This window comes from Astatotilapia calliptera, chromosome 6 (genome assembly GCF_964374335.1).
Source record: "Astatotilapia calliptera chromosome 6, fAstCal68.1, whole genome shotgun sequence".
NCBI classification, from domain to species: Eukaryota; Metazoa; Chordata; class Actinopteri; order Cichliformes; family Cichlidae; genus Astatotilapia; species Astatotilapia calliptera.
In genome coordinates, this window is record NC_137427.1 from 26090879 (window position 1) to 26203839 (window position 112961).

Sequence of the window (112961 nt, forward strand, 5' to 3'; positions counted from 1 at the left end):
GACTCCTGAGTACACTGTGCTTCCCATAGCAGAGTAACATAGAATTTCCATCATTTGGTGCACACATTGACTCCATTAGTAAATAGAGCCTGCTCATCCCCAGCCTCTGTGTTGGTCTTTCATTTCAGCCTGTTGTCCATGTTGACACCCAGGTACAGTGCATGTATGTCTGTGTAGCCATCTTCTTCCAAGGGACACCTCCCTGGTCTTTTTCACATACAGAAGCAAATGATTGCTCCCAGACCACTCCACAAAGGCATCCACTATAGTGCTCACTAGTCTTCCTACTGCCCATTACTAATACATCTACTCACTGCAGAACTGTCAGGGGATTTCTAAAGGTTCCATGACCTAGAATTGTACTGAAAGTCTGAGGTGTACAAAGTGAACAGGTGTGGAGACAGCACAGTCTCCTGTGGAGCTCCTGTACTGCACATCAACAAATCAGACTGAGCACTGCCCAGTCTTACATACCGCAGCCTCTCTGTCTCTCTGCCAAGCAGTCGGTAATCAATGAGATGGTTGATGTGTTTGCTGACATTTCCTGTAACTTTTCCCTCAGCAGCAGCAGCTGAGTTGTATGAAATGCACTTGATAAATCAAAGAAGCTTATCCTCACAGTGCAGCTCTTACTCTATAAATGGGGAGTAAGCTCTCTACAGCACATAGATGACTGCATCATCCACTCCCAGAAAACGTGTTACTTTAGGAAACACAAGTGGGACTGAAATATTACTTTACTATAATATTTCACCCTATCAATCACAAATATTGACTTGGCTATGTCTTTTCTCTAATCAGTGAAACCCATCAAACTTCCTAGAGGGGTGATGCTAGTGTCATTGGCTTCAGAAATGAGTTATAATATTAAAGCATGTAACTTTGGAAGTGTAAGGAACATATCAATGTATCCATATATATGTCAGGTCTGGTTAAAAAATTTTTGAAAATGCATTATTTATTTTTGTTTTTAATAGTTTTTGTGTTAGTCTTTTTAATTATTCATTGCATGGAGGGCATATGTCAGATGCTAGATTCAGAACAATAAGTAAAGGTATTTCAATAAAAAAGAAAACTTTTAAAAGAAGGTGAGTCCCGGTCTTGCTGACATCCAGAGATTCAATAAGCAGCAAAACCATCAAGTTATAATAAAAGTGTTTTACTAAACCAGCAAATACTAAAACTAATCATATTAACCTATACATTGTTGCAGTTTAAAAATCGTTTTAGTTAAGTTTAATTTTTTAAAGGCTTTAGTTTAGATTTAGTTAACTATAGTAACCTTGGAGATGACTGGAAGCTGTCATATGAGCCATAACAAAAACAAATACTTTCGACAGTCTGCGAAGGCAGCATAATAAAATCTCGCGATAGCGCGCTCAGACCCGGTAACTATGTGAACGCGGGTGCGCGAGAAAAATCTTGCTAGCGCGAATGTGCTGCCTGCGACCAACCGGTGTGTCTTTCATTAAAAACAACAGGATTGTCCTTATTTACCTAGAGGAAGTTCCGAAAATTCTCAACGGCTCTTAAACGGGATCACACAAGTCACCTAATAACAAACGATATACCTGAACGGAAAAGGAAAATCGACAAAAATGTCCGAAAGCGCAAACTGCGTGGAACAGCGGGAAGAGCAGGCTGAAGTTGAAGACGCCGGAGGAGCGGAGGTAAGATGTTTCAAAATGGGAATTATATCCTTTCGACGCTGACTTCGTTTCTCACAAAGCCGACACACGAATGTATAACTCTGAAAAGGTCCATCTCTTGTTCAGGCATTTTTCGAAATCAACTGTGTGAAACTTTCAGTTTGTCAGTTAGCTAGCAGCGGCGCTACCATTAGCTCCCGAAGACAACAGCCAGATCCACCAGCGCAGCAGCGAGGCCAGCCGTTTTCATGAGCGCCCACTCTACTAGCTTAGCCCCGCTAGCTGCCTGTCTCGTATCGCTCCAGAAGTCCTTACTTGTTCTATGCTTGCTCTCAGACCTGGTTCACTCAGTGGGACGCTTATAACAGTGAGTCGGCTTTTAGAAAACCCCGTGAAAACAAATTGGGGGGGCAGAAGCAGTCCTCTCAGCTGTACCGTCTGCCCCTTTGTTTTCGGAGCAGACCGCGTAGCAATGGCTGTTGTGACCGGGGAAGGATGCTGCTTCGCTGGCTGCGTACAACTCGGCCAAAAAATGATTTGAAACTTCTATCAATATAAAAATCCCACATAAAGAAAGCTGAAATTCCAAAACACCGTCCTTGCTTTGTATTGGAAGCATTTTCTCCACAAAAAGTCTTATCATTATCACCTCATCTTCTTTTAATAGAGATTTAAATTCACAAAATTACTGGTACTTCTCAGCACGTCTGATAGCAGAGGGGTAAAAGAGACTGATTTATTCTGTGACGCAAATGTGCTATCAAAAGTACCTTCCCGTGACAGTATATGATTAGAAGAAGAACTGACGGTATTTCAGTCAATACATGCCCTGTTTTCTGCAAATGTGAATACCGATGCACCTTGAAATTTTGGTTTGCCCTTTGGCTTGTTTTTGAGCCAGTGAGCTCATCTCTTCCTATCAGTTGTTGTTGTTGTTGTAAACATAAGGACGACATCCACTAAGACTGGTTTGTTTTCACCATACACTCCCTTAGGAGAAGTCTGACTCTTCAGATGCTGGAAAAGAGTCCTCTTCAGATGCAGGTGCTGATGGACAAGATGCCTCCTCCTCCTCATCTTCCTCCAAAACTAAAGACTCTACTCCAGGTTATGAGGAGAAAGTGGTAAGTCCTCTCTTCCATCATTACATGGCTCACCACTGTACTCCTGGGTCGGAAGATGAATGGGACTTTCTTTCTGTGTAATGCAGCAAACAGACCGGACCAACAGATTTGAGTATCTGCTGAAGCAAACAGAGCTGTTTGCTCATTTCATCCAACCAGCTGCACAGAAGACCCCCACCTCACCGCTCAAGATGAAACCGGGACGTCCTCGTATCAAGAAGGACGAGAAACAGAATTTGCTTTCAGCTGGAGAGTGAGTATCTATCCCTACAGAACAGTTTCTTTTCCTCCATTTAGAAAGTTTTCTCCCATTGTGATTTATAACGCTGTGTCTTTTATTATTTTTTTAAAAGCAACCGCCACCGTCGCACGGAACAAGAAGAGGATGAAGAGCTTCTTAATGAGAGCACAAAGACCACAAATGTGTGCACTCGCTTTGACGAGTCTCCCTCCTGTAAGTAAAGACCTGTTTTTATGGGGACTCAAAGCATGAGCAAATAACAAATATGTTATATACAGTGGGGCAAAAAAGTATTTAGTCAGCCACCGATTGTGCAAGTTCCCCCACTTAAAATGATGACAGAGGTCAGCAATTTGCACCAGAGGTACACTTCAACTGTGAGAGACAGAATGTGAAAAAAAAATCCATGAATCCACATGGTAGGATTTGTAAAGAATTTATTCGTAAATCAGGGTGGAAAATAAGTATTTGGTCACCTCAAACAAGGAAAATCTCTGGCTCTCACAGACCTGTAACGTCTTCTGTAAGAAGCTTTTCTGTCCCCCACTCGTTACCTGTATGAATGGCACCTGTTTGAACTCATCATCTGTATAAAAGACACCTGTCCACAGCCTCAAACAGTCAGACTCCAAACTCCGCCATGGCCAAGACCAAAGAGCTTTCGAAGGACACCAGGAAAAGTATTGTAGACCTGCACCAGACTGGGAAGAGTGAATCTACAATAGACAAGCAGCTTGGTGTGAAAAAATCAACTGTGGGAGCAATCAGCAGAAAATGGAAGACATACAAGACCACTGATAATCTTCCTCGATCTGGGGCTCCACGCAAGGTCTCATCCCGTGGGGTCAAAATGATCATGAGAACGGTGAGCAAAGATCCCAGAACCACACGGGGGGACCTGGTGAATGACCTGCAGAGAGCTGGGACCAAAGTAACAAAGGTCACCATCAGTAACACACTACAACGGCAGGGAATCAAATCCCGCAGTGCCAGACGTGTTCCGCTGCTGAAGCCAGTGCATGTCCAGGCCCGTCTGAAGTTTGCCAGAGAGCACATGGATGATACAGCAGAGGATTGGGAGAATGTCATGTGGTCAGATGAAACCAAAGTAGAACTTTTTGGTATAAACTCAACTCGTCGTGTTTGGAGGAAGAAGAATACTGAGTTGCATCCCAAGAACACCATACCTACTGTGAAGCATGGGGGTGGAAACATCATGCTATGGGGCTGTTTTTCTGCCAAGGGGACAGGACGACTGATCCGTGTTAAGGACAGAATGAATGGGGCCATGTATCGTGAGATTTTGAGCCAAAACCTCCTTCCATCAGTGAGAACTTTGAAGATGAAACGAGGCTGGGTCTTCCAACATGACAATGATCCAAAACACACCGCCCGGGCAACAAAGGAGTGGCTCCGTAAGAAGCATTTGAAAGTCCTGGAGTGGCCTAGCCAGTCTCCAGACCTCAACCCCATAGAAAATCTGTGGCGGGAGTTGAAAGTCCGTGTTGCTCGGTGACAGCCCCAAAACATCACTGCTCTCGAGAAGATCTGCATGGAGGAATGGGCCAAAATACCAGCTACTGTGTGTGCAAACCTGGTAAAGACCTATAGTAAATGTTTGACCTCTGTTATTGCCAACAAAGGTTATGTTACAAAGTATTGAGTTGTATTTTTGTTATTGACCAAATACTTATTTTCCACCCTGATTTACGAATAAATTCTTTACAAATCCTACCATGTGGATTCATGGATTTTTTTTTTCACATTCTGTCTCTCACAGTTGAAGTGTACCTCTGGTGCAAATTACTGACCTGTGTCATCATTTTAGGTGGGGGAACTTGCACAATCGGTGGCTGACTAAATACTTTTTTGCCCCACTGTATGTGGCTGATCCTGATACAGCCAATAAAGGAAGCACTGAAGCACATTGTCTTTGTACTTAGCAGAATTCAGCCAGCTCATCTGTGTCACTTCACTCAGTTAGGAGCCTTCCTAAGCAAATTTCACTTGACTTGCACTTGTTGATCTATTACTGCCCCAATAAGAGGCAGCAGAAGCACTCCCCCTAGTGGTGGGAGTTTTTATTAGGCAAAACAAAATTAAAACAATTCTTACAGAATTTTGTTTTCTTGTCTGTAATGTAGATGTGAAAACAGGGAAGATGAGGGACTATCAGGTCCGTGGTCTGAACTGGCTCATTTCTTTGTACGAGAATGGAATCAATGGTATCCTCGCCGATGAAATGGTCAGCACTTTTTCACGTTTCTACTTATTCATGGAGTTAAATTACAGATATTTTTATCGTGTCATAATGTTTTGTTGTTTTTTTTTGTTTTTCTTCATTCATGTTTTCTTTTCTTATTGTCAGGGATTGGGTAAGACTCTCCAAACTATTGCACTGCTGGGTTATATGAAGCACTACAGAAACATCCCTGGTCCTCACATGGTGCTGGTTCCCAAGTCCACCCTCTACAACTGGATGAATGAGTTCAAGAGATGGGTGCCTTCCCTTCGTGCTGTCTGCCTGATCGGAGACAGAGATGAGCGGGTAAGCTGTGTCAAAAATGTATCAATGGTGTGAAAATCAAAGCATTTTTCAGATGCTTTGGTTGTCCTTCACCAGTTCTATTTGGTGGACTCCATATTGTTTTGTTTTTTTTTGTTTTTGTTTTTTGACTCCCACAGGCATTTAAAAAAGTTTTAAAATGTGTTAAATACTGCAATCTAAACAATAAGGCCTTAATTGTTGTTTAATGTCTTAATTCAGTCTTTAAAAAGTCCTTATGCCATACGTTGTGGGAGGTAGGCTCTTAGTAGTTGGTTTTTATGACTGCAATTTAGATTGCTAAAATAACAGGTAATAACATCTATTTTTGAATAATAATTTATTGTTTGTTGTTTGTGACACAGGAAACGATTGTGTAACCGACAACACTCATGTATTGTTCTGGTTTAAAATTATTATTTTTTTATGTATTGTAGACACATATTTATGAGATTAATCTGTAGAACTCTGGTGGTAAAAACAGTTTTCTGCTTCAATGACAGACTGCCCTGATCCGAGATGTGCTGCTGCCTGGAGAGTGGGATGTGTGCGTGACATCCTACGAGATGCTCATCATTGAAAAGGCGGTGTTCAAAAAATTCAACTGGAGATACCTGGTCATTGATGAGGCTCACAGGATCAAGAACGAGAAGTCAAAGGTCAGACAGCTGCTGAAACAAAATAGTTACACATGTCAGCCACCTAACCTTTAGTACTGTGAGATGGTCAGATCGCTAAGGTTTTCTTTGCTTCTCCATAGTTATCAGAAATTGTGCGTGAATTTAAGACCACCAATCGTTTGCTGTTGACTGGAACACCCCTGCAAAACAACCTCCATGAGCTGTGGGCTCTCCTGAACTTCCTGCTGCCTGATGTCTTCAACTCATCAGAAGTAGGATTTCTATAGAAAACCACAAAATCAGTAGTTTATAGAAGAAGTCTTGAAAACGCTTTAGAGAAGAGGTGTTTCTGTATTAAGGTGCCAATTTAATTTCTCTTCTTTTTTCTCAGGACTTTGATTCCTGGTTTGACACAAATAACTGCCTGGGTGATCAAAAGTTGGTTGAACGTCTTCACACTGTATGTATTTAATGCGACTATCCAGCACGCTGCTGTACGTTGTAAGGTGTGTTATATTTCAGTTGGGTTAATGCGCTCCCTGCGTGTAGGTGCTGCGTCCTTTCTTGCTTCGTCGTATCAAAGCAGACGTGGAGAAAACTCTGCTCCCCAAGAAGGAGATCAAGATTTATGTTGGCCTGAGTAAGATGCAGCGGGAGTGGTAAGCATCCCCAGTTAAAATGGACTTGCTATAAAACAAGACCTGAGCTGTTTTTGTGTTTTTCCCCTGCTGTATTTGTGGATGCTGAACTTAAGTTGTTGTGTGCTACTACCCGTCAGGTACACAAAGATTCTGATGAAGGACATCGACATTCTGAACTCGGCGGGTAAAATGGACAAGATGCGTCTGCTGAACGTTCTCATGCAGCTGAGAAAATGCTGCAACCATCCTTACCTGTTTGATGGGGCTGAGCCCGGCCCACCGTACACAACAGACATCCACCTGGCGGTGAACAGCGGCAAGATGGTGGTGCTAGACAAGCTGCTGCCCAAGCTAAAAGAGCAGGGTGTGTGGATTCTTTTTGTTCAGTATTTTAGTTATCTCTTTATTACTGGCGGGAGGGCTCATGCTCCCGTTTGCATATACATTTTTAAATGCTGGTAGAATTGCAAAATTGTTTTAATTACGTCTCTTAACGTCTCCACATCCCTGTTTTGTAGGTTCACGTGTGCTCATCTTCAGTCAGATGACCAGGATGCTGGACATCTTGGAGGACTACTGCATGTGGAGGAACTACGGTTACTGTCGCCTGGATGGGCAAACTCCACACGAGGAGAGACAGGTGAGATGTGGATTTGTCATCTTCCATAACCAAAAGCAATTCCTGAGTGTTTGGTATTGAGAGTGTGACTATAAAAGCACTTAATTTTCACGTGTTTGTGTATTTACAGATCTCCATCAATGTTTTCAATGAGCCCAACAGCTCAAAGTTCATCTTTATGTTGAGCACCAGGGCTGGAGGTCTGGGTATTAACCTGGCAACAGCAGATGTAGTCATCCTCTACGACTCAGACTGGAACCCTCAAGTCGATCTTCAGGCCATGGTTAGTAGTCTAATATGATGATCTACCTGAGCATGAGTGTAACCAATGAACTTGATTGTTTCGGTCAGATTACCTGACTTTTTTGTTTGCTTGTTTTTTTTCATCTGCTTAGGACCGAGCTCACAGGATTGGTCAGCAGAAGCAGGTCCGAGTTTTCCGTTTCATCACTGAAAACACAGTGGAGGAGAGGATTGTGGAGAGGGCCGAGATGAAACTGCGCCTGGACTCGATCGTCATCCAGCAAGGTAACTCATCTCACTTAAAGTCAGCCTGTTTAAACTTGTTTTAGTGTCCTGCATGCTGCTAAGAAATAAAATATGAAGTTCACATAGTGGTACTTGTTGGAAATTGCGAAATAAACTAAACTTTATTTTATTTATTTTTTGAAAATAGGGAGACTTGTGGATCCGAGTGCAAACAAACTGGGTAAGGATGAGATGCTCTCCATCATCCGCCACGGTGCCACACATGTGTTTGCTTCCAAAGAGAGCGAGATCACAGATGATGACATCGATGCCATCCTGGAGAGAGGTGAAAGGAAGGTGAGTCTGGTTGCATTAGCTGAAAAGCATCAATCGAAAGTTATTGTGTGAATTTAAAAAATCAAACACTTTGAAATGATTGTGTACCAGACTATGGAGATGAAGGAGAGAATGTCATCGCTGGGCGAGAGCTCTTTGAGAAACTTCACCATGGACACGGAGAACACCAGCGTGTACACCTTCGAAGGAGAGGACTACAGAGAGAAGAAGAAGGTAAATAGGTTGGCCAGCATCGGTATTTATAATCTGGGACTGCCTTTCTTTTGGGAAAAGACTTAAATCCTTAGCTTGTGATTTTCATTTTTCCGTTCAGGTCATTACAAACTGGATCGAGCCGCCCAAGAGAGAAAGGAAAGCCAATTACGCGGTGGATGCCTACTTCAGAGAAGCTCTGCGAGTCAGTGAGCCCAAAGCACCAAAGGTAGGAAACCATCACTGTACAAACATCATACAGACAGAATCTATTAAAGCATCAGGATGTTTAATGTTTATTTATTGGGGGTTTGACTAAGTTCTTTGATGACTAAACAAGGAAAAACTCAAATTAGTCCAGTGAACTAGTGTAAAACTAAGAAACATTCAGTTATTAAGTTAAATTTGTTAACCGTTTAATATACAATGTCAAAAGCCTTGTAAAGAAAACCATGTGATACCATTAATCACATTCTTCAATAATGAATCATGTCGCTTAACTGTGTGCCACCTTACATTGTGCATTATGGACATTGCATTGTATTCTCCAAACAGGCAACTAAGAAAAACACGTATAATAAACTGATGTTAAATATGATATGAAAACATGTTATTACAAAACATTGTTTTATCTGTGATCTCAGTCTTTCACCTTTTTAAAGAACTAACACGAAAAACTAACAATTATACTATTACTAAAACAATCAGGCCTAGATTAATGGCGTTTCTCAGCAGTGATGCGCCAACTGGTGGCAGGTGGCGGCATAACATTTAGGAAACAACCATTTACTGCAGCGGTCCCCAACCTTTGCGCCAGGGACCGGTTTATGCCCGACAATATTTTCATGGACCGGCCTTTAAGGTGTCGCGGATAAATACAACAAAATAAAACTAGTACCTGTACCGAAAAAAGAAAATTTATTCATAACACACGTGAAAAGACCAAGGAAAACAGAGTAAACGATAATAACAAAATAACGCTGAAAACCGATAAAACCCTGAAAACTATACATTTCACACCTGAGCCTCAACTCTCGCGGCCCGGTACCAAACGACTCACGGACCGGTCCGAGGCCCGGGGGTTGGGGACCGCTGATTTACTGCATTGAGTATCAATTGTAAATCAGTTAGACTGAATGAATACGTTTGGTACAGACTAGTGACAATAGCGATGATTAGGTGACTAGTTGTGCATGTCCCTATTACTTATTTTGGATTGCCTTTTTTTTTTTTTTTGCCAGGCTCCTCGTCCGCCTAAGCAGCCAAATGTGCAGGACTTCCAGTTCTTCCCTCCACGTCTTTTTGAGCTTCTAGAAAAGGAAATTCTCTTCTACAGAAAGACCATTGGATATAAGGTTCAAAGAGATCAGACACATTCCTATTTGTCCAAATTTTGTTGTCTTTTGAGAAGACTCTAACTGGATCTGTGGCTTTGTCTCTTAAGGTTCCTCGCAATCCAGACATACCAAACTCTGCTCAGGTCCAGAAGGAGGAGCAGGCTAAGATCGATGAGGCCGAGGCCCTCACAGAGGAGGAACTGGAAGAGAAGGAAACCCTTCTGCAACAGGTGGATTATTTTTCTTGTTGACTTGCAGCCAGTGGCTGATATACAGGAAATGAAATGTTTGCATATTTCTCTAAATTGTGCATTAACGGATCAACTGTACGCTTGTCGCAGGGATTTACTATTTGGAACAAACGTGACTTCAACCAATTCATCAAAGCAAACGAGAAGTGGGGGAGAGATGATATTGAGAACATTGCCAGAGAGGTTGAGGGGAAAACTCCGGAGGAAGTCATGGAATATTCTGGTAATGGATTTTTTTTTTCTTCTGTCGAAAGCAAACCCAGATATTTAAATTGATTTATTGTGTGACTTCATGTTCGTGTCCTTTCCTGCAGCTGTATTCTGGGAGCGCTGCAATGAGTTGCAGGATATTGAAAAGATCATGGCTCAGATAGAAAGAGGAGAGGCCAGGATTCAGAGGAGGATCAGCATCAAGAAAGCACTGGACTCAAAGGTAGCAGTCAGTCAACTTTGAAATAATAATAATAATAATGATAATAATGATGGATTGCATTTATATAGCGCTTTTCTAGACACTCAAAGCGCTTTACCATTCCACTATTCATTCACTGTCACATTCACACACACTGTGGTGGAGGCAGCTACAGTTGTAGCCACAGCTGCCCTGGGGCAGACTGACAGAAGCCAGGCTGCCATATCGCGCCATCGGCCCCGTATCATATAGTATGTTTTCTAAAAAACCCCAAAAAAGATTCTTTTTGTAGTGCAAGTTGCTGAGTAGATTTCTCATTCAGCATTGTGTTTATCCTTCAATGTGTTTCTCAAATCCTCTTCTAGATTGGCCGCTACAAGGCTCCTTTCCATCAGCTCCGCATCTCCTACGGGACTAACAAAGGCAAGAACTACACAGAGGAGGAAGACCGCTTCCTCATCTGTATGCTTCACAAGCTTGGCTTTGATAAGGAGAGCGTGTACGACGAGCTCCGCCAGTGCATCCGCAACTCACCACAGTTCCGCTTCGACTGGTTCCTCAAATCTAGGACTGCAATGGTGAGTTTGGATTACTTCACTCTTATTTCTCAGTTTTTTTTTCTTCTGTTATTTAAACATTTTTTAAAAATTGTTTTAATAATTAAAAATGCAATTTTTATTTTCTCCCCCCATTTATCGTGTAGGAGCTCCAGAGGCGATGCAACACCCTGATCACCCTGATAGAGAGAGAGAACATGGAGCTGGAGGAGAGGGAGAAGGCGGAAAAGAAGAAACGGGGCCCAAAGACCGGCTCGGTAAGCTACAAATTCATCCCATAATAAACAATTCAAACTATTTTAAGCTGTCTATTAAGGACAACATCCTTTTATTATTATTTTTTTAATCCATTTTTTCCCTCCCAGGCGCAGAAACGAAAGTCAGAGGGAACTCCAGACGGTCGAGGACGAAGGAAAAAGCTCAAGTTGTGAAGCTGCTGGAAAAACCCGCATTAACAGAATTAAAGACGGCAGCCAGCTATCATTAGTCCTAGTGTCTGTGTTTGTTTGCAGGCTGTGATAATGTACTGTGTAAAATCCCTGACGGACTGATATGGTTGTTTTAGGTTCTAGGAAGTGTTTCTTTACAAGCCTGCCTTGTTGTCACTTACCTAAACACTGCAGCTGTGCTGGGTTAGATTTTGTTTGCTAGTCCTTATTTTTTACTAGTACTTAATTGAAATATGTGTATTTATGCCTGTTGGTTGTACCACATTCCATTGCTTGAAACAAACAATATGTACCCTTTTTTATTTTTAAGAAAACATCTGTTCTTGTATCTTATATTGTAGAAAATGTCTTTTTGAGCATCGCAAATAAATCTCCCCCCTTTTTTAAAAAAAACAAACAAAAAAGCTGATAAATGACACGTTCATAAAATATTTCTTTTCAGTTTGGCAGTTTAAGTTTACATACATCCAGTATTTGGAAAATTTTCACAAAGTTAATAAGCCATAAAAGTCTACTAATAGTTGGCACATTAAAATATGCTGTCACTTGTAGAAGGAAAAAGTATAGTTTTTATACTGCACTTGTTTTCAGGCCTTGATCAACAAACCAGACAGATTTTTCTTTTTTCAAGTTTCACCAGGGTGTAGTAATACTTTTTTTCCTTTTACCCATAGTCCTACATTGATATGTACACGGATAGGTGTGCATCTGATTTTAGCCACATTTATCTAGAAAATGTAAAAAAAAAAAGTGGATTTCTGCATTTTCAAAAGACTAAAATAACATTTACAATCCCTTTCAGTGACACCACAGTAGTACTCTTCTCAGTAGTAGTATTGCAGGCTTCTTATAGAAGGAAAAAGAATCACATCATTCATTAAGCTCAGTTTTGACTAACATTCAGTCCTTTTTGTTCTCCACTAAAAAAACATAATGAACATGGTGAAATACAGCAATTAACAAAAAAAAAAGACTGAATAGAAAATAATTTGCTTTTATGAGATTTAAACAAGGATGCCATTTACTCACGAGTTACATTACATGCATTTGCAAACACTGGATAAAGAGCGATATTTTACAACTTGGAACCTAAATGAAACAGATATATTTTGAGGGGCTTCTACTTATATCCATGATCCTGCATAGGTTGTAATAAAGGCACGAACGTACAGTAAATTAAAGACAAACAATTATCAGAGATCAGCAAGCCTCATTATTCTGGTGCATTCACGCCTGTGGGCCCCGAGTACTGACATCCTTTGCTGTCCACAGACTGTTCTGGGCTCTTTTCAGTGCTACACAAGTTTGGCATCGAAGGCACATTGGTGGAGGAGACTTATCAAAGTCCCTTTAATAGGGGACAGATGTTTGAACTGGAGCCGGGCCCACATTTACACCTCTGAGCTGTCTGAGCCACCCCACATGCCTGCTGGGCTGTGACTGTAGCCGTTGTAGGCTGAAGAAGAGGAGGTGGCGTAAGGAGGGTACTGGCTCTTCTTTTCACGCTTCTTGCGCCGGAGCAGGAGAATGACGACGGTGGCAATGAGGCAGGTGAGGAGGATCAGGCCTGCGACGCCCACCAGCAAAGGTATAGTGGAAGTATCACTCGGCTCTCTGCCTGAACTCTCCAGCAGGGGGCGCTCTAAGAAACTGTCACGATTAGGGAGCCAAGGCTGGCGCTGGCTGACCACAATGCGGTCTCTTCGGTCCAGGGCGATGTGCTGGATGTTGGTGCCCCGATTATTTTCGATACCGATGTCTTGGGCTACAGCAGGAGCGGAGAAAGAGGGGGCGGCACGGCGGTGGCGGGTGGAGGAGCGGGGTTGCTCAACAGAGAAGATGCTGTGATGGAGGTACTCTACGCTGCGCTTGCCAATGTTGCGGTTGGCATTTTCTCTGGAGCGGACAGTGTAGATGGTGTGGATGAACCATTCTCGACCAGCAGCCACCTGAAAGCACAAGATGTGTAATTCTCTTTAAGTCTGGGCCTGTGCAAAACAACTACGGAGGACCAGAAGTGCCAAATTTAAAAAACAAACAAAAAATATTTAATAATAATAATAATAAATAAAGTATTTTATCATTAAATGTACAACCATTAATCCTACTATAATATTTGTAGCATATGTACGCACATATGTCTGTAAGTATCCTACCTCGTTCTTACCGGGTGGGCCAGTCGCAACAATACTTTGCACAAACATTGTCACACATACAGCGATCATTAATATCAAAATATTTTTAAAAACATTTATATTTCCATTTAAATTCGTTTCACCCTTCGCATTTAACATATGTTGCTTGTAGCTTTATGGTAACCAAAGCTTGTGTCTTTGATTGAATTTTGTTTGATAAATGCGAAACAAAGACTTTGAAAAGAAGAATTTGAAAAAATATTGCAGGCCGTGCTAGTTTATTCCATCGCTTTTGCATTAATTCCCATATTTATTATCATTACCACTTAAAATTCAGTTTTGTATTATTACGTTATGTGTATTTATTGATTTTTATCAATTTTGATCAATTTCTACTTTAACATGAGGGTGCTGTCATTCAAAGGATCAACATGGAAAAGCATGTCTATGTTTTTCACCATATTTACTTAAATTATTCATTTATTTATGGTTTTTTTGTTTCTTCAGTTTTGGGCCTCCATATATGAACATATTGTATCTGAGAATAATGCAGACCTGAAAAAGTGGAGAGGAAGACAGTGTGAAGCCGTCAGTGCCTGGCTGTCTGATCAAAGACAGAGCTCCTGGTGTGTCCTGCGCCAGTGTGGCCTTAAAAGAAACGTCACCAAATGATGTAGCTTGAGTCTCTGGCTGGGCTTTGTCCTGCAGAACGGCACACACACACAGAAAAATCAGAAACCCCATCTACTTTTTTCACTTCCACAGTATCCAATCATACTTTGTGATCTATTGCATCATACCAGGATCTTGAATCTGTGCAGTAGAGAGGGTGCGTCTGCCAGGCAGCCATACTCTTTGTTAGTGGGGTTGTATTTGGGAACGTAACCATCCATTCCGGTGCAGAGGAAGACTTTCTCAATGCTGCAGAAGAAGGAGTCACCCAGGTTCTGGACTGGATCCACCATCACACGGCCATAAATCATGGAGCCTGAATTGAAGTACAGATGACGTGACATTCCCTGTGGGTCATGGTTTCCCACTGTGATGTTACTTAACACCACTAGATGGCAGCAGTGTAGTACCTTCTGAAAAAGCAGCATCGGTTCCTTCTCCAAATCCCATGGAGCCATCGGACAACCACAGCTCTTTCTTGGACAGCAGGAACATTTGTGTGTTGAGGCTGAACTCGGCTGCCACCGGGTCACTCACCTGCCGAGCAAGGATCATTAAAAAGGCAATAAATAATGCATCAAAGTGTAAATACAACACACTGAAAAAGCCTTTAAGAGCGATCAGCTCTAACCTGCTGGAAGCGAATGTCCATATCAAAAGTAAGCGGCTCCCTTGGGTGGCAGACAGGAGGGATGCTGAACTCCCCATTGGGTGATGCAATGCAGGGGACCAGCTTCACTGTATAAGTCCCGGAGTAGTCTCGTACCTAGAGGTTGGACAGACATTGAGGAATGGGGCTGTTTGGTTTGCTATTTCTTTACCAGTTGAAGGATGCTTTCACAGTTAAATGACTCACAGCAAAATCAGAGACAAAGCTCCACTGCTGCATGGGCTGGTTGTATGTAGGCTCAGTCCTGACCAGGGCTAGAGTGAATGTCAGCCCAGAGTGGTCAGCACATATCACCATAGATGACACGCTGGTTCCTGAAAACAAACATGTATACAGTCATAAATCTTCACAAATGCAATTTGCCCAACCTAAGCTAGTAACAGTGTCTACTTATTTATAGAGTGACCTTTCACACTGCCTGTGCTACTTGCGGCCTAAAAGTAAACGCTGTTGGGTCATTTTGACATTTGCTGAATGACCTCTGGGTCTTTCAAACAGGAAGACCCCTGAGGTGGAACTCCATAAATAGATAACGACAGGATGTGGACCACAGGGTAATCAGAGGCGGCTTGTACAGAATGACCCCACAAGATGGGTTTAGGGTGTGTACACTGTACATGCATACCTGGATGAGACATGACAAACTGCCCCCTGAAGCGTGCCTCGGTCTTGAAGTTGACAACGAGACGGCCCTCCTCATTTATACGCATACTGGTGGGGTACATGGCTCCTACGAGTACAGAGGGGAACGTTTTCCAATGAGCGTCACCAATTTACATTTTTCCTCAGTAAAGACTAACAGCGTTGGCTATGAAGATACCTTGTAGTTCAGCTTCAGGTGGGCTGCCAATGCCATCCTGCCACAGAATAGCTGTGTCATACACAAAGGTGAGCTTGAGCTCTGATTGCAGGTCAAAGTGCTGCCAGCCTCCGACAGCCACCGGAGAGTGGAAGACGTAAGACACAAAGAGAGGAACACGCAGGGTGACATAAGACTGGACCAGGTTCAGCACCTAAATGGGCAGGGAAAAGGCACCGTCGTGAATAATACCTATTTCTTTGGGAACTAATGCTAGTGAGTGTCTTTAATCATCCAGGTAAGAAAATCCCAGGAAGTTGATTCTGCTCATCTGGACTTTTTCAGTGAAACACACTTTTTGTCCCTCATCCAAGTGACTTCTTCAATCTCAGCTGGCTGCAGGTTTCTCCAACCTTACAAATGCTACAGTTGCAATAATGACCAAAACTAACACCACTGGCTAACAAAACTGAGCTAACAGCCCGAGCTTCAGTCATGCAGCTGTATCATTTATAAGGTTGGAGAAACCTCTAGTCAGCCGGTCACTTGGATGAATAACGCGACCTCCAGATGAACACAATCAACTTTATGGGGTACTGCTAGCAAGCTAGCTAGAGACAGGCTCACCAGGCAATTCAGCTAATACCAGTTGAATCACAATATCTCATTCATAATGTTACTATATAGCTTTCTGCTGGAAAACCTTGGATCCTGGCCCTCCTGTAAATGTTACAAACTTAAAAAAAATATTCAGACTGAGTAAAATGTGGTGATTTTAAAACACATTTTACCGTCTTCACTTATTTAACTTTTTTTCCTACCTGTCCATCGGTTCCGATGGATCCTCCACAGTCGTTCAGCAGCTCTGACATGTCATAGTAGCTGGTGAACTCCCAGAGGCAGGCCTCTAAGTTGAGATTCCTGTAAAAGCGCAGAGAGTTGGCTGAACGCATGACAACGCTGTATTGATAGGGCGATGTCTCCCCAATTATTTCAGGGTTCTTTGTTGCGTCTGTGATGAAGCCGTAGCCGGTTTGGATCTCATTGAAGTCCAGCAAATTGGAGCAGCGATGGTTGCCCACACGTGTGCCATCCGGGCTCAGGGTAAGCTCAAAGTTGGACAGAGGTCTTGTGGAGATCACTGGCAGCATTCCTGATGAACGGGCAAAAGATTGTTTTTTTTTTTTTTTTGTCACACACATTGGCTATATAAGGGCATATATTGAGATTTGCAACAAAATTTGCCACTTACCGTCCATGTGAGGCATGTGGACTGTCAGTTTGATGAGGTTGGGAAAGTCTGGATCATCTGGACCCGTGTAGCGAATCTTTGCAGAGAAAGGTTCAGCTCCAACAGTACCCGGGATACGAGGCTGACACATACCTGCAAAAGGTAGGGTCAGCTAAACCAGATAATTCTACATCCAGTATTTTGTCTGTAAATCTCTGCTGGCTTCTTCTTACCCTCCTCTTTGCTGATCACAACTATAGAACTGACGAGCTCCAGGCCAGCATCTCCGTTGGCATTGAAAGCCCTTGCTGCACACTGAACCCTAGAGCCGGCTTGGAAGTAGATTGAATCCAAGGTGATGGACTTGGTGTTGGTGAAGAAAGTGTTAGTGTCCACTTCCCTCATGGGGCTGGTTACTCCATCTGATCCGGTGGGAGCGCTGATGAGCCAGCGGTACTGAGTGAGCGTGTCGTTGATGTTCTCCGCGGCACAGATGGAACCCGTTTTATCAAAGTCATGATGTTTAGGGTTGCAGGCCTGGAAACAATATGATAAACCTTACATTTTTAAAAACAGCATTACCAATATGTTTTATATAATAATTACTACTGAAAAAGTGCTTTGTTTGATTTTATATTAGAGTAAATAAAGCAGCGTCTCACTCACCGTCACACAAACAACAGGGTATCCATTGGGTGGGTAGGGTCTGTCTTTCATTTTAGATGTGTCGTCATACATGAGAAGGGAAACCACTTGGGGGATGGCAGGGAAAGTAACATCTGCCACACTGTCCATCTCCTCAATGTAAACAATGGCCTTGTTCATCTGGGAAACAGAGAGAAAACGCAGAGTCAACTGGCTGTCATCCTAAACAACTACCCAACACTTTAAATAAGCCTATAGCGCTGCCATTTAGACTATTAGATTATGGGTATCATTAATGTGTATGCATGTGTAAAAAGCACATACTCTAACTCATAATCTAGTGTGGCAAAGGTTTAGAAGTAACATATTTATCTCATTGAATGCTTTGGTTCAAAACAATGCAGTGTGATTAGTCATTACCACAATTTGGTGTACAGTCACTGGACACCTTATTAGGTACACCTAGCAAATCGAATGATGCAGTTATACTGCGATTCTTCTTCACCTAGTCCTTTGCAACTTTCCCTATGTGTGTTTAATCATTTGTATTTCTAGTTATTAGTTACATGTTTAGTCAGTTCCCTTTCTAGGTTGTCTTGGTCTCATCTGTAAGTCCTCTCCATGTCATTCTCTCTCGTTCTCCCTCTCTCTCAGCTCTGTCATGTCTCTCTCTCGTGTACAAGTTTGTGTGTCTCTGTGTGTGTTTTCTGTTTTATTGTGAGTCTTTCCCTGTGTGTATTAAGTTCTGTTTCACTTCCCCTTGTCATTAGATGTATTTAGTCCAGCTGTGTTCCCATGTGTCTCCACCACTAATCACCCTCCTGTGTGTATACAGTGTCAGTCTCCCTTGTCAGAACATCTGTTATGTTCCAATCATGTATCTTTTAAATTCCTGTCCCTGGATGTCCTCCATTGTGTATCCCTGTTCTGTGCTCCAGTTTCCCTATTGCTATTCCCAGTGTAGATTCCCGTTTATGTTTTGGGTTTTCATCTTCGTTTGTATCTGTTCCAACGCCTCGAAGGGCTCGCTTTCTGTTTAACCCTTCGTCTGCCTTTGTGTCTGCATTTGGGTCCTCATTACACTCATTCAAGAGAGTCTATATGAATTGTAGTCTTACTTTTCTGTTTTTAGCCAACGGGAGTGGCACCTGGTGTGGTCTTCTGCATACCTAAGATGCTCTTCAGTTTCCGAAATACTCAGACCAGCTCATCTGGCACCAACAACCATTTAAATCAAATTTCATCCTTTTTCTGATGGTCGGTGTAAACTTCAGCAGTTTGTCTTGACCATGTCTAAATGCCTAAATGCATTGAGTTGCTGCCACGTGATTGGCTGATTAGATATTTGTGTTAGAAAGCAGTTGAACGGGTGTATTTGTTAAAATATCTGAGGAGTGTATCTGAATGAAGCCAGCCCGAAGAAATTTTCATCTGTTTTCACAAAATTGTCTTTTCAATGCACTGTTCACAAAGAAATACACTCTGAGTAATACTGCAAACACACTGGGTGCTGGAGATTAATAGTTATGCCACAATGGATTTTGATTTGCTCCTAAACATGTTTATCAATCAACTCTTGATAAACAAATTAGTTGTGAATTCAAAACATTGCTATTATAATATCTGCCGTGCAGCCCTCGAGATTAGTTTAATTTCACCGAAATAAAACATTGTCATTTTAAATGATACAGTGTAATTTCAACACACAAATTGTACTGTAATCACCTATTTCTGTCACGTGAGCTGTACATGCCTGCTGTAGAGTATATGGGCAGAATGTCGCCATTCTGTTTATAGGTTTGTCTTCTGTTTGGCCCTGCTGGGACATTCCCCTCAGCATCTCATTCCTGCTTTTTATATATCTGTGGTTCAGGCGTGCTGACAGCATTGCCAGCTGCTGCCTGCTTATTTTAACACAGGCTGACATGACAGGGCTCCTGTGTAGATCTGCAGTACTGTACCCCGCACATACACAACCTTCTTCTGGGTTTATATTTGTTTATGCGCATCTGCTCGTGCATCCCACGTGGCCGTCGTCTCACCTGTATTTCAGCCACCATATTGTCATCAGGCTTCATGTGCACAGTGAAGGCCTCTCTCATCTCTCTCTGACCGTCATACAGGACCTCAATCTCCACAAAGTGTTCCTTCTCGCCCTCCTTGAACGCCACATCTTAAAACACAAACAGTGACGTGTGCAGTCATATCAGGAGGCAGCATGCAAGTTACTTAGTCACTGTGTAGCTGCTAAAACCAGGTTCTCACCCTCTGACATCGGGTTATAATCTTCTCCAGAGGTTGCAGACCCATCCTTTGTGTGCACCCTCACTACTGAAACCTTTGAAGTGTCACCAAAACGAAGAATAGGAATCTTCACTGTGGCCACTTCGCCTTTCACCTGGGGCTCACGCACACTATACTTGATCTCAGAGAAACGGATGATCGGCTCTGGAAGAAAAATTGTATTCACGTACTATAAACATTTAAATGAACATATTTTTTTTCTTTTGAACATCTTTGATTTGAACTCAGATTTTACCAAATAACAATGTGGTTTATGGGAATAAGTGTTAAAAAAGGCAAAGGTACTGAGATTCTCGTGTTCTGTTGTTAGCAGATGTTATGAGACGCAGCAAAATAATTGAGCTATTCTATTGTAGTTATTTACATCAGTTTTAGCTAACTTAGTACAAATACACACTCTTTGGCTTGGGCCAGGGGTATCTTTTTTTTCCTCAGCCAAGATATTTGATACATTTTTTCCCACTTGTGCAAATGTTGTTTTATTATTTGCAATATATTTAGTTCCAGAAAACACGTACTGTCTTTCTCATCTGTGATAGTGACCAGTGCTTCCTTCTGCTCCCCGATAGAGGCTCCGTAAGGAGACTTGCTCTTAGGAGTTCCCAGCACCAAGCGGAATTCCTCATCCTCCTCATGGATGGAGTCGTCTACCAGGGTAACCACACATGGCTTTTCACTCTCACCTGGGGAGAAAATTAGGGTACAGAGAATAAATATTATATATATGTATAAATACACCTCAAATGATACATGAAAGATTAGTTTGGGTGGGAGGGTGTCAGAGGGAGGGTGTCACCTGGCAGAAAGGTGATGACTGATGCATCAGTATTGGGCCTTTCGTTATAGTCCATCATGACCTGAGCAGAGCCTTGGCGAGTGTAACAGCGTGCAGTGGATCTGAGGCTGATGTCTCCACTGCGGTACACTGTGGCTGTTACCTCCCCGTCAGACTCATCCACCTTGTAGCTTCCTTCCTTAAACTGAACCTTAGGCACTGAGAAGCCAACAAGCAATCAATTACAAGAAAGTCTTCACAAATTTAAAAGAAGATAGTGTTTCATGCTATGAAGAATCCATATTTTTTTAAAGCGATCTGATATTTTTTGTCCTACAATTTATGTGTAAAACCATTTAATAAATGCTTCATAATGTACATATGTATAATAGTTAAGAGCCAGCATATGACATCTTACATGAAAAGTATTCAGAAAGTCTTTATTTGTCCTTAAAGCTACATAACAGTGCGCCAGAGTAGCCATTAAGTCATTGTTTATTTACTGATAATGAACTTTTTTATAAGTAATATGAATATAGAATATCTTCTGAAAAGATTATGAGTGCAGATTTATAAATCCGTACTTTGGTTTGATTTCTAAACCTGATACTCACAGTCAGTGACAGTATCATTGATGGTGATGGTCGTCTTGCTTGGTTCTCCTAGCACCGCATTCATGGGCATCCGCAACACAAGGTCAAAGGTCTCGGGTCCCTCTAGTTCCGGCTGGCCCAAGTCATCCAGGATGGTTACTCTAAAAGTCTGCATTGTCACCCCTGGAGCAAAGTCCAGGTTGCGGCTAATGCCAACGTAGTCCTGTCCAGCTGGCAGACAGAGAAGAAGCCATTAAATGATGGTGTTATTTAATGCGATTGAGTGCTGTGGATTCTGTCAAACGTCTGATTTTTACCTTCAGCAGAAACGGGGTCGCTTTTCCTGGAGCGGATGGTGACGGTAGCGGTTTTGGACAGGTCAGTGCCTGTCCTCCAAACCTTTACCTCGACATAGCCTGAGCTCTCATCCACGATATACTCAGGCTCACCGAAGTACAGTGAAGGCTCTGTGAGAGTTGGGAATATTAGGAAGGGAAATTAGTAAATAATTGAGCCATGATCAGCGGTCAGTATTTTCTTAATGGAAATATTCTGACAAAGTAGTTTCCAAAACCGCATAAAGTGAAGGAAGTAATCTGTGTTTTCTCTACAGGCTCTTAAAACAAAGATCTTTTTGTGGCACAGCATAAGCCCAGACATTTGGATGTTGGCAGTTAATTTGTGAGGATATTTAGACTACATGTTTTGTAGTTCAGGTTCAGGGACAGATTGAAGTGAATAGCTGAGCAAAATGCCCCCATTTTTTACTCAGCACAGGAAGAGAGCTGTCATCCATCTTATCCTGCCTCAACCTTCCTCCCCCACTTATCTAAATCCCGACAGCTCTCTCTGAACTCAACGCCAAAGGGTTGAGGGTACACCTGATGAATAAGCTGTGTGCTTGTATGTGCACAGGCAATGATGGGTAAGCGAAGGGACGTTCCTGGAGTCTGATGACAGAGAAGCTGATAAGAAGCATGGTAAAGGAGGGGAGGGGGGTGGTGGCAGAGACAGAGAGGCAACCGTCTCCTTTGTAAAGACAGAGGGCAAGAATTCAGACCGCTGGAACACATTCATCTCTCTTCACTTGTGTATAAAGCAGGTTTTCAACACACTGCGTCCGGCCAGCGCTCTTAGAGATCTGACCTATAGATAGACGTGGAGATATAGAGGTTCATCTTTTCAGAGCTGATATGTAACAAAAGTCAATAAAAATCTATCACTGTATCTGTTAACCATTTCGGGACACTATGAGTGAATGTCAGATGTCTCAATAATTTCCCTCTCAGTAATTACTACTTGAGGAGAAACGGCAGATCTGCTCTTAAAGTTTACTTAGAAGTCGATGTATGCTGCGAGAGACAACTGAAGCTGAGGGAATGGTTGCTGGGATGCATTCAGCGCCTTCCGGCTTCTATTTAGCACCAAAATAAGGGTGAGAGGGTGAAGTGAGTGCCAACATGGCAACCTTAAGATCAGTGGGAGGAAGATCCAGACAAACAGTAACAATAGAGGCTCGTCGTTGGCAAGGTCCCAAACCACAAGTTTACTCAGGCAGGGCTGATTGTTTAACAGAGACGCACACATTACAGGCACTGAAGCAGATTTGTGGCGCGGTGGTACTTCAGGACCCACCAAGAAGAAGAAGAAGGATCACAATAGAGGTTTACAATAAAGACTCTTCTCTTGTCTCTTCACGTGTCTGGGAATGCACAATGGTTATATTTATATAAAGATCAATTAAACTCCAAGCAAGTGCGAGAAACGGGCGAAAGGCGCGAGAGACGGGGTAAATGTGAGAAAGGAAAATAAATCTGTCATCAATGATTCAGAAAAGAAAGTACAAGAGGCTCTAATGAATGTTGTGATTCTTTCTCAAGCTAATATGTTGAGACTCCTTAGAGATACAGACCACATAGTGCTGGAAAACATGCCAGTCATTTGGATTCCCTGCATAATAGCCTCCCCCCACCCCCCCTCCACCACCTGCCTTTTGGTCCCTTCATACAAAGGGGTGCCCTCTGTTTCCCCCTGGGCCTTCCTAAATGCCGGTGAGGGTCGCCCGCGGAGCACGGTGAGATTTAAAGTCCTTTGATCTGTCGGGCTACAGTGTAGCATAACATTCACAGAGGTCGCCTTTTCCCCACGCAGCACCTGTCTGCTGTTATCTTGTATCTGACGCCCAGACAGGCTGAGTATAGTGGATAACTGTAGCATAAACACAGCCATACTGTCGAGCCGCTAATGCAGGCGCAGCATCCAGGTCTTTAGGCTTTGGTGATTGTGGTGATCAGACTGTCTGCGCACCTTTGGTGGATTAATAGCGAGCAGACATGCAAATGCAAACACAGAGCAAAGAGACTCTGTAAGCAACAGGATCAAGCACACCTGCCGCCCTCTGTGGCTCTCTAACTGCAGCAAAGGATGTCAGCGTACACCAACAAACCTGGTGACCAACTACAAGAAGCATCTTACTGCTGTGTTTTGCTCAGGGTCAAATACTTATTCCACTCAATGACATGCAAATCAGGTCATAACTTTTATGTAATGTGTTTTTCTTCTGGATTTTTGATTTTGATATTCTGTCTCTCTGAGTTAAAATGAAACTAGCGTAAAATTTGTGAGTGTTTGAGTAAAACTACAAATTCAGCAGGGGATCAAATAATCATTTTCCACACTGTACGTGCAATAGTTTCACGAGGTCCCTCCTTCTGTCTGTAAACAGATGATTGATGGAGATCCCTCTCTTCATCTTCAACTCCGGGTCTGATGCGGGTCCAAAAAGAACGAGCTCAGCTCAGCATACGTTCATCATTATTTTTCTCAAATGATCAAACGCTCCCACTCACCGTCATCGCTGTCTGCCAAAATGGTGACTTTGGCAGACGGGAAGTTGGCGCCCACCTGGCCCCCCATGGGCATGCTGAGGCTGACGTTAAAGCTCTCCTCTTCCTCGTAAAGGGAGTCATCGATGATAATGACGCGACAGGCTTTTTCGCGCTCATCCTTATCGAAGCGCAGCACGCTGGTGTGGTCCTCGGGCCGGGTGATGTAGTCAGAGTAGGAAAGGACTGTGCTGGGTATGGTGCCGGTGGCTGTTCCTGAGGAATTATGGGAACAGAAAGATCAGTTTGCAGGGAAACTAACAGCAGGAAGTCATTGGACTAAAAAGGGGGAAGTAAAAAATAACACAAAATAAATACTAATTAAATAATCAGCCCTACACATGAACATAGAAATGTTTGCTCTAATATATCACCAGTAGTCAAAAGTAATGAAAGAAAAGGTTCCACTCCTGAAATTTCATTTATTTGTGTTTTGATAAAAACAGATTGATCTCACCTTGCTGAGTGTAACAAACTACCAGGAGCTCCTGGCTGGCATCTCCCGAACGTCGCACTGGCACCAACAGCTCTCCAACATCCTCCTCTATCTTGAACTCTGACTGAGGGATGTAGACGGTCGATTCTGTTTTGAAGGAAAACAAATGAAGGCCAAGAACAACAATTTTGTTCAAATAACTCAAAATAACCAGATTCTTACCATCACCAGGGTCCACAATCTCCACCGTCGCGACGTCAGGAAACTCCAGTACAGCCATGACAGGGTCTGACAGCTGTATCTCAAATGTTTCCGAGGTCTCAAAGTCCTGGTCTGTGAAGATTTTCACTTTCCAGGTCGCTGTGGTCTGGCCTGGGTTGAACTGAACCTGCTTCTGGGCTTTACCACGGAAATCCTTGTCCTTCTCTGCTGTGCCGTCCTTAGTGGCAATACCTGAGGAAAAGCATTCCAGTGGCAGCAATATTTTACCCCAGTGCTTCCTCCTGGGGCTTATGTCAAAGTACAGGCTTTCATATTTGAACAGTACACATGATAATTTCAATCTGATGCAACAATAACAGGTAGAATATTCTGTCTGCTGACGCCGCAGAATAAGAAAAAGATAGTTCGAGTTTTACGTTCCTTTGCACAGCGAGTGAGTGGCCAGCATGCAAGCCTTACTAGGAAATGTCATACATGAATTCAACTGAACCTCTGTCACAGACAGGACAGGAAATGGAGCAGCAGTCAAAGAAGAAAACAAAAGCTTTGCTCCTTTGGGGACATGTCTGCAGCGTGAGTGTGGAGTTTTTCTTCGTTTGGCTGCAGGGATAAGCTGAGGATAAGCCCTGCAGCCTTAAAAGGAATGTTTAGAGATTTTAACTAAAGGCAGCTATGGTCATGCTTTATTGCAGGTCTGACCTTTAAAAACACATAAATAACATGAAAGTCTAAAGAGACTTTAAAAGTGGGTAATAATTCATTGTTAAAATGTCAGTTTAATAAAGGGTCGTGTGGTATCATCATCCATCATATCTTTTTATGAGTGACAAGCAAGTGGCCCCTTAGGAGCTAAAAAATAAGGCCATTATGGGAGTACCAAAAACTGCACTTTCTTGAAGGGCCACTTGAAGCTGGCTCTAAAAACGAGTGAGTCCCACAATGCTCAGGATCATTTCCAGGAAAGAGTTTAAATTTAGTCATGTGGAAAAAATGTATCTGGACTTTTTAATGAAGTGAAAGTTATAATCCAGCTTACGTAGCTGATGATGTATTTATTGTATATTTAAAGAAGCTAAAGTAACTATGAGGATGGCACTTCATATAACTGGGGAGGACGTGGGTCAGGAGGTGGAGCATGTCATCTACTACTCAGACGGTTGGTGGTTTGATCTCTGGCTGCTCCAGTCTGCATGCCAAAGTATCCATGGGCAAGATACTGAGCCATGCTCCTGATGCGTTCGTTGGAGCGTGAATGTTGGATAGAAAGCACTGAGACAAAAACGCTCTTATGTTTGTGAATGGGTGAATGAGACATGCTGTGTTTTGAATGCTCAAGCAGACTAGAAAAGCATTAACCCGTCCATTTACCATTATATTGTTACCATTATATTATTGGATCATTGCAGCTGTTGATATTAATTACTTATATATTGGTAGCTTGAGTCAACGTATCTCCAAAATAAGCTACTGAAGCTTTAAAATAAATGTTATGGAGTAGAAAATACAATATTTGCATCCAAAATATGAAGCAGACAGTAGCATAACACATAAAAACCTGTTTATGTCTGCAGATTATAGTAAAAGCAATCATTATGTTTGTAAAAACAAACAAAAAACTCACTCATTTCTAAAGCATACAAATTTAATTAGGTTTCCTGCAGTTAATTAGAAGCTAAATAAATGACTTGTCAGCACTTACTGACAAAAGAAGTTTCTCCCAGGTAGCCTCTGCGTTTCAGCGTCACCTCCAGGAATTTGGCATCTTCATCCACCAAATAGTATTCCCTCTCCAGAGAGATCCAGGCCCAGTTGAGTCGGAATGGCTGGGGATTTAGTTTATTTCCACCTAAAGAGAGGCAGGGGGAAAAAGAACCTAACGCATTAGCATTTCATTTGAAACTTCTTTCCGATGGAGACTACAATAATCTGGTTTGTTCCTATCGGGACTCACTGAGGCATATAAACTGCAATCTGCTCTGGGCTCAAGGATAAAAGGAATCAAAGGGATATTTTAATTTAGGAAGGGAAACATGATAACTTAATACCAGGGCTTCTCTAAAGCTCACTTCACCAGGAGGAGTTGCATTACTTGTTATTTCAATGGATTCTTATCCACGTCTACCTACAGCTCTCTCTTATTCTCAGGCCTCAGTAGGATGCCTGCGAACTCAGATAAAATGGAAATTGTCTGCTTTTGAAAAACTCATAGAGTTTTATCTTTATTGAACTTGCCATGCACTGTTCATGCTCTGTAGCGTTCCCTTGTGAAAATAATGAAGTGGAGTGGGGCATTTCCAGGACATAGAGATGAGTCGGATATTATTAGTGACCTCAAAGAGCATATACAAATGATTACATGTTTCTGGCTTTAAAAAAAGTGAGCACAATTACCCCTTTCTACTAATTTCTGACTTTTTATCATACATTAAGCCAGGGGCAGCCAATTAATATTCCCCAAGGGGCCAGATGAGAAACTGAGACTGTTGTGGAGAACTACTTATGGGTGCGGCCATCCACAACAGTTTCTCATGTGGCCCCTTGGGGAATATTAATTTCTTGCCCCTGTTTTAAGGATGATTTAATGTGTGGATGCGCACAATATGAGCCTGAGTAAATACTGAGTGAAAGAGGCTATCCTCCAAAAGTGAAACACATTTGACATGAAATATCAAAAGGTCAGAGTCATAGATCCCGTCTTTAATCCACACTATCTCATGACTCATGTAATCCCTCTAACTGCCAGTTTGGTTTCTATCACTGACTTAATGCAGACAGCTTCAGAAATATGTCAGCGAATAAGTTCTGCTGCATACTTGGAATCTTTTTTTTTTAGCAATGGCGGTAAAATAGCTTAATGCTTTATCCTTGAGTGAGGCGAGCCTGGTGACCTGTGACTTTTGAAATGGGTCAGGCTCAGCGGATTCTCTGGATCAGAGAGGTTAGAGACAACTGGCTCGCTTTAGTTTTGCTCGGCTGGTCACACTGAGAGCAGCCCCGCTGACCTAACTCTGTAAAAAAGTTGCTTAGAGGAGTGAGAGGACTTGACTGAATGAGAAGAAGCAGAAGTTTTTGGGAAGATTTTTTAAAGGTTTGATACAGGTGTCAGAAAAAATAAAACAAATGTGAACTAGACATTACACCAGTCAAAGGAGCATGAACAAAAACAAACAACGGGACAATAGAAAGGAGCCTCTCCTTGTCCTCACACTGAACCACCATTGAGCTCATTTTTGCTTCAGTGAAGAAGAAAGGGGCTGCAGTCTTTATGCTATGTGACCGGGGAGAATGAAAACACTGGGGAGCTGAGTGTGGGTATTCAGGATGGGAAGGGGGCCGCTTCCTCGAACCCACATGTCAGCGCTGAAGCCAAGCCAGGTCGTATAACAATAGAAACGATCCACATGGACCAAAAGGCAGAAGCATGATCAGATTCAGCTGATGTTTGATTGAGTAATGATGAATGTCTGGAAAATGTGGGATAGTAAACATAAATAATCACTTTTCATTTCTTTCTCGAAAACAGAGTGTGGACAACTGAGTTCAAGTTAAAGAAAGAGTCTTATTCTGTTTAGCGTACACGGATGGATACATGAATGCAGGCTATCCTCTTGCGAAAATGGAGCGGCAATGCCTGGTGAGCACTCTGCACCAGGCTCGTGCTCAGGTTTCCCGCAGCCATGGCTAAAAATACAGGAAACAAGTATCATGTCTGTTTTTGCTTGACCCAAATTCTTCAAGTGTTAATAGAATAACGGGCTTTTGAAAACATTCGACTTTGTTGTGTTCTGAGCAGAATCGACTCAGTACCTGCTAAACAAGCAAAACTCTTAAAGACACAGATTTGCTCTCAGCACCCAAGAAGGAAAATGCACCAATTCCAGCCTGATGTACAGTCACACACAGAAAAAAAGACTTGAATCATCAGATTGTTTCTGTGCTGGAAAAAAAAGTGCTTGCTGGCAGTTGGCCCTATTTGGAGCTGATATGAGGAGAAGCTCATTCAGAGTCTCTCATCAGGGCTTATTGAATGAACACAGCAAAGACAAAAAAACTGCTATTGTTTTGGCACCAAGCAATCAGGCAGCTTTAGGTTTCTGCATTACTACAAGGAGTAAAACAAAGGGCTTTTTATGAATCAGACCAAGTGTGCTGGGCTGATATTTCACAGGCTGTTGAATAACAAGCATCGAAATTGCAACGACATATTTCTACAGTATTCAAATGACACTGAAAAGTTACATTTTACGACACCTCTGTGACTGTTTCTAGATATAAATATAATTGTACATATATGGGGAAAGCTGGGGACAAATGTAACATGTTTTATATCTTATTACATTACTATCTGAAACACACTACACATGTTGCTGCTGACATGATGTGTTTGCCATCATAAGCAACAAACATTCTAGCTTCATTTTTACATTTTACGTTTTCATTTTTCCAACAGTAAATAACCTGCAGAAGTGAATAAATGCAAATCCTGTACTTTTAAAACAACAGGCCCCATTACACAGCCGAATAACGGTCGTGCTGTGTGTTTCACAGCTCTGCTCTGGGGACGTATAGTGGTGTCTCTTTATGATTGCATTTACAATCATAAAGAGACACCACCACAGAGTTACATCTGGCATTGCCTGCTTGTTATCCACAGCGTGATCCACGGTTGTTTTTAATAATCTTTTTATCCAAAATAACAGCTGTCACTGCTGTTTGAAATGGCTGTTTCACATCTTCCTTTTTCCGTTGCACCTCACTCCTACAGTACGAAGAATGTGATTTGCTGTTATAATATATGCTCAGGAGGAGCAGAAAGCAGCACTACTGTTTTCTGGCTAAGAACATCAAAGCGAAGATCTCCCTTAGTCTGTCAGTCTGTCCCTCCCTGTCTCACAAAACCTTCCTTCCCGCCAGACTCCCAGATTATGTGTAGCAGAGTGACAGATGTACTCCACAAACCTCCTCCCCCTCTGTGTTCCCCTTCCTCCCTGTGTCGGCTTTGTTCGCAAAAAGGGGATGAACAACTGAGAAGGACAGCAGGCCGCAGTCTGGGTGGGCCAGATCTGCCGCCATGGCGTGCCTCCCTGCCTGCCTGCCTCCACATTTCTCTGAATTCTTTTGTGCGTGCTGTCAGACGCTGAGGCCGGCGCTGGCATGAGGCTGAGCAAGCCAAGAGTCGGGATGCCAGGCGTGCACATAGCACTTCAGAAATAAATGAAAATGGTTTAGCTTTGCCCAAAATAGAAAGACCCGCACAAAAAGTAGCTGCAAACATAGGAGCCAGATTGCTGTGCTTTATGATTAATTCTTTTGATTTATTGCAATTGTTATGACGCTCATGTTATATTAGTCTGGCTATCAAATCCAATACACTCGGCGACTGACTCACTAAGCTCACATTTCCATTAGCTTTTTAAACTGACAATCATTATAATTTCTGCTGGGATGAAATGTTTTATAGGCTCCATGTATTTCCAAACCTTCCTGTTAGCAGCCATCTAATAAATTAGCTTCACTTTGATTGATGCCAGTTGGACGGCAAAGAATGCTAAAGAAATGTGTTCTGTTATACGAGCCGAGTGACACAAACTCCTAACAAGCACTAAGAATGTGCATCAGAAAACACAGAGCAGTTACAGAATAACAGGATGACTCAGCACAACATCATGGCTTATTTACAGGACATTGCAGCCTCACAATTTCTCTGCAAAGGCGTCCTTTAACGGCGCATTCTCCCTCAGCTCATATTTACACAGCGGCACTGCCGGAACCATACATAGATGCAGTGGTACAGTGGGTCAGGCTGGAGGTATCACTTGAGAGGAAGGTCAATATGAAGCTCACCAGCATGATGCAAGGAAGAGCAACCTTCTAAGAATATCCTCATTGAGTGACAAGCGTCACGTTATTGCATTTCGTCATCAATCATCCAGTTCATATGAATACTGGTGAGATTCCTGCCAGCTATGCTCAGCATTTAATATCACTGGCTTTAAGTGTGGTCTGTTAAATCTAGAGGATGTCAAACATCTGGGTAAACAGACAAAAAAGGAGATCAGGTAAGATTCATCTAAAATTTAGGTTTCTTAGATGCAATGACGACTTTAATCGTTCAGTTTCAGTGTGTGCTATGAATCAACGAATCGAAGTGTCTGCATCACAGCATCTGTTCAGGACATTAAGGACATCTCTGCAGGAAGTTGAAAATAGCTTTGACCCATGTGTGCCAGTAGGCGGGGACAACAAAACGAAAACAAGCAAACTTAGACAGCACTGACATGTAGATGTCAAATCATGCAAAAAGTTCAAAAGCAAAAATAATGAACAAAACAACACTATTGATCAATCTAAATCTAGATTAAGGCTGTACTGAAGGATATTTCAGGCTAAAATGTTGGAACGCTGCCTCAGGGGACAAAAAATAAAACCAGTGTGAAAGCACGGAAAAATACCCGTAGACTGGCTTATTCAGTGCCCATAATTGGACACTGGTTAACATTTTGGTTTGCTAGTGATTGTTTTTAATAGCATTCACCAAATTCTTTGCTAATGCTAACCGAATGCTCACACAACATGACTTAGTCAGTTGCAATGTTAATCGTGGACCAACATTATTATGATGACATGGACATATCTACTTAAATTGTATTAATACATAATCAGTCTCTTTAACTAAATGCCTGTTCGGTCTGATCACAATGACTGAATGACATTGAACGGCGTACCTTGATTGCATATGGGGTTTTAGTGATTTAGCTGATTTACGCAATTATGTGATAAATAATGTGGCTTGCTTTGTGACCTACACTTTTAGCGCTTTATTGGTCTGCTGCTTAGCACTAATCAGCAGCTTCCCGTATTGGTGCAACGTGCACATACAGTCAGTGCTTCCCTGCATTGAACATCATTTCCCTCCACCCTGTTGTTCATACATGGTCCCTTGTGGCACCAGAAAAATTAGCATCAGGTGTAGCATCAGGTGTAGCATCAGGTGTAGCATCAGCTACCGGTGTAATGCTGAAATATAAGGAGGCTCTGGTTAAGACAACTGAGTCAAAAAATTATGAAAAACTGCACCTGATTAATCTTTTGAGGCACCTCGACTGAAACCAGGAAGTTCAAACTCTTCCTGGTGTGTCATGAATGTACCAAAACTAATCCATTCAAAAGCTGTTGAGACATTTCACTTCAGACCACAGTGAACCAACAATCCAACAAACCAGTGTTTCCTTCTCTGCAGCAAAGTCACTAGTGCGGCTGAAAAAAAAAAACATGGCACAGAGTAACTCAGTGACAGCTTTGCCACGTGGGAGCAGATAAGAATAACCGCTCTAGTTATACATCATAACTCTGCACCCCAGAAGTCCACCAGTCGCCATAAATCAAGGCTCAAGATAAAGAACAAAAAGAGAAATAGAGACAAAGAGTGAGGGAATAGCAGAGCTCAGTGAAAGGGCCGGAGGGAAACGTGAGATAGAAACAAGAAAAAAGAATAGTAATACCCTGAAGGGCTCTTAGAGAAGAGGAAAGGGGAAGGAGGGTAAGTGAGAACAGGACGGGGTGCGGTGGAGGAGGACTGAGAGGCCTTAGCTTCTTTAAGTCGCGGGGGCCCCGACAGTGGCACCATTAGCCAGTAAATCTCCCGGTGACTGTTGACACGAGTGACATGTAAGATCCCAAAACACTGTTAGGGAGCAGAGGTTTAGCATGTCCATGTCAGCCAGCCTGCAGTCCACATGCAGCAGGGTACCCTTACAGTACTGAAGAAATGTGACCAAAATGCTGCCCTTTTAAAAATATTTCAAGTTCCTTTTCCTCAGTTTCCCCTTTTCTCTTCTGGCTTGATATCATTGCACCCCTCTGGGGAGCTGCCCCCTCCAGAGCGGGCAACTCTTACGCTGGAAATCTGTGGGTTATCGGGCTATCTGAGATTGGGTTAGATTTCTGCAGAGCTGGGAGTGGGGTGACCACAGGCTTTGAAAGGGGATCCCTCTGGAGCCTCCACTCTCACGTACACACCTGTCTGCCTGGGATACCACCTCACTTCTAGGCCCTGCTCTGTCTGTGGCCCTGGAGTCTGGAGTCCCATAGGAAGTGCATTCCTCTCCCCGGCTCTGAATGATCACATAACACTCAACTCACCAGGGCCCATGATCCCCCTGCAGAACTGGGAGACTATATTGTTGCAACTAGAAAAAAAACCTTATCTTAATGCAAAGCTATTTGTTCTGTCTTTGGTTTTTGTCTTCTGTTTGGGGTGCACTTTGACTTGCACCAAAGATTAAGAAGAATGAAATGTTTGTTTTTTTGTTGTTGTTGTTGTTGTTGTTGTTGTTGTTTTTAAATTATTGTTCCAAAACACTCCAAAATCTTTACATTTACGAGGTTTAACAGGCCTGACACAAAAGGGTTTCTTTTCTTAGCCCGTGGCTCACTGGACCCATTCCTGATGGATGGGGATATATGTGAGCTGTGTCACAGCAGGTATTTACTGCTTCAGTATCCCACTCTTTGAACGGCTGTAAGAAATTCCAGAGTTGGTCACTTGAGTGCAAGTTACTGCTTGCAAACGGTGTGAGGATGGCCCAAGTTGAATCCTAGTTTGTTTCTAAGATCATCATCACAGATCTGTTAAGTCTGGTATTCTGAGTACTTAGTAAGAAGCCATTAGTTTTTTAAAATGACCGCAGTAGCAGATGATAATTATACTGGTTTCTTTCTACTTTAGACGGGATTTGCTGGCAAATAATTATAAGATATTCAAAATTTTGTGATTAAAGATTTTTCTTTATGCCTCCAGTCTCCACCTGACTTTAAAGCAACTTTCTGCACCTATTTAACTTTCCACAACACAGAAGATGCATAGAAGGAGAGTGACAGTGAGGCTGGACAGTGGTGTGGACAATCAGTACTGATGACGTTGTCGTGTTTTTAAAAGATTTTTATTGCTCAAATCAGCATTTGAGAAAATCTTTCTTATTGTTAAACTTGTAGCAAGGTGAGGTGCTGTAAAAGTAAACCAATGACTTGAAAAACCGTTACACCTTTAAGTATTTAATGTTACATAATAGCTTTCTTGTGAATATACAGATATGAACATGTATAGAATACCTCAAATGAACCAGAGGCTGCAGAAACTGTAATGGAATCACAAGACATTAAAAAAAGAAACAAACTATGCACCATATAGTACGGATAATGCAGATCAAATGTAGAATTTAGATGTTTTTCACTGTAGATTTAAACTTTAAGCAACAGAGGAGGGTTTTTTTTCTAACAACTGACTGCTATGCTAACTCTATGCTAATGACTGATCCTCACAGAGACCCCTGAAATCAAACCGAGTGTCTGCTCCTGACTTCTTACTAAGACCAGTGTTGGGTTTAATGCGTTACTAAGTAACGCGTTACTGTAATTAAATTACTTTTCCACTGAAAAAGTAGAATAACAAATTACTGTTCATTTTTAGGTATTTTAATTACAGTTACTTACAATGTATTTGCGTTACATTGTAAAATAATTAAATTCGCTGAATATCATTATTTAATTTCAATAATTTGTCTCCTAAACGTAGAAGTAAACTCTGCCGCTTTAACATCGCTGTAGTGCAGCTGTACGTCATTTCGCACCAGTTTGCTTTATAGTCGTATTCTAAAGCGGAAGATGTCGGACTCGGCTGAAGCGAGTGGCTGTTTTTTGAAATGGACATATTCCCGTCTCTTCACTTACATGGTAACTGGTCGGATCACTTATTATTACAGTAATATGTAAGCTATGTCCTGGGGAGAAAAAACTATCGGCTGCTGTTAATAGCAGGAGTAATCTACTGAAGCGCCTGACACAAGAGCATAGACGAACACTTCTGAGTGATCCTTGTTCATCATCCATGGGTAACACCGCGGCAGCTCCTGCTAAGCAGGCAAAACTCGATTTTACTTCAGCAGCACAGAAAGCGTCTGAAGGTGAGCTTAAAAAAGTGATTGCAGGCTGCATTGTGGAAGAGATGCTACCGCTGCATACTGTAGAGTCTCCGTCTTTAAAAAAATTTATTTATTATTTAGAAAGTTTAATTTCTGTTGTTTGCCCACTCAAGGTTTATAGGGATTTTAAGAAGTATTTAGTTAAATTACTTATTTAGTAATTAAGTTACTTTTCTGACACAGTAATTAGATAAGTAGTTTAAATACAATATTGACTAAGTAATTAGTAATTAATTACTTTTTTAAAGTAACTTACCCAACTTACTGACACACGTGCTCTTACAAGAGCCATACTTCCGCTTTGCCTGGCCACACATACACACACATACCCACACACACAATGTCACTGGTCTGCACATCATTGGTTTATGTTTGATTAAGATCTTAATTTTCTGTATCAGCAGATACACGGACTCGCAGTTACATATGTACATGTATGCTTGCAACATTTGAGCCTGCAGGGCTTATAGAGGAATGCCAAACTGCTTCAGTTCCACATGAGGATATGTTAATTATCCGAGTGTGTATTCTTGACCTGCTCGTGAAGAAGCATCACTGGAGCGCATGTAGTGGCAGGTATCTTTTAAAGGCTGCTAAGACCCTTAGGGAGCTTCCCATATCAGTGCATCTGAGGGGTATTTCCGGAGCGTGAGGCCACATTCAGATTGTGTGTATTTGTGTAAAACTTACTAGGTTTAGAAGTGGTATGTTTACACTCGATTCAGGATTAAGAATTACTGGAGTTTACAAAGGAGGTTTAAAACCCACTGATTTTGAAAGGATGTGTCTGGATCTAGAACTACTTTGATTAGATAAGAATTCATTATAAAGAAGTTTAATAGTGTTTTTGTGGTGTTTAAGCACAGATTTCTATTTAACCTTAGGTTAGGTTAATGAAGTCGCATTTGGATTTTCTTTTTAAGTACAAAAGTTTGTTCCCTGAGGCCAGTGAAAAATGGATTATCTTGGGTGCTAATCTCTACTGACCCACCATCGGTTCTCACACAAGCAGCTCACCCACTGAGATTTGTTATCAGAGAGCCTGACCATCACTGTGCTCTCCACTCACATGCCCCTACATGTCCAGGATAAAGCCACATCCCTCAGGGGTCACCTCTTCAACACTTCACATCAGCGGGCCACCAGCTGGCTCGACTCGCTCTCATGTATTATCTCTTTGATCTTTTCCTGGACGTGTCTTTGTATTTGTGTGTGTAGTTATGTATATGTATGGTGATGATTTTACTGATAAGTGTATCCATTAAGTGCAGTGATACAGATGCAGTTCATCACACAGATGATGTGGCGCTGCCACACGTGTCAGCCGTGGTCATGTAGAAACAAGGTCTGGTTTTACGTCCCAGTATAAGCTCCACTGCACCTGGTTCAGCTGAGTTGGCTGGAAGCTTAAATAAAGTGTGTAAGCAAACAGAAAAGGGAGCGCTGAGCTAATTGAAGCCCTTGTGTTCCCTTCCTGTGGTAAAACCCACACTTAAAGACAGAAATTCTTAGCTTTAGGCATCTTATTAAACCACATGTGGAAAAATGTTGGCCTAAATGAAGATTATAGGATTAAGGCACTTTTATCTAATCTATGTTGATTAATGTCAGTGCTACTGATTCTCATTAAAAATAAATATATCACTCACAGTCTGAGGGTAAGAGTTAATATGGAGGCATTAAGGCGAAGCTAAACTAAAAACAGACAAACTCACGTCCTCCTTTTTCTCAATGGGTGTGATGGTGGTGTTAGGAGGTGGAGCATGTCCCTCCAAACAGCATAATTATAGACTAAACTTTCCCTTCAGCATTGATTGCCTTTCTAAATCTTGTTTCATATTTTACAGCCAATGCTAAAATAGTAAAACCCACCTGCTGCATTTTATCGCTTTGCATTTGCTATAAATATGTAATGCTGTTAGAGGTGAATGTGACAAGGCAACGAGTGATTTTATTATACCCTGACCCATCATATACCATGCATATCCGATTCATTTAAGAGAATTCTTTAGGGTAACCGATGTCGGCTGTCAGATTGTTGCATTATGCTTGGGGTGGATATAAATAATGTTTTAATAGTAAGGCAGTGTTACAGAAAGCCTCAGTGCTTCAATGTTATGTCAGAGTAAGCGAGTAAAAACAGAGAGAGAAAGAAATTGAGCTAACAAAAAATATGAAGTTCTTATATTTTGGATAAAGTTGGTTATTTATTAAAAAGAAATTTAAGAATCTTTTAATTTGAAAATCTTCATAATGTCAAAATATTCTGCAGATTTTATTTCACAAGTCATGTCATTGAATAGTGGATACTTAGAAAGATAAAAGAAGATGTTTGTGAGACTTGCTGTAAGAGGAACCAGATATATCAGCATACCTATGCACACTTCACTGTGTCACTTCAGGCAGATGATGAAAGGTGGCGTTTGAAAGCCCAGAGAAGCGCCCCAAAGTATAGGACCCTATTGTTCAATAACAATACAGTTGAGAGCATGTGGTAGTCTTTTACTTTTACTAACCCACATTCAGTGTTTGACTTAAGTCCCCTTTGACCCCTGTCCTTTAAACCTGCTGCCCTTTCCAGTGGGGCGAACAGAGGCGGCGCCTCGGTACTGGGTGTCAGTCATGGCCAACTGCTTTAAGCCTTTGTGATGCAAACACTTAGGTGACCGACAGAGAGCAAGAAGTTTAAATTTTAAGCAGCCATTAAAAGTCAAACTCAAAGTGGCTTGAAGCCACTGCACGTTAAATATTAGAGGGGTCCTACCGTTGTCTTCAACTATGAAGTAGAAGATATCACTGGTGGCGTTGCTCCCATCCAACAGCACATAACAGATCTTCATGTCATTGATATCAGCTGTTTGCATAAAAAATATGGAGAAACAATTAGCTAAAATGATAACTGTGACGACTAAACCACTTTTATAAGGTTGTATAAATACAAAGTCAGAAAATATAGTTTACAGAGATATATTTAATCTCCTAAGACCTGAACCCTTTCAGGGCATGCAATTTTAATTTGTCTTTACCATTTGGGCTGATTGGGACCTGATGAATGTAAAAACAAAGAGTTACGTGACTTTTTTCCCTGATTTTTGTTTCTGAGAAAAATGAGATCCACATATGAGGACATTAGCTTGAAAATTTTGACAGAACAGTGGCAGCATAACGTCCTCATAAGTGGAAATCAGGCCCTTGTAGAGCAAAATTTTGTATTTTGGTCTAGACAACCCAAAATTTGATGTCCACATATGTGGACGCCAGGTCCTAGGAGGTTAAAATTGTTTTATGGGGTCTGTAGTAACCAGTTAAGCATCATTATATTAGTATAAGAATGCAGCCAACTGGTTTTAACTGAATATTATTTATTTGAATATTTTTTATTCTTTGCTTTTTCACCGGTTATAAAAAGCTGTCTTTCTGTTTTACACATTCAGGATTTGGATTTGTGCTTCTATGCATCTTATTAAATTCTATAAAAACAAGTCTTTGTAATAAATCCTGGGAGAATATCTGGTGTTCTGTCAACTTTATACTAACTCAAAGCTGTTGGCATCATGAATTCAGAACAATTCTTTCCTTTGTGCCACACAAAACATCCACTCTAATCCAATATTAACTCTAAAACACTGATGAGTAAATCTTACCTTTGAAAAACGTTGTTACAAGGTTTAAAAATGTGACATCATCTTACCTTGTGTGAATGTCTTGATGCTGTCATTGCCCACGGCGGTATTCATGATGAAGCCGTGCAGTGGAGCCTCGGACACCGTGTACTTCAACACCTTCTGGGGACTGTCCCGGTCCTCTGATCGAAGGACCTTGCTGGTGATCACAAAGCCCAGGTGTCCAGTTGGGAGGACTTTCAGTGAAGCGGCAGCCTTATTTACCAAAATCTGGGGGACACCGTTATCCACCGTATTGATGTGAATAGTCATCATTTGGGGTTTGCGTGTCTCATAGTCAGTGTTAGGGAAAACGTAAAAGTCGGTGTGAGTGCCATCGGTGACAGTGAAAGAGAAACTGTCTTCACTGGTCTCAGTGCCATCGTGCTTATAGCTGATAAGGTTCTCGTTCAGGTCCTGCTTGGTAAAAGTCGTAATTGGCTGGGTGTTGTTGAAAAGCAGCAAACCGTGTACTGGCACTTGCGTGATTATAAAGCGCAGCAGGTGGTCTGGAGTATCCCGGTCTTCAGCAGTAAGTTCAAAAGGTGTGATGAGTTTGGATTCGCCCTCCTCCACAAGTAGCCTTGTTATGGTTAAGACAGGTTTCTTATTATCCACATCGGTGATGGACACTCTGAAGGTTCGGAAGACGGGATTGTAGCCGTCTGTCACCTCAAACTCGAAGCTGTCCATTTTAATTTCATCATCAGAGGTGTGGATGTAGTAGATCTTGTTGCCAGCAAGCTGCAACTGGGTGAAGGTGGAAATAGGAACACCTGGGAGGTCAGTGCACTCTAAGTGCCCTCTACTAGGCGCTCTCGTGATGCTAAAACTGAGGTATTCATCAGGGCTGTTGATGTCAGAGGTGCTGAGGAGGTCAGTGGTGAGAGTTACTTTTCCACCTTCTTTGAGAGTCACACCTTTGTTAACAACATCTGGAAAAACCATATCAATGCTTCCAATGCTGATGTAAAAGTAACGGTCAATAAGTGGATTTATACCATCTGTGACGTCAAATTTCAGCAGGTCACGGATTCCTTCCTGGCCTGTGTGCACATACTGAATGAGTTGTCTGTCAATTTCATCTTGTGTGAAATTCATTCCCAGGGTGATATTTCCTAAAACGTCTCCAAATTTGCTGATACGCTGCAGGTAGCCTTGGCCAGGGCCGTATCGCACAACATAAGTTAATTCCTTGTCTTCGGAGTCAAGATCTGTTGCCTTTAAAACGCTGTTGCTAATCACTTTTGTTTCTCCGATCTCCACATCGAGGCCATCGTTAATGGCCATTCTTGGTGTCTCATCATCAACAGGAATGACCACGATAGGAACTGTTTTTTCCACTTTGTGTTTTCCATCAGATAGCCTGATTTCAAAGCTGTCTTCCTTGGTTTCAGAGTCATCATGTTCATAGACAATGTTGGATGCCTCTATGAGCTGCTCCAAGTTGAACTTCTCCACAGGGATGGTGCCAGTGCTGAGCTGCTGAACAATTGTCCCATGCTTGGGTGGTTTGATGATCTCAAAGTCCAGCTCATTCTTGGGGATGTCAGCATCAGCTGCGTTCAGAATTGGGGTGTCAATGACCAGACTCATTCCCTCCATTACCACAAACTCACGGACAAAAATCTCAGGCTTCTCATCATTGGCTGGAATGATGACTATGGGGAAGAAGTGGCGCTCAGAGAAGTTAATACCATCTGAGCAGCGGAACGTGAAACGATCTTCCACAGGTTCAACCCCTTTGTGGATGCTTTGGACATAGTAGATGTGGCCAAGGGAAATTTCTTTAATGGCGAATGCGGTGATGGCCGTCCCAGCTCTTGATTTCTCTGAGCCTGCTGCAGGTGAGATGTTCTCCACATAACCAGAAGTTGGTTGGACAATGATGGTACACAAGATATCCTCGCTGTTGGTGTCAACATCCTCGGCATGAATTTGCTCCAGAGTAATGACGTTCTTCTCCCCTTCCACTACTATAAACTGCTCGCCGACGCTGACAACAGGTGGGATGCTGTCAACAGGAAGGATTGTCACATGGACTGTCACACCTTGGATCTTGTTGCCACCAATGACCCACTGCTCTGACATGTCAGACAAAGTAAGATTGAAGGAGTCGTGCTCTTTGGTCGGCCCTATTTCACCAGATGTGTGAGCATACACAACCACCCCGTTAATTATGTCCTCCTGAGTGAATCTCTCAGCAGGAGCACCATTAACCAGGATTTCACCCAGTCTCGGAGGTTCTTCAACAATAAAAGTGAGCATGAGGTCATCTGTATCTTCATCGTGGCCCTGAATGACGTTACTTGTAATCTCCGTGGCTCCATTCTCCAGTACATCTATGGAGGCTCCGAGCAGGCCGGGTGGGAGCATAATCGTGGGCCTTTTGTCATCAACTGGCTCGATTGTGATCCTGATGGCAATTGGTACCTCATGGAAACCATCACTTACAGAGAGCTTGATGACATCAGTGAGAGATTCTTTTCCTCCGTGCATGTAAGTTAGACGACCGGTTGTGATGTCTTCGAGCACAAATGTTTCGCCATTTGACATATCAATCCCCAAATACTGCAGCTGCCCATACTGGGGAATCTGGGTCACCGTGAAGATGATATTGTCGTCATCTGTATCCGTGTCAGTGGCGTGCAGCTCCTTCCTGGTAATGACATGTGTACCTCTTTCCAAAACAGTGAATCCTGTGTTGGTGATAAGTGGAGGTTTGTTGTCAACCGGCTGTAGGAAAATGGTGAACAGTCCATCTGCTGTGTTTCCAGCTGTGTCTTCCACAGTGAATGTGAACTGAGCCTCTTTTGGAGTGATGCCCAATTCCTGGTCTGGGGGCTTATAAGCTACTTTGTGGTGATTAACCTGGGCTTGTGTAAACTCTGTAATTACAGTGTCAGGGCTGTCAGTCAGTACAATTTCACCCAAGAGGGCTGGATTGTTCTCATCTGTGTCAGTCGGGGGCTTAGTGATGGTGTACTTCAAATCTCTGTCATCTGAATCAAGATCAGTATAACACAAGAATTTCTTCCTAAAGTATGTGAGCTCATATTCCTGCACTGTCATGTGAAGGGTGGTGCCTGGGAAAAGCTCTGGGGCAAGGTCATCAACGGGATGGATTTTGATAGTGAACGTGTGCTCGCCTGATTGATTGGGAGGATCGTTATCGTCCTGGACCCGGAATACAAAGTGATCGGTTACAGTGGTGGTGCTGTGGGGCCCGATGTGACGATAGAACAGCTTTCCATCCAGAATGTCCTGCTGAAGCCACTCAGTCACCACCTGCTCAAACATCTCATCTGTCTCGCTGAACTTCCACAGAGATGGGTCAGACGGTAGCTCTGCTTGCCTAAGCAGGAGTTGCCCTATGGTGGAGTATGGTGCCTCCATGACAAACTTAATAGTGGAGTCTTCTGAATCGATGTCTGTTGCACTTAGGATGAATGGAGAGATCTGCATGATTTCATTCTTGAACAACACCAAGCCAGTGTTTGCATTAATAATAGGGGGCTCGTCATCAGTGGGGACAATGGTGATGGGGAACAAAAATTCCACTTCATTACTGCCGTCAGTCATTCTAAAAATAATGTTGTCGCTATAGGTGTCGCTGCCGTCATGCTGGTACGCAACAATGCCAGCGTCTAGATCGGCAGGTGTAAAGAACTTCCTGCGTGTGCCGAGCATAGTAAGGTCTCCGTGCTTTAAACCATCGATGACTGTGATTCTCACGTCTTCCAGGTTATCCTCATCGCTAATCTCTAAATTCTGAGAGCTGGAGAGAGCTCGAGATTGCCCTTCAAACAATAGCTGCCCTGTATTTTTGGTTGCAACAGGAGCCAGTGTATTCATAGGCTTTACCACAATCATAAAAGCAAATGGATCTGACACTGCACCATCGGTGTCTACAATTTCAAACTCTAGCTGAAAAATCCTCTCTTGTTCTGAGTCATCTGAGGGTGGCTTATAGGCTATTTTAAGCTCTTTGATGTCCCTGTGATAGAAGGAGGTGATAGGCAGGTTCTGATCATCTGTGCTGATGATATAACCCTGCTGAGGGTTCAGCGGAGACGTGATGTTGAAGATTAAGTCATCTGGGTGAGATTCGACATCTTCAGCCGACAGCATGTCACTTGTAATAGCTGTCATCACAAACTGATCAACCTCCATCATCATCATAGCTACAAAGCTGGGTTTGGGAGCAGTGTTCTCTGCACCTTCTCTGATTCTAACCATCATTTGGAAATGCTCTTGCATTATCATGTTTCCTTCGTTATCCTGCAGCTCTACCATCATTGGAATATAGTCTCTGTTTGGTGAGTTGGTTTTAGCCGTGTGCTTGTAGCGAATACCCTGCTTCACAAACTCATCACAGTCAACCATTTGGCCATTGGAAGGGTTGTTCAAAAGAGTGCCATACCTGGGAAGACCTCCAGCGCCGACCAGAGTGCTGATCTTACACTGTGTGACACCATCCTCATAGGAAAACTCCAGGCCCTTTTTGTCAATAGGATTGCTCTCTCCATTGAGCTTTTCAACATTAAGGGGCATATTCCTGGTGAGGATCTCAAGCTGCTGGAAAACAACCTCTACTTCCAACATGAAGGGGACAATGACTGTGTCTGTGTGAGAGTCATAACGAAGCTGCAGCTTCACACGATCCTTACTGGGGCTCCTTGATCCAAAATGCGTGTATTTCACTTCTTCAGATCCAAATGAACAGGGAAACTTTTTAGGGGTTAGCATCCCAGGCTTCTGGGCCAGTGGATCATTGTCCAGGACTGTGATTTGGCAGCGGTCACCGGGCTGCACTTCTGTTACCAGGTCATTCACAGGGTCCAGAAACACGGACCGCCCAAAAGGCACTCTGATCCCATTGTTAGCAACAATGATATCATCTTCATTAGGTCCGGCCCTGCGGTGATAGAGGTGAGCTGAATCAAAAGGCCCTGCACATACTGAGGCAAAACAGAAGCTGAGAGAAAAAGCCAAAAGAAGGCAACTCTTTTTACAAAGTTTGCAACTTTGCAGACAAGCAGCCATGTCTGCTGCTAGTTGCCTTGTAATTTAGTTAAAACAAGTGAGCAGCAGCAGGAGGCTGATGCTTCTTAAGTGAGAAAAAAAGCATAAAAAAAGAAACTTTGGGCCGGCTGGAATCTCCTCTGTGTGTTTCTTGTGTGGCTGCACAGACCCAAGTGTGGTGAATGCTGCAGGGCTGTGCAGGTGAATGAAACAGTAGTCTGTGACTTGCACAGGCTCCTCCTTCTGTCAGTGCAGGGAGGGGAGCCTCCAGCCCCCAAAGCTAATTTAAGAAAGACCATTGGACAAGATTGCCCCAAACAACACCTACCCTTCTCCTCTTCTCTCACTAAAAAAAGGGTGTTGGGGTGGGGGTTGGAGGATAAAATCCTATTCAAAAAAACAAGTCTTATTTGATTATATGGAATCTGTACAGTTAAAACCCCTGACACTATACTGTATAGGTTAGGAAATGTGATGTACTATAGATAGATATCCATGTTTTTTCATATGATGCATCATTTTATAAATACATTTAATTAAAAAATCAACTGAATATAATTTGATATCTTGTTCCTCCAAGTTTTTTCTTTTAGACACAAGTGTGAACATGCAAATGTGTCAGAATGCAACCCAGTTAATGTTCCCTTTAAAAGGGTTAAAGCTAAGAAATAGTAGAAAAACAGTAATAAAGCCTTTACCCAGCGATAAAATGATTCTTTAGCTATTTAATCGATTTGTTTTTAGTTACTTTAAAATGAACAGTGTCTTCTGATGTTTGATCACTGACCTGTGTGATATCACACGCAACTTCATTATTAAGGGTGTAACCTATCCTATCAACCAATCCCTTATATTACCATGGAGGGCGAACTAAGAGAAGGCAATGTAATATGCCCAAACAAACTATCATTATATCAAAGATGAGCCAGTCAGCAGGGATTCAGACACTGAACAGGATTCTTAGAGTATCAGAAGAATAAAGTTTAGTATCTCAACCAAAGGCGTGTCTGTGCAGAATGATGACGTGTGGAGATATTTCTGTTCTCTTCTAGAGTTAAGGGCCTCTAAGTTCAGGCAACTTTCGGCTCCGGAGGGGCCATTTGTTCCAAACATGGGGACAATAACCTGGCATCAGCTGGCACAACAGGTGTTGGAAACTGTTTGGTCTCACACACACACACACACACACACACACACACACAGAAAAAACATTATACAGCTGAAAATATGCCACCTAAGCCACCTGTGATGGAAATAAATATATAATACGCCGCATAAATATAGCACGGGACATCTCTGGCTTCATTTCTCATAAAGTTTAGTTGCTGAGCAAGCGCTTGTAATAACCGAATCTCTGCAAGCAATGGCTGCGTGTTTTGAGGTTAAATAAGATTCAAATGAGGGAAAGTCCCCTCGTCTGTGATTACAGCATCTGCATATTTCATGCAACCGAACACTGTTGTTCGGCAAACTGAGTGCGCAAAAGAAAGTTTCAGCAGAATAAGCAGGTGAAGAAAATTTGACGTTCTTTTTCTGCAGTGACAAAGCAGCGCGTGGACACATCGAGCACTCACACTGGATGCAGCGAGAATGTGAGAATGTGTATTCAGTATGCTACACAAGGTCATGTTAAGATAAAAATACCTAGTAGCCTTTTATGGGTCATCTTTTAAGTTGAGCCTGACACTTGACGAAGTGATCCATGTGCAGCGCTCGAGCATTTTCACACTTTCCTTCCAGCTGCAACGCTGGAAATGTTTGAGTTTCGTTTTATTGTAACCGCTGACTGTGACATTTCTACGTACTAGGAAAAATCTTCTTTTTAAATAGTTTAACACACCAGTAAATTTATCCAGTTATGGACTGATAATGAGTTGCTTGTATGGAAGAATTTGTTGCTAGGTAGGGCACTTCAGTGCAATTTATGCTTCAATATAGTGAAAAATGAACCTTCAGAGCTGCTAGAATTATTATTCAGTGAAAGTGCTGCTTCTTTATCGGTGGCGGTAAAGCTTTTAGGACAACGCTGTGAACCACTCAGCAACCTTCCTCTAAGTGTGGGTCAAATAGCAGAGATGCCATAAGCATCCCAGCATTCTGTATCACACTTTTCATTGCATCCTCTAAATAAATCTTGCCCTCCTCGCTTGACCGGACAAGAATAAAAATGGGACATGCACCAAATGGTGTAACTATAGAAACAAACACAGTAAGCTTTTTATATTCTGTTACTCTCCACGTTCCTCCCATAGTGAGGAAAAAAGTGAAGACTTAAAAACAAGAACTTCCCATTCAGATAGTTAGAAAAGCCTGATATTGATTGCTGGGCTGGAAGCATGACTGATGAAACAGGCGTGTATAAATCACCCGATGACAGCTGCTTAAGGTGTCTGTCGAGCTGGTTAACTGGTTAACTTGCATTTCTCCAAATTAGACATTAAAGACACGACATGCTTTTAATAAGTGTCTAAGATAAACAGAGAATGAAGCTGGCGTGATGCCAGCCTCTGGTGCCCAGGATCATCTCTTCATCCAGGGGGAAGCCTGTGATGACAGCAGCACTAATGACATCGTGATAAATGGAAAACAAAGCACTCGTCCTTTTATCCCTAACAGCAACGGTGGCAAAATCCAGGATTTGCTGATTATTTTCCTCAGTTTCCCACAATTCCTGGTCTGCGTCATCATGTTCAGAGAACAGGGAATGCAAAGCTCTTTAGTAAACACGTTTCACAGTTTGACATGCTCTCAGCACAAACTGTTGACTTTACCCCCTCGTTTTAGTCACGCTCCAGGGCTCACATTGTTAGCTCGCTGGTTCAAAATGAAACACCTCTTCAGCAACTATTGGAAGGATTGCCTTGGAAGTTTGTGCAGACGCTCAAGGTCCCCGGGAAAAGGATAGATCTTCTTCTGCGGACTAACCCTCTAGCACCACCGTGAGGAGGGCGTTTTTGGTTTTAAGTCAAAGGAGTAATGGATGGATTCACATGAAATATATGAATAAATGATTTTGTCTTTCATGTCTTGACTTTAAATTTGTGTCACGTACCATGATTTACACTTAAAAGTGTCTCCTTTTTGCGTTCTTCCCTCTAAACATAATTATAAGCATTAAGCATGGCTGACTTAAACATGAGGAAAGTGTCAAAGGAGCCACTTTCACGAGTAAATCATAGCATGCTGTTTTCTTGGCTCCAATGGTAATCCAGTTAAGAGGTGACTGTGTGTGATTTTATAGCTGACAAAATCACCGTACACAGAAGCTGGAGGTGATAGCAGTGCTGGGATTTTGTTTTTTGTTTTGTATGATGATCCCAAGTTATTTATTTATTTATTTGTTCATTTGTGTGAGAACCACCAGACACTGCAACAGGTCTGACAACTGTAGGGAATTTCTTTTTTAAATTTATGTAACTTTTTATTTGGCATCAACCTCGCCTGCGTTTGTCTTTGATTTAAAAAAAGAAAGAAAGATGGGAAGTGTTTTAAAAAATGGGTTAGTAAACTGGAACTAGTTTAACATTCCACAGCTTAACACGCTGACATAAGCCTTAATGGGTGTTTTGCTTTTTTGAAAGCTGAAAGTTTTAGTGCTCATTCTTCAGATTCTCAGCGTGCCCGCAACTCTTTTCAGGCATGAACATCTCAACTATTTTTAAAGTAGATGAAACAGCTCTCTCCAGCTTTTGATGTGTAAGGGTCTGTAGAGTTACCAGAATACCTGATGTATGAAGATATTCAGAAACACTGGATATCTCAGTACATTATTATAAACATCACATCACATTTTGCTGCATCATTTGTTTCACATTTTGGATTTTCTGGCATAATTCAAGGCTCCTGTTTGAGGACAGCTATGTGGGTGACGATCGTGTGCTGCATCCTGTCCAACCGTATATTTAGTTCTGAATCAGATTGCGGTTGTGCCTCGTGGTTCTCTCCTCATCTCTTGGCATACAAGCATACACTCACCAGGCTTTATTAAGCTACTACCTGCATGAACCACCTTTTCCCGTCAAAGCTGCCTCAATTCTTCGTGGCACAGACTCTGACTTGATCACATCACACTGTTGCTGCAGATCTAACTGCTCCACACGAACACAGACGTTGGAAAACCTTCCACCTTCTCATCTCACATAGATGAAAGAAAGATCAAGGATGTTGAGTCCTGAACATCTCAACGTGGGTGGTTTTAAAAACTATGGTTACACATAGATTTGTGAATGACGCTCTTGCTGTTTGTGCACTGATTCAGTGTAACCGACTCTCTTCTTTTCTCTCTCCCTGGTGTCTTTTGCAGTCTAGATCTCAGCCTCACATAAATTATCTGATTATGTAGAAGTTATAAAAGAAAAAGCTGTTAGGGATCAGCTGCAGGAGGTGATAAGCACCTTGGTAAAGGAGCTCTGACAGATTCTTTGAAAACAAGCTTTGACATCAGAGAGGTGGCTCACCCCTGATAAACCCCTTGTCTCCTCAGAATAGCCGAGGAAGATTTCCCCCACATTCTCTTTGCTCTTGCGCTACTCGCTAGCATCCTAATCATCCAGCCCGTTGTAAATATACACTGCGTATAAATAGGGGATAACTGAGACCTTTGGATCCAGTTCCGAGGAGGAAGAGGTTTGTGTTTTGCTGCACTGGGTGGTTTGACGCAGGGTGTCCATGACTGCGGTCAGGCCGGAGGGGCGTGCATACGAATTTTAGAACCGCTCCTGCCGTCACTGCTGCTCTGCGGGCTCAGTGCAACATTTCATCTGCTTAATGGCGGATTAAAGCATCCTGTGGGGCAGATTGATATAGGCTGATGCTGTCATTTGTCATTAAAGGGGAGCGGAAGCCCATGGAAACAGGCTGGATATAGCAGCTGGATCGGCCCCAAACACTGGGCAGCTCATTGCTGTAGATGGAAATTATAAGAATATTATGTGCCTCATGAATTTAGACAGGAAACATAAATATAGGCCAGTCTATTAGCGATGAGCTGAAAATGGACATGGCAGTTAATTAGGCTTTATTGTGTGTTAAATTGCACGGCCGCGTCTGTAATCGTATTCATGTAGATGTAAATTTGCTGTACAGCACCATTAAATATGATTCTCATTTCAGCCAATATGTTCAGATTTAATTAGTACTAATCATGGCCTCACTACACTAAAAGGAGAAGCAGGTATCAACCTATGTGCAGCACAGTGTTACACCTCACCAAATGTTAATTACTATTTGCTAACGGTGGGGGAAGAAAAATAGGCTTCTGGACAAAGAAAAAAAGTTTTTATTTAATACAAATCAAATGAAATTCAAACAAAAGTCACGTCATAACAAGTGGTGCAACACGAAGCTTCACACTGTTATAGGAAGAACGTAAAACAGCAAAATGGAGCTTCTGTAAAGCACTTCCTCTTAAACTGAGGAAAGCACAATTTGATCAGATCTGACAAGCCTCTGTCATTTTCATATTATTCATATTTTACAAATACATGCCAAAAATGAGTAAAGAGTTTTGGAGCCAGGATTCAAATAACTTTGTTTGGTGAAGTAGCAGTGACCATATCAAGCCAATCATTGTATATACACACACTTATGCATGGATTTATTTACATTATTTATATCAAGGCCAGTAATACCAATGTAGAAAACCTTAATATGCATGTTTTAGTTTAAAATTGTGCTTAAATGATTAGTTAATAGATCCATTAGTTAGGAGTGCTTTTACATTATTTCTGAATGCCTGAAACGGGTGATTCTTAAACAACCATTTTGGAAATGATTACCACTTACAGCCAGTGTATTTATTAAGTGAGCAAATCTGAATGCATATTCTCTGCTTCACACTCACCTTGTAAATTTATAACACTTTTTTTTTTTTTTTTACAATATGGCAAAAACGTGTAGTAAGTGCTTTTGTGTGCCTCTCAAATGGATTATGTATAATGTTTTAAATTAAATTAACATTTTTGTTTGTTTGTTTTTGATTGGTTAACAATAAGTGTAAACCAAACAAAATGGTTTGATTGGTGTTTGTCAGCCATTGGGTAAGAGGTGCAGTACACACTTGGACAGAGCGCCAGTCTATTGAAGGGGTTATGACCTGAACAGTGATGAATAAAAGCCACAATACATATTCAGAAGACAAGTTCAGTAATTACTAAAACAACGAAAAGCGAACAATTAACTTTGAAAAAGCTTACAGCACTGTCCAAAAGTCTTGAGATACACCTCAATTTAAAAAGTATTTTGCTTTCAAGAAGCCAGACGTTCTGGTAGCAGGGTCTTGATCAATAGTTCTCCAGGCTTTCTGAAGGTCTTTCAAAGTTTTTCTTTGGACATTGGCTGTTGTTTCACTCCAGTCGTAGTACCTGACATTTTCAGAGAAACATCCATCAGATTTTTATCCACTATGTCAGCGGTCCCCAAACGCAGTCGTTTGGTACCGAGCCAACATCCAAAGAAGAGCTTTGAATGTCCTTCAAGAGGCCTGGAGAACTATTCCTGAAGGCTACTTTAAGAAATGACAAGAAAGCTTTCCGTTGTCATACCAAATATTAACTTCACACCTCACTAGAATTATGCAAACTCAGTATTTGATTACATATTGTACGTCCACGTATACTTGGACATGTTTAAAAATAAAAAATGTTTCCGATTTGTCTCGCAAAATACAAAGAAATATTGGCTGGCTCAAGACTTTTCCACATTACTGTATATGCTACAAAAAAAACAACAAAAAAACAAGCTTGTATCACAGTTATCAGTGAATACACTTTGAATAGAAATATCCTTTTCCCCGACGGCCTCTTTTTTCCTTTGGTCTGCAAAAAAAATAAAGAGAGAGAGTGAGAAAAAAGAAACAGAGCAATGAAAACAGTGCATCCTTTCCCACAGTCACGTGTTCTGCAATCACCTGCTTTTTCCACTTGTAACTTCTGCTTTGGCCAAGTTTATGTGGCCTTTGACATGACCTTTAAACCCTATGGAGAACCATCTGTTTGAGGGAAAGGATGACTGACATAATGCTAACTCTACATCTATTGCTGTGTTTTATGGTTAACTAGTAAGTGTTTAAACAGAAACAAACCAAGTCCCGGAGGTACAAGTGACAACAGCACTGCAGGGCTCATTTTTAGAGTTTTTACAAATCTTTGTCCAAATAATGAGCTGACTTTTAATTTTTATAAAAGGTATTTTCAGAATCTTTACTTGAATACATCAATTTTCAAATTATGTACGGAAGCTTCAAAAGAACAATTAAAAAATTGGTTTAAACAAGAACCGTGACTACTCGAACAAAACAAATTTAAATACATCAACTTTACTTTTCTCTTCTGATAATAACCATCCATTCAAAATCCCATTTGTATAATTGCTGCTCATTGACTCTCATGATACCTCACCCACACAATTAACAGCTGAAAAGGTTACACCATGTGTCATGACCTTAAGTTGTGTGTTTTTTGTGAAGTTTTTATTAGGACTACTGACTTATACAGACTTGCACAAAAATACCTGGATGATAAAATGCTTCAGACCTGACAGATTGATTAGTCTAAGGTTAACTTTCCTGAACCAAGAGAAACGGTGCTCACAGAGGAACATGATGGCGATTTATAGTTTACCTGTAAATAATCACAACATCACCTTATATAATGACAAAAAATATTACAATCTGTGGCTTTGAGGTTCATAATCACAGAGATCTATGGACACTTACACTACGCTTTCATAAAAATAGCCTCAGACAAAGTTTCAGTTCACATCTTGCAGACTAACTGCAGCACCTTCATCTTTTGTGTATTCTGTGGCTTTTATAACACACTGTTACTTTTAATGCAGTGCCTCCACCCAGACAACATAATCAGCGAGTCAAAGTAATAGTAATCTTAATATCATTACTCATGGAAGAATACACACACATTCAATGACTACAGTACAGGAATACGATGCGGTAAGATAAGAAACACTAATTTATCTCATATGGTAGAACTATTGAAGTTGGTGAGCTGCTCTCATAAGGTAGCTTAAAACAGCAGAAATTTTTAGTAATGTAGATTTTTAGCATCTACGAAACTATTTAAATATATGTTTATAAAAGACAGACATCAAACATGGTTTTTGAATCAATGGTTTGAAGCCTCCAGTTTGGAATTTATGCCAGATATGATCATATTTTGGATGACAGAGTAGAGCTGGACAGTTTGCTAAGTGGCTAGCAGTTTTAGCTAATTTGATTAGCAGGGTGCAGCTGTAATTCAGTGATATTTGATGGGGTGCTAGCACAATACATGCTTAAAACACATGTACATGCAGAAAAACAAGCAAGTGCAACCTTAATGACTCTACCTCAACCTTTAAAGCTTCCCGTGACCTAAACCAAACTTAAACGTGACCTAAGTTCAGCTATAAAAACAGTAAAAATTAGACAAAGATACCATTTTTATTTATTTACCAGACTGCAAGCATGTTCATTTTTGAGTTTCAAGTTGTCATTTAAGGATCTATACGACTGCATTTGCTTCATTTTTTCACCTCTAGAAGTTAATGTTTTGCTTTTTTAGTGTTGTGGTACCAACAGTTTTACTTAGATTAGCTTAATGATTTTTTTCCCTCTTGAACACGTCTTTAGTGACTTAAACAACACCTGGGGACACGAGGAGCTGCTGCTGACTAGCGCTATAAAGGCGCGGGGTTCCTGGCTAGCTAGCATATTTGCCAGTTGGTCAATAATTAGTGCCGCTAGTAGTCGCTACACATCAAGTTTGTGGTGTGTATCCATTATAGTGAAATTATAGTTCAGTGGTAGTCGAGTGTTGGCAGCGTGTTGAAAGAAAGTGTCTGTCTTAGATGGGGCAGGTGTCAGAAGTCTGTACTATAGCCGGTCTCTACTCTTGCTTGTGGCCTGTCATGAAGAAGATTGAATTATAACCAGTGTTGGGACTGTAACGCGTTACTTAATAACGCGTTACAGTAACTACGTTATTATTGTGGTAACGAGCACGGTAACTAGTTATTATGCCAAAATCAGGAACGCGTTAGTCTGGGATTTAGATAGGGTCGTTACTCGTTACTTCGTGTGGTGGCTATCGCGGAGCTTCCACAGATTCAGTAACATTAGCAAGTGGTGGAGGCCAGCAGGTGGATGAGAGAAAGGGGACGCACAAGGAAGAGAGACCCGAGGCAGCCGCTGGTCCGAGTGTGAACTGAACTTCAGGTAAGAAGTTATGACCTGCAGTCTATCTGTGTCAGATATAACCCAAGTTTAGGTGGAGTTTATTTTCGTTATTCTGACTTTTTCGTACTGCGTACTAGCTAGCATGATGGAGTTTCTATACAGCTGGGTGGGTGCTATGATGTTAATGATGTTGAACTTTATTTTGTTCATAAGGTTAATTATTAGAGTTGCCAAAAAACGGAATCGTCTCGTATTCAGAGAAAATATCACGCGTTTCGTATTGAGGTGAAAAGAAACACAGCGGATGTCGCGCTAAACAACAGCAGCACGTTTAAGCTTGATCAGCTGTTGTTAGAATTTATTTAATATTAATTTCTAGTATCAGCTGATGTTTGCAGGAGCCACAGCTGTAAAAGCTGCTGGTCATGATATCTGTTTGGTTATCTGGTGAGAGGGAAACATGAAGATGAAACCAGGAGATGTCCTTACTGAATCATCAGAGCTGAACAGGTGATGGAGAAACAGGTTTACCTTTTAGGTGACATGAATGAGTTGAAGGGAAGTTATGAACTGTTTCTGAGAGACAAATAACACCAGGATCCTTTTTTACATAGCTGACAGCTGGTAACTGTGCAGGGGCGGGTCTAGCAAAGTGTTGCCAGGGGGCCAGGTAGGGCATTAACAGGGAGAGGGGGGCACAAGGAAATACGTTTCTCTCTTATTCTCATTTAAAATGTCCAGCTTTTAAAAAATAATTATCTGAGTCTTACAACAAACGATTGTATACCATCAAAACAGTGTACATCACTGTCACAACAGCGTTTGTTTTCATTCAAAGGCTTTATGATTTTTCCCTATAATGGCGGGCTGGTCTCTAGTCAAAAGACTGGCAAAGTTATGGAGGCAACACATTAACAAGAAAATTATGAATAAAACCAAAGTTACTTTCCCTAGTAACTAGTTACTTTGAAAGTAACGAGTAACTTGAAGTAACTGAGTTACTTATGATACTAGATCACTAGTTACTAGTAATGTAACTAAGTTACTAATTTAAAGTAACTTACCCAACACTGATTATAACATACTTTTCATGCTGTCTTTTTAATTTTTTTAATCTGTGTGAGTTTTGTTTTCTTTTCAGCTTTTCTTCCTTTTCTGTTCTGGCCCACTCAAAATGTCAGCATTTGACAGATGCACAAGCGACACGCAGTGAGTTTTTTTACAGACTGAGCATGTTTGTGGCAGTTGAAAGCCCCTTTTTTAGGCTCCCTGTAGGCAAATACCTCCACAAATGCGCACAACCACAACAACATAAATTAAACATTAGTGTCTGTCAATGTAATATGCGGATTATAGTCTGCAGGTCTGCATAGATTTTAAAAGAGTCTAGTTTTTCCATTTGAATGCTTCGATATAGAAGAACTAAAAGCTTGACTCACTTCACAACATAAAAGCAAAACAAAGTTTCGACTTTTTAGGATCTGTCATGTGACCCAAGTTCACTTTAAACCGTGTGTTACTGATGAGAAACAGAGATGTAATAAAGTCACAGTGTGTTTCTGACAGTTTGACACCGCCTGAGGAATGTGAAGCTGATGCCGGAGGCGATACCAGCAGGTGGATGAATGTCCATCTGTCAGCAGGCCCTACTGATCACAGCAGCCCTGCCAACTGCTCTAAGCCCGAAGAGGAATGTTTAAAAACCAGCCCGGAGAGGACAACCAGAGAGGAAGCATTATGTTGTAGGCTTTTTGGGGGAATCGTAGGTCAGCTACATTAAGTTTTGGACATGAAAATGGTTGCATCTCTTGCCTTCATTGTTTTGGAGTAAATTTTGTTGGTCCACAGATCGGAAGATATCAGATTTGGTCCAGATAACACTCTATTTTTCCTCCATTCAGTCAGACAGGCTCACAGTGTTGGTTTCTACTTCTACTTCTTTGCACCTGTAGAAATTTAATGCAGGGTTTGGAATCCCTGAAAGTCCAGCTAGTCTAAATTAGCCATAATAACTTTGATCAGTCATGTTTAACATTTGTAGAACGCTTTGGTTTGTAAATGCCAGGAAAACTTAATACATGCCCTCACCTTTGTTTTCTGCATCAGTTAATATATGTTACCATGGCAACAAGCTAAACTAAGATAATGAATATCGCAAACGTGACCTTTGGAGCATTGGTATGTCAACATCGGCAATGTGAACATGCTAACAGTCACCATATAGGTCTTAACCTAATTATAGCCTTAGACAGAGGCTAGCATGGCCACTTTCAGATTAGCTGAATTTGAACTGTATCATGTCTGAGTGTGACTGTCCCCGCCTCCCAGCAGTTACACTATTGATTGTGTCTAAAGATGCTTACATCATTCAAGATTCATGACAGCTATGCTTGAAGAAGTGACTGCTGAACAATGTGATATAGTATCCTCATCATTCCTTAATATTGAAAAGGACATGGGCAGGGATGGTCATACCAGGGGACTAGTGTACAGGGTTTATCTATGCAGGCTGAGCTGTAATGTACAGCAGCTGAATACAGCACAGAAAGTAGTGTGAAATGAATCAAAACTCTTTAATATATATCCAAGTTAACAATCTCATATGTTTTACATATATACAAAATCTCCCATGAATAATTCTGTGAATCAATTATCATGCCAAGTTCATGAACTACGTTCAGCTGCCATTGATCAAATTGCTAAAAAACTAGTAACCAGGCAGAGTAAAGGCAATACAGATACAGACTGCAAAAACTGACCCACTGTGACACCACATTTTTAGTGACGGGCTAGTAACTCGTGTCATTCACCCAATCACACACATTCATACAGCGCTTTTACCTTATACACACTCTCACTTCCACTCTGATGAATGCATTGGAGGCAGCTCAGGGTTCAGCATCTTGCCCAAGGATACGTCAATTCACAGTAGTTCTAAGCTATTATTTCTGCTTTCTCCACAAAGTGTTTTCACTGTGCTTTCCCCACTGTCCTGTCCTTTGAGTGAAATGCAGCATGGTACACACATAAACTCCTAAATTAGTTCCTTTAAATGTTTTGTGGTTCCACTTTCAAAGCACAAAAGAAGAATCTAGAAAATGTGACACTGTGTAAAATGCTTCAAGTGTAAATAGCGAAGGTCAAGGTCAGGCATTCTTTGACAACTCTTAAAATAAAAAGATTGAGGCCAAAGGTAAAGTACAAATGAGATGTTTCCAGTATTTTTTAATTTCTATGTCTGGGAGTATGCACAAGTTCTCTTGGGTCAGTGCAATGTTAATATCATCGTCAAAGGGCCAATGCAAGGCTCTGTATTGGCGTCTGTGAGCCTGTTTGTCTGTGGACTGCACTCCCACCAGTTATGCATGCCTCCTCCAAGGAAAAGTATACAGTGGGGCAAAAAAGTATTTAGTCAGCCACCGATTGTGCAAGTTCCCCCACCTAAAATGATGACAGAGGTCAGTAATTTGCACCAGAGGTACACTTCAACTGTGAGAGACAGAATGTGAAAAAAAAAATCCATGAATCCACATGGTAGGATTTGTAAAGAATTTATTCGTAAATCAGGGTGGAAAATAAGTATTTGGTCACCTCAAACAAGGAAAATCTCTGGCTCTCACAGACCTGTAACGTCTTCTGTAAGAAGCTTTTCTGTCCCCCACTCGTTACCTGTATGAATGGCACCTGTTTGAACTCATCATCTGTATAAAAGACACCTGTCCACAGCCTCAAACAGTCAGACTCCAAACTCCGCCATGGCCAAGACCAAAGAGCTTTCGAAGGACACCAGGAAAAGTATTGTAGACCTGCACCAGACTGGGAAGAGTGAATCTACAATAGGCAAGCAGCTTGGTGTGAAAAAATCAACTGTGGGAGCAATCAGCAGAAAATGGAAGACATACAAGACCACTGATAATCTCCCTCGATCTGGGGCTCCACGCAAGATCTCATCCCGTGGGGTCAAAATGATCATGAGAACGGTGAGCAAAGATCCCAGAACCACACGGGGGGACCTGGTGAATGACCTGCAGAGAGCTGGGACCAAAGTAACAAAGGTCACCATCAGTAACACACTACAACGGCAGGGAATCAAATCCCGCAGTGCCAGACGTGTTCCGCTGCTGAAGCCAGTGCATGTCCAGGCCCGTCTGAAGTTTGCCAGAGAGCACATGGATGATACAGCAGAGGATTGGGAGAATGTCATGTGGTCAGATGAAACCAAAGTAGAACGTTTTGGTATAAACTCAACTCGTCGTGTTTGGAGGACGAAGAATACTGAGTTGCATCCCAAGAACACCATACCTACTGTGAAGCATGGGGGTGGAAACATCATGCTATGGAGCTGTTTTTCTGCCAAGGGGACAGGACGACTGATCCGTGTTAAGGACAGAATGAATGGGGCCATGTATCGTGAGATTTTGAGCCAAAACCTCCTTCCATCAGTGAGAACTTTGAAGATGAAACGAGGCTGGGTCTTCCAACATGACAATGATCCAAAACACACCGCCCGGGCAACAAAGGAGTGGCTCCGTAAGAAGCATTTGAAAGTCCTGGAGTGGCCTAGCCAGTCTCCAGACCTCAACCCCATAGAAAATCTGTGGCGGGAGTTGAAAGTCCGTGTTGCTCGGCGACAGCCCCAAAACATCACTGCTCTCGAGAAGATCTGCATGGAGGAATGGGCCAAAATACCAGCTACTGTGTGTGCAAACCTGGTAAAGACCTATAGTAAACGTTTGACCTCTGTTATTGCCAACAAAGGTTATGTTACAAAGTATTGAGTTGTATTTTTGTTGTTGACCAAATACTTATTTTCCACCCTGATTTACGAATAAATTCTTTACAAATCCTACCATGTGAATTCATGGATTTTTTTTTTTCACATTCTGTCTCTCACAGTTGAAGTGTACCTCTGGTGCAAATTACTGACCTGTGTCATCATTTTAGGTGGGGGAACTTGCACAATCGGTGGCTGACTAAATACTTTTTTGCCCCACTGTAACAGGAGCAGCTACTTGGCTGTAGTGTCTGCAGCTGCCCTGACCTTAACAGAGCACTCACTCTCATTGTTGCTTTTGTATATTCTTCAGCAGGATTCCAGTTTAATATCATGCAGTAAAAAATAGGTGTATGATGGAGAAATACAGCTCCACTTAGAGTAGAGTGACTAGACGAATTGTTAAATGTGTGTTGGACGACTCATCGCAACGGCTGCTGCGAACACAGTTCTGCAGAGACTTGTTCAGTGACAGGCAAAGAATGTGAGCCAGTTCATTCTGACACTGAGGCCACATTATCCTTCTGCAGTCACTGTGTACCCTGTAATAAGGACTATGTGACCTATGACCTTTGTGAAGGATTTAAACCCAGAACCTCTAAAGTCAAGCAGCCAAAGAAAGAGGGTAAACTCTGTGGTTTTGTTAAAGATCGATGATGAAGTTCTACATATAAAAACACAGCACATAGTGTTAATCTGCTGTAAGTGTTGCAACGTCATGCTTTAAAGTTTTGCCCTGATTTCAGGTTGAAAAAGTCTGGATGACCTCGTCTGCGAGTGTTTGAGCCTTCTTACCAAATCAAATTATGACCTCAAAAGAGGCTCACTCCAAACAAGCACACTAAACAAAAACATGTCCCATCACTCAGTTTTGTTTAGAGCACATTTTTCTAAGAGATTTGAAAGGTGTTACAGAAAATGTCATCTCCAAAGGTCAAAGGCCAAACGCTACTGACAGATTTATCCTCTTTACATTTCATCAGGAAGAGTCAGTCACTTGTATGCCTGGAATGGTTAGTCAATGATTTGTTGACCTTGACCTCTGCTACAGGTCAGTTCCTTCCAAGCATTTTAAAGAATTCAACTAAAGCACAGTCTCATTTCCTTTAATGTCCCTAAAAACACGAGTTCAATTCCTAACTTTAGAAGCACATTTTATAGATTGTTTCTATATTGGATGCGCTAACTTGCAAACTATCATTTTCTGAAGACGATCTGAAAATAAAACTGTGAGTTGGTGATCATTGTTTGGAAGTTTGATTCAATTCTGAGCAATACTCCAGGAGAAATGGCGATTCTAGTAAATCATGGACCAAAACGAACAAACTTATGAGATAAGAAAAAAATCCAGCAAAGACCTGACACAGGACCTGAGAGACACAGCTATCATTCAGTCGATCCATTTATTGTTAATTAAAGCCTCATCACAAATGGTCCCAGTGGATGGGTAGCTGTCAGGAAGCAATGCTTAAGGAAGGGGAACTGAGAGAAAAAGCTGAGTTGTGCCAAAAAACCTCCCCACAAGACTGAAAATTAGTGGCAACTGATCTGATGGAGTGATGAATCCAAATGTGAAGTTTTTGGTTCAGTAAGTAAGGATGAGCTCAGGAGAGAGGTACAATAGTGAGTATCTACAGTCATCTGTAAAACACGATGCTGGCTCCTTCCATTGTTTGGGACTATATTTGAACCAGTGGTGTTGGGGATCTTTCAAAATTTATGGAAATATGAACAAAGAAATGTGCCATCAGATTTTAATCCACCATGTAATACCATGTTGAAAGCATCTGACTGGCAGTGGCTTTTTCAGCAAGACAATGATCCCAAACACTGCCAATGCAGTAAAAGCATACCTGGATAGAAAAACACACAATGGAACATTTATCAGTCACGGATTGGCCTCCCCAGACCCGGCATCTCAACATGAATAAAGAGTGTGGGATCATCTCGACAGAGAACAGAACAAAAATCAGCCAACATCCAAAGAAGAGCTTTGAATGTCCTTCAAGAAGCCTGGAGAACTATTCCTGAAGACAACTTAAAGAAATTAGAAGAAAGATCACCCGAGAGAGTTCAGGCTGTGTTGAAGAATAAAAATTGCTACAATTGTACAAACTCTGTTTTTGCCTTAACATACTGTATTTCCATCCATTTTTGCACACGTTCCAATAACTCACTCTGACTATTTCCCATTTTCCGAGCAAAATATAAAGAAATGAGTGATTCAAAACTTTTGCACAGTAATGTAAATCTGATATAGTAATTGATTTAAGAATATTTTGGCGATCGTGAGAGACTTTGATATAGATGACCATTTACTTATGATTTAGCAAGACTATAATTAAACAAAAAGAAAATCCCCTGCTCTGTGATCAGTCCATCCATCCACTAATGCTCATTTACTGCTATTTTAATCCATTATGTTATGCAGATACGATCAACCCTTACAGACATTTAGACGATGAATGTATTTTACCACAAGATACTTTAAACATGCCTTCTTAAATCGCATAAACTCAATGCTCCTGAAACTTCTCTCATCTCATAATAAATCATTGCAGTAAAACCGTTCACTCCACCATTCTCTCAAAGCTGCATGCACAGGATCATTCTGCAAACGCAGTGCAAATAACACAGGTGTAATTGCTGTCTTGTGACTTTGCAGTTGAAAAGTTTTAGCAAAAACTTGGTGCTTAGCAGCACAACGTGTAGGGAAAAAGGGGCTGATCCAGCCTCCGCCAGCTGTTTCTTTCTTTCTTCACTGTTTCTGCAGTGTGAAGGGCTTGTCGGTGTTTTCCAGCAGTCCCTCCCTTCTGCAAAGCTTCCCAGGTGTAACGGCTGACCTGCCAGATTGAACCACATCAAACCTCACGAGCAGGAAGCTTTCCTTCACTGTTATTACTGAGATAAAGACCCTGTGTTCAGCACTGCGCTATTGTCATCCAGCCCGCCACAAATTTATGTTTATATGTCTCCCAAGAAAATTGTAAGAAAATAGAGACAGCTTCTAAAAAAAACAGAAAAAAGTTTGTATTAATATTTTTATTTTCTTTTGTACTGTTTATGTTACTTTGTGTTCCACACACAAAAGCTCAGGAAAGGCAAACCACCATCTTCAGCCACAGATCTTCATCTCTCTTCATCTCTTTGACCTGTTTCTACACCACCTTTCCAGTAAGTGCCTCTGCTGCTTCCCGCTAACTACTAGCTTTGCTTGTCTCAAAGAGTAAAATCTGAGTCTATCCTTCTTTCACTTCTGCCTCTTCCTCACCGTGAAATATTCTTCCCAGGCGGTACCGGCAGTTTCCACCAACATTAACCATCAGACATGAAAGCTTTGCTCTGACTGGAAAATAACACAGCAAAGTCTCAGGTCTAATTATGCTGGTTTAGTTTATGACCTGGCAGCTCATGTCCATTATCTTCCCCTCCAGCCTTTAAACTTCACCTTGCTCATCACTTCCCAAACCAGGTGGGGATCAGTGCAGTCTTCACTTTTCTTTTTTCTGATGGTTCTCCAGACTGCCTGTTCTCATTCCCAGGCCAGCTAAGAGAATCACATTCGCATCATGTCTCACTCTTAACTTGTTAGGTATAAAAATGTAGTTGCTTTCTTAGAAGCCTTTCATCTCTCTTCAAGTACACCTTTAAAACGTGCTGGGTTAGAGCTGAGTACTTTTTGGATTTATGAAAAAACAAAATAAAACAGAGCATTCTGGATGAGAAACTTTTGATGTCTGCCACCTTTGTGCCTAACTATATAGACTGCTAGTGATACTAAAAACACAGCAAGTGATATTATTTGGCACATAACTGCATAAAAATCCTCCAAACTTCAAAACTTAGAGGATTAAAGATCAAGCCTTGCAAGCAGCTGGTAACATCGACCTGTCACTCGTGTGCAGATTAGGCAGTTTTAACAGGTGAGTAAGAAGAGGGAAAATTAGTAACCAAAGGTTTTTTTTAAAAATTATTTTCATGTACACTTCTACTGTACAGGTGGGTATTTTAACGTGTCTCTAAGACTGACCATTCCATGAACTGCAGTCTTTGGCACCTCTGCACAAACACATGCTAGCTGTTTGATCTATGCCATCCATTTGGACCATGAATTAAAAAGAATAATAATTACTTCTTGACATGACTAAGATAGAAACAATGTTTTTATGTTGTATGTCATGCTTATTGTAAATGAATCCTGCAGGGTAACTTATAAAAGCAAACTTTGTCTATAAAACATAGTCATATTTGGCTTTCCTGTTATGCAGAATTTACATATTTCTAGAGACAGTTACATTGTTCCATTGCACTTTGAATAAAGTAAGGTGCTATGGATGGCACACGCTAAAGTGGTTCTGTGAGTTTTAGACTCCGTAAGCGCTTTAGTAAGTGCTTTGTTAAGCATGCTCATTACTCACTCTGAAGCCTAAAATAATGCTGATTTCAGAACACTAGACCACATCCAGCTAAGCTTCTCAGACTAATGAACACACACGGCATCAAACTGATTGCATTTATATGCTTGGTGTATTATGCAGAGTTAGAGAGCTTGCATGTATATTTTCTGGGACTGTTGTGGAGGGCTGCACTGCTGAACTGAATTCAGTATTGAACTGAATTAAGTATTAGTATGTGTCTAGTTATATGCTTTATGTAATTTTTCTATTAATATTGTTATTGACATTATTATTGTTATTACGCAGCTTTCCACAACAGTCCCAGTTTCTCATGTGACTCCTTAGGAAAATTAATTGCCCACTCCTGCCTTCAGCAATATAATTAGAGAGGCATTTCATTGGTCCAACATAGCCAGGCATATAAAAAATGAACTTCAGTTACAGGAAAAGAAAAACTAATTGCCACCACAGAGTCTAAATCCACAAACAAAGCTGCCTGCCAACTACTGAAGAAAAGATTTGTCACAGAATGTACTTTGACGTGACACTGTAGAAAAATCACAGCTGCTGTTAGCAAAATGAAAGCAGTCTCAGTCCCATTCATCATTGATAATGGGAAAACCTGCACTTTTCCTACGGACAGCACAATAAGAACGTTTTGAAATAGAGGTTTGGATGCCAATGATCAAATAGTTAACTGTAATATTGTGTAAATGCATAGCTGATTTCACAGTCATGCTGATTGCCTTCATTTTTCTTATCTTAAAGACCCACTAAACATGTGAGCAAGTATCAGAGACAGAACTAGAAGCGATTGCCTTTGCAGAAATGGACATTCCCGGCATTTCTGAAGCTGCTGTTTCTGTGAGAGCGGAAATGATCCGTGACTGAAAACGCCGAGCTCCCGAGCAGTTAGCCTCTCAGATGTGAGCTTATCATCAGCTGTTAAGAGCAGTGTGAATTCCTCAGGCCTCTGGCTGCAGCCCGGAGCATTGTTGAGCTGATAGGAAGAGAGGGTGGACTGCAGGTGCAGATGTGGGCCTTACATCCAAAGCATGTGATGATTAGACCGAGAGGATCCGTGTTACTACTCGTGTGAGAGAAGGATGTCATCCATCAGCGAAAAACAGAGCGGGAGACGTCAGATGAATAAAGGAGTGATGTCAAGCATGACTCAGAGTTTGCAGAAACACATTTTGATAGAAGTGTTTGGCTTGGGTGTGTCTCTCTGTTATTGCCTAATTGTGGAAATGATGGCGATCCAGTCAGCAGCTTGCAAAATTTACTTTGATTCAACAATCAACTTAACTAACTCGTGTATGTAATACTACTTCATGTTTCACTTATGCTCGGTTTTGGTTGCAGTTTCCCATGATGAGTATTTATAAGCCGCTGGATGTCAGGCTGTCAAGATGATTTACAATTTCAGGACTTGGACATTAGACAAATTTAGATTTTATGGTTATGGTATTTCTATTTTTAATAAGTTACTTCAGGACAGGAAGCTGTAACACTGCACGCCCGCTGGTCGTATGTGGTTGACTTTCAGCTGGTGGCGGGAGTTGTCCTTTTATTAACAGCTAAGCTGGCTGAGCGGTGGAGCAGCTGCAGCACAGCATTTGTCTTGTAGTGTTATGTAGTCTTACCAAGTTTCTGAGGAACAGCACGGTTACCAGGCTGCCACAATATCTCCCACCGGACAGTCGAGAGGAACTTCCCAGAAGATCAAATCTATTCAAAAGAAACAGAAATAGGGTGTAGCTGTGGGTGCGTTGTGGATGCACACTATCATGTCAAAAACCACTTGCTTGACGGTCAAAACTAGAGGAGAAGTCAAATCAAGGAAAGAAAAACAAGAAGCGCACACCTCTGCAGAGGCAACTCACTCTCTGGGGAGCATTTACTTTTAAGGGAATAACGCTGTATTTAGTACATATTCATTTTGTTTTCGCCTTTCTGTTTAAATGCGCTTTAAGAAGTTTGCAGTGCAGCAAAAATCAGATAAGAGCGACGTGACAGATGTTTACTTTGATTACACAAACATTATGTAGGAGTAGATATTGATTAAGTAAATAAGTGGACACGAATAACGTGAACTTAATATGTAGCATTATAATACGGTATATGTCTAACTGGCTGGCAACACTCTCTTTAAAGGTGTAACAAATTTGGGGATCAGCTTAAAAGTAAGGCAGATGTGAAATGTAAAAGTGAGGTAAAATGTGATATTTAGAATCCCCATATCCTCGTAAAACCCCGCTATTAATTTTTGTCCTCTGTTGGGGGATATGAGACTGAGACCGCTACACCAAGCACCTTTTATGCAACCTATATGACATCCTGGGCTTCCATATTTTATGGCCACAAGGAAGGTTAAGTGATACTTCTATTGCTTAGACTCAAATTTCTTCAATTTGAGGATCTTAACTTTAGTAAGAGTTCAGAAATGCACCCCATTCAAAGTGAAACTTGTATTCAGTGTCCTTTGTAGTGGATAGCGGGACTTATAGCTCACATTTTTAACCATGAGGAAGCAGAGGGCAGGATGAGGCAGAAAGGATTTTACTCAGGACGGGGAGTCAGTCTGTCAGAGAAGAAGGTGGAGGAGGGCCAGACATCAGAGCAGGAAGGTGAGTGCTCAGTTGACATATTAGCTTTTGAGGAGTCTAAGCTGGCACCGACTGTCTGTAATAATAAGAACTGTTTAATGTAGGGCTCTGAAGGTTTGGGGGGAAATACACACCAGCTCAGAGTTTGATTTCTTCTTTTATCCTGTGGATTTATGAATTTATTAATATCTATGCTAAAATGCATTAAACTGTAGGTCTTCTGTCTTTATCAATTCAGTTTCAATCATACTGGAATTGGGTTGCAAATATTTTGAAAACAGGACATTACTACCCAAAATCACCACAAAGGACGTCCTCTCATTACATTGAACAGAAAACAGGCAACCAGGTTTTAGAAAAATAAAGTCAGAGCTCACAAACAAGGGGGTGGTGCTCATCACTGAACTGAAAGTAGCATTAATACCATACTGAAACTGGGTTGATTTGTTTTTAATGACACATGAAAACAGGACAATGCTGCAGTATTTAAACTGAAAAATACTTAAACTGACAACCCATCACCTGACAGTGATGGGTTGGAGGTTAGAGTCCACTTCCACAGTTATGTACAAAATATTTCTCTGCCCCACTAAGCCATTATGTGATCAAACAAGACCTGATGTCCAGAAGATATTAAAGACATTTTGTGAAAGTTTGACCTTATTTGACCTTGAAGAACAGGTTAGAGGTCCGAAGTAACGTGATATTAAAAATCCACATATCCATATCATTGCCCGTATGCCCATATGGTGCCAATACAAACAATGGCAGTAAAAACATAGTTTTAAATAGCTCTATACAGCATTATTATCTCTTTACCGATCAATCATACTTGATATTTTTAATCTTTTTCCAGTAATTTAAGTTGACTATACACACGGCTTTTTGTCATTTTCCAACCAATAAATTAATAATTAAGTTGACACTGAAGACCTTGATGGACTTAAGCCAAATTTGAATGGTGTCATGGTTGTTGACAGAGTGTTTTGTGTTATTTATAGTCATTGATTTCATTATTTATGATTTTCTCTTGGTGTCTGCTTCTGTGCGCCTCCAATGCTCCATGTTCCACGTTCCCTGTCTTCTCAGTCAGTGTCATGTCTGTGTCTTTGGGATTCCTGGTTCTTAGGTTTTGTCCCTTTGCCTTCCATGTTTAGTGTGTCACATCTCTAGTGTAGGGTTTGTTCTTTCTATGTTTAGTCATCTGTCTTCCCTCTCAGCCGTGTCTTGTGGTTAGTTCTCGGTCGCCGTGCTTGTCCTGTGTTTCCTGGTTTACTTTGACAGTGGGGGAGCCTATCCCAGATGCCACAGAGTAAGAAGTGGGGTACACCCTGGATACACCTCTAGTCTGTCACAGTACTCTTTAAGTGATTTTGCTTACATAAATTTATCACAAAAAGACAATTTTTAGAAGATCAGTTTGATTCGAGTTCAGCTGATCGCAAAGATCACACCTACACATGCTGTTATTCCCTATTACTTACACTATCCAACCACTAGAAGGGGCATTCTTTCACACTCATTTTAGAGAAGATCCTTTACACAATTACACTGACTAAGAACTGTGTACACATGTCAGGCTGAAAGAAAAAGTCTTAATCTACCTTCCAATGTTTCACAGTAATCTAGATTTTCAGGGTAAATAGAGGAAGGAATTCACAATATGCACGAAAGTTCTGCTTTTGTTGTTTCTCTGTTAGACGGCAGTGTGTTGAAATGTTGCATTTTGTTGTAACTCGGATATGAACACGGAAGAGCTGAACGTTTACCCCATATAGCAGAACAGTAAGTTCGCGAGCGAGTTTGGGATTTGTTAAGACAAATCCATGAGACCTGAGTGTTTGAAGGCCTGTATCATACTCAGTGTACTATACGGGCGTTTCTGTAAACTGTATTTTAGGATTTCCGAAGGTGAAGGACCTGTGATGAATGTTTAGAGGGAACAAATGATCTAAATACCAACTTCTCGTCTGAATGAAGCCAGCGTTGTTGCTGTTGTTCTCATTTGTCTCCTTCAGGGACTCCACTGAAGTCTTGTTGGAGACAGCGGCCTCATCATCAGTTTTGACTTCCACAGTGGACTCCACAGGTGCAGGAGGCTCAGCTACATCCGCTTTGGGCTTGTCCTCAGAGCTGTCTGGAGCGGGAGCAGGAGCTGGAGTTGCAGACTCAGTGCTGGGATCAGCAACAGATTTATCAGTCTCAGCTGTAAAGGACAACAAAAGCAGAAAGCACAGCTGTTTTTTGTGGTTCTCAAGATAAAAAACAGTGATTAAAATAAATGGAAACTGAAACAATGTGGATAAGTAGAATAAACACACGGACTGAGTTTGAAAATACTGGAATGCCCCTGTATTTGTGTCATACCTTTTCGACAGAATGTTAAACTTTTGCAATAAGTTAATTGTGTGAAATTCTTGAAACATTTCTTCATTTTTTCCTTTAAATCTAGATGACATTGCAGAACCGCTGTTTGAATTATTTAGGTGCCCCATAATCACAGCATTTCCACTTAAACAGCCTGAAGTAGTTTGTCCTCAGGCATGATATTTCTTGGGCAAAAGCATTTGAGGGGGCCACCATGTTGGTAATGATGCAGCTGATTAGTGATCACTTCCTAATGAGCCACAGCCATGCAGCTGTTGGAGGCTGTGGGAAAGTAGGGCGGCCCCATTATTATCTGACCCAGTCTTAGGGAGAGGGAAAGGAGAAATTAGGAAAAGAGGAAGATGGCTGTTCTTCAAGACGTAATTGTGGAATGACTAAGCTGGCTGGTCAGTCGTTATTCGAGCCTTTGCTAAGCTATTCTTCACAGGTGGATTCCTGGCATGAATCAGCCTCTAACTACTATTTCGTTTGGGTTTTAAACATGAAGCCAATGCGCAACTCTTTGCTTTTTTTTCAACTGCCACCAGGGGGCAACACATCTATTTGCAAACAACAGGTCTAACGTTCTCAGTACTTCTTCATCACCACTCTCAAAGCAAACATCACGTCTGTAGAGCTCGTTCTTGACATGAAACCATGCTGCTGCTCACTGATAATCACCTCTCTTCTTAACCTTGGCTTCAACAACTAGCTTCATGGTATGATTCTTCAGTTTTATCTTCTGTAGTGACGCAGCTCTGCACATCCATTCTCCATTCCTCAGGCATGATCTCTCCCTCCAGAACTGTGTTAAACATCCTGGTTAAACGTATCTTCATACCGTCCATCTGGACCAGCTGCCTCTTCCACTCCTCTGCAAGTCCTCTGCACTTCCTGATTCACTGTCCTCCATCCGTCGTCCTTTTTCTCTCATTTCCCTTAATTATTAGCTCCTCAAAGTACTCTTTCTCAACATACTCTCTTCACTTTTTATAAGAGTTCAATGTCTATCCTTAACCACCCTAATCTGCTGCACATCCTTTCCAGTTTGAGCTCTGCCTAGCCGATCTTTACAAGCCTTTTTCTCATTTCTGTTCAGCCCCACATACAGCTCACCATAAGCCTTTACCTTAAGAGTAAAATATAGTATAAAGTGAGGAATACCTTGTAATTGAAAAAGCTGCACATGTACAGTTCTCCGATAAAAACAAACAAAAAAAAAAATTATAACTTGGTTTTTTCCTACTTGTGGAAGGCTGTCGGTCTACTGTTTACCTCAGCTGTCAATGTTGGGTGAGAAACTTTATTCACTCTGGAAAAGGACTCTAAAACTATGTGAAAGGAGTGCAATGTGAATCAGCTCACTTTTGACCATGGCAGCCATACCGAGTTGAATTGTTGCTGGGGATATTCTGAGCTGTTGGTAAGTGCTACTGTTTTAGCTACTGTTAGCCTCTGTTAGCTGTTGTTAGCTTGTGTTACCTGCTGTTTGCCAGCATTAGTGAAACCTTTGAAGTGGGTCTAAAATTGCTGGACTCCACCACTAATTAAATAAAATTTCATATGACGTGAGTATGTAACTGTTTATCAGAGGAAAGGTGAGATTTTTAGGATACTCAAGCCTAATATTAACTGACATAATGTTAGCCTATAGCCAGCTGGTGTTTTTATATAGCAAACTTGTCAGCTGTCTGGAGACAGTAAGATTACATGTCTAATCTACTGAGAATAAGAACGTGCAATAATATCTGTAATTAATTAGCATTTGTGTTAGAGCCCTGACTTCAATTCAGTAGATGAGATTTTAGGTGAGGAGGAAAAGGATCAAAAGACCTCGCCTCTAATGATAAACCATAGTTATTATGCTTAATATCTTGAGTTTAAAGTTTGAGGCACAACTTACTACATATGTGGCCGGTTTTTAGCCGCAAATATAAAATGCCATTAGTAAGAAGCGAGGAGTCATTCCTGGCCACTGAATTCAAATATGGTGGGGCAGCTTCCACAAACCACAAACCCACTGCTATGTATTTTTAATAGATTTATTATAAGTTTATGAGAATGCATCGGTTTGTTGGAAGATGTAATAACACAGTGAAATGTGAAACCTAGCTGACATGTATACCAGTCAACTAGGTTTCATTTGACCAGATTCCATTTGGCATTGTAGTTATGTTACAAAGTTACACGGGACATTTACGTAGGATTTTGGGCATAAATATTTTTTTGAGTGCAGCAAAAGCAGCTGGTTAACAGCAGCTTGGATTTGTGTTTCCATTCAAGCACAGTATTGACTTACTCACAGTACAGTACAATCACTATTTAAATATTTACATAAAAAAAGGGGGAAAAAAGTGCTTCTCGTCAAGTTAACACATATAGTCTGATTCTAAATGCTGAAAAATAGAAGCACGTGTGTTCGATTTTTCAGTGGGATGGCTGAAAAAAGCACCTCAAACACTTCCTGTAGATATACCAAGCTATTATACCCACATTTGAGCAAATTATTGTGCGTTTCTAGACTGATGGCAGTTTTTATACATGCTGCCTTTCAGGTCAAGGGCTGTGCAGAGTAACTTGCTATCAAACTGACCTTTGATTGGTTCATTTCAGAGAGAGCCAGGACAGTTGCTTTCCTTGCTTTTGCTGTCAATTGTGAGTAAATCCTGCCTGCTTTGATTTGATGCTTAAACACACCGACAACACGTGAGTAACTATTGCTTATTTCTGGCTTTCTGTGTGAGCGTTATTTGATCTGTATATTTGAGATGTATCCACGGTTAAAACACAGTTTTCTGTTTAAAAATGGCCACTGTACAGAGAAAAAAAGAGAAGTATTTGTGATCGGTCCAAATACAAATGATAAATAATGTTGCCAACTCACTGGCCAGAGGAGTACTCGGTCCTGATAAAAGATCATAATGGGTGATAAGAGTCAGCTTTTGTGTCATTAGTTAAATCTTTCTATATAAAATAGCTGTACAGCAATTTTGATCCTGAAGAAAAATATTAAACCCAACCAAAATAAACTGTAACAAATGCACCGTTTGAATCAGTATGCAATATTTCTGGAAGTGCAAAGCTCTCTCAGTGGTCAGCAAGACAAGACAAGTGAAAAGTCTCCTAAAAACGTCAGCCCATACCCCTTTTGCACGACACGCAGTTTGCAAAAGTCACAACAATGTGCTTATCTCAATGTGTGGCTTTAAGATGCCTGTCAATGTGAGCCGCAGTCATTATTTTCTGCTACTCAGGGTCTGTGTTAGATCTGTGTCTGTGCACCGCTCTGCACAAGATTATACACCACTCTATCTGACATGCAAGAAAATAGGCTGATCTTGAGCTACACCTCAATAGTGTGAATGCCTGTGAGGCATTCACACTATTGAGACCCTGTTTCTCTTTATTCTTTATCCTTTATTATTCTAGTTGCTCCATTTCTTAACTACTCCCTCAGTTTTCAGTCGATTTTCACCGTTCAAACTTTAAACTGTTCTGCTATTTCTGCTATATCTTTTGGTGATGATAACTTTTATACTTTTTCAGATATTCAGCCTTTTATGCCATTTTTTGGCCCATTTGCTAACAGGGACCACATTATCAGTGTGATCACTAGTTTTGCTTGCTGGGCTGAGCCACGTTTTAGCTCAGTGAGAGGGGCAGTCGTTCTCTGACCAGGAGGCCCGGGATCGAATCCCGCTTATGGCAACATTTTTTTCAGTTAACACTTCCACTGTTTAAACTCTTTTCCACACAAATTTCAGCTTTTCACCTCTTTTTGCAACATTTTCAGTTTTTCACTACTTTTCAGCACAAATTCCAGCTTCTTAAGCTGTTTTTAGCACAAACTTCAGCTTCTTTTCCTCTTTTCAGCAGAAAGTCTGCTGATTCCCCTCTTATCAGCAGTCGGATGCGCAGCTGCCGTGAGCTCTGGTGGCAAGGGTTCGAGTACATGTGACAGATGCTGCACATCTTCCCTGCTTACATGTAATCTGCTTTCAGCAGAGTTCAGCTTCTACACAGTGTTTTCAACAGATAGCTCTCCTTCTTCTGCTGTCTTCAGATTCCACTACACGGCATTCACACTGCATTTTTGCAGGAAATGCAACTTTTTCTAGTTTGCTTTCAAGAGGTCTTTTTTTTGCCTCATATGCTGTATTTCCATTTATGATTGTGGATTTTTCATTAAATTGCTGCACCTGTTTCCAGTAAAATACAGAAGAAGCAACGACGGGCACAAGATTTTTTACACAGTACTATGTCATAAACTACCTATATGGAAATGACATGTGTTTAGCAGGCTTCAATTTCCAAAGCCTGAAAAGGGCGTATATGCTTGTTTCCTCTCACACCGAATTCAACTATTGCCCCCCCAAAATCAACTTTGCCTTCTTCAAATTTAAAATGATTTTTTCAAGCCCTAAAATAGTAGATATAAAAAAAAAATTTAAACAAACAATGAAACTAACTTGCTGTCTTGACACCTCTTTTGCCCACAAAACCAACAGTAGCAGTTCCCCAAATGTCTGCAAGTGAGTGTACATTTCTAGTAGGTGCTACAGATTCTTGTCACAGAGATTAGACAACATTAGTATCAAACGCAGATGGCAAAATTTCATTTTTACTGTCACACGAGAGGGGGAAACAAACAAAAAGCAGACCCTTTTCACAACAACTGGGACAAGACATTGTTGGGGAAGGCAGAGAGACACGCCACAATGTCACACAAGGAGAATACTAGGATCGGACAAACTTTATTCATTTACAAGGAAACGAAAATATTAAAGCAACAACATTTTAATGAGCAAGTGCATGACAAAAAGGGAACAATGTTGTATATAAAAGTCACAGAAGAGCAAAAGCTCATCTCCATGATTCCCTGCACAAAGGCTTAGGGATACAGCTTTCCACAACCTCAGGATTTATTTATTTATTAGATCTTGCATCTACTTGGGTAAAGGGAAACTAACCATACTCCTTGTTTCTTAACTTAGCTCCCATTTCCATCAAGTGGTGGGCTAAAGTACTGCAGGGCATCTGTTGTGGGAGCTTTTTTTAAACTAGAAAACTTTGTTAGCTGTGCACACACACATTTCAGAATACTGGAGAACTGTGTGAGTCAGACTGGTGTGTATTGCATCAGATTTTCCCTCTAAACAAACTGACTTCATTTCATATTTTAAGTTTCGTGTTAACCGTTAAGTCAACGTCTGAGTCATGTACACATAAAGATTTCACTATTTCAATATTTACAGCATCCGTGGATGTTGCTACGGTAACGTGTGAGGAGCGGTGTCACGAACAGGACTTCCTTTTTGTTCTCTTAACACATCTTAAGAAAGAGGAAGTGGCAAACACCGTTATACACTCACACCATTTTTAATCCACCAAACACATGCTGTTTATCTGAGTTTCACACACGCGGAAACCATTTTCTTTAACACATCATAACAGGAAAGGCGCTGGTGTGAAAAATTCAAAGTGAATTATTGGTACAATATCAAAAAACCGTTGTTGAAGTTGTGAGTAAAATCTGGGTTTCCTATTGTGACAAGTCAAATATTGTGAAAAAGATCCAGACAGGTTTGTTCTTACCTTTCTGCTCCTCCTGTGCTTCGGGTTTAACTTCATCTGCGCCTCCTGGCTTTGCCTCCAGTTCTTCTGGCTCTTTCGCAGTAGTTTCTGTACTTTCGAAGGTTTTCAGACCTGAAAAATATTCAGACAGGAAAAATGTTTATTTATTCAGATGGAGGAACCTGGTTCAAAAAACAGAACGATGTTATATTTAAGGCGACACATTGTCTCCAGCCAATAACTGACCATTTTGAGGTGCGGTATCAACAGGCGCCACGGTGCTGAGAGGGATGTTGACTTCATCTTGTCTGGAGGAAAAATCAACTGAGTAGCGCTGAGGAGATCCAGAACACAGGGGAACGCATTAGTGCCTTTATTTAAATGTTTTTCTTTACATGCAACACAGATCCCTGGCTTAAACTGAGCAACAAAAGCTGCAGTTATATGACCATGATACCACACATTTTGAAAAAATCTTTGGACCAAACAAGGATATCAGTTCCCCGCACACTCCCAGTCTTTATGAATAAATCGCTGTCTGTACCTACATGTTTAGCAAACAGTATGAAACCCAGTCAAACCATTCTTTGTTGGGTATTGAATGTAGAGCTTCTTTACTTACTCTTCTTCTTTTCTTTGTCACGTAACAGACAAGTAAAAATGCCACAACCACGAGGATGATAATGACTACAATGATGATACCTGAAGGAGGAAATACAATTCATGTTTAGAGTGAAGCACATCTGCCAACACTGTGGCTATGCACTGTGACCCACAGACCTCCAAGTAAAGACCTACACTCACAGGACACTTCATTAGTTACACTATGCAATCAGTGATGCCTTGATTCTCCGAGGCGTAGATTCAACAGGGTGCTGAGAACATTCCTCAGAAGTTTCTGGTCCATTCTGACATTTATACAAAGCAGGATGGATCCATGCTTTTATAGCATATTGCTGACCCTACCACCAGAACGCCACAGATCAGGTAGCATTTTTCAAATTCAGTTTTCGAGTTTTGTTGAGTTGTGCAAACTGTAACTTCACTTTCCTGTTCTTATACAACAGGAGTGGCACCTGATGGGGCCTCCTGCTGCCGTTGCCCTTCTGCTTCAAGATTTAATGTGTTGTGCATTCAGAGACGCTCTTCTGCACACCTTGTGTCGAGCACAAACTGATAGTTTGAGTTGCTTTTCCCTGCAGTCAATCTATTATCCTCTCCTTCTCCCAGAGTACTGCCGCTCACTAGATATTTTCTGTTTTTCAGATCATTCTATGTAAACCCTAGAGATGGTTGTGTGGGGAAAATCCCACCAGATCAGCAGTTGTCCCAAATACTCAATCCTGCCCCAACAATCACGTGACATTTAAAGTCACTTAAATAAAACTTTCTTCCCATTCTGACGCTCTCTTGTTCATGCACATGCCTAAATGCATTGAGTTGCTGTCATGTGATTGGCTGAGCAGATATTTGATCGATGAGCAGAAGAACAGGTGGACTTAATGAAGTGGCATGTGACTGTAGATTTACACACTAGATTTGACAGAAAGGTTCTAGCCTCTGTGAGGCACAGACATGCTGACGTATGTTTAACTCACCAGTTTTGTCAGAGCCAGCTGTCTTTGGACTGGACGTGGAACCTGTGAGATATACAAGACGCTTGTATGAAATAAAAAACCTGCCAATGAGTTGTCATAAAACGTTAGTCTATCCATAATCCAATCGAAAAACACCCACAGCTGACATTAAGGATATTCATATTCATTTGCACTTTTGTTTCAAGCAATTTCAAGCAACTCTTTCCTCTAGCTCAGGGAAACTCATTTAAGATCAAGGGCCACAAAGATGTCCAGTGGACCAAATTCGTATCTTTGCTAGGCCAATTCTGGCCTCTGGAACTTATGTTTGCCTCCATCATTCTTGTTTTATTCCTGCAGAAAATATCTGGATGTTTAGCTGCAAAACGTGCCTCGATGCAAGCACGCCAGGGTTTATCTGAGGTTTTCCACTAAAAACGGTTGCATGACGAGGCTGTGAGCTAAATGAGGAGAACTGCAAAATCGTGCGAACCTTTTCAATTGGATTGTTGCAACAACTGTTTCATCTGTTTGATCTGCAGATGAAGGGTTTATTACAATCAACACAGTTATTGGCATGCAGAGAGCTATGAATAATCATGCTGATTTTGGTAATGTAAGAAATCAGTCCCAGCTTACTCTTCGGGAATGTGCCTTTTGTGGTTTGAGATGCCACAGGACCACCCGGTGCAGGTGTGGTTTGAGGTTTTGTGGTCCTTTTAGTTTCAGTGACAGTCTGACTGCTGGGATTTGCTCTACCTGTAGTAGCAACACTTGTTGCGCTGTTTCCTACAACAAAACAATCAAAACATTTTTTTTATGTTAAGAAAAATAAGAAACTGTGAAGTTTGGACCATTTACAAGGGTTAAAATATCTGAAAGAACTGCTTTACAGTATAGGCTTTATTGTAAAAGGAGTTCAGATAATAGCTCTCACCAGAAGATTCAGTGCTGACGTTCATTTCAGTACTTGAGTTGCTTGTCTTGATGGTAGTTTGATCATAATTGATGGTCGTGTTCATTGTGCTGGTGTTGGTAATGAAGGTGGTGGTGTTGGTGATGAAGGTGCTGGTGGTGTTGGTGATGGAGGTGATAAGATCTGTCTCAAGTATTGTTTTGTTTGCTATGGCGGTCCCCACAACCAAACCTACACAAAAAATAAATATAATGTTCTAATAGGTCAAAACAATATATCAAACCTGATTACCTTATCATTAAATTCAGTTTCAGCATACCTTTTTTGGCCTTTCTATGCATTTCCTCTTGTCTTTCCCCAGTTCCTTTTACCCAACACGCATTAGACCCACTGTTTCAGAGTGCCTTATCATTTAACACAGTATGAAACTCACAGGTAGTACAATACACACCTATAAAACGTCCACTTTCAGCTCATAATCTTAAAAAAATACGACATATATATAGCAAGAAAATAACTTTAATACAATGCATTAACAACTTGGGAAATTACTCCCCAGATGTTACAAAAACTTTCATTTCTACACATTTCTACAGCCATATGTGAAATCGTGCACAAAAGCACTACAGCAGGATATAAGACCTAGTTCCCATTATATAAAACACACGCAGCCTTATTGAACTGAATCTTCCTGTGTGTTAAGGCAGCGTGCCCGAGAACCTTTTTATGCACACAGTGGTTTAAGTGCAACGTACAACACTCTCACATTTAATCTGCGAAAACAATGTTCTGTCAGATTATGTGATTTTATTAAATTCACATTGTAAAAATTACGATCTGAACCCAGATGGAAGAATTTCTATTGAGGGACACACCCCATTCTCATTCACACACACACACACACACACACACACACACACACACACACACACACACACACACACATTATATATATATATATATATATATATATATATATATATATATATATATATATATATATATATATATATATATATATATATATATATATATAATATCTGTATGTATAATATAATATAATATAAACAGTCTTACCCAGCATAAAGAAGAAACTTGATGGCATTGTAAGTCTGTTGGATGGCAGCAGCAGCTGGAAAAGCCAAACAGAAATAAATATAAAGTATCCGTATTTATATGCCTCCTGTCTAAAGGTTGTGCTTTCATATGCAGCGGTTCTTCCTTAATGCTTCAGAGCATTGCATGCCTGTACAGAAAAAAGAGGATCAACCAAAACTCTGACCACATTACTTGAAATAGCGGCGTTGCTCAAACGCCGTAGACGAGAAGAAACGTTGTTGCTCTGTTGCTTCAGAGGCGACTCTCTTCGCAGACCTGCTGCCACAAAACTCTGTTTGTTCCCCATAAACCTAAAGCTGTGAACAACAAAGCAGAGTGACACCTGTTGCCGACTGTGAGCGAACATCTCACTTCAGATTCACCTCTTTAGACCTGGGAACTTATGTTTCGGTGTATTTTCTCCAAGCAGTTAACACCTGCATGTGTTATTCTGGGGAAACTGTGTGTTTCTAAATATAAGCCTTTTCACCAATTGTTCATTATTGTCACTTCTGGCTTATGCTCACTAGATGTCACTGTGACTAAGGGGATAATGCAGGAAAAAGGTGCATCTTTTCTGATGGAAGCTTAATTATGTAGTAAAAGGGCATACAAAATGCATGAATAAAAAAAAAAAAGTTAGGTTTTTCCTGCAGTTTGTCAAGGGGGTAAAGGCATGTTTGTGGTAATAGCAGAGTCCAGTGGTCTGACAGTGATGTTTTTGATTATAGTGAGAGTGGAAGATTGGGTTATTTGCTGATTAAGAGAGATGAAAGATTGATTTTGCACTTTAACATTGTCCTATGTTAATGTCTTTGAGGTTTTCGGACTGTTGGTGACTTAAAACTTAACGTTTGAATCTCCACGAGCCTCGATCTCCACGAGCTCCAGGAAGCTCGTGACTGTATTTGTTGCCATTCGTCATACAACCAGATGACAACCCATACCATCACCGAAAGCAATCTTTTCTTTCTGTAATGCCACCATGTTTTTGGTTGCTTCTGAATGTGTGCGCTATTGTGCAAGTGCGTGAGCCTGACTTGCCTTGTGTTGCGAAGGCGCATGTGTGCTCAGCCTTGTGGGTTCATTTATTACTGTTTATTTCCCCCCATGCCAGCGGTAATCAGCAGCAGGATTAGCGTTAACTGCCACCCAGTCACTGGCAGGCTCCACGTGGGCCGCTGCGCCCCCCTCCCCCTCCCGTCGACCGGGTCTCTTCTGGACCCACTAATCCTGCAGAAAAACCCATGTCTGGCTTCCTCTCTGGGCCACCTATCGCCACATCACAGAGCCCAGGCAACAGCATCAGTCCCGGCCTAGTGGATGAGCTAATCGCGGAGAGGAGAGGAGGAGAGGAGAGGGCATGTGTGTGTGAGAGACACGGAGAGGGGAGAGAGCTGGACCACCCACCCAGAGGATTCAGAGGCACAGGATTCACAGCCCATTCTGTTGACCTGCCACACCGCCCCAGCTCTGGGCAAGGCCCTCCCCAATTGTTCCGCCTGCTAACATGAGGACGGGGGTTAGAGGAGGGGGGGGTGGATGAGCAGTAAACAGTGGGCTGAGCTTCTCTCCTTCAGCGCACAAAGGGGCTGAATTGTGTCGGACTGGAGCACTTTTTAGAGTGGCCCTGCCATGGGGCCTGAATGAAACATCTGTGGAGGCTGAGCCCGAGGGAGAAAATGCTATTTTGCTGTTCAACCACACTGACAACCTGTTTTCTCTTTCTTGCCCCCCCCCCCCCCCCCCCCCCCACACACACACACACACACACACCACCACCACCTCCCCTCACTGTTATTTCTCCCTTGGCCTTGTAAAACTATTCATACTGTATACTCGCATTTGCCAAGCAAGTTACAGAGAAGTAACAGTACACGAGAAAGAGAGCGTGAGCGGTGGCCCGAAGGTTTGGTTGGACATGAAGTCAATTCTTTTTTTCTTTTTCTTTTTTTTGCAGTTTTCTTATATGTTTTTGATGCAGGACGTGATGTCCTTTTTTGTATGGAATTATATTTTACTTAAAAAAAAAACCCAACAACATAAAAAAAAGGACAGCAGCTTCTGTCTATGAGTTGTAGCATACCTTTGTGTGTGACTGGAGGTTCTCCATCTAATATTACCTTGTAATACACTTGAGGTGACTGTTGTTGTGCAATATAGATATTAAAAAAGACAACTTAAAGAATTTCCTCTCATAAATATGGTGACTAAAGTAACGCATGGAGGATATTTGCTCTCCTCAAAAAATGCTGCAAGTACATGCATCCATCAGCATCACCTCTGCAAGGCCTCCTCCCCTGATGGAGATCCCCCCACAGTCCACCCCGCCTCCCCTGACACACACACACACTCTGCTTGGGTTCCCCTCAGTCCAGCTCCACCATGTGAAGCTCAAAGAGAGAGACCACTGAGACATTTCAGTTTAATTGAAGGGGAAAAAAAGATCCCTGCTTATTTCCTGGTCACCCATTTTCTTTAATCAATTTCCTCTCTTTGGTCCTATATCATCTGTAATTACTTTCCCTTTCCCGCCCCTTGTGGGTTCCTCTTGCAGCAAAAGGTCTACACACACACACACACACACACACACACACACACACACACACACACACACACACACACACACACACACACACACACACACTTATTGCTAACCCCCTACCGTAAGCAGGCAATACCTTCAGCATCAATACTCGTTGCCCCCCTTTGGCTGCTCCAGCCTGAACAATGAAGAAGGCCCACTGGCTCCAGAACCCCACTAAGCAACCCCTGACCCTGCCCACCTACTCTACTAAACGACAACACACACACACACACACACACACACACACACATACACACACACACACTGAGGTTCATGTGGCATGTACTCTCATACTGAAGTCGCAGACATTGTCTCACACACACACAAGTCACACGAGCCTGAAGTGAATGGAGCGAGGGAGAGGGCGAGGGGGGTGGGGGTAGGTTTGGGAGGGGTTAGGCCCACTTTAAATACCAGCTCAGCTTGTAATCGCTGGAGTTTGAACTTAGAAGACTTCTTATGCTAAGAGGTCAAGAAGCCAGAACACTCATTCGCTCCTTTCTTTCTTCCCTGCTGCCCTCTGTCAGTCATCTCACTCAAAGGGTCTCGCTGAGCCGTTTAACCGGTTACATACAGTTACACCAGCGCCGAAACCCTCAGGAAACCGTCGGCATGGCGATTTCAACAAGAGCACACGAGACGTGAGACAAATTCATCGTGGCAAAAGCTCGGCTACCTCCTGAGCTCGAGCACCACAAAGTGAATCTTCTGCCAAATGGAAATTTTCAGGGAGCACTGAGCTCTGTTTGTGAAGAGTTACCAGAGGAATTCGTTAAATGTAAGACTTCCACGCCAACCGGGAATATGAAGACAATGCCTGTAAATGTATCCATCTAGTGTTGCAACAGCTGCTTACCTCGGGACATTTTGTTTACATCTGGTAGAGGGTGGATAAAAATGCCCTCCAAATTATACACCTTTATTGGACTTCACGTTTCCCAAATATGACCACCCAGAGAACATAGCCCATACCACCCACACACTATTGGGTGGATTTATCACTCAGCTGATGAATGAAAGCAGCTTACAGTATTGGCATTGTTGCCTTGTTTGATGGGGAAGTGAAACATCAGAAACACCTATATAAATAGGCATTAGGCATTTGAAAGGAAAAGGTGTTGTCTGCCAGCAACAATTGCAGTGTAACTGCCAAAAAAGGTTCTAGTGCAATATTGTAATAAAGAAAAAAGAGCTGAGGTGGAAATGTTAGTGTGTGGTACAGGCAGGTCTAATACAGGCTTCCAGTTAGTAAGCAGCATCATAGGATTATACAGATAAGGGGTAAACGGTGCCAGCCAGAGGATATGAATGCCACCATGGCTGATTAATATTTTCACACTGTGTGTGTGTGTTTTAAATAAGTATAAGAGCTTGTGAGGTGCTAACGGAAAAAAAGACTTTAAATTAAATCTTTCCCTCACTCTGCCATTCTCTTTCCTCTCCAAAAGTTAACCCTTTATTAGTGAATGGAGGCAGAAACAAACCATACCTAATGTCAGATACGCGAGCGGGCATGGTTAGTTCAGGTAACTACTGGACCTGACCAATGATGTGTTTAAGTGTCTGTTGTCCTGTCTACCTCCTTTATCCCCACTTGATTGTAGCAGATGGCTGCCCCTCCCTGAGCCATTTTCTGCTGGATGTTTCTTCCTGTTAAACGTACGTTTTTCCTTTCCACTGTTGCCAAGTGCTTACTCATAGGGAGTCCCCTCATTGTTGGGTTTTTCTCTCTATTATTGGAGGTAGCTTACAATATAAAGCACCTTGAGGAGACTGATATTGTGTTTTGCGCTATATAAATAAACCTGAATTCAACTGAATTCAATTGAAAGATTCTCTTATATTTAGATCTGACATGGTGCTGTGATTTATGAATGTATTAGCTTCTTTTCATTCATTTCATCTGGTTTAAAAGTTTGAATGCCTCCAGTGCATCTGAGAATGTGAAAAGAACTTGTGGTGTAGATTCAGGGACAACTGTAATATAAGGCTAATGCCTACTCACATAGTAATTCCCATTCACTTTTAAAACTACATTCCAGCACTATGTCTAACTTCTGATGGATTTCAATATTTGAAAACACACAGTGAACAGACATTTTATTACTTGCACCTTGCTAGAACCGGATTGGACCAGTTTTGCATTTAAAACTGCCTTAAATCTTGGCGGCACAGCTTCAACAAGGTGCTGGAAGCATTCCTCACAGATTTTGAAGGTTTGACGTGTTGTGCCTTCAGAGACACTCCTCTGCATGCTTTGGTGGTGATGAGTGGTTATTTGAGTTACTGTTGCCTTCCTATCAGCTCGAAGCAGTCTGGCCATTCTCCCCTGACCTCTGACATCAGTAAGGCATTTCCGCCCCAGAGAATTGCCATTCGCTGGATGGTTTCTCTTTTTTGGACCATTGTGTGTAAAACCTTGAGATGGTTTTGTGGGGAAAATCTCAGCCGATCAGCTTTTTCTAGACCAGTCCATCAAGTGCCAACAACCATGTCATGTTCAGCGCCGCTTAAATCAACTTTCTTCCTCATTTTGATGCTCAGTTTGAACTTCAGCAGGTCAGCTTGACCATGTCTGCGTATCTAAAGGCAATGAGGTGCTGCCATGTGATTGGATATTGGATTAGATATTTGTGTTAAAGCGCAGTGGAACTGGTGTGCCTAATTCAGTGATTGTAAATGAAAAACCCAGAGCACTAAAATAAATTTTGAGTTATTCATTAGACATCAGGACTTGTAATAATAAACTTATACACACTGAACACGTCATGGGTAGGTGTGATGAGTTCTTCTTCATATAGACTCTTTGATTTGGCATTTTTAATTAATGCAACTGAAGAATTTTTTGTCAACCTTGGCAACAGCTGGTGATATTTGTCTTTTTAACCATGTGGCAGGCATGTGGCCTTTACTGATGACTGTTTATCTTGAGGAAGGACATGGTTCTTCGAACAGCACCCTTACAGAGAATAGGAGCAGTTGTGCTGCTGTTGTGTCAGAAACATATTCAGATATGATCGTCCCCCTCCATTAGCTACACAGTTATCCCTCCTTACTGTGAATCCATTCAAGCTACAGACGTTGTACTACCCTTAACCTCTGACATCTGAAATATGTCAGAATAATTCTCAGCTTACGTGTGGCCTGAAAGGTCAATAAAATGTTAATATTCTCGAAAAATATGTTTTCCTGCAGAGCCTAAGCCTTAATTGCGTAGATCTGTTCCCCACTTGTGCCCCATCATTTACTCCTCTGTCATCTTTCTCTCAGACTTTCCTAGAGAGGCCCCTTCTACTCATGTTGAAAAAGTGGTGTTTATGAATATTAATTGCTTCATGCATCATTTTTTTCTTACTCACCCACTGACTCACGTAAGGATATCTTATGTACTGCATATGTAGATAAATGGTCTTCTGATTTATGCATTTTGACTGCATTTCTTTCATTTTTTTGGTCTTGTTTGTGCATGCGTGCATTTACACACGTGCACAACTGCAGGACGCGTGATCTGTTGATGGGTCTCTGTGAGTTTGTTGAGCCCATGTGAAAAGGAGGTTTAATTCCCTCTTGTTGGTGTGATGATCGAAAGATTGAGGCCGTGTTGTGTGTCTTAGACACTAGGGAGAGAGTTTGAACAAGCGCAAATCACCACTGATACACACGTACAAACACACGTACAAACACATACAAACACACGTACAAACACACGTACAAACACACGTACAAACACATACAAACACACGTACAAACACACGTGACGCGCTTCTGATTTTGGCCTTCATGTGCGAGATTAAAGAAAGACGCCAGCTGAAGGACCAGGACCAATTCCTGGAGTGTTTTCCAAGAGTTTAATGTGCAAATGATAATGGTTCATCCAAACCGTGTGTGTGGTCAGGAGGCGACACACACACACATACAATGACGGGCCTGCCCACACACATACTCTACTCATACAGACACGCAGCACACATTGACTCTGTGATTGGAAGCCTTTGGTCTTCATCAGGTCAATCAGTGGAACCGTGAGACCTGGAGGCTGGATGTCCTTCTGTTTCCAGACTTCAGTGTGGCCTGTTCCAGTAACTCCTGAGCAAATACAGATCATAAGGATGTGTGTGTTCCTGTGTGTTAGTGTTAGCATGTGTGAGAAAGATAAAGAATCGCATTAGTAGTAGTAGTACAAGGAGGAGCTGGGAACTTGCTCTGTGTGGGGTACGAAATCAAAATGAGGGGGTATGACCTCATTTTCATTTACCGTAACACACATTATCCATCCAGGTCATTAGTGCAACCATCAGCTCTGAGGCGCTTGTAATGCTTATACTTTTAGGTACAAGATGTGTGGTACAGGAGATCAGTAGCTGGGAATATACTTCGGATAGAGTTTGTTCATGGAAGATGTAAAGATATGTTCACTGTCGCACTCACACTGAGGCTCCACCTGTGACTGTGTCATGTGCACGCGTGTGTTTGTGTGTATATTATGTGCTTCACACAAACACACACACACTTTAGTGAAGCCCACAACAGAAGGTGAGCAGATGTGCTGCTGGCCACAAGCAAAGGCTGGTCTCGCATTCTGAAGTGATAGCTCGCATATGGCACACGGCAGCAATAGTAAAATCTGACATCATTCACATTCTGATATATACAAAAGGAGAAGGGAGACAGACTGCAAACCTATTTAGCACGAAAGGAATATTCATGAACGTTAAGAAAGCGTACTCTCTGATAAGGAAAACGTATAATCACGGCGTTCCACTTCGCTGCCGGTTTGTGTGACAGCTGGTGACTGATTTTGTTTGTGTTGAGGTTTTTCTGAAAAATACATGTTTAGCCTGAATTCAGGAGCCCATCAATTGGAAGACCATCGTCTCCTTCCTCAACATGAAGATTAACACAATTGTGTCCCACACACACACACACACACACACACACACACACACACACACACACACACACACACACACACACACACACACACACACGCACAATTCAAAAACTCTCATTCTTGGCGTGCCCATGTTTTAATAATGTGCAAATAACGTTTTCATGTTTGCTCATGTTCGCATAAACAAAATAGCTCGAGTACTTCCTTTATGTTTAAGTCACACTGGAGAAAAAAACAGGAAAACAGAAAGAGAAGAAATTTTCCACATTTGCAAGTAGCTGCGGTGACCAACTGATCGCCCAGAGGAGCGTGCAACATCCTGAAACTCTGAGCTACCGCTCTCGATTGCAAGCCAACTGCTGGTCTCCAAACTATAGAAGTAGAGCCTGTTATCACTCTCAGACAGATCGGGGAAGATCTAATAATAATTGTCTTGTGTTTCAGGTTGACAAGATGTTGCAATCACCAATTAGTGAAACAAGTCTCTTTAGAATAGTGGACTCGACTCAACTTGCTGTGTTCTGGTTATATACCGGTTGATGAGCACCTATGTCAAGTTGTAGTTGAATTGCCCTCCTGCAGAAACAACATCATTGTTTATGATTCTTTTACCAGATCAGTGATGTTCTTGCTAGACTTGCTGGACACCAATCACATGTCGCTGTATGAATATTACAAACTGATTGTACGTAATTGTCAACCTAATCCCATTCATTTACAAACTCCTAGCAGACTCACTATATGTTATTGCCATTTTATAGCCATCTTGATGCAAAGTTACTTTTAAGACAGCAGCTGATTGCGAGTGCGGACAGGCCTAATAACGAAATCGTGAGTTCACCGCACAAGGTCCAAATAATTTTACTCATGCTGGGGTCTCCAGCCACTGTTTTTCCAAATGTGACTGTAGCATTAAAGAGAATCTGAAGCTTCATTTGAATGAAGTCATGCTTTGAGTCAGGTGTTATCAAAATGCCATATCGGTAAAAGTTTTTTTATATTAGCCATCTTTGTTGTGTTATTCTGATATGTGCAGAGTACACTGGAAGCAGTTTTTGTAAACAGATATCTGAATGTGAACATGCAGAATCAAAAATTCTTGCACTATATCATTATTATATTACCTGTTCTCTGCACATCTTGGATAGTCAGTGGGTTTCCTATGCTATCACTAAAGTAACCCTTTCTGTTAATGTCTGCACTAAAAATAATTTCAATTTCTAAACCACAAAACACAAAGCAGTGTTGTTAGACATTATAACCAATCAAATAACAAAATCAAATAAGATTAAGTCAAACTTATTCTAACCTGTGTGCCCGCTTTTTCCTTCGTGCCACGTTCCCATTTATCTTTAAAAGGACTACATTTACCTCAAAGTGAATTGTTGAGACGATAATGTTGTTGTTGTAAGAGAGAAACCTGGCTGCTAAAGCAAAAAAAAAAAAAAAAGCTGAGGTTTGACGTTAATTTGAATAAAAAGAGGGAAGCGAGCGAAAGACAAGGACCACCTGATCTGTCAGCTCGTGGTTGCCAGAGTTGTTGGACAACTATCCACAAGTGGGACGCTGCCAAGAGTGCAGAAAGTAAGTAGAAGCGAGCAAGTGACGGCATCCACCAACGTCCTGCTAGTGATGCGAGAGCTCAAAAGCTTAACGTTCTGTTTAAATAAGGGTTGTTTTTTTGTTTTTTAAAGAATTCTGATTAACTAGTAAAAAAAACCTTTTCGTGTTGTTGTTAGGGTCAGTTGGAAAATTGTTTGCAGATTAAAACCACATTTGGTTAACAAAACAGAAATTTTAGATTCATGCAGAAACTATTCATTCACACAGTTTAAACACAGATACATGTTCTTCAGCGCGTTGTTGCATAATAAGCTGAGATCCTTTTACACAAAGCAACAACTCAAAAATATGTTGGGTGGGACTTTTCTTCTTTGTGATAGAAAGTGCATAAAAATATAAAGTGCTGCGTTTATGTATTTTTTTAATCTTGCGAGGAGCAAGATTGATGCCATCAAAGTGATGCCATCTTTCCGAGTAGATACCTAACACCACGGAGCGTGAGTCTCCCCCCACCCCCCTTATATTCCACCAACAAACAGCTCTGAGTGAATTCAGGCCAAATGGTCTCAAAGATGATGAATGCAGGAAAAATACCCCTGGCTTCAGCTAAACTTGGGATTGCCCTGTTTCCTAAGAAAACCACAAATGTGGCAGATTAAAGCTATACCACACCAAGCCTGCCAATACCAACTAGCTTCATCTGCCATTTAAAGCCTTCTAATCCATCATTAGCAGGAAGCCAGGCCTAACCTTGCCACAAGCTTTTCTGTGCGCTGGAGTGCAACCACGAAATCTGCTCTGACTCGCTGCTGCCAGGTTCAGTAAACTGTAATCTCCCGCATACGAGCGAACTGGAAATCGTCTCGCTTCCTTACAAAAGCGCGGCCCTGTCACCGCCTTGTGAAACTTGTTTATCTGATTTTGAGTTCTTTCAGTAAAAATGATTTTTTATTGAAAGTGTCCCCGCTTGTTTATCGCACCCTCGAAACTTCCTTTTGATCCGTTCCCAAAACAAGAGCCTGCAACGAGGGCGCGGTGTCAGCCTTACAGTAAATGACCGACCCAGTTTCCCTCATTCCATGACACACGGCGCAGCCAGTAATGACCTCGGGGAGGGTCGGGTTGGAAATGGGGGTGAAGTGGAAGCAGAGCAGAGTGTCCAGCAATGCATCACCGATGTTCTGTGTGCTTTCATCTCCTGCTGATAAGTGCCATACCTAATCAGGTTAAAGCAGCACATGCCGCAGAAAGAAAGGAAATTCCGGCCAAAACGGTAACGTATTTGTTCCGCTCTCATGCGTCGCATTCCTCTGGCTAATTAAGAGTATATATCTGACCCTGGAGAGAAAACGTCCACATTAGTCCGACCAGTCAGTCGGTGTGGTCCATCTGCACTCTCTCTTTCGCTCTCCTTGCCCCCCCACTCTTCCCTCTCCCTCTAATTTGGCACACAGATGACAAAAAACGTAGGGGAGTTCTCAGTAGGTTTCTTTCTTTCTTCTGCGGCTCCCCTCCCTTTTTGTTCTCCAGTATTAGGCCCCATCATTACTGACAGGCTATCAGTTGTTCTCATACCAGATTATCTACTGCCAATGACCTCCGGGTCATGGCTCCGTGCTCTCTGCCACTTTCTCTCTTTGCTTTGGCTTTGTCTGGCCACAGATACACTTCAGCGAGTTTTAAGGCTTTGCTGACTCCAAATCAGAGATGCTGCTGATCATCACACCTCTCTGAGCTTCGCTGTTTGAATTGAATACAGTAATTTCAGTTAAACTGCAATGAGTTTATTAAATACAGAGAATATTAGACAGTCTCTTCTGGAAGGGGGAATTCCTGTTGTTGCACAAGGTTGCTCACATGGAAAGTGACAGCTGAGAGTGAAATAAAAACAATGTAGACTAAATGCAGACACAGTTTCAGGTTGTCTTGATATTACATTCACAGATGGAGGAGATTTTAGGAGATCTTTAAAAACAACATCAAAAATGACATTAGTCAGCTGGGTTAATTTTAGCTTAATTTTGTCCCTAATCCTGCACCGTAGATGAGAGAGACTGATGACACTATGATGACTGTGACTTAGCAGCAAAAAATGTGGATTCAATGCAGATGGAAGAAGATCGCCTTCGGCTTTGTAAGGCTGTGGCTACACTGAGCATGAAACATACGCAGAGCGTTCATGGAGCAGACGTCTCGGCACTGCGCATAAACTATAATCAGTGATGCTGGCTGCTCAAATTGTGAGCGCAGCAGGTAACTGGATGAGTAGGTTTCCATATTTTTCCCCCGTATCTCTTAAAATTACAGGGATGCAGGAAATGACTGAAGCATCTGCATTTATTTTGCCGCTCTCAGTCCAGCAGCTAGACTACTTACATAGGCCACTAGTCTGAAAATGTTTACTTACCTGGATTGCATCAAACCTGTAAATAACCTCAGATTTCAGAGCACGTTGCTGCAAGTGTGACACAACACTTATGTGTACTGCACATGCTCAGTGAAGATTGAGGTAAAATGTATATTGGGTTTTTTTATGTTTGTCTTTTGTGACCCACAGTTTGGCTTTTTCCAGCGTTCTTACCCAAGTAAGAAATTAAACTGTCTTTGGGGAAAAAAAGTAAGTACACCCTGCTTCCGTAGGAATTAAGAGGGTAAGTTTTAGCAGGTTGCTGGTCTGAAGCATCCAGGTGTGCATTAACACAACGCTGCGATCTTGCCAAGATCTTTCCAAATTCACCCCAAGGTGAATTTGGTCTCACCAAGTTACAAGTTACAGTTCATGACAACATAGGTTTGCAAAGCTGCATCTGAACAAACCAAAAGACCTCTGGGACAATGTGCTTTGGACAGATGATACCAAAGTTGGGATGTTTGGCCACATTTGGTGAAAACCAAATGCAAGTACCTCATACCATTTATCAAGAAGTGATGGTGGAGTGTTGATTTGGGTTTGTTTTGCAGTCACAAGGACCTCTGTATCCTAAAATAATCGAATGGAATGTGCAAACATCTTGAGAAAGTTGAGGGTAAACAGGAATGTTTCCTCTGGATGAGTCCGACTCCACCAAAGGAAAAGGGGAAAGATGCAGAGAAGACAGCGCGTGTCCAACAGCTAAAGTTTGGCAAAGTGATCAAAAGCACAGCAGCAAATCTAGAGCAGAATCACTGAAAAAAAAAAGAATCAAGGTGTTGTAATGAGTCCAGACTGTGCAAAAACAAATGATCACAAACCTCAATGAAATGAAGGAATGTTGTGAAACCAACCATTTCCTTCCACTTCAGCGTTGTGGGGGGGCTCCAGCTTATCCCAGCTGTTGTATGGTATCGATACAGAAGAGTGGGCACAAATTCTTCTGCAATGATATGAGAGACTGATAAAGTCATACATGATGATGATTACTTCAAGTTATTGTTGTTAAAAGTGGCTCTACAAGCTGTTGAATCATAGGGTGTACTTAGTTTTTCTCTGCATTCTGGCTTAATGCAGGTTCCATTCACCAAAGACCTGGTAAAGGACGTATAAAACATTAGAACTGACAGAGGGGGGTGCTTTCTTTTTACCATGACTGTGCATTGGCTGCTTGGTTCAAACCCTCATAAACACTGCAGCTTGGTATTCAGCCTGTGAAGCATTATAGGGTTGTGTGTTTGATGGTTTGATGTCTGAAACATAAGGCGTAACAATGAGAGGCAGGTAAACGTTCTCACTGAGGTTTGTTTGTTTTGGGATTTTTTAAAATGGTCTTTTGCATGTTTTGTGTGCAATAAAATATAGAAAACAAGCAAGCATGACATACTATGAATGCCTAAAGTCCGTCTGTATCTGAAAACACGAGCTTTTTTTCCTCTCATAACTCTTGTGCTTTGTTGATTTCATCAATCTGCAGGCAAAACATGTTGCAACACACATTGAGTCCTGGCTTCCATTTTCAAAGAAAAATTCACTTATCCAAAAATAGATTTTCATGTCATTGTCAGCTTCGTGTCATAATCAATTTCTGCAAAAGTTTCCACGCCACACTTCGACAGCTAAATCAAAACAGGCCAAATTACTTGGTAATTTGGCTGCTTCCATCCACAGTCCATGTATTTATAACTGCGCAAACAGACTCACTTTATGTCCCATCAGCTGACGTACGCAGCATGCCACACACATAGCAGCAGGAAGCAGCCCAGTGTACTACACTTGAAGTTGTTTACATTACATTGCAGAGAGAGGAAGGTGCATGAAAGGCACATCATGATCCTGACCCATGATCCTGTGCGCAAGTGGATGTCAAGCCACAGTCCACATGTTCCAAACTGGACTGTGGTCAAGGGAAACATTAACAGAGGTTTGGCAGGAAACTTCAAGATTGTGACTGTCTACAGCAGGCAGACAGGCACAGCAGTGTGTGTGTGTGTGTGTGTGTGTGTATGTGTGTGTGTGTGTGTGTGTGTGTGTGTGTGTGTGTGTGTGTGTGTGTGTGTGTGTGTGTGTGTGTGTGTGTGTGTGTGTGTGTGCGTAGCACCACCACAAAACCTGTCATAATGTCACCACCTCCTTTCTGTAGCACAGCATTTGCAGGTCATATAGCATGAAATGAAGCTCTTTAACAGCAGATGGGACTAAAGTGTGTGGGAGGGACAAAGGTTTGTAAGGTCAGTGCAGATCAGCACATGCACAGAGGCTGTGATGATCCTCACCAAAAAAAGCTGCATCGATGTAAGTGTGTCCAGCGAGACATTAGTCAACAAGGAGAGGAGGCCAGAGCTGTGATGATATTGCATTATGAACGCTAGAGTGTAGTCATCCACAAACAGTGCTCACGCACTTCAGACTATAAAGCATCTGAAGACCACATTCATCTGTAACAGCTACCATTTACACCAGGGTGGCTTGCAAAGTCTTTTTTTTTCTTTTTTCTAACTCATATTTACTCTGCAGAAGGTAATTAGTGAGTTGATCACAAACCATATTTATTCCCCTGTGGTCAACCACAGCACTCTTTCCACTTTGAAGTGTTTGCTGAGCTAAAACAATATTTAAATGCTTCCAGATATTAAGACAGGACCTATTCTCAGCTTACTTGTTCTTTTTAATGGCTGGAAATTATGGCCGACTGAAATAAAGTAATTCGTATGTACACGTGTGCTATAAATGCACTACAGGATAGATAGATAGATAGATAGATAGATAGATAGATAGATAGATAGATAGATAGATAGATAGATAGATAGATAGATAGATAGATAGATAGATAGATAGATAGATAGATAGATAGATAGATAGATAGATAGATAGATACCATCTTTGTGGCACTCCAACCCATTTATATTTCTATACTTTTCCTGGTTACCACCAATATGCAGGCTCATAATAAACAATTGCATAGTATGCACATTTTAAAAAAAGAGTTTAAGGTTTTACACATCGGGATATAATGGAGTAATAAAGAATCGTTTAGTTCTTACCAGGTTCTTAAACACATGTTACACTCTGTTATTGTTTAGCAACAATGATCCAATAGCCTGTACAACCACTTTTAGCAACAGTAACTTGGAGTAATTGTTTCCTGTGTGACTTTATCAGTCTCTCACATTGTTGTGGAGGAATTTTGTTCCATTTTACTTCAAAGCAGTGCTTCAGTTTATTGAGGTTTGGAGGGATGCAGTTATACGCAAATACCCCCCAGCAGGTCAGTGACCAATGACCTGCTGCATGACCCAGTTTCAGACGGATGACCTCACATTTGACTCTGGTGTACAGTGAAGTTTACGGTCAGCTCACTTACTGCAAGGTGCCCAGACCCTGTGAGTGCAAAAACAAATCCAAATCATCACCCCTCCATCACCCCACCGTGCTTCACAGTTGGTGTGAGCTGTTTGTGCTAGCGCAGTGTTTGGTTTTCTCCAATTGAGGAGCTTTGCCAAGGCCAAACATTGCGACTTGGTCTTGTTGGAAGTCTTGTGGTTTGTTCAACTTTGCAAACCTAAGCTGTGCTGCCATGTCCTTTTAAGAAAAACAGAGGCTTTCTACCGGAAACCCTTCCTAGCGAGGCATACTTGTTTAATAATGCAATGTTTTGTATTTTACTGTCATGAATTTTAACATGCTAAATAAGCCCTGTAGAGTGGATTTCTTGGCAAATTTCTCATTTAATATTTAATTATTGTTGCTGTTGTTTAACTGGTTTTGGTCTGCACCAAGTGCTCGGGTCTTGGTCTTTAGAGGCTCAGTGCTCATCAGCTGTTTGCTTCTCTCCCCATTCTGTTGCATGGTTCTGAGAGGGTACTGTACAGTTATCTTTGAAGGGTTTTTCCACAAAACGCAGCTGCAAAAGCAACATAATAAAATATAATAACGAGGAGCTGAAATCACTGTAATGTCAAATTCAGCTGAAAAATCCCAGCATCCAACCCATAACTTCTTCCACATTATTATATTGTCTTCATATTGTCCTTTGATTAACCTTTAATATAGTTTTACCTACTTTAAATAACAGATGCTAAAAGACGAGTGGAGACTTTAATGGAAAATGAATGGATTAGTTTGGCATGAAATAAAATGTGTGCTTCCTTATGGGCTCTTCCCTTCTATGATTGTCTGGACTGTTTGGCTTTTTTTGTGTTTATTATTTGTAAGTTTTATGTATAAGTGGTTTTTTTACCCACTGTTTCACTTACTGTAAGCATAAAACCTAAAACACGCTGCTGTCAGATGAGCAGAAATATACTTATTTCTGGTGCAAATTAAAGTTTACATTTCACCCAAGTGCTGGTTTGCCCACGAGAATGTGCACACACACACACACACACACACACACACACACACACACACACACACACACTGGTCAGAGGTCTGTGGTTAGAGGCTTGTTGTAGTCAAACAGCATGATGAAGTGTGTGGAGGCTGAAGAGAAAGAAAAGCACTTCCTGGGCAGCGACGTGTGACGGGAGATATCAGAGAATCGGTGCAGGGTCAACCACTTCTGACAACCACCACACCTCTTGACATCCACCCGAGACCCTGGGAGTTGTGATGAGCGCATATGGGTCAGTGGAGACTTGAGATACATGGACTCATCACTCAAAGAGTGTATGACCGGCATTTATCTTTTGTGTGTGCGAGCCCTTTTATCTCTCTCTTTGCTTGTGTGCATGCTATCTGATTTCTCCAGAAGCAGCACGGGCTACCCAGGTGGTCCCGAGTCATGAGGAGAAGAGTCAGTGCATTCAGACAGTAAGCAGGTAACCCAAACCTTCACACCCCCTGCCTGCAGCTGCTTGGTCTCCTCCCTCAGGAACCCGGGCTTCTTTTACACGCTCAGCCCTTTGTTCCCCTCCCTGCAAAACATTAACACTACAATGACCTCTACAGAGAAACTCGAGTCCATAAAAACCTAATGGAGTAGGATGAAGGAGACAGGAGGAAATGGCTGCTGAACAGAAAAAAGATGCAAAACTTAATCTATATTCGACAAAATGAACCTTCATCATCTGTATCCCTCTATCAGTGGTGAGGCGAGGGGGTAGAGAGGAGGGGACAGTCTTGGTGTGGTAATAATGGTCTGTCATTTTTCATCAACATTCCTGATAATGCATGACCCAGACTGGAGCCAGAACACACACTTGGGGAGGTGACACAGTGCACAGAAATACAGCACTTGGGTCAGAGGGTCGAAGTGAGCCTGCATTTGTATGTGGTGATGTGTGTGTGTGGCTGGGTGGGTGTTTTGGGTGGAGGGTATTGCCCTCAATATCATATCTGGGAGGTTTCAAAAAAAGAGCAGACTGAGGATGGAGATCTTTTATGCCATCAGGGTGTATTTCTTGAGAGAAAGTCAAGCACACGAGCCCTCGAGCTGAGGTCCTCCTGGAGATGATGGCCACGCCACACAAACCCCCACGCCCGAACCTTACTCTTAGCCCCCTTCTCAAATTAGATCCCAGGTCTAATCAGAGACAGCTTGGCGTTGTGGGTGGAAACTAGCCACAAACCTCATCTTCGAATGACTGTTGGTTACTGTTAGAGGCCCCCCTGTTCTGTTGACAGGGCAGGATGTAGCACTATACGAGGCGCTCTCAATTCTCTTGACCACACAATGGAAAATGAGAGAGAGACCACACAACAATGAGTGATTTTCAACACAGCGGCTATCCAAAACCCAGATTCAAAGTGAAAAACATACCAGAATAACGCCAACCAAATTCAGTGCTGCTCAGTGTAATAGCTTTCTTTCTCTTGAATGGCAGGTGAGGACATTAAACAACAAAGAGAAGAAAAAAAGAAAAGGTAGTCTAGCTTTTTCCAAGAATAAAAAAAAAGTTTAAAATGGCCTTGCACTTTTGAATGCGCAATGTTTTCTAGCTCAAGCTGAGGGAATCATGAGGAGTATGTAACTGGTGACAATACAAAAAAAAAAAAATAGCAATATTAAGCACACATGACATTAAATGTATTTGCTTGTATAGTTTTAAGAAGGTGAAGAGTGGCTGATCTCTCCCTTAGTGATAAGATACAGAGTTCATCATCTGGGGGTGACTCAGAGCAGAGCTGGTACTCATCTACACCTAAAGCAGGGGTCGGCAACCTGCGGCTCCGGAGCGGCTCTTATAGTGCGGCTCCGCGTGGTTTGGGAAAATAAATTAGAAGTATTTAGCTGAAGTGTAATTTATTTATGTTAGTTCTTTTTTAACTTGTATGTCTAAATTGGAAGATTATTGTCATATTGAAATACAAAAATACAATTATATTCTATTATTTTTTTCATCGCTCAAAATAAGCGTCAGATTCGCGGAAGCCGATATACCCGCCGAAACGCCATGCATGTATCGAGACTTTCGACCCCAGGTAGGCCAATTATGGACCTTTGGATCCACATTATGTCAGCAGCTATTCTCCACTGTGAACTATGTTAAAAACAAACACCGCTCACGCCTCACAGCTGACAGCTTACAGTCCTGCGTAAAGATGAAAGTGACTTGTACAGCCCCAATTTGCAGATGATGTGCGCAGAGGTTCAGGAGCAGAAGTCCCATTGTAAACATACCACGGCAGACCCGACGATGTTTCCATGAACACGCTTTTCAGCATCTCTTTATAGACCACTTTTCACACACAGTTGCTGTACGCATACAGCCGACACATACCAACACAACAGCATAGAGAGCACAGACGTAAAGGCGGCGAGGCCTGATTGCGGGTGCTGCTCAGGTGCATCGCCTCCCCTGCAGCGGTGCTGCAGACCACACCCCGCCACACACATTAAACAGGTAAAATACATATTTAGGCAGAATTTTGCAAATATCTATTTTTCATCTTTTAGCAGCATAGTGCTTTTTTTCCAATTATTTTTTAAAGTCAGGTCAAGGCTCCAAAAGCCCAAAGGCGATATAAGGGTGGCGGCTCACAACAGTTGTTGTTTGCTGGATCATTTTAGTTCAGCTGGGTGTCTTTCCTTTGGTTATATTTCTTTAAGAGTTCAAAATGTGTTAATTACATAAATAAAATGTAATTTTCTCATTAGCACTTCAAGGATTTCATAAGCAACACACCTTAGTTGTTCACACAAAGCATAAAGGTAAAAAACAATATATACAGTGTTATCTTCATTTTAAATGTCAAAAAGTATTTGCGGCTCCCAGTGTTTTCGTTTGCGTGGAAACCGGGTCCAATTGGCTCTTTGGATGTGAAAGGTTGCAGACCCCTGATACCGTTTTGGTGAATCTGACAAGGACGTGTCCGAGATGACTCCAGGCATGTCCTTCAGGAGCGAGGCCCCGGGGCAAATCAAGGACACAGTGGAGAGATATTATCTCTCTCGGCTGACTTGGGAACACCTCTGGTGGTGATCAGTTAAGCCTCTTTTCCACTAGTACCTACTTGGCTCAGCTCGACTCGACTTGATTCAATTTGGAAGGTTTTCCATTTGGTGGTAGTACTTGGTACCAGGTACTATTTTAGTACCTGCTCGGTCGGGGAACCAAGCCAACTGAGTCGACCCAAAAATGTGGTGTCAACACACTGCATGCCACCGATTAGGCAGTTAATTACGTCACTTGATGAGTCACGCGAGCAACTTCTTCACAACAACCAAGACCACAATTTTTATAACCTGGCAATGAGGGAAATGGCTGCACAAAACACAACACACAAAAAAACCCTGTCTCACAAAAAGCTGTGGACCGAGCACCAGGTATACCATCGTCTCCATGTCCTCCATTGTTTTGGTGTGTTTGTGTTGGATACAAAGGACATCCAAGACTTTTGGACGCGTAGCTATAACAACCACCACACACATCAAGGTTGGTACTCAATTGTAATGGAAAAACAACATAAAACTGAGGAGAGTGGACTCAAGTTGAGTTGAGTTCAGCCAGATAGGTAGCTTGTCTGCTTTTCTGCTTAGACTGCTGCCCCTGTAACCTGGACCTGGACAAAGGGCAGATGGGTGGGGATGAACATTAAATGTGCTCCATGTCATTGTGCTATTGTAGGCCACAACACAACTCACTGAAATATAATGTTTTTCAACCACCCAAACACAATCTTCATTCAGTGCAGACTGTCTCCATCAGATTAGGTTCCCTTTGATCTTCCTCAAAATAAAATTCAGTTTGTAAGGTCTTCATTGAGATAGAGTAGAAGACATCCATTGCGCTTGTGTAGACCTGTGTAGATGCACAACTGCACGTCATCTGAACTAAATTTGTAAAAAATAGCACCAGCATTTTCAGAGGTCCAGATGTGCCCAAGGAGTCCACTTCCAAGAGGAGGTTGGCCAAACTTAAACCAAAGTAGGGACTCTGATTTTTATGGGTGGAGTTGCAGAGCTTTTTCACTGCACCTCATATATGTCCTTTCCCTTCCATTTTGGGTCCATTCACAGGTCAACAGGCAGACCAACATGTGTGGAAGAACTGAACTCTGAACCTCCTAACAATGAGGCAAGCTTCTTACCTTATCTCGCAGGGTGAGCTCATCCATCCATCCGTCCACCCAATCCCCTGGAGAACAGTCGTGTTGACCAATTTTTAATTACAATCTTATTCTTCTCATCAAAATCTATAGTAGCAAATATGTGACCTCGGAAGACTTTGCAGATGTTGACGTTTGCACTAAATTAGACAGCAATCAGCCAACAATGAGGCCTCCTAAGCCGCTGGGATGAAACACAGAAAAAGAAAGCAGTGGTGAATTTCTGGCAGCCTCCCCTTTGGCAAGCCTTCATGATTATCACTTTGTGTGGAAGCATTCATTTTGCTCTCAATTGCAAGACAAGAAAAAAGTCAGTTCCCCTTATTACACTGGTAATGATAGATTGCTCTGGCAGAAAGCACATGTCTGGCCAGCCGACCTGTTGCTTTACTACCTACACCACTGATGCCAGAGCAAATGGGTCCTTATTTAAGTCTTGTCAAGGGTAAAATTGGGGCCTTAGCTAGTCATTACAACAGTGGCACATAGTCTAATTTGGGTCATGCTGCGGTGGCTTAAAAGCAGTGTGAGCACAGTTTTTACTGCTCCCCATGTGTCATAGTGAAAATGAAACAAATGTGCTTATTTTACATCAGTGACAAATGGAAATCTGTAATAGCAAGCACTCCATCCCTAAGGATGTTTTTCTACTCCCGACCAATAAACATTAAGAAACGAAGCACTCCCACCAGTCAGACTGTTCGCGGTGGATGTGGATATTTTCACAAGAATAAATGAATGAACAATAGCTTAATGTAGACATGACAAACATTCAGCGGAGTTTCCTCATCCCCCCCCCTCAAAGTCACATCTGCTAGAGATTAAATTGTGGTGTTAAAATCACCTCAACCACATGATGTAGTATCAACTAAGCAAATGTTACCATCTCAATTCTTTTTCCATTAATAAAGACTTCATCTAAAGCCGGCCTCTTTCTCCGGAGTTAAATTATTAATGTTGAGTGCTCATTACAGCTGTTCAAACACTAAATAGCCAAATGACCCGCGCTCTAAGAAAACACAGTGATCTCTTCTGGCAGCGTGTACAGAATAATGTGAAGTAGACCATAATAACGTTTATCATATGTCATAGGACGTGGAGGGCCTGCCAAGAGAGGCCTTCAAACTCAAACACTGCGCATGAATGTTTGTGTGTATGACACAAACCAAAACAGGCAGCTGTTAACACCAGGCCGATGAAGAGGAGCGGGCCCAGTGACTGAGGCCCTCCTCAATGTGCTTGTTTCATCTGTTGAGGAGGTCCAGAGATCAGAGGGGCAGAGAGAGGGGGGAAGTCTCTTATGGAGCCGATGTCAAGGGCCAAAAATAGCGGAATAGCTCTTTTCTCTGTTTCTCTCCCTCTGTGACTCATCTGGAGTGTGGTAATTAGCAAGAGACGGTTCGCCACCATCGTGGCTGGAATCACACAGACCATGGCGGTGACAAGGCCCAAAACAAACGCTCCTTAAAGAGGGGCAGGGTTGCAGGGCAGCCGAGGTGGGGGTTTAGAAGGGAGAGAAGGAGCGAGGAACGAGAGGATGTGTCACACTTGGAACCAACTGGTATTACCAAATCCTTCCACGGAGCAGGAGGAAGCAAGAAGGAGGGAGGAGGAAACCAGGATGACAAGAGGTGAGCCAGAGAGAAGAAAAAAAAGACGAGACGAACAAGAGCTGTCTCATTGCTGGATGGCCATCTGCACCGCATTTTCCCCCTGGATTTTCCAATTATAACTGAAGTGAATTAAAAGTTCAACTCCCTCCTCTTCTCTCTATCTTCCATAAATGTTCTCTCCACAGCATGTAGTAATGGAGGTCTATTCAGCAGCTAACCCAGGAGCTATACCACAAAAAATCCACACTCAACTATAATTGGCTCACTAGACCCCTGGACATTAAATTACACCCCTCGCACATCAATTGATTCACCTCCATTTTCTCTGCAAACAAAATGGTTCGTTCACATATCAGCACAGACCCCGCTGAGCAAATAAATGTCTTCATCATTGCTGTGCTGTATGTTTTGGGTCAATGTTTTCTTTGCATTTTGAGTCATATTGATTTATGTCTGGGCCTCATAGTCTGAATGTGTGTGCGATAGAAAAACAGAGAGATAGGGAAGACAAGCATACAAAGCAAGCATTTGTCTATGTGCACAAATGTGCACAAAGGCAAAAGATGCAATAAGCCTCTTACCTTATGTAGGGCGGCATATAAAAACCACACAATATGTTTTGTGGGAGGGATTATTGGGATCAAAGACAGAGGCAGATATGAGTTTCTGTTCCTGGCTAGTCGAGGAGGGGGGTTGTCATACCAGACATGGTGAGCACATACATTTCCTTGGGCCCTGGGCGTGTGCTTAGGTTCTCCTGGGTGGACTCATTACTCACTGTGAGCACTGGGGTTGACGGAGAAGCCTGTGTCACACCCACTACGCACTGACCGTTGTGTAATCCCTCCTGGGGTTTTGGAATGGGCTTGTAATGATGACTAGTTTGATATGGTTTCACTCTTTGTTTCACGCAGAGACAACTGGGAGACAGTCCTGCAGACACAGACAAGAACCTGCTGTGGTGTAAGCGATACTACCCTGCGAGAGCTTCTGTCCATAGCAGGGAGCACTTAGTAGAGGTTTGAATGTATAAACAAAAAAGTCAAGCGGTTTAAAATGAAGCTTTAACGTTGGTGCACCACCAACATGGAAAGCTTAAAACAAAGAAAAAACCACTGTAGCTGTGTGTCAGCACCTGCCTTTATTGAGCCACCTGTGTAAGTATAAACCACTCCATGAAACACAGCAGGTGGCAGAATGCGCTATGAGCTTATAGTACAATTACAAATATAAATTCAAGCACTCTCTATTTTTTTTTTTATTAACCAACCAAATGAGCCTACTAAGGCTCCAGTCAGATAGGTGCGGAGACCAGTTGGTGACGCCCTGGCAACTGTACTCTGCTTGCTAGGGAAAAATGTGCATTTCCCAACCAGCTGGCAAGTGCTTGCAGGCATTCACTGTGAAACTTATTACCAAAGGCTGAGTCACAAAGGCCTAGAGACCAGTCAGTCACCCCTGGCAGTCACAGATTAGCTGGGAAAAATATGCATTCCCCAACCAGTTGGCAAGTGGTTGCTTGATGTCGCTATGTGAAACTGCTAAAGAGGTATACAGCAGTCTCCAGCAAACACTCCTCAACTGGTTGGGGGTTACATATTTTTTTAAGCAATCAGAGGTTGCCAGAAGATCATCAGAAGGTTGCTGAGTTGCTGAGGGCTAACTGAACAAGTTTCTGTGAATTTTTTTACGGTACGCTGTCTGAACCCCCTTAAAGTTTTAGACTTCAGGCTGCTGTTATTTGATGCTCTATAAATTCAGTGAATTGAACTGAAAAACTGCACTAATAGGTGTTTTCAGAAACACGGGTATTTTCACCAGATGTTTTGTGTCATTCACCTTTTTAGCCTCTTTTAGCTAATTGGTTTTGATTGTATTGCTCACCTTTCCAAAAAGCGAGCAAGCTACCTTTGCGTTCCTTACTACGAGACAGGAAAAATTAGTGTCTAGGTAGAAAAACTAAAAGGGAATTGAATACTGGAACTACATTTGACAAGAGGTTTGACACAACTGCTTTTGGCTTGTTTTTGCCTCACATGTCAAAAAGCAGTTGATCTCACTTTTCCACAGTATCTTCATGCTGATCTGTGCCAGATCAGAAACATCTTTTTCACAGCAAAAACCTTGATTTTTGGCTTTGAATTTTGACTGATTTCAGTCAAGTTTGATCCTTGCAATTGCTTTTGTGATGGAGCTCCTCCTATTGGTGATTGAAAACATCAGAGTCAGCTTAGCTGTGGTGCATGGTTTGTTCCCCTTGGTGAAATCCAGTTGAAACACTGTGAAGATAAAAAAAAATGATCACAAAGTGTTTTTGCGGATAATAATATGATGGAGAAGCAAAAGTGTTAATGAACATAAAAATGGTTGAGGGCACTGAGGACTTCAGGTGTTCATTACAGACATGAAACTCAAGGAGCCAAATAGTATTAAGACATCACTGTAGTTTATTCAGCTCTCATTATTATTTTTCCAGCTTCACGCATTTATAATATTTGAAGTTTATAAGCAATAAAAATCGACCCACCCATAAAGAGGAGTGGTATAGTTCTTTGACCTGTTCACACTCTGGCAACGTCGGGCTCGCCCCCGTGATTTTGTCTCTTTATCAAGAATGTTCACAAATCCCTGTGAATGACATCATCTTGTTCTGGGGAGTTGTAGCCAAACAGACACAGAGAGAAGCAGCACCAAGCGTAGCATCCAGATCCAAGCCCTCAGCAGTCAGTGTCTTGAGCCAGCAGACCTGGACACCAGCAAAGAGAAATATGCCAAATACCTCCCCCCAACCACCATCCTACCCCAACGTTGCCCCCCACCCCCCACCCCCATCTATTATTTCTGCCCCTCTCTCTGTTCCTGAAAGCTTGGTTACATCATCCTCAGTGTCCACATTTCAATAATGCCTGTGAAATCTCCCACTGGCTACAGGACATGGGGGGGGGGGGGGGGGGGGGGAAGCTGGGATGGAGAAAGCTTGCAGAATGCGTGATAAAAGAACGACAGCACGCATACATAACCCATCATTTGTTGTAAGACAACAGTTCGAAACATACCAGTTGAATGTAGATTTCTGTCTGTCTTCTCCTTTCCTCGTAATCCCTGAAAACAGAAGTGTAATGGTAAGCATTTGTATTGACTCAGGCCGGTCAGCCAAGTCCCCCTCCCCTAACACAGCTCCATGCAGGCCCAGCCATAGCAGACATTTTTGTGGTGAAATCATTAAACCCACGTGCAGCTCTCTCTCTGTGGTCACTGGGGGTCGTGCTCCTCTGCCTTTAGCTGAATAAATCATAAAGTTTGCCGGGGGACCACACAAGAAGCCAGCCCAGTGCAGCCAGAGCATCCAGCCTATGCAGCCAGTGCAAAACACATGCACACGCACAGCCCCAGACCTTGTTATTTTTCTGAAAAACACCAGCAGTGAAACAGAGACAGAACGAAGCGAGACAGAAAGTGGCGAGGAGCGAATACAGCAGAGGCACAAAAAACAAGTGATAGAGCACTACACCAAAAATAATGTCAACGAATGTACAAGTTAACAGAAAAAATAATAGGGGAAAAATCTTGTAAAACAGAAAAGCATAAGGTAAAATACAGCAAGGTGGAAAAACAGACTGCCAAAGATGTCAACAACATTTGCTAGCAACATCAGTCAGGATACAAATGAAAAACTTTTTTCAGCATTGGGCTCAGGAGCATCATAAAGGAGAGAAATCCTCTCTCCCTGTCTGTCTGGGATGGATGAGCTTGCCAGACTGATCCTTCAGACAAGATGTGACCGCTAAAGGAGGAAACGCTGTCCTGTCTGAGGATCGCATACCGTCTGGGTGCATTTTTGTGGGATGCACCAATTTATACCATAAATTACTAGAACAAATTGCAAGTAAAACAGAGAGGAAGAGGAGCTTCTGTTTGCAGACACTTCACTATTACATTTCCATTGCAATTTTACATTAGAAAACATAGCTGGATGTCTTTATTCGAGTTACAAAAGACGAAATATTATTTATTTAAAGCCTCTATGATTATATAGCAATGTGAAAAAGAAAGTACTATTCTTTCAGTTCAAGGTTTTATGTATCAGTACATCATCTAGTCCTTAGCAGGTTCAAAAATTATGTAAACAACCTCAGATGAATACATGACACACTGTGAAAAAACAGTTACAGTAAAAACAAATACTGTTTTCATAGGAATTAAAAGGATAAGTAGTACTTTGGTGCTGTTAATTAAATGCTCTTGATGAGCAAGTGTGATCACCTCTGTAAAGGCAGAAGTTTTTGCACTTTGTTGGGCTGGAGGGTATGAAACACTGTTTTAAAACAATGCCAAGGAGAGAAGACATCAGCAGTAATTTCGAGGCTTTTGGCACCCATCAGCTTGAGAAGGTTTATAAGGTCATTTCCAAACAATTTGAATTCCTTCATTCTGCAGAGAAAGATTATTAGCAAATGGAAAACATTCAAGACAGATGCCAATGTTCCCAGGAGTGGAAGTCCCAGAAAAAAGGTCAAAGAACTGTGTCATGCTTACAGCCACTGCAAAAAAAAAAAAAACCCAAGAGCTACATTTCACACTCTACGGGTCTCAGTTAGCATGTCAAATGTTAACATTCATTAAACAGAAAAAGACTGAACAAGTATGGCTTATTTGGAAGAATTGCCACGCTTCTTCTCCCTACAAAGAACCTGGCACCATGGCTTAGGTTTGCTAAGTTGCATCTGAACAAATGAAAAGACTTCGAGAACAGTGTCCAAGGGACAAGAAAATGCCATAGTGGAGATGTTTGGCCAAAATGCAAAGTGCCATGTTTGGTGAAAATCAAACACAACATATGACTAAAAGCACCTACTACCAACTGTCAAACATAGTGGTGGAGGAGTGATGATTTGGGGGTTTTTTGCAGCCAAAAGACTTGCGTATCTTCCAGTCACTGAGTCAACCATGAACTTGTCTTTATGCCTACATATTCTAGAGTCAAATGTGAGCTCATCTGTCTAAAAACTAATGCTTGGCCCAAAGTGGCTCATGCAACAGGACACTAATCCCAACTTTACAACAGAATGGTTGAAAAGAAAGGAATCAAGGTGTTGCAATGGTTCAGAAAATTAAAAGTCCAGACCTCAACTTGATTGAAATGCTGTGGTGGGACCTTATGAGAGCTATGCATAAACAAATGACCACAAACCTCAATGGACTGAAGCAATGTTGTAAAGAAAAAGGGGCCAAAATTCCTCCACACACTGGTTATGCGTTTTGGCTTAGTTTTTGTTAAATAAATAACGACATGGTGTAACATGTGTTGTTGTTTATCTGAGGCTGTATTTATGGGATTTTAGAACTTGGCAAACACCAGCAAACTTTTTATTGTGTGGAATAAGGGTGTACTTTCTTTTCCACGACTATATATCATGTAGGTATATAAATAATGGTTAACATTAATGGTTCACACTTAACAGGGGAACATAGTAGTGCATATAGTTCTTAAAGAGCCTGATGTTTCCCTATATAGTTGGTGGAGACCAAAAATGAGATCAAAAAACAAGTACGTCTTACAGCTGTCAGTTACGTACAAACAGAACTTCAAGTCAATTATGATATTTTTGTAGGACTGTTAAATGTGCAACTTTGCAAGTGCTTAAAATGTTTTTTAGTAGTATAATACATTGTACAGTTATTTCTCTACAATTTAAAGTCTCACATTCTTAATCTTATACAAGGAAAAGAAAGAAAAATGCTACTTAGAAAGTTTAGTCCAAACATAAAAAGTAATATTCTTCCGATAGTATAACATTACGTAACGGATAATACCTGATAAATAATGAGGCATTAGCAAGTAAGTAATATTTTTAACTTATTTTAACCCAATTTTATATATATTTTAAGAGAACTGCAGTTGATTCCAAAAAATATAGTACAAATGTAAAGTATTTAAAAATGTGAGCTCAAAGGTAAGGCATAACACAGCTGTGGCTATGAATTGTATTGTTACGGGAGTGATGAGTAAGAGAACCCAGACGCGGATCGCTCGTTAAGATTGAACAGTGTCTTTATTTACAGTGAAGCAAATCCAAAGTAATCCATAGTGCTAAGTCCCTTCCGTGCTCCCCTCTTGTGTCCATACGACTTTCGTAAACAGTGACGTCTCTCCTCTCGTATCTCCGTCTCACTCGTAGCCTGGAAAAAAGGCAAACAGATGCGGTTAGCCTCCCTCCGCTATCAAACGTTTGTCTAACACTCGCTGAATTCGAGTCACTACCCGGCTTGGTGGAATACTCCAGCGCTGTCTGTCACTCAGCCACACCATTAAATAGTTCTGTCACAATGGTGGATGATTGGCAGCAGCTGGCGAGGAATCAGTTGCAGGTGGGACCACTCAGAGTGGCGGAACTTCCGGGTCGGACATCTCCCGTTGCTACGCAACCGCGTAACAACTACAACGGAGACAAAAACAGAGCGGGAGAACAAACACACACACACACACACACACACACAGGTCGCCGGTCGGGGCACCGTCGAACCTGACAGTACCCCCCCTCTAATGGGAGCCTCCCGGCGACCCAGCAAACTTATCAGGGTGCCTGCGGCGGAAGTCTCTCACCATGGCAGCATCGAGAACCGCGGACCGCGGCACCCAAGAACGCTCTTCCGGACCGTACCCCTCCCAGTCCACCAAAAACTGAAAGCCCCTACCGCGGCGCCGGGCATCCAATATCCGCGATACGGAATACGCCGGCGAGCCGTCGATAATCCGGGCGGGTGGCGGGGGCCCGGAGGGCGGGCACAAAGGGCTGGACCGGACAGGCCTCACCTGGGACACATGAAAGACATTGTGAATTCTCATGGAACGGGGAAGAGACAAACGTACAGTCACAGGATTCAACACGGCCAGGATGGGGAAGGGCCCGATAAAGCGTGGAGCCAGTTTCCTAGACTCGACCCTCAGAGGAACATATTTCGCAGACAGCCATACCTGTTGCCCGACCTGGTATGCAGGGGCCGGAGCACGGCGGCGATCCGCAAGTCTCTTGTTCTGCTCAGCGGTCCTCAAGAGGGCGGTCCGGGTGGCGCGCCATGCCCGCCGGCAGCACCGCAGGTGGTGCTGGACTGAAGGAACCGACAATTCCCCCTCCGACACAGAGAGAAGCGGGGGCTGATACCCCAGGGAGGCCTCAAACGGGGAAACCCCAGTAGCCGCCGACGTGCTAGCATTATGGGCATATTCGACCCACGCCAGTTGATCGCTCCATGATGACTGGTTCGAAGAGACCACACAACGTAACATCGCTTCGAGCTCTTGATTAGCCCGTTCCGCTTGCCCGTTGGTTTGAGGGTGGAAGCCGGACGACAAGCTGGCCTGGGCCCCCAGTTCCTTACAAAACTCCTTCCACACTCGCGACGTGAATTGGGGACCCCGATCGGACACGATATCTTGGGGAACCCCATGGAGACGGAACACCTGCTGCGTGAGAATCTTGGCAGTATCCAGGGCCGAAGGGACTTTCGGCAGAGCAACGAAATGAACAGCCTTTGAGAAGCGATCGATCACGGTCAAGATGACTGTGTGACCCGAGGAGGGGGGAAGACCGGTAACAAAGTCCAGTGCAATATGAGACCACGGGCGGCTGGGCACAGGCAATGGACGAAGGAGGCCAGCAGGGGGTGAACAGGAGACCTTGTTTCGGGCACAAACGGGGCAAGCGGCCACATACTCCCGAGCGTCCTTCCCTAGAGTCGGCCACCAAAACAAACGTTGCAGAAAGGCGATAGTGCGGTTTTTACCCGGGTGGCAGGCAAACTTGGCCGTATGGACCCAGTGAAGGACCTTACTTCGGACCGCCGCGGGAACAAACATCCTCCCATCGGGCCCAGTGCCCGGATCAGGTTCCGACCGCTGGGCAGCCTTAATAACCCGCTCTATGTCCCAGGTCAGAGCCCCCACGAAGCACGAGGATGGCAGAATGGGTCTCTCCTTCTCGTCTGGGTCGAGATCCGGGGAAAATTGGCGCGATAAAGCATCTGCTTTAAGATTGCGGGAGCCAGGTCTGTAAGAGATGGTCAAGTTAAACCGAGTGAAAAACAGAGCCCACCTGGCCTGCCGGGCATTCAGTCTTTTGGCCGCTTGGAGGTAGGTCAAGTTCTTGTGGTCTGTCCAGATAACCACCGGATGCTCGCTGCCTTCGAGCCAATGTCGCCACTCTTCAAGCGCCAACTTAATGGCGAGGAGCTCCCGGTCTCCAACGTCGTAATTGCACTCTGCAGGAGATAAGCGACGTGAGAAAAAGGCACATGGGTGTAATTTTGCATTCACTCATTGGGATAGTATTGCCCCCACACCTGCGTCTGAAGCATCCACCTCCACAAAAAAAGGTTGACTGATGTCTGCCTGTACCAACACCGGAGCTGAGGAAAAGAGGTGCTTGAGTCTCACAAAAGCCCGTTCAGCACCGGGAGACCACTGGAATGGCTGCTTAGGAGAGGTTAGGTTGGTGAGAGGCAGGGCGACCTGACTGAAATTGCGGATAAACCGTCGATAGAAGTTGGCAAATCCCAGAAACTTCTGCAGCTGCTTACGGTTCTTGGGTTCAGGCCATTCCACCACTGCCCTCACTTTGGCCGGATCTGCCCGCAGCCGTCCCTCCTCGATGATGAACCCCAAAAAGGAGACTGTCTGCACGTGAAACTCACACTTCTCTGCCTTTACAAACAGCCGGTTCTCCAACAGGTGCTGCAACACCATTCTCACGTGCTTGACATGGTCAGCTGGGTTCCGAGAAAACACAAGGATGTCGTCTAGATAAACGAAAACACAATGATTAATGAAGTCCCGTAAAACATCATTTATCATGGCTTGGAAGACCGCCGGAGCATTCGTGAGCCCGAAAGGCATCACCAAATATTCAAAGTGCCCACGATGCGTGTTGAACGCCGTCTTCCACTCATCCCCCTGGCGGATTCTCACCAGATGATAAGCACTGCGGAGGTCCAGTTTAGAAAAGATGGCAGCCCCCTGAAGGAGTTCAAAAGCAGAGGTGAGTAAAGGAAGCGGGTATTTGTTCTTAATGGTTATCTTGTTAAGACCTCGAAAGTCAATGCAGGGGCGGAGCGTTTTGTCTTTCTTCTCAACGAAGAAGAAACCTGCCGCGAGAGGAGAGGTGGACTGCCGGATTATCCCGGCCGCCAGCGAGTCGGTGATGTAGCCCTCCATTACCTCTCGCTCTGATTTCGAAATACTGTATAGACGGCTTGTGGGCAAGGGAGCGCCGGGTAGCAAGTCTATCCCACAATCGTACGGACGATGGGGGGGAAGAGACTGGGCCTTTTCTTTACTGAACACCTGGGCTAGGTCGTGATATTCAGCTGGAACTGCAGTCAAATCGAGAGGAGCGTCAGGTGAAGATGGGCTAGTGGACGTCTGGCTAACTGTAGCAGAACGTAAACACTGTTCATGACACTTAGGACTCCACCCAGTTATCCTGCTGTTCTCCCAATCGATCTGCGGGTTATGGCGTTCGAGCCAGGGGTAGCCCAAAACTAGCGGAGTGTGAGGAGCCTTGAACAGAAACAGGCTGATTTGTTCAACATGGTTTCCGGAAAGAGAAAGAGTCAAATCAGTAGTGCGATGTGTTATACTGGCCAAGGGGGCACCATTCAGCGCCGCCACCTGGAGGACCTCAGGTAAGGGTTCAACAGGTATGCCCAACGTCTGGGCCAGGGCTTCGTCAATAAAACTTTGTTCGGCCCCCGAATCGATTAAAGCACTACATGGGTGAATACAGGACTGGAAAATCAATTTGGCAGGACAGCTGAGGTGGGGCAAGATGTTTGCGGTAACGCCCGTCAGTATGCCCACGGCTACTGACGAGCAGCGTCTTTTCCCGACTCTGGGCATTTATCAGAAAAGTGTCCTCTCTTTCCGCAAGTGAAACACTCACCCCCCTGAGGTCTTCTCCGTCGGGCCACAGACCTAAAGCTGGCTCGACCGATCTGCATGGGCTGCTCCTCCTCCAACGGCTGTTCCTCCCACTCCCGTCTCCACTCGAGAGAGGGCCCTGCCGAGGTTTTGCTGCTGCCCGCTGGTCGCCGTCCAAACTCACGCCTATGCTCATCCAACTGAATGCACACATTCACCAAAGCACTGAGCGACTTAGGCAGTTCTCTTGAGGCCAACTCACGTTTTAGATTTTCGTTCAGGCCGTTTATGAAAGCCCCTCGTAGTGCATTTTCTTGCCAGCCAGTCTCCTCGGCCAAAATCCAGAAGTCAATCGAGAAGTCCGCTACACTCCATCCTTGTTTCAGGGAAAACATGCGATGTGCTGCGCTGTCGGCGCTGGAGCCTTTGTCAAAAACACAACGAAATTTGCACAAAAAATCTTCATAAGAGATAGCAGGTTGCATGCTTACCACGGCCTGGGCCCATTGTAAAGCGCGTCCAGTCATTGATTCCACCATTAACCCCACCTTGGCTCCATCTGAGAAATAAGACCGAGGCTGTTCTCTAAAAATGAACGAACATTGTGTTAAGAACCCGCAGCTCTTATCCAGATCCCCACTAAACTTCTCAGGGGCCGGCAGCGGGTGTTCGCGCTGCAGTGTGGGAGGGGAAGGAGGCAGAGGAGAAGCCGCGGCTGTGCTGAGAGACGGCCCGGGCGACGGAGCATCAGCTGCAGCCCCAGGGGGAGTTAGCAAAATCCCTTTTAATTCAGCAACCAGCTGCCGTAACACAGTTTGTTCTTCAACAACATGTTTCATCATTTTTTCATGGCGTTCCAACATCTCACCTTGAATCGAGAGTTCTCGCAGAACCGGAGTGGCCTCCGCTGGGTCCATGTAAGTGGCTGGAGTATTCTGTTATGGGAGTGATGAGTAAGAGAACCCAGACGCGGATCGCTCGTTAAGATTGAACAGTGTCTTTATTTACAGTGAAGCAAATCCAAAGTAATCCATAGTGCCAAGTCCCTTCCGTGCTCCCCTCTTGTGTCCATACGACTTTCGTAAACAGTGACGTCTCTCCTCTCGTATCTCCGTCTCACTCGTAGCCTGGAAAAAAGGCAAACAGATGCGGTTAGCCTCCCTCCGCTATCAAACGTTTGTCTAACACTCGCTGAATTCGAGTCACTACCCGGCTTGGTGGAATACTCCAGCGCTGTCTGTCACTCAGCCACACCATTAAATAGTTCTGTCACAATGGTGGATGATTGGCAGCAGCTGGCGAGGAATCAGTTGCAGGTGGGACCACTCAGAGTGGCGGAACTTCCGGGTCGGACATCTCCCGTTGCTACGCAACTGCGTAACAACTACAACGGAGACAAAAACAGAGCGGGAGAACAAACACACACACACACACACACACACACACACACACACACACAGGTCGCCGGTCGGGGCACCGTCGAACCTGACATGTATGGAAGCCAACACCGGCTTTTGTTCAAATGTACACTAGTCATTGCGTATGCGCACCATACATTTACAACAGTGCAACATCAACATACAGCCTACCACATAAAAAAACTTTCTGCAAGGCAAATTAAACACATGAACAAATCTATACCACCAAACTACTGCCTTGTAATTTTGTATTCTAACGCCATGTCATCTTGATTTGTTATCCACCTCCATCAAGCTTCTGTCACCTGACTAAAAGGTCGGGTCGTCATGCGTGTCACGGTGAGAAATGTAAGTGTTGGAACAGCCTGGAGAAAGAGGTGAGGGTGAGGGTGGAGGTTGAAACTCTACCCTCACCGTTAACGGAGGCCATAGCACCTCGTGACCCCAGGCCACACATTTCTGAGTGAACTTTGGCCTCGTGACCACACCAGTGGTGCTGGGTAGCTCCTCATGTCAGACATGCACTTACATACACACATAGTATATCTTCAGACTCCCTCTGGCTTGCAGTCAGGCAGCCATTACCTGGAGATTGTATCAGTGTCAGTTTGTGTGGGATTCATACTCCCTGGGGTAAAGCACAGAGGGCAGGCGCCTGATCTTTCTGTGAAATGTTAATGTGGAAAAAAACAGGCTGAACTCAGAGTGTAGCAATATGTGGAGCCCTGCTCATTGGTTAAGAAACTATATCCCCTCTAGCATCAATTGGGATGTGACCAAGCCAAAAACAAATCAGAAAGCTTTGAGTGCTTGATCAGTGGAGCATGCTTTACAGTATATCTGCTGTGCTCTGGTCTCATTTAAGACAACAATCTTCCATTCAAGCCACAGTTAGAGTGTCCATTAGTACTGGTATTTCAATTTTGAAGACAGTAAATTGACCAAGGAATGCAGCTTGTTGCCTTATCAAAGTCTAGAAGCCAGGGATCTGGAATTGCCTTGCTTTGTTGCACGTTCAGTTTATCTGTCCCGTAATTGCACATTGTAAAACTGTCTCTCTGGGCTTCTTGCTATCCCCAGTGGCCAATGTAACCATCTGGCCCTCGCAAAGATCTGACCAGGAAGTTATGTGAGACGTCAGAGGATAGGAACTCTGATAATGGATACTTAGCCTCACATGGAGTTAGCTGATTCTTCAACATTCCCGTCATTGTCTGAAATACCTGTTACTGCATGCTTTGCCAAAGTTGTCAGTCTTTACAGTACTTTTCCGCAATGAGATGGTCAATAAAACATTAACAAGCATTTATGTTTTTATTTGCACAACACTTTCTGCAGGGGTTCACAGAGCATGCAGATCAGTATGTTACTAAACCCGGTATAAATGGTAAAGTACAGGTGGATGGCGCACACAGCCAACTCTTTTTGTGCCCACTTGCATTGCAGTATGGCTTTTGGGAGCACCTGCTCTAAGTCTGCACACATATATCTATTATATATCAAATAAAAGTTCATGTATCAACTGCGTGATATGCTGCATTTTGCTGAATTGGGAGTGTGTTTGGGATCATTGTCACACTGAAAAATGAAGCTACTGCCATTCTTCCACATGGTATTACACGATGGGTTAAAAACTGATGGTATTTTTCTGTGTTCATAATTCCATCAATTTTGACAAGCTCTCCAATACCACTGGCTTAAATGCAGCCCCATGGATTTGATGAAAAGAAGTATAATCAGTGTGTGTTTTGTGGCAGGCTATTTAAAATATAATTTAAAATTGGTTCTTTGCTAAGTTTTCTGTTTCCTAGTTCATCCCTTGAGTTAGGTGCCTTGTTTATGCTCGAATGATTGATACATCAGTGTAAGGTGGTTAAATAAAAACCAACAAAAAACAACAAAAAAAAACCCTTATAAAATGGTCAGATATAAAGACTGAACTAAAAATTAAAACCTCTGAAAGACCCTCAGGAACTCTGGAAAACCATTGTTCAAGACCACTTTGAAAACTTACAAGAATGTAAGAAGAGGGGTTGCTCAAGACTTTTGCACAGCACTGTATGTATATTAAATATGAGCAGGTGGCTTGCAGCCTCTTACCAACCAAGTTACACAGTCCTGTTGATTGGATGAGAGCCAGTGTGATTACATCCTACCTCACTACCGTCATAGTAGGTAGAAGTATTACAAAAAGGCTGAACATAGACACAGTGATAGGAAGACAAGGAGGTCCGAGGAGAGTCAACCTTCACAGGGCACCCCCTCTGCACAGATCCCTCTTTATGCACTTTGAATCACCTTGTTGTTGAATTGTGCTATACAAATAAACTTGCCTTGCCTTGCCTATGCTCCTGTTTATTATGGTCCCAAGTAATCCATGCCTGGTGCACTACACCAGGGCTGCCATATGTCAACATCTTGCTGGTGGTTTGCAGGGTTTCAAACAACAGATAGGGTGCACTGAACCTACCATGTAAACTTTATAAAACAGATTCAGCAGAACTATAATTATTTACAAAACCGGAGTATGGGAATATTTTAGTAGAGAAGGCTGTTTTTTTTATTTATTTATTGACATCACACAAGTTCATTGTTCACCGCTCATATTTTTCTATCAGAAAGTGATATACATTGCTACGATGGGACTTTCCAAGCCACCAGATTATGAAATCAAAAAAGTCTGGCTGAGGAAAAATTGCTATAATCTACATAACCGGTTAATTTGCTCAGTTTTCCCCACCATGGCTAACACACAAATTTGTATATGTCAACATTAGTGTCTTAATGATCTAATGAAAGGCTCTGCAAAATTTAGTCCACCTTTCCATAGAGCAGGCGTGGCAAAAAAAAAAAAAAAAGGTGGCGGGAGGGGTTGTTAGTGAGGAGTGAGGGGGGTTATTTTTGTGAGTACCCCTACAATGCTCCACCTGTGCTTCAGCCATACCCCAGAGGACCACCCACTTAGGGAGAGAGAGGGCTGTCGAGAATCCCTATAACCTCTTTGGGTGGGCAACAAGGCCTTGCGCTGGAGTAGAGTGTTTCAGGCAACTGAAAGACTCAGGAGGAATGGCTCCCAGTAAATACTATAACACTACCAGCAGAGAATAATAAGTGCTGGTGGGAACTGAAAGAGGTGCAACATTATCCATACATGTGCAGAGAGACTGAGTGAGTGTGTGAAGCTGATTAAAATGAACACAGCAATTAAGATTTATTGACCTTTCATATATGCTTATTTTTCATGTTTTTGCACCTTTGGAAAACCCTCCAAAGGTCAAAGACACACTCACCATTGCTGCAAGTTTTGGTCCAAAGAGCACCTGTACAGTAATGTGAAACAAAAGGGGTAAATATACATCAATATGTGAATTTTGTACTGTAAAATTATATGTCAGGGATTTATTTGAGTGTGTTTAGTCTGTCCATAAATATAAAGTTAATACACAAAACTTATGTTTATAGGTCTTGTAACTTCCTGAAATGGTCTAAGCTGGGCTTTTCTTTCTTTACCAGATGATTCCTGTCAATGTGTCCATTGGACATATGCATTTTGCCACACTATGCATCTTTTCACCCTGCCTAGCTGAACTTGAGTGAGGCATATATATCATTTAGTTACACAGTATTTCCCTGGGCTCTGTGAAATTAAAAATGAATCATGATGAGATGTGACGATCAGTGTCTTATTTTGTTTGCTTGCATCTATCTTTGCTTACATCCAATTAGACAATCAAACCTATCTATCTTTGCTTATGCCTGTGGGAGTGATTGATGGCAGAGGAAAGAGGTGAAGGCCTCCTCCCCGGTGGTCTGGCTGGGCTCTTAGCCACTGTGCAATGACCGCTGCTGCTGCTATCCCTGACCCACATCACCACATCATTGACACTAAACCGACCGCCAATCTTCCGTTGGCCCGTTGCCTTTGGCACGGTCTGCGCTGGAGCTGTTTAGATTATAACCCTGCTGCATAATGAAGGATGAAAAATAACGAAGACGAACTCTGTGTCCACAAACTACAAGATAATGCTTGTTT

The 112961-nt window shown here is 42.3% G+C and overlaps 3 protein-coding genes and 1 long non-coding RNA gene across 5 annotated transcripts; 1 reads left to right on the forward strand and 3 right to left on the reverse strand.

The window, feature by feature from the left end:
* The first annotated feature begins 1398 nt into the window (after positions 1-1398).
* On the forward strand, positions 1399-11763 carry smarca5 (SNF2 related chromatin remodeling ATPase 5). Its single transcript, XM_026171333.2, has 24 exons — positions 1399-1670; positions 2645-2773; positions 2860-3026; positions 3127-3227; positions 5159-5259; positions 5383-5562; positions 6063-6218; positions 6320-6451; positions 6571-6639; positions 6729-6838; positions 6958-7184; positions 7339-7460; positions 7570-7722; positions 7835-7967; positions 8116-8264; positions 8355-8477; positions 8578-8685; positions 9698-9811; positions 9901-10023; positions 10135-10267; positions 10359-10477; positions 10822-11034; positions 11160-11270; positions 11379-11763. Exons 1-24 carry the CDS (start codon positions 1599-1601, stop codon positions 11442-11444), a joined length of 3111 nt encoding a protein of 1036 aa, XP_026027118.1. The 5' UTR covers positions 1399-1598; the 3' UTR covers positions 11445-11763.
* A 108-nt stretch (positions 11764-11871) lies between these two features.
* frem3 (Fras1 related extracellular matrix 3) lies at positions 11872-43705 on the reverse strand. The gene is made up of 24 exons (XM_026171332.2): positions 38501-43705; positions 37574-37663; positions 26529-26675; positions 24830-25060; positions 24629-24754; positions 24136-24387; positions 21604-21753; positions 21308-21517; positions 20715-20912; positions 20437-20601; positions 19880-20062; positions 19657-19787; positions 17636-17794; positions 17203-17506; positions 16991-17122; positions 16560-16891; positions 15760-15952; positions 15565-15669; positions 15126-15253; positions 14901-15035; positions 14680-14806; positions 14398-14585; positions 14153-14299; positions 11872-13411 (listed from the first exon to the last, which is right to left on the reverse strand). The coding sequence occupies exons 1-24, from the start codon at positions 43515-43517 to the stop codon at positions 12854-12856; spliced, it is 9408 nt and encodes a 3135-aa protein (XP_026027117.2). The 5' UTR covers positions 43518-43705; the 3' UTR covers positions 11872-12853.
* A 6141-nt stretch (positions 43706-49846) lies between these two features.
* On the reverse strand, positions 49847-76128 carry LOC113024348 (uncharacterized). 2 transcript variants are annotated; one of them, XM_080303009.1, is made up of 10 exons: positions 75960-76126; positions 74904-75113; positions 74606-74755; positions 73988-74029; positions 73012-73091; positions 72636-72723; positions 72411-72521; positions 66412-66654; positions 63486-63570; positions 49847-50311 (listed from the first exon to the last, which is right to left on the reverse strand). In XM_080303009.1, the coding sequence occupies exons 1-9, from the start codon at positions 75985-75987 to the stop codon at positions 63509-63511; spliced, it is 1014 nt and encodes a 337-aa protein (XP_080159135.1). In that variant the 5' UTR covers positions 75988-76126; the 3' UTR covers positions 49847-50311; positions 63486-63508. The 2 variants fall into 2 exon arrangements, 1 of the variants encoding a protein (XP_080159135.1); XR_013909711.1 differs by having other exon boundaries at positions 50260-50311; positions 66408-66654; positions 75960-76128.
* A 32363-nt stretch (positions 76129-108491) lies between these two features.
* LOC145429313 (uncharacterized) lies at positions 108492-108960 on the reverse strand. Its single transcript, XR_013909548.1, has 2 exons — positions 108720-108960; positions 108492-108637 (listed from the first exon to the last, which is right to left on the reverse strand). It is a non-coding gene; the product is annotated as an uncharacterized LOC145429313 (long non-coding RNA).
* Between the last annotated feature and the right edge of the window lie 4001 nt (positions 108961-112961).

Bases quoted from the DNA above. Each gene is read 5' to 3' on its own strand.
- smarca5 (XM_026171333.2), top strand. From the start codon at position 1,599: ATGTCCGAAAGCGCAAACTGCGTGGAACAGCGGGAAGAGCAGGCTGAA. The intron at 7,461-7,569 runs GTGAGATGTGGA...GTGTATTTACAG, and splicing joins CTCCACACGAGGAGAGACAG to ATCTCCATCAATGTTTTCAA. The intron at 8,478-8,577 runs GTAAATAGGTTG...TTTTCCGTTCAG, and splicing joins ACTACAGAGAGAAGAAGAAG to GTCATTACAAACTGGATCGA.
- frem3 (XM_026171332.2), bottom strand. From the start codon at position 43,517: ATGGCTGCTTGTCTGCAAAGTTGCAAACTTTGTAAAAAGAGTTGCCTT. The intron at 20,913-21,307 runs GTGAGTATCAGG...TTGGCTTCTCAG, and splicing joins CAATGATACTGTCACTGACT to TGCCTAAGGTTCAGTTTAAG. The intron at 14,807-14,900 runs GTTAGAGCTGAT...CTTGCTCGGCAG, and splicing joins TGGACATTCGCTTCCAGCAG to GTGAGTGACCCGGTGGCAGC.
- LOC113024348 (XM_080303009.1), bottom strand. From the start codon at position 75,987: ATGCCATCAAGTTTCTTCTTTATGCTGG. The intron at 72,724-73,011 runs GTAAGTAAAGAA...GGATCTCCTCAG, and splicing joins TGACAAAGAAAAGAAGAAGA to CGCTACTCAGTTGATTTTTC. The intron at 66,655-72,410 runs GTAAGAACAAAC...TGTCCTTTACAG, and splicing joins AGCACAGGAGGAGCAGAAAG to CTGAGACTGATAAATCTGTT.